At 40.8% G+C, this 144,179-nt stretch overlaps 6 protein-coding genes and 6 long non-coding RNA genes across 37 annotated transcripts in view; 6 read left to right on the forward strand and 6 right to left on the reverse strand.

The window, feature by feature from the left end:
* Positions 1-1,621, forward strand: part of Mitf (transcription factor Mitf) — a 105,344-nt gene extending 103,723 nt beyond the window's left edge. For all 17 annotated transcript variants that reach the window (XM_086985302.1, XM_086985307.1, XM_086985303.1 and 14 more), the window contains one exon: positions 205-1,621. In XM_086985302.1, coding sequence (XP_086841428.1) covers positions 205-465 — 261 coding nt within the window. In that variant the 3' untranslated portion in view covers positions 466-1,621. The remainder of the gene's footprint in view (positions 1-204) is intronic.
* Positions 1,622-22,720: 21,099 nt separating this feature from the next.
* LOC111246274 (cGMP-inhibited 3',5'-cyclic phosphodiesterase 3A-like) lies at positions 22,721-112,954 on the forward strand. Of its 4 annotated transcripts, none has more exons than XM_022795588.2 (13): positions 22,726-28,033; positions 82,210-82,482; positions 90,892-91,019; positions 91,610-91,729; positions 92,672-92,906; positions 97,741-97,987; positions 99,021-99,113; positions 102,293-102,455; positions 103,882-104,065; positions 106,204-106,365; positions 107,128-107,308; positions 109,349-109,440; positions 110,769-112,954. In XM_022795588.2, the coding sequence occupies exons 1-13, from the start codon at positions 26,909-26,911 to the stop codon at positions 110,844-110,846; spliced, it is 3,081 nt and encodes a 1,026-aa protein (XP_022651323.1). In that variant the 5' UTR covers positions 22,726-26,908; the 3' UTR covers positions 110,847-112,954. The 4 variants fall into 4 exon arrangements, with proteins under 4 accessions (XP_022651325.1, XP_022651323.1, XP_022651324.1 ...); XM_022795591.2 differs by lacking the exon at positions 22,726-28,033 and adding an exon at positions 66,738-67,402; XM_022795589.2 differs by lacking the exon at positions 99,021-99,113 and having other exon boundaries at positions 22,728-28,033.
* LOC111246277 (uncharacterized) lies at positions 29,542-33,021 on the reverse strand. Of its 3 annotated transcripts, none has more exons than XR_002671617.2 (3): positions 32,884-33,021; positions 31,065-31,219; positions 29,542-30,570 (listed from the first exon to the last, which is right to left on the reverse strand). It is a non-coding gene; the product is annotated as an uncharacterized LOC111246277 (long non-coding RNA). The 3 variants fall into 3 exon arrangements; XR_015324977.1 differs by adding an exon at positions 31,949-32,112 and having other exon boundaries at positions 29,542-31,219; positions 32,884-33,011; XR_015324976.1 differs by having other exon boundaries at positions 29,542-31,219.
* LOC147757028 (uncharacterized) lies at positions 33,540-51,066 on the forward strand. Its single transcript, XR_015324982.1, has 3 exons — positions 33,540-33,678; positions 39,479-39,755; positions 50,713-51,066. It is a non-coding gene; the product is annotated as an uncharacterized LOC147757028 (long non-coding RNA).
* LOC147757029 (uncharacterized) lies at positions 63,730-66,033 on the reverse strand. The gene is made up of 2 exons (XR_015324983.1): positions 64,332-66,033; positions 63,730-64,227 (listed from the first exon to the last, which is right to left on the reverse strand). It is a non-coding gene; the product is annotated as an uncharacterized LOC147757029 (long non-coding RNA).
* LOC111246276 (uncharacterized) lies at positions 75,984-81,686 on the reverse strand. The gene is made up of 3 exons (XR_002671616.2): positions 81,306-81,686; positions 76,959-77,089; positions 75,984-76,168 (listed from the first exon to the last, which is right to left on the reverse strand). It is a non-coding gene; the product is annotated as an uncharacterized LOC111246276 (long non-coding RNA).
* A 4,165-nt stretch (positions 112,955-117,119) lies between the features above and the next one.
* LOC147757030 (uncharacterized) lies at positions 117,120-131,459 on the forward strand. Its single transcript, XR_015324975.1, has 2 exons — positions 117,120-117,407; positions 131,161-131,459. It is a non-coding gene; the product is annotated as an uncharacterized LOC147757030 (long non-coding RNA).
* Positions 124,303-131,574, reverse strand: LOC111246798 (uncharacterized). Of its 4 annotated transcripts, XM_022796983.2 has the most exons (6): positions 131,453-131,574; positions 131,169-131,239; positions 130,301-130,370; positions 125,825-126,068; positions 125,492-125,642; positions 124,303-124,850 (listed from the first exon to the last, which is right to left on the reverse strand). In XM_022796983.2, the coding sequence occupies exons 2-6, from the start codon at positions 131,193-131,195 to the stop codon at positions 124,776-124,778; spliced, it is 567 nt and encodes a 188-aa protein (XP_022652718.1). In that variant the 5' UTR covers positions 131,196-131,239; positions 131,453-131,574; the 3' UTR covers positions 124,303-124,775. The 4 variants fall into 4 exon arrangements, with proteins under 4 accessions (XP_022652718.1, XP_022652716.1, XP_022652717.1 ...); XM_022796981.2 differs by lacking the exons at positions 130,301-130,370; positions 131,169-131,239; positions 131,453-131,574 and adding an exon at positions 127,128-128,030; XM_022796982.2 differs by lacking the exons at positions 130,301-130,370; positions 131,169-131,239; positions 131,453-131,574 and adding an exon at positions 127,359-128,016.
* Positions 131,575-133,500: 1,926 nt separating this feature from the next.
* RpL18A (ribosomal protein L18A) lies at positions 133,501-135,950 on the reverse strand. Its single transcript, XM_022796984.2, has 3 exons — positions 135,802-135,950; positions 134,713-134,892; positions 133,501-133,934 (listed from the first exon to the last, which is right to left on the reverse strand). Exons 1-3 carry the CDS (start codon positions 135,817-135,819, stop codon positions 133,599-133,601), a joined length of 534 nt encoding a protein of 177 aa, XP_022652719.1. The 5' UTR covers positions 135,820-135,950; the 3' UTR covers positions 133,501-133,598.
* A 171-nt stretch (positions 135,951-136,121) lies between these two features.
* On the forward strand, positions 136,122-139,236 carry LOC111246797 (uncharacterized). Its single transcript, XM_022796980.2, has 3 exons — positions 136,122-136,539; positions 137,018-138,294; positions 138,589-139,236. The coding sequence occupies exons 1-3, from the start codon at positions 136,256-136,258 to the stop codon at positions 138,918-138,920; spliced, it is 1,893 nt and encodes a 630-aa protein (XP_022652715.1). The 5' UTR covers positions 136,122-136,255; the 3' UTR covers positions 138,921-139,236.
* Positions 139,237-139,390: 154 nt separating this feature from the next.
* LOC147757031 (uncharacterized) overlaps positions 139,391-144,179 on the forward strand; it is an 8,848-nt gene continuing 4,059 nt past the window's right edge. Inside the window, exons 1-2 of the long non-coding RNA XR_015324973.1 lie at positions 139,391-140,257; positions 141,652-141,794. This is a non-coding gene — a long non-coding RNA (uncharacterized LOC147757031). The remainder of the gene's footprint in view (positions 140,258-141,651; positions 141,795-144,179) is intronic.
* Positions 143,397-144,179, reverse strand: part of Idh3g (Isocitrate dehydrogenase (NAD(+)) 3 non-catalytic subunit gamma) — a 4,777-nt gene continuing 3,994 nt past the window's right edge. For both annotated transcript variants that reach the window (XM_022799010.2, XM_022799009.2), the window contains one exon: positions 143,397-144,179. This exon is cut by the window's right edge and continues 426 nt beyond it. In XM_022799010.2, the coding sequence (XP_022654745.1) occupies positions 144,116-144,179 (64 nt within the window). In that variant the 3' untranslated portion in view covers positions 143,397-144,115.

Below are 144,179 nucleotides of genomic sequence, written 5' to 3' on the forward strand. Positions count from 1 at the left end.
AGCTTTCAACGGGTACACAAAACAATGAATATATATGCTCGGCTTTAAACAGAAATGTTGCGTAAAGGCTCACGATAGCTCTAATGGCCTTTCAAAAACTTTTGTCTGGACAAAATGATGGCACCGCTTCCTACTTACATAGGCCCACACAATTGAGATCTAAATGTCTACATTTTTCTTCTATGTGGTTGTTTGGCTTTCCAGCTGGCGAATAGCCGAGGCGGACCAGGGGGCACAGTCGCTACCGCAGCTTCGGATCGGTGCCCCTCCCCTACGCCATCACCGTGGACATCGGAATTCTATGTCAAACGAGAGCCTTCCCCAGGACACGAGCCAAGCAGTCCGTCATCTGGCTTGGGTAGCTCAAGTCCAGGGACGACGTGTACTTTGCTCACCGGCCCATACGAAGACATGATTGTGGCAGAAGATGGTCCCGACCCTTTGTTGTCCTCTTTAATCAACTGACGAATAAGTTATGTATAAAATGCATCTATTTAAGCATTCTATACGTTTTGCTACGGAGCTACTACTATTAGTCTTGCTCAGACCAGCACGGTCCTGCACAGCCTAGGCCAGTCTATAGTTGAAAAATGTACATAGTTGTCCAAAGGGTAGGCAGATGCGTGAATCAGCTAGTCGTCTTCATCATTTTACGAAATCGATCCAGAGCACAAATACATATCATTATACGATATAAAGATTCAGTGCACACAATATACAGAGCGGAAATGTCGCTTTCAGTGGGCTCAGAAACCCTACTGCTAAGTTTAAATATTTTGATTTATAAACATATATATACATGCATACATACATATTTACAGAAATACATAAACAGGTTATTGGTTTTTGCTATATCTACAATAGAGACTGCCTGTCATTTAGCTTGATAAACATGAAGAAGGAAGAGAAAGCGACTAAAAGAAAAGTCTGAACGAGCGAAAATCCGGTGCGATAATAACTCAGTCGTAGTATAACTCAATACGATGTTCCAGTAGTTCTTTCAGGAATCTAAAAGAAACAAAATGCTTCTGATACTGGCAATTATGTCCAATCCGGATACGATGAATAGCTAAACTTAATATTGTCTATTGAGTTTGCTGGCCTGGTAGCAAAGCTCTTTTCGATAGAAAGTGGCTTCGGCATTGACATAAAAACGGGCCTAAAGCGCGAGAAAGTATCACTCCAAAATAAAGAAAACTATATTACTTTCATTCACGTGCAAGATGACGGGTTCATCGTTACCTGTTTAGCGTCTCCTTGACGCTAATTACAGTAAATGCTTCGAGATGCCTTTTAAGGCCGTCGTTCAACCTACGGCTCGAACACACACGAATGACCGTTCATTAACTTCCATGAGTTCTCCGCCATCGAGAAATGATAACCTACCCCGATATATAGTTGGAGTACGAAATAGACGCTTTTTACCCTCGTCGCTTATCATTGCTTTCAGCCGTAACATACACATTCACACACTGTTTCAGCAGCCATTTGAGAGGTGGCCGACTTTCATTATCATCAGACATATTGCGATGAAAATACAAATTCACCTTCAACTTAATGCAGCAGCGTCAGCATTATAAAAATTTATAGTCTAAATAAATTAAGAAATTTATTATCTAAACTTTGAAGCCATTAATTGCGTACACGTAAAAACCGCTAGCTAAAAATTCATTACAAGTCTGTTGTTTTTTTTCCGATTACCTTTGCTATATTATACTTCGATTATATATATAATTGGATTGTTTCAGGTCGATTTAATTGGGGTTCCAAATCGTTTTGCTTCGTATACAATTTACTATGGTCGTGTACAAAACAACTGCTCGTCGGTTTATCTTATAGTAAGATTTGTACTAGGGTCCCTATTCTGGCAAATGTCCACCTAGCAGCAGACCTCTATTAGTGGACAAAGATCGCTTGTTGACTATGAGCTGTACAGTAGATGATTGTGATCATCTGCTACACGCAGGAAACAAGGAAAAACGGATTCATTCCACGTACTCACGTCGGTACGATCATTACTAATAGTATTACTAGTATATTTCCATTGTTATATTTAATTCATTAAGCAGATAGATACACACAGAGCTGTACCCTGCGACATAAGCATTGATGGCTGGCTGCATCTGGCTAAGAGCGCCGGTCTGACGAAAAAACGTTGTAAATCTGCACGTGCCTAAAAGCCGTCAAAAATTAAATAGCAAAAGAGAGAAAGAGGGCGTTAGGGGCTTTAAAATACGCTGGCGGTGCGCCAAAAATAAAGTGCGCCGAATACGCGCATCTAATAACAATTTCGTATAGCAGCACAAAAGCCGAGGACAATTATGATAATGATAACAATAGTTTATCTAGTTCGCTCGACGGTTCTGTAAGGCTCTAGAGCGCCGTCGGCGCGGCTCATAACAACAGCAAAGGAGAAACCAAGTTCAATTTCGTGCGTCAATGACGTTAGGTCTTTCTTGCTTCCTGGCCTACTAAAGCATATACCACCTGTTAGTACGAATACACTTGGTAATTGAGTAGGCCCTTGGGATTCTGCTTCTGGAACCATAGAGGGTGCTATAGAATATATTTTAATTTTCATACGCTCGTGGAAACTGAGTACCCGTTAATTAGGGGAGCTTTACTTTGTAGATTACAGTATACACAATTCCTCCTTCTATTTATTCTGTTTATTTAATTATAAGCACTTTGCTACTACATTCAAACGACAGAGACGGCGACAATATAACGGCGCATGCCTTCAAAATCTCGTTACTGTACTGTATTATAAAATATACATTCGAAGGAAACATCATTAAAACACAACAAGCACAGAGCTCGAGACACAAAGTATTTGATAGAAATAAACAAAATAAGGCACTGATTATTATCGACTGTCACCTTTTCGATAGAAAACTAACGCTATCGTTTAAAAGTCAAATGGCTGTTCAATAGAAATTATAATGGCCACAAAGGCGTCTCAAAGTTGTACTAAATAACAAAAGTACACTCTAACCCAATGCTGTGTATCAAACAATAAATACCCCCATCGTGAAAGGCACACGTAAATATATATATATACATACATACGAGATACCGCCCCTATCTATGCGGATAGGCACTGTTTCATCGCGAAACTATAGTTATTCAATGTAGAACATCAATGAAAGTAAAAATATAGATGTCAACTTATTGAGGCAATCTGTCCCCGAACGGGTTGAAATGAAGTAGATCTATGTTTTTCTTATGTCGAAAACGTTTTGATGAATGATGTTGCTATGACGGCAGAAAAAAGTATATGACATGAACTAAGAATACCGGCATGCGTGTCTTCTTTTTTTTTTTGTAAGCCAGTCAAAGTTCGCATGAAACATTGACGACAATTGATATACACATATGTGTCAGATAAGTCTCTGTGATTTCTTCTGTAAGTAAAACATGAATTATGCAGCCGATTGTTTTATTTTAGTTAACATTTCTCCAGGCTGATTTTTAATTAGAAGCAACTGCGCCGAGCGCCTCATGCGAGATAGTAATAAATAAAAACAGAGACGATTTCTTTCATTCATTCCTCGATTCTACCGTAAATTGAAAATAAATTATCCAACGCTCCCGGGAAGCCTTATTCTTCCATGGTAGAATCATCGAGAATGAGCTCATTGACATCAACAAAAGTTGTCAAAATCTCTCTCATGGGGCGCCTGGCGTGCTTACTTGTATCAAAAAGTCGTCGAAGAACTGAGACGTATATTCATTCAATAGCGGACAATTTTTTTGCCTTTCTGCACTCCCTGTATAGCTAAACCTGCTATTATTTGCTTAGCAATACACGCTAGTCTATAGCACATAGTATATATACACATAGTAATACATGTCACATATTAGGCAAATGGGACAGAAGCTGCGCGCGCTATTCGTACATACATTTTCATAATAATTATAAGAAGTTTGTTCCTGTTGAACTGTAATTAACGAAAGCAGCTTTAGAACATGCGGAACGAAACGGTTTTGCCACCTTGGAAAGCAATAATAATAAATTTTACTGCACAATATTTACTTGCCTGTAACGCTAGACATAGACTATACTAAGCTGCTAGATATATTAATCAGACAGATACGCCTAAATTAGCGGGCACTTTTTTTCCAGTTCAAATTAAGTGAACCTATCTACAGTAACTTGATTTTCTGCCGCTCGATCTCAGTCCATTGAATATCGATGCTTGTTAACTTATTGCTATTTGATACGGTATCGAGACTCGCAGTGTCTTAAAAGACATTTAGATATTTATATATGAAAGATATTTAGATAAAGCATAGAAGAAAGAAATATCGTGGAAATTCATTTGTGTTCGGGAAAGGCATTGCCACGTTGTCATTAGTGCCGTCTAGATTTCGAAGTAGTATTTGTACTCTTTAATAACTCCAGTTAAGAAGTTTGGCATTACTTCGAACGGCCAACTCTAGACACGAAGCGAAATATTTGAGACTTCGCCGCATATATATAACATCAACTTTTCCAGTATTCAATTTACGAGTTATTTGTCAACGGCGATCGTGAACATTGAGTCAGCTAGCAGCGCAGTGTAAATGTCGATGGGTTCTTGGATAAGAAGTAGAACAAATGTTTTTACTAGAATGGCTCACAAGTCGAACTTGTCGTGTGCGCGTGTCATCATAACCAACGGGATCGTTTTCCTCCTGTTCAATTAAGGCGCAGTAAATTCAGGCCCCGTATAGCACTACAACAAGTCGAAATTTTCTACATCGTTACTTATATACATATAAGTTAACTGTTAGTATATATCAAATGCAAATGCGTATGCTTACACGCTTCTCATCTTCTACCAACAAATGCAATCATAGATCCGTCTGATCGAATAACTTTTAAATCCCCTCACTAATACATTTGACACGGGCTATGTAGAAAGCAAAAAGTAAATGGTTTCACATTGTTCTTCTCGCATCTGGTCTAATTGAAAGCCTGTAGTTCCATGTAGAGCTATCAATATAAAATAACCATACGTACTAGAAGAGCCGTCCACTGATCGCCTTCAAATCTAAGAACTGTATAAATGCAATCGAATTCAACTACGGGAACTCCTAGTTTGGCCCAAACCTCCTCTAAACAGGCCGGAAAAAACGGCTCAGGGTCTCAGAGTGAATAACTGAAGTAACCCTGCAACTTGATCTTAAAGTTGCTCTCTTCTATGATGTAGTAGATAATCAGAGAAAAAAATATGCGATACTTGGCTGAGATTAATTATTCACGTAGGTATCCTGTTACGGAATTGTCTTGTGATTACATTCGTTCTTGCCTACTAGCACCCCCTATAAATTTCGGTTTAGGGGTACTCTCTAGCTGGCGCCATATTATGAAGAATGTCGGATGCAGATTACTACGATAAAATTTAATTAAATATCTGTCTTTATATAGTAGGTAGGCCGCCAACGCTTCGAGCACTTGAAAGGTTTCTTGTATCGTTACTAAGTCACTGCGGCATATTAATAAGGAATTTTTTTTATTACTATTTATTAACAAGCACTTGGTTTCACGATTAATTCTTGATAACGAAATCGCGAAGCAATGAGTCGGAGTGTATAGCCCTCCTCCCCGTTGACCACCTAAGGTTAGCCCAAGTGAGGCGACGGGCGCAGTAAAGCTTCGATTGCCGTTATACCTCGAGTACTAAGCCAAGAACATAATAGCAAAACTTTCTCAATCCCCCCACTCGAACACACTAACATCGTTGACAGGGAGCTACTCTTTGTCTACTGCAGTATCCGTACGGTTAATGTTTGTTCAAAGAACCGTGGCACTGTGACGATCCTTTCTCTGTCGGTAGATACCAAAAGTATGAGTCATCACTGACGTCGAAAAACCTCAAATATTCATCAACGATATATGATATAAGATTCTCTATAACATAGTCGTTTACGGCAATAGATCGTAACAAATTCCACTATGTTTAAAAGTTTGCATTTGCCCAATATCGTTATATCAATGGTACACCTGCACATATGAGGAATAATCCTGTGAGGGATCCATACAATAGCAAATTGATAAGTTATTTTTTTTTTTTTGCTGTTACTATTAGTTTACGACAATTATATATGGGTATAGAAGCGATGAAATTTGTCCTATAACTTCATCAAATATTGGCAAGATATGCCGAATTCGATAGATGATTCCAACACAAAAATGACGCTTTACTTGTGGCGCCTCTGTGCTACCCTAAGTAGGTATATTTCCACTCTCATTGTAATTAGCAGACGGTGATTGGTCAGATTATTCATGCTCGCTATTTTATAAGCTTCTTCCAGAAGAAATAACGTAATTGAATTGTTGTCTCTACAAAAAATCGTTAGGATAAAACATTTTAACAGACAAAATCTGTACATGCAGTCGTATGTTATAGGCTGCACCGAAGAGAGGAACCGTTTTACCTAGCTACTGATAGATTCAGCTGGTAAAGGAAATTCTTATATTATCTTGGGATATCAATGTTATTTCCAAGGATTGTCCAGATACAGCCGTTAACTATTCGAATAGTCACCACCTATGCCTATAGTAACTATTTTCGGTTTCCTGGTTGACGGAAAAGTGAAATAGGGACAGAATTTTCCAACGGAGTGCGCACATATATAAACCGGGTGTGGTGCCGGCATCAAAAAACTATACAGAATCTAAGGGAAAGTGTTCGAGGAATCAAAGGGACGTACGGCGTTAAAAATGAAAATCCGTGAAATTTATTTGTAAACGACTTTGACAATGACAGTCATAGAATATGTGTCGATACTGATATATATATATATACACTCTTTAACTACGGCTTAAGGTTAAATCGGGTAGTCTCTAGGCTAGATAGGGCACTTTCAATTCATATCGGCATGTTACGTACGAGTCTGCTTCGAAGTGTTTTCTCACGGTCAGTTACGCCTTACTGGGCAATGAAAATCTATACAGGACAAAACCATTTCGGATGCGCGACACTTCACAGAACACAAACACTGTGTTACTAGCCGTTACGGTGCTATACATGGCATATACGACAGGTGCATAGCGGTTTACGAGCATTTATGTTGCATAACGATGCGTATCGTAGACGCAAATAGCCATTACATAGTCTATTCAAAAATAGTCTCCGACTAATCCATAGATGTCAAAAACATGAACTGCTTTATCATGAGTAGCCCTAAAACCGGCATGACCATACACGGAGTGAACTTGATGTACCGTATACGATTAAGCCTTCTTTGCCATATCGATATACACCTAAGCCTAACTATTTCAATAGGACAAAGCGCCTATTAAATAGGGGAATTAAAAAAAGAACATTGTTCAGGAAAGTGTCGGATAGCGTGGTCTAGGCGTTCCGGACGTAAAACTCCTTGACGTGACGCTGAACCTATCAATAAAAGCAACCTGCCTGCCTTGCTAACTATACTTACTGATGGGTCGAGCAAGATGACCTAATTAACTAGCCAAAATAAGAAATTCTCTTTCAAGCAGTGCCATAATGGACTGCTCACCATCCGATCGATTGTAAATAGTAATCTGAATGGTGGAGGTTTTTTATTTTACATAGAACATGGCGTATTTTAGACATCTTTCAGGTGAAGCCTCGCTCTCGGTACCACCCCTCTTTACGCAATTCGATACAACTGGCTGTCTTTAAGAAGAGTGTTTTAGACTTTATATATATATATATATATATATATATATATATATATATATATATGTACATGATAAAAAGCGTAGCGTTTCATTCAATTTATTGTGAATATTTAGTATACTGCACATTTTCCGATACCATATCTCCGATTCATTAATTTCCTCTGACATAAACTTTGCAGGTTTGATTTTGGAGAAGTCGTCTAGGCGTGTTTTGAAACCCTTTTTAACGTCGAATGTGTGGTTATAAATTTCGTTCACCTCTGACTGGAATAGACAACAGTTCGTGGAAAGGAGGTCTGGAGAATAATATGGGTGAGAAAAAAACAATTAGGCCTTTGCCAAGCGTTTCTTAGAGGCTTTGCAATATGGCATCTGGCGCTGTCGTCGAGAAGGACCACTTTTGCTTCACCTATCAGACCTTTTTTGTTGAGAAGCCTGGCTCACTCAACGTAGCTAGGCTACCGATTAATCGTCTTGTTCTTCACAAACAGTTTCCATCGAATAAATCCCTCTAGGACACCAAATGTAAATCTTTGTTTTTTTATGGCAGAGGATACGATTTAACTATGGCTTTAAGCATATTTTCCGGATTTACCGGTTCCTCCCACTATGGTATGGCAACATGGGGCACCACTTCTCGTCATCGGAAACAGCCCTATAAAATCATATAGAAACCGGTCATGGTCGCTACAGGTGCCCGGCGATGGGCGAAGCATTGAGTATTAATAAGAAACCTTGTTACCTTGTGGTGCCTTGTCTAGTCCATGGCTCACCTTGATTTTTGATTATTGATGAAACCACATATCTTCAAAATTCCAGATAATAGTCCACTGTTCGCAGCTGATTTCTTAGGCTAACTAACCAGTTGTACGCTGTTTGCGATCCTCATCCAGCTCAGACGATCGACCGGAGTGGACGAAATACTTCAAATCTATGATTTAATCTATTAGGTTAGCGAATCCCCTTTAGAAGTCCTTTTCGTCATAGGAATCTCGTTATGCGCGCCGCAAATGTCCCCCCCGAAACGCTGTTTCGGCAGCTTTTTATCTAGGCTAACTACAAAATAGAGCAGGTGTCGAAAACGCATCTTTTATTACGTGCAATCTTTAGCCTTAGGGCCCTTGATTTCAGATAAGGTTCCGTTGACTGCGGGACGACAATTACAATAGACGTATAGAGAAGAGACAGCTCTGTCGAATGATATCTGAGACAAGAAAAAAAAAAAAGACAATATGAAATACCAGACCAACTAGCTTTTGTTCCAAATAATGCATAATTTTTTTAAGGATGTCGTATCTTTTAAGCGTCTGAAACCAATACTATAAGTAGTGGCTGAGTAGCATAACAACTTAAGTTACTTAGTAAAACGTTTCAACACATTACAGCTATGTGCCTATTAATATCGGCTCTTGAAGTTTGAACTGGTTCACTAACACCACCTTCATAAAAATGCATTTAGGACTCTTAATTTACATTTAACTTATACCGATTCGTATTTGGGCATATACAATTTGAAATGACATTTTCTTCAGGCTCGGTACGTTATCGCATGGTATTTCTATCGTCATTGCTTTTGTGCGGAGCCTTATCTGACGGCGATCGACCCTGTGTAAGGCCGGCCACGCCCACTGTTTGAGAAATATATAGGCGCTAACTTCAATAAGACGAGCAAGTAACATGTAAGTATGTAGTAGAGAAAAAATCTAGATATGCAGAATTTACAGTCCTGTAAAAGTAAAAAAGCTCAAAAAATATTCAGGCTAGTTAAAGCAAGTGCTCATCCTAGGATAATATGCTACATGAAAGTGGTGTCAAGACAGGCTCCATAAAAATATGCTCGAATAGCGTATGTCTAAAAAAATTACTGTAACATAAGTTAGAATTAACACTTTATATTGGATAATAGCAACATACGCGGAATACTACGACTAGAGTAAAATCGCGTATTAAACTTGACCCTCTTCTTACTCAATTGACTTTGCAAGACAAGCGGCTCCGATCACAGTTGAGCATATGTAGCATTTTACAATATGACAATCTAGCACCGAAAGTCCAAATACGTATTTAGAAAAGCCTACCGACGTTGGTTTAGTTGTATGTATTATACAGTGAGACGCCTTGTCTTTATTTCGAATGTTTCGAATCTGAGATCGAAAAGAATGGATGGGTGGATCTCTGACTTCGCGGAAACAAATCACGGGTTCAAGAAGCCAAAAATCCGCCAGAGTTCTATTACGAACGAATCTTCAACAGTCCTCAATGAACCGTTGTACAAACGTGTGCATGTCCCCGTGTACGTACAGGCTTCTGCCTGTATACATGCTGTGAACAAGATAGAAGTCCAAGATTTGAAAATTTGGTCTGTGGAACTGTAGAAGAACGTGAACCAACGTCAATGTATGCTACTTTCATAGAATTCGTGATCCATGTTTCAATACAATGCTATTAGCTTACGGCTTAAATACGCATTCGTTTATTTTGCCCAGTGTATACTAAAATATTACGCTGATATTTGAAATATAATTAAAATATTAACTATAAGTAGCGGACTTGGAAAATAGCCTTGAGATTTTTTTCCAGCACCTGATTTTACACCTGACAAGACAGACTATATAACATTAGAATTTAATTGTAATCACGGACTCGGACTAACGAGGCCGAATAGCTTTGTAGTACGTGCTTGAGCATGCCTGAAAAAAACTTGAAGTGCACCGAGGCAGACGCAACGACAACAACAGTTCCAGCGGAAAGAGAAGTCCTTGATACTGCAGGAAAGATAAATAGACGCACCTAGAAAGAGAGCTAGATTAGAAGAGTTAGTCAAATTTATCGTTTTTACCTACTTTTGCGACTATTCAATAGAACCATGATCACAGTTTGTCAAGGGCGACGCCGTCACTTCTACGAACCCAAACAATCTCACGCTGACATACAATTAAGATAAAAAACATGCCGTCTTTAAGCCTAATTTGCTGAAGTGAGACGAGTCAGATAGCTACTATATACTGCTTATTCTTTTTAGGTTTGCCATATTTACGTCTGAGCCACTCACATAGCTTTAACTTACCTCCGCATCCATGCTTTTTGCGTCAGTCTAAAAATTGATATTCATAAATCAAGACGACGACGTTGAAAATCAAACTTCTATTTCCGTCCCATACAAGAATATCATTTATAGTTAAAAGGAGCTTTTTTTTGGAAGAGGGTTGGAAGGGATTGTGTTCAGGTATGCATGCGTCTCGAAAGATAGTAGTTAGCATTAGCTAGAATTGACTTTGTATAGACGAGGTATGATTACAGGGTGCTGACGGTACCGCTATACGGTGCTCGTTTCATATGTCGTGCACCATTATACTGTAAGATTTTATTAATTCAAATAAACTTATCCATACATAATTTGCAAAAACAACTAGTTAAGTCTGATCATTCTTAATACAAGCAGAAAAATGCTTTTTTTTTTAGCAACAAAATTACCTATACACATATTGATTACAGCGGTTAGAAAATCTTCATAAAGTATCATCGATTTCTTAGCGTTACAAAATGGATGAATCTGGAATATATACTTCGCCTTTTTTTTAATAGGCCATCTGGATTTTGAATGAAATAACGAGGAGTGCACATTTAAGATGCGGAGATACTGTGGAACTGGATATCGAAATTATCTATCGACGTATTGGTAAAAGCTTTCATGCTAATGTCTCCATAAGCAGCTTAGCCTTTCTCAAAGATACTCTTCGAGTTAGGACTATTGGGTAGCGTTTCTTGCGGTACACCGAATCAGAGACAGCGCCAGAACGACCGGTCGGGCTATTTTTAGATACTGAGCTGGCGTTCGATCGCATGGTTAGCGACAGTTAAAGTTTGACATAGTCGCTTCTCTGATTTTTCAATAACATGGCTACCATTCGTGCGGCTATATGCAAAAGCCGTTTGGAGAAACTATTAAATAGTGTTTGTTATTAGAGAAAGTGTAGTTAGAAAATATGACAAGTTATTCGGTATAATTTTTACCTGAGGCTAACAAGATATTACATCCATGGTGTTTGGTACTCTTGGGACGCGACCAGAACTACCGTGTCTCATCGTCGATAATACGATGTATGCTCAAAAGGCTAACCATCAATTGCTACTGACTATCAGAGCTTAATTAAGGTCTTCGACGAGCCTAATCTTCCCTGTTAGAAGAAAGCGTGATTTTTTTTATGGAGAGCTCAGTTGGGTAGTTCCATAATAGTTTTGAGCATCCCTACGACATTTTGCCAGATGTAATGGTATTCTGCAGTGTAACCGTTCAGCGACCAGCATTCAACGTTCGTTGCTTAGCATTCAAAAGGTTTCGCTTGAACGAGAGCAGAACGTAGTTTCGTCCTAAATTGGAATAACAACTGCCAGTCAGCCGTCGCCTAGAATACGATAAAACCCAATATAACAGGCACACACTAGCTCTTCCTTAGGTCAGTGCTTATTTTGTTTTAGGCCTATACTTTCAAGGCGCTTTATCGCAGATGTAGCGACTTTTCTTGCAAACCCATTAAAGTACCTAATTTTTATTGAATTTTATTCATTGCGGAGCCTTGCGAGCTTTTAGATAACTACAGATTTGCTATTCGTTAGTCTTCGACTATAGAACTTTCAATAGTATCGTTCAGTTGTGGTTTAAGCAGCAATGCAGGCTTCGGGGCCGACGCAGCCAAACTCGGTCCTTTGTGGAACAATACAGTTGCGTGAGAGATTAGGCCGTTCTTTCCCGAACACTCTATGACTGTTTAGTCTATACAGCCGTGGATATTCCATAGTCGATCTTCTATTCGTCGTCTAGATTGCTTAGAGTGAATACTCGGAAATCACGAACGCCATTCGCGGTCAATATTGTGATTTCGGTTTTGTTGCAAAGTATCGCGCTCTGTTATAGCTGTGTATCATGACTTCAAAATCTTCGTCGTTCGGCAATCAGGACGGTCCAGACAAAGTAGGGGCTATCGCAGGTAATATCACCTCTATTCGCCCAATGCCGTCTTTTTCAAAGTAATTCTCTAGGCATACCACGTATTGATTCAGAGTCGCAAAATCACTAATGGCAACAAACACAGTTTCACGGAGAACAGATTTACGGTTTGGGTTCGTTGTGCACCTAGAATAGATATAAAATAAAAACGATTTTTCCGAAAGCCACTTTATGAATAAAAGCGTTCGACGAGCTTAATAAAGCCTACGTCTTTTCTAGTACAGGAAACTATAGGACGTTCTCGCATCCTCGTTCCTATCACAAGGGCACTATATTTAACCTGATCATCTGACGCAGGATTGTTTTTAAGAAGCCACCATGCTGTAACAAACGATTCTGAGAGATAAAAGCTTCATCAGCATTTGAACACTTTAATGACAAAAAATATTGCGTAGAGAATTTATTGACCGTAATAAAGACCTTAATTTTTCTTTGAATTTCTTATCGGTAGCTAAAGTCCAGTCGAGTTATTAGCCCGCCAAATAACTAATTGCTTCATAATTAAGGAAATCATGGAGCTTGAACGGGCTTTTGGCACTATTGAAAGAACGGGCTTTCTAAAGATCTAAGAATCAATGAAAAATCTAGATTGTAATTTTTGCTATTGCATTTTGTATTTTCTTATTTCTCTTTCGTTTGAAAGAAGTTCCGTGTGCTCTTTGCTCCCATTTTTTACAAACGCTTTCTTCAAACAGATGTCATACTACTCCAGAGTGCAATATTCTACCTCGCAACGAGACAGGTCCCTTGGGGGCTCGTTTCCAGCGCTCGTCGCGTTGTCAAGCTAGTATAACAGGTGTGTGATATGCAAAGTTGAGTTGGCATCATAGATTCGTTGATGGCGCTGGTAGCCAAATGTTTTATCCGTTCCGTGGTTTTCCTCGACTGTATCAGTGCGTAAGTGTTTTTGATTTTAACGTCATGTTATATCGTAAGTTTTTGCGGCAGGCCTAAGTCATTTGCGGACAAGGAAGCAGACGTGTACATGTATGGCTCGGCCGTACAGGCTGGCATTGAATAAAGCAGCCAACTATTTGATGATTTGTCTCGAATTAGTGACGATTGTGTTTGCAGCTCAAATAGCCAACCTCGTTTTCAAAGACTACCCAATTCAATATCGAATAACAAGGTTTGCGAAGCACGCACTAGAGGAAACAAGTGCTAGCATGACTATACATCCGCGTAAGTAGTGAAGTACGAGTATGGCTTTTATATACAGCCATAAGGTGTATCGAGATAGTTGAACAGAAAACTAGCTAACATAGTACTTGCCTATATACAATGAAAAAAGGAGGCCCACTTTATATATACATAAGATTCTAGTTCGACGGTAACAATGCATCGTACTGCGGAACTCGACACGATTGGCCTTTTCACTATGTTAAAACAAATAAGCTGTGTGTTACTTGATCTAAAAATTTAAACGTGATATACGATGAAGTCATTGACTTCACTGAGTCTTCTATAAACCAGCGTAACGACTCGCCTTCAAACCTGTGTTCTTGCTCAGTCGAATGGTCTTCTTATAAAAGTCAAGAAGACTATGTGTGAGGCAACAGCAGTTGCTCGTCACGGATAAGAGTGCAACGAATCGCAGGACTGAATTGCGATTAATGAAATTCCAAAAAGTTAAAGGTAAAAAAATAGTATCGATGGCCATTACTTAATAATTATCACTTTCTTAATAATGTTCGTCCTTCACACATTGGTGAAGATTGATCGTATTGGATTGGCTTTTACACGCGGCAATTCCAACTTGAAATTGGTAGATTCTTGGGTATTCGATCGCTCACCTACCTGGCGTTTCATATCTGTCATCAATAAGAAACTTTTCATTTTCAAGAAATTCTATGTTATCCTAATGATGGAATGGTTTAAAATGTGCAGATGTCACCTGGCCTATAGAGCGGACCCGAATTTAGTTTTATGAAGGACAAACATCTAGCTATGGTGCACTGTAGAGACAGCTTTATTTCTAATTATTAGTTCAGGTTAAATAAAGCAAAAATGGCATAGTTAACAAAAAAATATAGACTTTATTTTAACAGTGTTTTAATTTAAGATGGTCATCCAAGCGTCCATTACTATTAATGCACGTAATATGGAGATTAACACAGCGGCTGCTAAAATGGAAAGCTGGGGATCCTACGAGGCCCTGCTTCTTTTGACGTTATTAAAATCTGATTAAATTAACTTCTTTTTCGCTGAGTCATGGTAGCTAACTTCATATTACCTGTGTATATTTTTTTGAATACGTGAAATCGTATATTCGCTGGAGAATTAAGCTAACTAACCTGTAGGTCAAAATCATACTTTGTAAAAATCTTGACATTGCTGTATTCAGGCAGATGGGCAGTGTGAATCATGAGCGTTAATTGAAAAAGTTTGCTAGATCAAAAATCCGCGTGTCCAAGTTATAAAATAACTTCATACACCGTAAAAGCTTAGAACTATTTCCGTGCGTAACTCAATATAATACTGAACGGAGGTTCCGGTGACTTGCTGTGGAAAAGGGTTGAATTTCCTAACGGCTTTCTTTTTCCCAACCTGTACACGAATCGCTTGTCGCAAGCCAATACTTGTACGTTCGCATCCGTACATTTGGCTTCACTGTAAATCTTTTCCTGGATTTTGCAGGAAATAATAATGAAAATAGCAATAAAATGCTACCGGTTTCGTGTTCGTTGCCTTAACTATGCCTCTTTTCTTGCCCACTGGGGTTACTGTGGCAATGCAGCAGGCTGGAAGCACTTCGCTGTTACTCAATGACCTGTCATAGATCAAGCAAATGCATGATTTAAGCAAATATTAATCTCGTAATGATTCTAAAATACCGCAGAGGCACCTTAAGAAATCGTACTTATTACGTTGCCTGTCAAAAATACGTTTCAAGATAAACTGCGTACACGTAAACGTTACCGACATCTGATTGGCGCACTGCCGATGTTAATGGTTTTTACATAATATGATTACCTAACGACTCTTTTAGACGTAGATGGAGTGTCTAGTAATTTCTAAACAGAATGAGAACTCCTGACCTTTTTCCTGATGAGAAATTCTAAAGATATATTTGAGCGTTGCTATCGCTGCAAGCAACTCTCATGGGTTGATTAGTCTTCGCATCCAGTTGGTAACTTCTCAGCTATTGTTTCTATTTATAATCTTTCTTTTTCCGGCGGGTCTGCTTTTTGTGTACCCCTTTTTAAAGGTGATCTCCATGTACGTACTTGCAAAAGTATTTCGATTTGCGATATTGTCTGGTTGGAACACTTAGTCCAGTTACGAAGTAAGGTAATTTATGATATGCGACACATCTAATTAGTAGTTGCGCAATCGTTAAAGAACGTCCCCAGTTCACATGGCACAGATTTATTTGTACTATAATCGGCTTCATCATTAGCTTAGATTTCTATTGGAGGAGCGGCAGGACATGTCTGCCTGGCCTACACAGGCATCATTATAAAACACATTATAAAATATGTTTTTGCTCTTTGGATAGTTCGTCGTTCTTGTTGAAGTTTTAGGTAGCAACAGTTACTCAAATCAGAGATACGTAGATAACCACAAACGTGAATGAACAGCTATTATTTTAGCCCGCACTGCACCAGCTTGCCACATAATGGGGCTGTTTATCAAGCTTTCCAACGATCGTCAGATGTACATGTAAGCAGAGAGTATGAATCGACATCGATGGGGCATAGGATATGTCCAACTCGGATTGTGGTAGATTCTGGCATCCCCACGTACCGTCTTTAACGGACGACCTCCCCCTTCCCCTTATACTTCTTGCAACCTCGTACAAGTTCCACATATACGCTTAGTCCTATATTCTATCTTCTCGTTGCTTATTACTGTAGTTAAATACGCAGCGTGATAATTGTTAGCGTTCTTCGCAACCGCCAGATAGAGTTAGAGCAATGCAGTAGTGCTACGTGAACGACAGCCGGATAATTGGGCTCTCTGTAATGCGTTCGTCCTCTTCACTGCGGACCAAGACGTCGCTGTCACTATCCTCGAGAAGGCCACCTGACCTGGCAACGGCACCGACTTCCAACAATACGAGGACCTCCCTTGCCCTCTATGTTACCGATTCTTAGTACTAGTTTCTAGTAAGACGGGTACGTACTCGAGCGTTTGCACGGCAACAAAACTGAACCAACAAAGCTGTCAATAGTTGTAGACGCTTCTGAATAGGCACCGTTCGATGAACAAGGCAGTCTTGAATTAACAAGTGGCCTGGTCGTACAGTTGATGGGGAAAACGGGGAAGCGGGAAAAGTTCAATTAGTATTTACCAAATTGACGCGGCTGACGTAGCCATAAAAGCTGCTTATTGTTATTTGCAGACTTAGGCACTTACGTTATATGCGTCGACCCATAACAGTCCTATGGAGTGAGAAGGTTAAGTAAGGTTGAATTGTTTAGACAAGATTGATCTTCAGTGGTACTCGATACCAATTGCAGTGGTCTTATTTTGACTAACGTATGTAGGCGACCATCGTACTTTGCGACCTCTGAAGACAAAACATTACATAATCACTCATGCTATGGATAGCAGGCCCTAGATACAGTAAATCGGTATAACGTAACAATCTTCGATACAACTTGCCTGCTATTATTATATCAAACGTACATTCAGCTAGCACCTCCCAGACTATGCGGATAACATCCCTTAGGAAGGGCCTATTTCGATATACCGCATGATACCGCATGGTAATCATAAATACTATGATTATCATTCGAACTGTACATGGGTAGTTATTTTGCTATACCGTACTGACGATAAGAGCGACCTGGCTACCTAATAGCTAGTAATACAATTCGGCGCATGACTTTTGGTAAAGGTTTGGCTTTTCATCGATCAGGGATCAGTGCTTAGTTTTACTGGAATTAGTCGAAATTATAGATCTCGGCTAAGTGCCAAGCAGAGGCGGCATAAATGGTGCGACGATCGATACGCGTTCGCGCTATACGAGTGCCACTTGTCCCAACTGTGTATCATTTTTCGCGTACACTGACATGTACTAGAAGCTCCGTTCCACGAATCAGCGACAGGAGTCATGGCGGCGGAGGTTGTCGAGATGAGTGAAATCGAGACAAGAGAAATGGCATACATACTCGTCCGATTCTACACTAACCCTAGTCTCATTCAAACAGAATATTAGGGGAAGCTAGTTTCTCTCTGCTTTTAATCACAGATTGCCCATCGATGAATGGTCGGTGTCATTAGCTTGCCGTTTACGTTCGTCCCTGCGTGGACCTTTTTGTCACGGCGTCCCCAACCAAGAACGCTAGCGTAATAGCTGCGTTCTCTGAACCTTCATACTTTGTCGCTAGCGCCGTCCCTACTTGCTGTTCCTGTCATCGATACTGCTGCTGCTGCTGCTGCTGTTGGCGTATCTCGTGCGAGCCATGTGAATGTGCCGACACCATGTGTCCTTCAGCCTCTGCGATCTCAGCCCAGTAGAAAGGATAATCTTTGGTGATGGGTAAATGAATCTGCTGTCTGTCAGTTGTTCTCTACCCGGTGACCATTAGTTCAGCTGGAAGCGTGAGCGTCTATGAATGCTGGCATCAACGCACCGAGTGACACAATAAAACGACTCTACCCAACCGCGCGCTTGGTCCACGTCGGTCTTAGGTACATCTACTACATTGATACAGACAGACAAAGCTAGCTGTAAGAATACGTCTCTGTTCGACAGAAGTGACGTTAGGCTTTCAGGGATTTGGTCGATCTGCCTTCATCGTACAATTGTGGCTATACGTTGGGGCGCGTCATCGAAGTGGTCAGACCAGCAAACAAATTATTCCTCGAAAATTCCGCATCGAGGAAGATAGCAGTAGGACAAGTGTGGTCGAACAGCCTGAAGGTCCCTGTAGTGATTGCATTAACAGATTTAGCTACGTGCCATGAGCATGGATCTTGATCGTGCTACTTGTTGAATTATGCACAGTAGATGTTTGCCTGATGATGGGGTCGTACAGCTCTAGATTATTCATTTGAATATGACGCTGTGGCCTGCTTAGTTAAATTTTCATAAACCTCGCAACCTGTAGCTGACCGCGTAGTAAATAATGTATGTTCGAAACAGACAAGCTTTGTTGATACACATTTAGTGCGGTTTGGATGTCATCAAAGAGAAGAAATCGATCGGCTGTCAAGACGAATTGTAACTAGGATTTCCTTAGTACATCAATAAAGGTATCTGTCTAGCGAAATTCAAGCTAGTTATACCTTATACATGTTCGGACACTGGCCTTGTTTGAAAAACGCAATAGTTGGTTTGCCCTTATACGAAATCAAATTTGCTCTATTTGTGCTCCTATGAACAGTTTTTAGGCCCCGCCTTTTTAATAAATAGTTATAAAATCGGATCAGATTATCATATGGAGCTCATTTTTTTTTTGTAGAATGTGGTCGAAGCCTTGTTCGATATATGAGTGCGCGACAAATAAATAATTTTGATTTTTCCGGCAATGTGAGTTAAGAGTAGATGCTAAAAGATTTTACAGCCAAGGACAGATATATGTGCTCACAGAAAGAAGGACTCGGACGACTGTGGCGTGATACACACGAACTTTCTACAATTCTCGTACTCGGTTAACCGTTCCTCCGGCCAAATGAACTGAACAAGCCCAAAAGCACGTCTTTTTGGCGAGTTCTCTTGAAAGTGAAAGAAATTGCTTCGAACGAGCCTCCTATCGCTATCCTCTTAAAGTTTTTTGTTCAGCTAAGTGAAATCAGCTAGCAGTAATACGTACTGATATACCAGCATCACAACAGTTATCAATGGAAATAACTTCAGAGATTGATCAGTACCAGAATCTACCAGCTCGAGTTAACTTAACCTAAATATTCCAATCACTACCTAATAACAACCTCTCATTGTTGTTAGGACACAGTTACATATATACACTCTTTCGATTATCTGTTCGACCTATGAGATGGCCAGCCGAGCAAAATTGTTGACAATCGCTCATTTTTGAGCTGCAAACGTTTTCGTAGAAAAATTTGGAAAAAGCTTATGTTAAAGTCGTACTTCCTTAAAAATATAGACACTACGGTTACCAATCTATCTGACAAGCCTTTAGCTACACTTTGCAAAAAAAAAAACACCATCTTTAAACTATTAGGTTGCTTGTTTATCTGAGAAACGCTGACTAAAGGATCTTGAAAGAAACGGAAATGAAGTAAACCTATCGATTCAAGAATAAGTTTGAGTTAGACAGCTAGTTACGTTGGGAGAGATAAGTAATCCTGTTTCTGCTCGAGCAGTGTAGTCATAGCCTGATACCTATAATAAGTGGTAGTACCTACTTCAAGTTCGTGGTGTTTAATTTAATCATAGATCGCTTTTACTTAAGGGCTCTCCGAGTTGGCTGGCAGTCAGCCGTAATTTACGCAGAAATTATTACGTCGAGCTCACTGTACAGCACAGGAGTCCGAGAAATGAAAGTGCGAAGTAAACATAAGCATTATAAGTCGCCTCTTTTTTTGATATCTTACATAATTAATATACTAATTGATTACATTATAATAATAATAAGTTAATTAATTACCTACCAGCAGGTTCCGTACACATGAATGAAGATATTGTTGTTAAGTAAAACGCAGTGCTTGTCTGCAGGAGAATATTGAAGATCCAGTATATCAGACCTTGCTCGAAGAAGCTGCGATTAGTTATAAAAGCAGAGAGTTTGACGGCTGGAATATGTATCGTAAAGAGAGGTCGTTGCTCGAAGTTGGCTGAAAGGCTGGCCGCTACTGCAGAGGAGAAGATCAGCAAATAAACCCACTTCAAGGATACATTAAGAAAGGGTCAATATAGATTTGCATAGAATCGCTTTTGAAGACGGAGCTGTCTGTTGTAGATGTGTTTAGCTAACAAATGCAGACATTAATTAGTCTAATACAGCGGATGTCAGTGATCTGTCTCTGAAAATTTTCTGCCTCTTTTTTTGGTCGTTAGAATAAAGTACATTTCATTATAATCAAATTTCCTGCACGATGTAGAGCGGCGCACGCAAAAATCCTTTGAATCGTATAGAACAAGAACGGCCGTGTCGAACGCCTCACAACGATTACCTAGTCTAATGCGCAGTGGCGCGGTCTTCGCTGAAGTGCTTGTAGAAGACGATAGCGATTTCGACATCTTCAGTCTATACTATTGTAACAGTGGGAGATTTATTTAAGTGTGCACTAATGAGACTTATTTGTCACTTGCTAACGTCCTTTCCGAAGCAGGGCGTTGACGTACATCCGTAACTGTCCTATCTGCCTGTATTCATCAGTATTTTACCTGTTATGTCTAAGCGGTAGGGTGTATGTTATTTAACATACGTCACTCTCAAACAGAGTGCCCATTGACCCCTTGTTACATTCAAATCGGTACTAGTCGCTGAATAGCGTATGTTACAACGGCTGTATTGGCACAAACATGCATTGTACGCGCTCGTACAGCTCTCGCATACCCGTAATCGAAAGTAGCGCTGAAAAAGCGTGTTACTATTTATGAAGATGTCCATTTTTGTAAACAGGTTCCAGTAAATATGCTGCAATATGATTTGTGCATTCATCTCTTGTCTCGGATCCTTTCAATTCCTACAGCATTAGGTTACCACTTTCAACGTGATTCTTTCTGTTGGAGCAGATATTTTTTGTCGACCCGGAATGTACACGGGATACCAGGGAACTAAAAAGCCAAAGCCCTCTAATTGCTCGACATTATTTCCTACAAGAAATGGAGGTCTTTAATAAGCATGACTGACGGATAGGAAGAAACAAATAGAGTTATCGAAAACGAATTTGTTTTGTGTCACCCGAAAAGTAACTCAGTTAAAGCTTTCTCCTATGAGATAAGTCGAACATGCCTATCGGAACCTTCAAATTGAAGTCATAAAAAAGGACAATACTGATTAAGTGATTCGTTTCCATACGGTGCTCGTGTGGAAACGAATCATCGTATGGAAACTTGTGCCGCCTGAGGATAAGATAATGGAAATCATGCATAGGACCACCCCACCTGGTCGCTAGTGTACCCCCGCGTTCGTCGAAGATCGAATGGAAAACTACCACTGTAGGGTGGCACTGTTACTTTGCATGGGCACACCGCTGCCCCACGTATAACTAGAAGAGCGACAGAAAGACAATATGTAGATTTGAATGTTATGCGAACTAAATCCGATTGGCACCTTAGCTATGACCATTCGATCTAACCTGAAAATAAGGTCACTCGTGCTTAGTCACGTCTACATTAGCGGCTAAGATAAGAGTTCCTTTAACGATTACTGTGTGAAAATGCCGACAGGAGTAGGGAACTCGAGGTTGGGGACTGGGGAAGCTGCCGCTAACCTTCTATTTGGTGGACGAGCATGCAGGCTGGTGGCTTTGGTAGCGCAGTATACCGACGTATTTGACACCCGTAACTTGCCAACCCTCCGGAGGACTCATTTGCGCAACCGGATTCAGCAGAAGAAATCACTCGCAGATTGTCGCTATTCCAGCCAGCCAGCCTAACTGCGAGCTGGTGTCTGGTATTCTTGACCTAGTTCAGAGGAATAAGGAAAGTAAAACAAGACTCTCTTATCCTTTTTCCCGTTTTGAAAGTATTTTACCTTGCCTGCATTTCTAAATGCGGCTTAGCCGCTATCACGGAACGCTTATAGTGGCTAGTGGTGGCCGTTCGCTCCAGTGTGTATTTGCGTAAGATAAAAGGGTCGAAAGCGACGCTACTTCAAAGAAACATACTTAGAGAAGAGCTCTGCGGTGCCCATTTTGACCCTATCGTACAGCTCATAGCCCGACGTCACATATAACCCAACCAAATCTTTGTGTCCATAGAGAAGCAGATAACGAACCCATACGACGAGCTCAACCTGGCGGTCGGTCCGTGAGCAGCCGAGCGAACTGTAGCCTACCCCGGGTGCGTCGTGGGTGATGTGAGAGAGGGACGTTGGATCGTTCTCTCCTGTCTCTCTTACCCACCCATGGATTGGTTACCCTTCTTCTTTCTCTTGTCGGCTCCCACCACAAAAACGACACCTACGGCCTTGCGCCGTAAATACCATCACAGCAAGAAACGGCAATTAGCTGAGCCGGTGGCAGGCAGCTTTACAATAGGAAGGTATTCGTTCGCGCCCCGATTTTCGAGGCCGTTAGCCGTTAACGTGGGCTCCACTTGACATGCACTTGGTCCAGTTAAAGCCGGCCAAGTGCTCATTCGGTCAGCCCGCCTAACCAACTGGAAAATAATTACACTAGCTATAGTCCGCTAGTAAAATTATACAAACATCGATTGAACCCGTGGACGATGGTAGGCGAAGCCGACCTCCGACGGACGGTCATCACCAGCAACAACAGCTCGTTAATGTAATTGTTGCCGTAGGGCCATGCCGATAGCGAAGACCACCTGCCCACATCTGCGCTGTTTACTCCATTGCCCCTTCCCGCTAGACTTCTGTTAAGATAGCTCTTGTTTTAGAAAAAGAAGAAGAAATCGATTGTGATAACTCAATCAAGTGATGCACTTTTACGTGAGAGAAGGGTAAGGCAGGCGAAGCAGTAGGCCCCATAGGGATTCATCAGTTCCTTGTTCGTCTATTATGTTGGCCACTGTTTGTTTGATTAATCCAGAAGGCTAGTAGGACAGAAACGACTGGATAAGTTGGTAGAGTAAAATTCTTCAAATTTGTAGACAAGCATGTACATTCAAATAAGTGTTGCACTGGATGCCCCCTGGCAGTAGCTCTTAGCCTGTTATTTGCGTCAACTAGAACACGGGCATCCGCCTATTCGAGAGAGAGGCAGCGAACGCCACACCGAAGCCAATTCGGCAAATAGCACGACGGAAAATGTATGGCCAAGACACTTTTCGCCGTATAAAAAGTGGCGTTCATTGATGTTGTTTGACGGTGAAGATGCCGAGAACGATGTAGTCAACTCATAACAGGTGCGCGAAACTCAATTGTGATTTAAGCTAGACTACTCAGTGTCGTAGCTGAACGTTTACTGCATCTGCCGCAGTAGTAAAAGACGGCGACGAGACAACAATAACAACAGTTGTGAGCAGACATTGTGTGAAGTCCCGAATGCAGTAATAGAAGCGCCACTGTAACGGGAAAGCTCAAGTTGGTTAATCATTTAGCTGAAAGATGTCTACCAGTCTCGCAGTGGACCTTCGGGCGGATCTGACCTGCCGAAATCGATTCATACGAATGAAGCAACAACAGCACCACCAAAATAGAGCGAAACAAATAAACAAACAGAGGATAAAGTAGTTGCTGCCATATTTGGTCCAGCTTCGCTACATTAGCGTTACCACATGTTATAGTGTTCGCGCGTGCATGTCTTACGAGGTTGCACGTCACCCTATAGGTGAGCTCGTTAACGGCCGGGATCACTTCAACCAACTCTGACGCCTCTGGCCGAACTGAAAGAAGCATTGTTCTTGATGGACTTTCTAATTCAGCGGTTTGTTCGGAACCCGAAACAGCCAGGAGTATACGGCCCGAGGAGGGATCAAAAAATGATGCAGGATATTAAAAAAATGCTATCCTTTTACTGACTAATTTGATATATATCTAAAGTGCAATGACTGATGGTGGAAGAGACCCGTTGTGAACAGATATTGTAAAGGAGAGAGAAGCCGCAACCAGTCTGAATGGCACTTGCGACATGAAGGCCGGTTACGGCGTGACGACATCCCCCCACCCCCTTATGCAAATAGGCGCTACGCGACAGCCAAAGGCAAAGAAAGCCGGGGGTAAACAGTAACAGCAGAGACCCACGAAAGAATACATAGAGACGATGCGAGGACTAAACGATAACAGAGCAGAAAAACACCATAGCAACAGAAGGATTTGCTATGCGCGATCAGAAAGCCGCGTTTGTTGGCACTTAAGTTAAGGCGAAGCACGGTGCCAAGTGAAGCGTGCTATTATTATCGTTCCCGTTACGCTCGACATGCGCCCGTCGACGTCCAACAATGTTCGTTCGGTCTATTTAAACTATCTATCGATCGGATGACTGATACGTCGTCCGATTACCTGAATTACCGGGTGACTGACTAATCAGAAGACTAAGAGGTTCAGAGAATTCATACTGTGGCAAACAATCGGTTTTCTGTTGTAGTTAAGAGAAGTTAGTTAATAGTGACTATGCAAATCTATTGACTCGCTGTTCAGAGAGTAGTTCGTTGAATAACAATTATTTGTAAGGGAGGCTGTGAACGATGAGATCTTGATCTATGTTAGTTAAGCGTATTTACTGAAACTCGATGAAATAGACGATACGTACGATCGTCACGCCGAAGCACGATACTCAATCGTAAAAATACGCAAAGCACGTGGCCAGCAGACGCAGAAGTCTCTTTCTAGTTCTCATATGCACGTACGCATGCATGTCACTTTACGTACGTCAAGGATGAGAGAAAGTGAAGAGTAACTAAACAAGTGTTATGCAAGCGTAAGCCATCAATGCTATCGCCATAAGCAGCGCCAATAATCGCTTAGATCTCGCCATCGGTTCGTGCAGTTCGAGTAACTCACTCGCAAGTTATTGAAAGTAGTCACAGCTATCGTTATTTTCACCGCTATTACTACCTATAGCAGCAATTAGCGAAGAACAATTCGTTGTTGTTCTAGTAGCAGCAGCAGCAGCAGCGGCTGCAGTTGTCGCCATCATCGTCAGTCGCCATTGCCATTGTCTCGACATAGTGCAAGACTACCATTTGCTTGCCTGTATGACTGAGTGTATCGAGGCTATTGTAGATCTTTACGACTGTCAGCCCGCTGACGGCATGTTCGCAGTGATACGTGAGTGACAGTATCAATCACCGCTGCCCTGTTTTAGCTGTTGTCTCTCCCGTTATTGCTGCTACGTTTGCCTACGACTATATCAAGCTGCTGACTTGTAGCCCCTTACTTAGAAAAAGCTCGCAGACGGCTGACCACAGTCCACAAGCCATGAAACACAGAACCCAATCTCAGGCTATCCGCCTGCCTGAATGGCTTGGCCTGTGCTGGTGGCGCCAGCTGCTCGTCGATATCTTTCGGCCCTGGCTTAGACCATTGAGTCGAGCACTGATCGTGGCTGCCGCCAATGGTATCGCGCGCATATAATAACAAAGTCAGCAGCGGCAAAACAGTCACAGAAGGATTAGTTTCGGTGCCACATTAATCAGAGCAGCATGTGTGGTGTTACTAGCGCCTGTGTTTGGTGGCAGCTATTGTAAAAGTAATACTTTAACCCCGACGTTTAGTCGCCTGACTCGAGCCTGCTACTCTCTAACAGTTGCATCAGTAGGAGTCATCCTAATAATACCAGTAATAGTAGAAGTACGATAGGCCGTTGCCTATTTCAAGCGCCAATCATCCTGCCCAGCACCATCTAACCATTGGTTTTTGCTGCCTAGTATGCCTCGCTACCTAGAGCTGTGCTTGTAACTGCGGCGGCTATGCCCCGTGTCGCTGCCCGCCCATTGTCTACGAACACGACAGCTAACGGCTGCCAGACCGGGCCATCGAGCTTTACTTCGGCTACCAGTATCTCAGCGTTCTAGCATCTAATCTCGACAGCAGGCCGTTACGGTTACTTGCTGCGAGTGTGCTTGACTATTTACTCCGGCCGACTGCAAGTACTCTCTCCCTCTGGTTGAGCCTTCTCAGACGCCGGAGCGGGCAACCCGTATTCGCATGCCTGAAACTGTGTCTATTGGACGTCTAACCATACCGTATAGCTCTGTCCGCGTCGTTACCATTGGAACGCTATCCTATGTAAGAAGAGAAACCGTCGGATACAGCAAACGACACCTCGTGGACTTGAACCGACGGAGCGCAGCAAGGATCCCCACTCAGATTACGTTTCGCATACTACGTATCGAAAACGTACAAGTCTAATTCACTTGTAATTACTGGGTTTGCGTGGGCCAGCCAAAGTTCAATTGACTATACTACAGTTCCTGTGTGTATATGGAGGAAGTGACTACAACGCTTGATTAGACCTATCATCTATCAGTCAGAAACCGAGAGTGCTACATCCTCAGAAGAAAAGACCTGGTCCAATCGAATTGGTGGTGATAATCAGCGAGTAGAACAAAAACGTCGAGCTAATCAAAGTGAACTCTGGTGTATTACTGTTCCTAGTGAATTGTTTCGTGCAGTAGGAAGACGTGCGAAGGACACGCGCAAGTATATTGGGTCGTAAACAGCAGCGAAGGTTCAGACTGGAATATTGCGTTACAGGATATGCAAACGAGAGCTAGCACGGTCGAAAGATCAGAAATAAATGGTAAACAGAAACGTATATCGTCAGTGAATTCTACGACGGCGACGGCGACGACGACGACGACGACGACGACGACAATAGCTTCTCGAAGCGAAGATGCCCAACTGCATTCATTGTTTAGCGACGGCAGCAGCAGCAGGAGCAGCAATAATACGAACAGTAAATCAACGTCACATACATCTAAAAGCGTCAGTGGCCAGCTTCAACATCTTGCGTTCGATAGCTGTCTTCGGCATAAATCGTCATCGATGTCCGAGACTATGTTTGAATCGTTTCGCCGCTCGATAGAGACCAGCGAAACGAACGACACACTCTATACGCACTACGGTGAAGGGTACAAGGATTTCCGTGAGCTAGTTGACGAACAGGATTTTCGTGAGTCAAGCGTTTCATCTGAAAGTAGCACTGTCAGTGATTCCCGCACCGTTCGAATAGTTCGCAATAAATCGGACGGTCCTCTGATTCGAACGAAGGTCGTGATCGGCGAAAGCGGAGAACAGATTGATGTGGCAGAACGGCCACGAATCCGTGTAGGATCGGCAGCTATACAAAAAGCCACCGAATCCTGCCCAAATTCGCCACTAAATCGCAAAATTAAGCAGAGCTATTTCAGTGAGTCGATCGCGGAATCCGGGGAGTCAGTGGTTGTCAGCTCGGCTCAGTCGTCACTGAACTCAACAATGGAGGAGCAGGAAAAACAGTTTTACTATGAATTATCCGATCGCGAATGCGAGGCAACAACAGTCAACGTTTCGATTGGTGAGCAAATCAACATCAAAGAGGTGGTACAACGCCGTCAGGAGACAGCTAAGGGTGGCCAAACAAGCACCACCACCACAACAGCTAGCGCTCAGAACGTTATGGCTGAACGTCGGCAACGCGTCACTTCGACGGAGAGCTTCGCGTCGAGCCGTGAAGGCACGCCGACGCGGGTGCCATTCGAGCGTTCCGTTAGTGCAGTGGCCACCGTCAAACGAACGGATTCGGGCCGCAGCAGCTCAGGGCTCAATATCAGCCAGAGGGATATACTCGTCAATCGTTCCAGATCATGGAACGCGATTGAGGCCAATCTATTCACCTCGTCGGTGAGTCACCTCAGCATTTAGGTCGACTTGAACAATAGAACGATCAATCGCAATAGAAACAAGAGGAAGATTAGCGTTATGGTTATTGTTCTTATTTACTCCTTTTGCAGTTTTCCTCCACCAGGTCACTTTTAAAAATATTACTGCCCTTTGCTTTTTGCCTGCCACTTGGTATACAGTCGCCTAAGTGCTGGTAGTAGGCTACAAACTCGACAGAACTGGAAAAACTTCCTGATAGGATTAACTGATAGGCAAAACTTCCTATTAGATTCCTGATAGGTTGATCCTTGTAAACCTGTAGCCAGGTGCGAGGAATGTAGTGTGCCTTAACGGCTGTCGAGCTTTGGGTCGTTGGTACATAAACCGGCTCTCGGTGCCTTCTCGCCATGTTGAATAATGCTGTTGCTGTGTTGGCCCGTTATCTTCATAATGCTATAAACGTTGAAGTGCTATCCTACGAATTGATAAAAGAAGCGGGTACAGACGATACTCGAGCTGTATGCTTCTGGGCAAAGCGAAACGCCGTCTGGGTCTCCGTCGTCAATCGATCGATGGATCGTCCGATCGGCGAATTCTTTCCGTTAAATAATCTCGTTCACTCGCTGGCATTGATAGGGTTTTGATAAATGCTGTTGAATCTTCGTGGACGCTAAACTAGGCAGAGCGCAAGGATAGATCGCTGCCACGTCATAATGAATTTTCTTACTCTGAGAGACGAGATTAGCACATGATAGTCATGCACAAAAAAGGAGGTGAGATCGATCAATGCGGCCAATTTTTTTGGTAAGGATTAGTGTAAAGAAATCAGTGACAAAAAAAAAGTGATGCATTAGAACCCTACCTTCTATGAACGGCTACTTCATATGTAAACGTGTCCCACACTCGTCATCGCTATAGTGACTTTTCATGTGGGTGACACGAAAATTATCCCAGTAGCATCAAGTCATGTTAGCAAAATCTACCTATACTTCTACTCTTCCTCCAGTACTATCTCGTGCCTTTAAGAAAAAGCACCGTTTCATAAAGATACCTTTTCACCTCATAAACAATAATTTGAGTAAAGTTGTTATTAATGTTTTGTAGTTCTCCTATTATCAATAGTAACAACGCGTGTTCGTGTTCCTGCATAACTGATCATAGATTAACACCGGTGCGCCCGGAGATACGAAACACGTTAAGAAATGATAAAAGGAGCGTGCTACGGGACATGCAATTCCGTGCTAGTTAGAGTTCGCTCTTTGAATCTGTTCGGGTCATTTTAATATCAGGATCACGTTATCGTTTTAAACAGCCGATAAGAGACACTCTCTAAGATTATTACCTCGAGTAAAACTAATATTCATAAAAATCATAACTTAAAAACCCCACGCACTCAATCTAATCAGCGTGTGTAGCGACTGTGAATAATGAAAAAAAGTTATGATGAACTTGCGCTCGGAATGGCAATCAAGGATCAAGCGATTCTCCCACAGAATATCACTGATGTAGGGAAAAAATATACAGAACCCTCGATTGAACTGCAATTTTAATCAAATTTACCTTGAACCGATGGCTACGCCTACTCAGTTTCGAACACAGAGCAGCAGGAACGAAAGAACAAATATATTATATCTGATGCATGCACAGACAGTACCAAGTATTCCAGATAGTTGGGTTTATGTAAAATGAAATGTCCTGTTTCTTTCGGCCTAGCTATACGTAGCTAGGACCCTGCGTTATTTGCACAGTGTGCATCTATGACGCACACTCATGTGCCACTTCGACGAACGTTGATTTCTTCATTTCATTCGCTATGTCACTAACCGACAACGTCATCTCACTGCATTTCGTTGAAAGCAGGATACCGGGGAAATAATCGTCATTGCATATCTAGGCAGGATACCGGGGAAATAATCGTCATTGCATATCTAGGCAGGATACCGGGGAAATAATCGTCATTGCATATCTAGGCAGGATACCGGGGAAATAATCGTCATTGCATATCTAGGCAGGATACCTGGGAAATAGTCGTCATTGCATATCTAGGCAGGATACCGGGGAAATAATCGTCATTGCATATCTAGGCTCTATCACACTGTGTCAAAAATTATTTAAACGTCGCTTCAAAATCTAGCGAAGTTTTTTCAGTATGGTATATCGGTATCGAGAAGCAACTCGAGTTTGCAGATTTTCCATCGTACATTCACTACTGTGGCCTAACTTTATTATTGCCCCTTTTCAAGAAGCGGGAGACGGGCAACTCGTTACATCCCCCAGTGTACAGCGGCGAAGGTCACTTACTATATTGTAACACAACATAAGCCGTTATCAATTACATATTCACGCGGCTGAGGTAAAAGTTTTATTCGATCATGTCTTTCTCCTTTTTTTCTTGTTCTGGACGAAAAAAATGCTAACTATGCTCTATCGCTTCTGAATGAAGGACTACATTCAGCCCGGAACACTGCGGGACTTCGTAGTGGAAACATTGTCTCGCCGTTCACACCAATCCTAAAACCTCGCTTGTATAAGCTTCGTTCTTCGGCAGTTCTGATTTTCTGTAATAGGACCAGAAATATCCGATTACGCCTATGCATGCCGAAGTGGATTACAGCCCGTCTGAGCATTTTTTGACTTTGCACTACATAAATGAATGCATCTCCGAGTCGATGTCCGACGGTTAGATGAGAACTTTTGTAAGCGCCTAAAAGAGGCTGGCGGGGGTGATAGGCCGTGCTTTGTTAAGTGTTCCAATCGCTAAACAATGAAAACATGCAGCGAATACACATGGCTGGAAGAACTTTGCCCATAGACCTACTTGTTGTCGGGACTTTAGAGAAAACAGGGATTTCGTTAGCCGATTATTATTCGACTATGATAAAATTTTTGCGATACTGCGAATGTTGTTTATATCTAGCTCCGTTGGAGATAATGAGACGCGCCGCAACAGAGGCTGGGCTTAAGGCCGTTCAACTAAAAACTGACACATGCAGAGTACCGTTCTGCATTGCTACTATCACTGCTCTCATGCCATATCGCTAACCGAACGTACATTGTCACGGATCGCAGACTCTGCCACTACAAACGCCGACCGTTGCGGCTGCTTCTACTGCAGCGGTAGCAGTAGCCGCTGTGGCTCCTAATCCCACCGTCCATAGCTGAAAATTGCAATCAATGCACCCTTTGAAGCCCTTTCGAACGTCAAAACTGCAAACAAAACAATATGTCTATATAATAGAATTGAATAAATCCACACTAACAGATCTCTATCTCTACCGCACTAAGAATTTGAGCATATACATTCAATTGTCTTTTGAAAGCGATACCCAATGATTTTTTACAAGATATACGTATAACTGTATAGTGAAGACATGATTTATAGAAGAAGATGTAAGTAATGAGATCGACAGTCGCACTATCTATATATATATATATATATATATATGGAGCTGCTTTTTGTATGTATATGCGACCGGTAGACTATATTCGCAATGACGATCCGTCAAGCAGAGCGTTCAGCGCAAGCTGATATTATTATCGCTTCTACAAATATATACGACGCAGTTCAACGATAGGTCGCTTGAGGTGTGCTAAGGTAGCGATAGGATCGAAGTCAAAAAAATAAAAACTAATTATTGCGCTAGGGTTGATTACTTCGTGTGACTGTAATGATGCACAGCTTGGCGCTGCGAAGGTATAGACGGCCATTTTGGCCAGACGATTATAAACACACTGTTTTTTCCTCGCTACAGGAAGTCTATTTTAGACATCGGCGCAGTAATTATTTTATATTCAATTCCAATAATGTTTGATTAACAAAATGCGAATATCGTACGAATCTCTGTGGAAAGCGTAAGAAAAAGGGAAACAAAATTAAGAGCCTTGTATCTATGTATTTGTAAAAGTCATAACGTAACTGTAAAATGAGATGCTTACGTAAACATTTAATTCACATCTATTTACGCGCAAAATCTGGAGAGGGGGGTGCAGACGATTTATCTTCGTTTGTGTACTTTCGAGCCTTTACGAAATACGCGTTGTAACAAATCCTCTCTTCTGTTTCTATATACATTATTACGTCCATCGACGCTACGATAGAACTGCAATCAGATAGAAGAAGTCTGAAGTTCGCACTCTGGGACGATCCTGAGATCTTTACTAAGCAAAACTTTGTTTAGTTGCATTGTTTTCGTTGATTGAAGCTTAGCCTTAATAGTATTTCAGTGTGGTTTTGCAGCTGTCGATGATTCCGCCACGGTAACTGTAGGTGGGGGTCTAGCTTGCTCGAAAGAAGAACAAAGTGGAAGAGCTTATTGCCATTTGTTAAAGCATACGAACGAGCAAGAAGTTATGAATATTGGAACTTTTAAAGAAAGTCAACTGAATGCAAAAGGTCTTGGAGCTAGAATGAATCACGCATTATCGTTAACGCATATTAACACTATGGTCGATATAATCACTAGGGTCTATTCTTATCAAGTAACTGTGACGGTATTTAACAACCGTTAGCACAGCAACCTGTGATTTGAAAGCGTAAGCATAACACATGCTATATAATTGAGACGTTTCAAAAGTGTTAAAACCTTCATTTGTTTTTGGCTGGCATTTAGGGTCAACGTTGCCTACACCTACGTACGTTTCTTATGCCAACAGGATACAAAGTAGCCTAAAATTACTAGCGAAAAGCTGTCGTGACGCTCACTTATCGATAGTCTTTGAAATAAAGACAACAAGCCCTGTTTAGCAGCATAAATATCAAGTGACGACAGAAGAGTGGTCCCTTCGTCGATTCTAAGGTCAGTCCGCTATAGCTGAAACAATATAGTTTATTATGGACGCCATCTTTGATGTGCGCTCAAGGTGGGGCATACCTGGGAAACGAAAATTGTCGGACGATGTCATAGGCAAAGTGTCCGTAACAAGCCATTCAGTTCTACTTTCACATACGGCTGCCGTATGGCAGCACTGAAGGTTGCTTCCGCTGGTAGATACCAACGAGTATCTCCCGCGTTCGAGTTAACGGACCCGATTAACCGATTCATCTTTGCAGTAATAGACGTTAGCCTCAATAGCTAAAAGGTGCTTGCCAGTATTGAGGAATAATGCATCTGACATTTAGTTTACCCCGCAGAGTCAGGCCGCGCTGTGCATAATGCTTCACCAGTATCCGCTGTTGGAGTTGGCGCCCCAGCAGTCGCGCCCACTAATGTATTACTATAGTAGGTAACGGTAGGCATAGTTCTTGAGCGGAGACCTGACAAGTGGGCACTGAGCCTTGAGCAACATCGACAGACTTCCGTCGGCCGCGCGGCAAGAAGTGCCGTGGAAGAATTCATGGCGGCAAAAGGAGACAGAAGCAGGCCACTGCTGCCGCCGCCGCCACCGCCACTGCCTCTGTTGCCTATGCTTGGCCGCTCGGTCCTTTGGGTCTACCGCAAAACCGCCCCTATCATACTGCTTCCATGCTATGACGTAACCCGCCTGCTGCCTTTCGCCCACGACAGCGTCAGCGGTGGCATCGAGGACGGTGATGTCAGGAACAAATCAAAGATCTTGGACGCGAGCCAGAACATGGACGAAATGGCGATGAAAGTCGGTCTGCACGGGGCTTCTCCATCAGTGCAATGATCTGCAGCGGATTAGGCCATGCCTTAGACCAGCGCTTGGTAAGTCTGCTTGTGCAGACGCTTTATTCAATAAAGCGTAAGCTTGGTCGATAATTTCGACTTCGGCTTGGCACTACCATTAATCGTAGTCGTAGTGATCTATATACACTTAGTACAGTGATTTAGCTACCAGTCTAGCGTCTTTGTGTCCATCGTACTTTCGAAAAGTAGCCTAGCGTTGGTCATGGTACTGAGCAGTCGATCACATAACGTTCGTGATCGCGCAAGCGATGCAAGTTGTACGATTAAATCCTTTCCATTGCAAGGCCAATATCTTTGAGCGTATATTGCGCTGATTAGGCACTGATGATGGCTAAGACAATATTGCCTCAACGGCGGCTGGTCCTTACGGCATACCCTACGCCCACTCCTTAGGACCACTAGCACGTCGACCCTGCGAGCAACGTACATACAAGCACATTGTACCTTACTGTTGTAGCATTAAACGGGCGATTCATTGCGTGACTCTTCGTTGCACTGGCCTAACACTGCCGCACTGCGGTACACACATTCTGGCATTAGCAATGGTAATAATGGTTAGTGTAGTGGAGATGCAAGTCGATTGGTTGGTCGCGGACTTGGCTTATCATGTGTGACTTGAGTCAGAGCGCCTTCGCCATTTAGGACAACTGTCGGAGGTCAGGATAGAGTATACCGACGTGCTTATTCGTTCCCCCATCCGTCCGTTGGACATCACTCGCAGCTCACTCCTATTGTACCTCTTAGGAAATGTAGGCTGGACGCAGCGGCCTAGATTAAAATATTTGGTTAGTAGGCAAAGTCGTCGCCAGGTGCGGCGGCAGCGCCTCCGCGGTGTAAGCAAGATATACAACCAACGGCAACACTATGCTACTGGCCTGTAAATATTGTCTGCCTCAGCTACTACAGCAGCGGCGGCCGCATCAAGGGCCTTCTTATCAACTAGATCATCTTTACGAAACAAATCGCTGTGAATAACGCTGACAGCAAGAGCAGCAATGTCAGAAACGAATAGTGCTAATAGAACAGTTCTCGCACCTATTGTCCTCTACGTACGTAGATGAGTAGGTGACTAGTTGCCTGTACAGGTTCGCCCCTACCTACCTACCTACCTACCTGGCTGGCTATCTGCTTGCTAGCGAGCTCAACAAAGCTTACGGGGCCGTTGTTGCTACTACTGCCGCCGCTGCTGTTAGAAAATGTCACTGCATTACTGATAGAAAGAGCAGCGAAACAAAGCGCTTCCTTTTACCTAGCGTGCGAGAATACGACCGAGACAGTCATCATTGGTATTGTCTGTCTCTGCCATACGATTACAATGAAAGCAGCGACGACACAAGGAGCTTACTTAGATCGATCCATACTGGCAACGGTTCCATTATGTGATTGCTTATTTATGGTTGTTATCGAGCAGAATAATGTACGACGAACTCACAAAGAAGCGCGATTGGTGCGCTTTTGTTTCTTTTTTTTGTGATGTACGACACAGTTTTCCGACGACATTAGCTCTTAGAGATCATCAACCGTTTATTTAACTTCACTTAAAAAATCTCCTTATATATAATAACTGTGGCCATGTATTTCACAAATCCACCAATAATAACAGTCAAAATGGTACCGTACACCGGTCCAAACGGTCAAGGCTTTTAATGAACGCCTTAAATGCCAGCCTTATAACAAATGGGACCATCGTGCTATACAATTTTCGCTCACATTTTTATACGAAATCACCTTAAGCGAGATTATAGAGAGTAGTTTATAGTCACTCCACAAGTTTAGTTCCGATAACTTGATTTGAAGTTGATTATATTGACTAGGGGATTGCAGAATGCTTGAAAGGAAGCAACTGCAAGCCCATAAATATTCTAAGTATACTTCGCATATTATATTTCATATATTTTACATGCCTATATGAGAACTTAATTGGATTTATAATATCCACAACCTAATCAAGTCTTCTTCTTACGCTCTGTCCTTAATACTGCATCTAAACATTTCAGTGAATGTTTCTTATATGTACTTTCAGTTCCATTTCAATAAATCATGATCCGCCACCATTACAGCTCCAATTCAAGACCTAAACCATCCTTTAGTCGTTGGCAAAGTATTTGCTATTAACCTACATGTAACCTTTCAATCGTGATTTGCATCAAGTTATATTGGTAGATCTAAACTTAGTGTCGTTAAAATGTCGCTCAAATACTCTACATACAAAACGAATCGACGGAATCATACACTATACTGGCTGGCGACAGGCAAAAGTCCCAAAAATACTAGAACTCAAAATCACCAAAAAGTGCCGAAAGTCCTAGAAATACTAACTACTGAAGCTGATCTGGACGACCCAATCGATATTGGTTATTATCCTTCTTCAAAACGGCTGTTATTTAAATTATCAAACATTTAGGCATATTAAAGATGACTTTTACAGGTTAGTTCGATCATTTTGAGACCCTCAAATTTGAAACATATTAGGACCTTCCAATGTACCTTACGCCTGTTTCAGTTCTTTCAAAAGCCGCATAAACACTGACATTAATGTAGACTGTCAGTGCCACTCTAAGAAAGAACTTTACAACCTTTCTCGAATTTAGCGTGAAGAAACTGGATAACGGCTCATTTTCATTTGGTTCGTAAAAACGATCCATTGTTTTCTACCATGATGAGTTTGTTGTTTACAGAGAACAGGTCTTCTTCTTCTTCTTCTTAAAGTACTAGACTTAACGGATGAACGCATGCGCATTACGACATTTAGCCCGCCAATATTCGTTCTAATTTAAATCCATTTGGCTTCTTGAGGATACAATTTTAAGACTAAAATTATTTCTATTGAATGGACCACTTTTCTGCCGACTCGTTCAGTGTCCTACTGCCTTTAGTTGCTAGCTTTCATTATGTTACATATTAAAAGCAGCTTTTAGCGAAAATAGATATTTCACTTGTCTTTAACATTGCCACCTATCTGCGCGCCATTATGTCACTACGCTGCTTCCGTTTCGGAGCGCCACCGGACGTGATAGTTGAGCAAGTCAATCGAAGTGAATGTCTATTGGATATAACTTATCGGGCCCCTTTAACCTCCGGTGGCTCCAGCATAACTGGGGTGACTAAACGTTTTTTTCAGACAGATTCGTGACCCGTTATTTTCTCCGTAACACTGTAGCATAGTAGTTGGTAGTGCTTTGCCAAAATACCAGTACTGATTTTACATCGAGAAGCGATTTCTCTCTGTGCTGCTAGATTGTTATCACGGAAACGAGTGATGGGCCCCTTATCGTTTAAACGTGCTTATTGAAGTTGTGTCTACCTCACGCACGTGGATCCCTACCCGCTGACGTAGAGCTTAAACAGCACTGGAAGGCTAGTAAAAACGGCCTTAAAAAAATATACTTGCTACTATAGTACAGAATAGCTCTTTCGTACAGTGACCAATTCGGTCGACAATTTCCACCCTATTTTTTCTACCGAGAATCTGCAGGAGGAAAACTAGAAATAGACGGCGGTTCCTGCTAGTAAAGCCTAACTTATTATTTTTAGATGTTCTAAAAGCGTGCGGTATTTATTGCGGTGGCAGTAGTTCAGCGAGCCTGTTGCTTGATGGACCTACATGGTCGACTGAGAACTATTACTGAACCACGAGTGAATTCTTAATACGGACTAATTTTTAGCATTATTGTGTAATTTAAGCATGTCCAAGGTGCTGGTTCTAAGCTTTGGGTATTTTGTGAAGACTGTCTTTTTCTTACAGCTCCTTTTTGCCCTGTTACAAAAGCTGCAGATTTTGAATTTGCTAAAACCTAATTGCGAAGTTACGTAGCTAGCTATTAGATCTACTGAAAACCCAACAACGAAATACGCATACCACATACTGTGAATTAGAAGCAATTGTATTGTATAGTTGGCTTCCGTCATTGCATTGCATCCTATCGACGCTCACGTCGAACATAACAGTTTCAGGACACTAATCGTGTCCTAAAGATATATTAGGACAATAGGCGTCACAGGGAGAAAGAAAACAGTACACATGCCTTTCCTCATAAAAAGTCGCGATTGCAAGTGCAGGTTAGCATTACAAGAATCGCTCTGATCCTTAGTGATGAATGCCTTTCTAGATACAACGCAGTACTACGCTAGAAATATCCTTGCAATGTACAGAATGATTAGAAATTAAATGATGGTAAAAATTGTTTCACTGTTTTTTTTACGAGCGTACACAGAAGAAGTTCACCTTCGGAGTGATCATTCAAAGGACGCTTTGCAACCGTATTATACGATACATGTTCAAGGAGCATAGAAGCATGACTTTGTCACAACTACAGAAAGTTCGATGATTGCAGGACATGACTGAATGGGTGTTAAAGTAGCGATGTAAAATGTTAGTTAAATTACTGAGGAGTGTGGTTGGATTTGTCAGCGCCATGTCGGTAATATATGTGTTGACCGCACATTTTTGTCCAGGAGGCTCTGGAGAAGGTTACAGGAGCACACAGAAGAACATTGCGCACTTTTTATTTATTGATCCATCTTCTTCCAATTTCTGAAGCTGTCGGCAAGAACATTCTATGTGTGCCAACTTTTCTTTTTCTTATTAGGACGGTTAGCCAACGCGCTTTCTCAGAAGCTTCTTAACAATCCGTAATCTCCGCTGAGCGATCTATGTTTGTGAAGTGATTGTATTGCACGCACTCCGATCCAGCTGCTTTATTTTTTTAAGAAAGACTCTCCATCCTTTAAAAGAATTGTTTTAATTTAAGTTGTGAATTTAATTTAACTGTGACTAAAAATTTTTCCAAATTGTAAAACCTCTCATTCTTCTCAGGAACTCCGTTTCCACGACAATAATCGGACTTTTTTTTTGCCACGCAACCTAAATGAATATGCAATTACTACATTCGTATATTGCAGCTAAGCATCTGGCAAGCTATGTTACCAGAGCGAATTTACATCCTAGGTGTTGCTACGTCATGAAGGATGCTACCTACCTATAAATTAGCTTCAGCGACCATCTTCGGATTTTCCCATAGAAGTCACCTCAGCTAGGCAAACCTCTTTTAAAATAGCAGTTAGAAATCTGGATAACAACACGATGACACTTGACATCACTAAATTGAATAGGCACGACCTCGTCGTTCTCTGGCATTACCAAGTTATCAGCGGCGCCAGATATGCCAGATAGAAAACCTTGAAATATTTATTAGACTGAATCAGTATTTGCGACACCGTGGTTATTGAGCACTTAACATAAAAAAAAAACGGCAAGAACTAACTCACCGTAACAATGTTATATGCAATGAAGACGATCTATTGGAAGAGACGCAAAATGCACCTTAAATTAAAAATGGCGTACGCGGCAGAAAATTTTAGCGTGTTTAGTAGCTGATTTTCAAAAAAAAACACCAAGGAATGATAGGAAAAGATTCTCGATGTATGTCCAAGAAAACAGCCATTGAAAAGAAAAACAAATACGAAACTAAAGGCCATTCATTCAGGCATGTTTCTTTCTGCGGCGTTACTGCGGTGTTGTCCATGAAAAAAAAGGCCGCTTGCCAACCGACACGTTGGCATTGTCAACTCTGATCAGCGAGCCCTGGCAGGTTTTTTGGCCAAAAGAACATATTTGGGTAGCACAAGCAAGGGGAGAACAACGGGGGCTTAAGAAATCAAGAAGAGTTTTTTTGGGAACATCTGTTGTACCGTCGATGAAACGGCAGTTGTACCGCTTCCAAAATAAACAGATAAATGCTCAGAGAGTCTTTCTTGAAGGCGTTCTTGAAAGTTGTCACACAGTACGGCAATAAGCAATAACATCGTTTTTTTCCAGTCCTGTGCTCAAATTCAACGGGAGCAGCAGCGCCAACAACAATATAGACAAACAAATACAGCAAACATATTGTGAGAAGCGATCAGCTGGAGCGGTTCTGCGGCATAAGGCACGTCTATTGACTACGACAAGACCTGGGGATGCTCGAGCAGACTAAGGTTTAGCCTTGCATGAAGGCGGGACGTATGCGAGCGCGATCTCGGTTTTATTCTCGTTTCTGCTATCAGAAGTTTGTGTAGAAAAATGGCATGACCAGTTCAACGTGCATTTGAACGAGGTAATATACGGTTTGTATACAGCTGATGCTAGCTGGGGTCCGCCCTCTTCCCTACTGAACGGCAGTAATGATATTTAGGGCGTATAATTTTTGGACGGAACTCTCCGACAATTTTTATAGTAACATATTAGCTTTACCTAACTAGTCTTGCGGGCTAGTGGATATTTGCCTTCCTTTTGCCGGTATACCCAGGATGCAGAAGAGCTCGGGGACGAGCGCAGGCCGTAGATTTGGGGTAGCCTAGCTTGTAGTAAAGGGGTTGTGTAGAAGCGTCATAATTCAAAAAGGAAGTACTATTGCCTGATACGGATTGAACCGACGTAGTTCATGTGGCAAGAATTGTTAGGAAAAGCAGACTTGCACGTTTTTTGGAAGTTGAAATAACTATGTATACCCAAAGACACAGTGACATGTATACAGATCGAACAGCGTGGCGTCTGAGCCAACCCGCAACGTGAGCCATTTGACATGTTAGAAGGTAGATCGTTGCTATTTAGTATGTACCTTTTACTGATGTACAAATTAGCTAGAGAAAAAAAACACGTGCATTTATATTAGTTAACATATGCCCATGGAGTGTTTCTAAAGCAGTATATCTGTGAGTAGGGCAATATATAATCGCTATAACGTTAGCAGGTGGGGACGAAAGGTCATTTATCGATCACTACTATTCATTAGCATTGATTTGCCTCTGGTAACTGTGCACCTATTGTTCTGGGTGGAACACTTGAGTTTCCATCGAAAACTTTAAATGTATTGGTATAAATACGCGCTTGAAAGCTTCATTTAGCGCTCGCATTAACTGTATCGAAGTACACGCAGTAGAGCTATTGTATAATATCTTCTGAGAAGCTTCCTTTCGATTACGACGACCACGCCCTACTAGTATAGGAAATGTATACGCCGTATCAATTTTTAAGCCGTCTGTGGTTCCATAGCGTAGCAGGTTCCTTGGAAACTATGGAGACTATCTTAACAACGGTTAGTCTCCGCAGTCAGGATCAACAGTATTGCTTTTCCATACCCTCAATACACTTAGGCGATGTTTCACGCCCATTAGCAAATATCCGCCATTTCTTACAAGTAATATTGTCTCAGCCTTCATAAAGGTCGTTTGCGGATTCATATGGATATTGAAGCCGATAATCATGCTTTCGTGATAGAAGTCACGCCCCGCTATAAATTGTAAGTGTAAAGGGTCGAGTGCGCTTGCATTGAATCAAGCTCGTGTACGAAAGATAGACTTATCGTGCATACAAGTGAAGTTCGTACAAATTTAATTCATTTGGGTGGCTGACGTTGGGAATGCTTTCGTTGGTTATAGAAAGCTACGTTATATGATTGAACTTTTTTTTATCTCCCATATTTATACAAAAACAGCAAACGCAGTCTGACCGTTGTCGTCATTAATTAGGGACTACGAGGCTGAAATTAAATACGACCACCTGCGAAAACCAGAATCACTCGAACCATCATAAGTTTGTATGGCTATATATTATGTATATAAAAACTGTAAGATTTATAAGATTATTATGTTCTTTGGTGTAAAGTTGCATAGATGCGAAGGTAGCCCTGCAATTATTAACTTCAATGGGTTGATAATTAATAAGTTGGCCTCAAAAAGATTCGAGCGTTTCAAACGAAAAAAGAACAGTATATTTTTCTTGGCAAGACATGCAGAGCATGTCACAGTAAATTTGTGTAGTAAAACTGTATATGAGCAATAATTGCTCGGCTATGTTTGTGTGCAGCAGCGTTCCGCAGCCTGTGAAATAAGCAAAAAATCCATGATGAAAATTCGAGCTCGTGTACACCCCTTACATATGCTCCTACGGTACGTTCGCGTCATTTATGTAATGGGAATCCTACACGGACGGGCTTCCCGTTGCTTTTTATGGATCACTTAAGACGTCACTGCCATATTTATAAAGGCTATCTACTGATAGTAATTGGATTGCGTCATCCCTATTAGTAATATACGAGAAGGTAGACAAAATACATTTGCTAGAGTAGAGACGAAACAGTGTGAAAAAACGACTTCATGATCCTCGATGGCTTGAGAAACGGAGGTTGACTTAAGGCTTTAGCCAAATCATGAGTCAACGCCAGACATCCTAATAGTAATTCAGTGAATATGGCCGATCATTAAGGAACTCCTGTAGCCAAAATGTCAGCATGATGCTGGGCCGCTCCAGACTAAACCCAAGTCTTCAGAACGGAAACTACTGTCAGGCCATGTTTGTTGCACATGCGGTCGAAGCTCTTGTTCTGCTACGGGATTGAATCAATAAGGATGGCATAAGCCCAGAACTCTGGTAGGATTTACCAAGCGATCACATTCACAGTCATGAGACAGACATAATAGAAAAGCTAAACGCTGGATTGCCATTATGGATGGATACGTAGCGCGCCGACCAGCTGCTTGTGATTCAGCAAACATCGACCATAGTGTAATACGTGATACCTTGGAATATACACGGTAGCTCATGATTGGACATTGGAGGAAGTGATGCACGTTTCAGCATTGTCTGTCTTGGTGGCTTTGTGCAGGACGTCTCAAAGTTCGAAGCCAGTCCTTCTGATGGAGTAATAGAGCTGACAGTATGATGAAGTACTTCTGCCAAGCGACCGTAGAATGTTGATACCTATTTCATTATGAAATGTTGAAATGCATGGCATCAAATTTTGGCAAATGTCAACTCAGGAAATCTCGTAACTATGGCACGTGCGTATACAGAAAGGTCTTCTTTTTTTCCATACCCATTTGCAAGTAGTGGATTAATTATACGTGCTAGCAATAAGCGAATTAACGAAAAATTATCCACGCCCAAATGTTCAGCCTTCAGACTTTATAAACATTATAGACAGAGGTCCAGGAATATTTGGCGTAAGCTAAGACTTTGATTTACCTCTAAACGTTTACGAAGCTATCGTCAAAGCCTCAATCGTAAATGTTGATAATAGCAGAAGTTTTCGACAAAAAAAAAACAATATTATGCCAGAATTCGAGGACCCGTCTGTTTTCAAGCTAAAATGTTTACTGACATCAAAACAACTGAGCGAAATAGCAACCGTTGACCGCAATGCACCCTCTATATCGACGCGAAAAAATTGCTACACGTTTTCTAGCATCTTGAACAGCTCAGATACACGCAGTATGAAACTCTACTACGGAAATAGCCGAAAAGGGTCAAAGCGATCGTAGACTGATTTAAGATTTCGAACGAAAACGACAAAAAACACATCCGCATTTATACGCGTACGAACAACAAAGTTCAAACTTTAACATTGAGTAGAAAACCATTTGTGTCGAGTGTGCCCCTCCTATGAAAACAGTATGAAAGTCAAACTTCCACATAGTAAGTAGGGGCACACATATAATGATAACAGTCCAGCTATTTGAGACTTTAATTTTTATCAGTCGGTATCTGTGCGTTGTGTGTGTCCGGATCGCTGTCACTAAACGTTAGCTTTATTCTCGATGTGCTATTTACATTAAATAGACTACTTTGAATCGAGTTGTTCAGGGAACAAGCAATTTCTTCCAGTCGCAACGCTTGAGACGCGGTTGAAATGCGTTGGCAGCTGGAACGGTTGTCAACGGTGTGAGTGGGAAGACAGAAGAGCGTTATCCAGATAGCGTTCGTGGCTGACGTAAGTCTTTCTTGTGGCCACTCTGGACGCCAGCATAACAGAAGCAAGCAGACGGCTAGGCCAGTCTTGAAGTTCGAACTTTATTTCATAAGCTGTATATAACGTAAATTGTCGAATAGTAAAAGGACAACTATACAGCTTAGGCCACCTAAATTGAGCGAATGTTCACAATTGAGTTACCGCCACAAAATGAAGCACCTAAAGCATTAGGTTTTTTCTAGCTCTGTCAAAAAAAGCAACTTCTCAAGGCCAAGTCGGGCGAAACGTGTCCATCATAATGCCCTCCACATTATGGCTATATTAAGTCGACAGCACTGTACTGAAGACAGTAAAAAATTTAAAATTGCCGATATACGATATAGTCCTACAGTGCATATTATCTAAATGTTCAATAACTAATTCCGATGAACAAGGCAAAATATCTCTAAACGTTATTAAAGCGATTTATATGATTATACATACAGAGTTGTCTAAAGCTCTCAATTATGCTTCAACGACCTGTCTCATATTGAATTTTACTTTGTTTGGCGCCTCTGGACAAACTGCGCCACCTTGCGGCCGTTATTAGAGGGTGTCCACATTTTAAATAGGCCATTGTCTCTTTTAAACAAATATTGGTAATGTGCTTTAAACATTAGAACCTTTTATCTAGAGCTAGCTTAACTACAAATCACTCCGCTCACATTAGCAACAATAAACTAGAACTATTGTAACAATACAATAGCGTATAATTGAGGGTATTTACGCATGTGCTGTTTAGGTGTACGTTGTGTGCGCCTTTACACGTACGTAGAGCACGAATCATTACGGCATTAATGAAGTGCGCTATCTTCCTCGTTTAGCGGAAATACTACGCTGATCATCATGCCAGATGAGATGATACGTCTTGTTAATTATTCGGTAAATGGCCATTCCATTAGCGAAATAGCCTATGACAGTAATGCATAATGGAAACGAATTCAGTGCTGACGTCCATTTTAACGGGCCGGAGGTTTCCCATCCTGGACCTGGCAATCGTCTGAGTGCCATGACCTGCATCAGCCAGATGCTAAATGGTCACTAACCAGCGGACCTAAACAGCCGTGGGATAGGTCTCAACGAACGAGACTAGAATTTCGAGCAGGTTTGAGATGGCCTGACGGTCGTTCAGTCGACATGCAAATAGGTGTAATAGCTCTGCTTGCTTTATTTAAAGCTATGAAACGTGATTGTCGACATTATTCAATGGATGGCAGAATTCATTTTCACGAGATCGGTGTGCTGTTCTATAATATGAGTCATAATGTACAGTGCGGTGTGAGCCGATACACTGCACGTAGGGAATGATGTGGTGTAAAGTTTGGGCGGTACCGGTTATCAAGCCATTTTAACATATACGTCAGTTAGATAAGCCCACTGCGATCGAAAGCCTCGTATCCAAGAAAATTTCATAAAAGTCACTTGAGGCGACAATTTTTGCCAGCGATAGGTACAATGTGGCAAAATTCAATCTAGTGACTACCTGGTAAAACGGTTATTATTGATTTGACGCGGTAACTGGTCCTGGCCTGGATGTAATTCGTCAATTTCTCGTATGCAATGGACTACATATTTGTACTAACGGGCTATGTATTTGTAGTGTTCCATCTCTAAAGAGATTGAAAAGCGGGCTAATATCTATATATAGCGAGCGAGCGGCGAGGCATTATGTCGCTCCCTCTTTTTATGTCTATATTTGGATTTATGGCAAGTATTGACATGTTACGGCACGATCAGTTTCCACTTTTTCTCATCACCAGAGCTATTTCATTGCCCTATGATTAATTTAACCAAAGAGCTTTTTACCCGTCGACTAAACCGCTAAAGGGTGATACGCGGTCGCAAGGCTTCAACCTGCCCAGTTTTAATCGCAACTTCATTAGGATAACAACCTCTACCTACCAGCTTATCGCTACCACCGCTACTATTTCTGAAGTGGTCGAATCACAATTCAAGGCGCGAACCATTTACCATTGTCAGCGTCCAGTATTTTAGGTGAAACGTGTGTAAGTGTTTCGTGGCGAGAAATGATTATCAGTCTAATAAGAAGCAAAAGGGGAGAGCACAGATCTGTGAGCAGAGGTGGGGCGAAGAATAAACATTTCTTCCTACAGTGCTATCGTCTGGCAGTACAACTAACGTTACGTTGCTATGCGCTTAGAAGATCAGGGGAAGGGTAGAAGGCGTGACACTTTACGGTAAAAAAAACATAGATGGCTGGCTGTCTGATTGGATAACCTGATCAAATCTCTAGGGAATTCACTTTCTCCCTAAGGATTTGCCTCTCCTTTTATCTGAGTTGTTGTGAAACAAGTCAATAGTAGAGATGAACTGCGCCCATATTACTATTATTATTATTATTATTCTTCAGCGCTCATACTCGTGTCCACATTACCATTTACTCAGACACAGACACATTCTATGGGACTCGCTAACGTCGTGCATATGAACCTATATAGCAAAGGCTTATGGGGCTGACATCATCATACCTAGCCGTACTCATTATTTGTTTTCTCTTCGGCAAATTACTTATATATATATATGTGATTTAACAATAACTGTGTTCATAATGGCGCTATAGCTATACGATGTCAGAAACAACCGCAAATATATATTTTTTTTTCAAAGAAGAATGGGAAAACATCGCGCTGTGTACTAAAACACAATCGCGCTCATGAATAGCAAAGGTGTTAGCGTTCTTCTAAAGGGAAAAAATTTCTTATACCTGATTGATACAGACAGCAGGGAATAGTTTTAGCGAAAACGCCTCTTTTTTGGCGGTCGTCTTAAATAACCGAACCCGTATAGCTATCTATATATAAATACAGATCACTATGAGATGCAGACGTTCATTTTGCGTCCAAGTTCATAATTGCATATAATAATAGTAATGCTTCAGTATCAGCTTTTAGGGACAAAAAAAAAACTACGTTTAAAATTGTGGTAATTTTTTTAACGTTGACAGACGCTCAGTCTTCTTATTATATATGTAACCACAATTTTCATATGGTAAGGTTACTGGTAGTTTTAGTAAAGCCAGTGCAGGATCATTCGGAGTTCTGAAACCCCTTGCCTTTTTTAAAGTTTATTTTTTGTTTTTTTTTTTAGTACTCGAAGACCGCTTTATGAGGAAATTTTACCGAAAATCATTGCATCTAAAAAAACCTATTTATTCTGAGTTAACGTTCTAACGCATTACACTTCGCCTTGACCCTAGTTTTTTTTCATCTGTGTTGTACCGTTTAGCCAACACTGTTATTCTTTTCCCTTATTGCTCTTCCCTTAATACTGCAGTTAATATCTGAGCGCATATTAAATCTTGGGTGAAGCCAAGTTCCCGCCGTAGATGTCTGCGGTTCTCGTTAAATCCTGGGCCACATGAAAGTATGCGGAGTCCTGTCTACCTTTCCTATATCGCAGCTTGCTTAAGTGAGAGATACGTTTTTGCCAATTCAATAGCGGTACTCCTTGGATGTCCCGTAAGCATTTGGATTAATGGGTACGTCAGGGCATGTATCCGTATCCGTATTATTCCTTCAAATCAGGATTAAGGATTTAGTTCAGAAACCAGGTTCTTCTGGCTGGATCGAACTTCACCGTTGCAACCATTTTTTTTACCGCTATTTCGTGGATGGTTTTTCTTGCCGTGATCGGATTCGCTTGTCTTTCGGAGAATTCAACAACTTTGGGATTCCGCACGATTTGCCACGCTAGAACCTGGGCAGAAACCGTGGCTATGGTGTGGTTTTGTTTGGAGATGCTGATTAAACGTTGCGTTTTGTCCAGACATTTATGCGCTCATAGGTTTTGTTCTTCGATAGTTGCCTTGTCAGATCCTGAAAGCATCTTATACCGTCTGAGGCTACTTCTCTGCTTTGTGGGAGCAGGCGTTAAAGATCTGTCGCTTGTTGGGTGGCTTACTCTGCTGGGTAATGGATGTATGACGTACCAGTTAGGTCCCGGTCGAAAAAACCTCCAGTGATTTGACCTGTTTGGATAGCCGTTCATTTCGTTGTGTAATCCTGGCCGACGCTTTCGTCCATTTAGCATTACTGCTTCTTTGTTCTCGACGCTAGGGTGAGTCGTCGGACCCCTAGCTGAGCCGAGATATCTGCGAGGGCTACATCCGCCATTCGCTCCAGATACTAGAAGTATCGAATGTTTAGAACCAGCGTAATATTGTCTGCATACGTTATTAAGTGCGTGCCCAAGAGGTGAGGTCTACCTAGTTGTAAGTAATATTCTGCGGGCTGGCCTGTATCCTGTAGGAAATCATCCGTCTCTCACCTAAGAATTAATGTATCGTCTTCCGTATATGGTGAGATATCGAATGACTTTTAGGCATCATTTCTCTCGTTCCAAGTCACTGAGTTGAAGGCATTTTTACGTCCAGGGAGGATTATAAAGCAGTGTGTTATCATTGCCCACAGGGCTTTTTCGATCTCCAGTACCTGCTTGACAGCAGCGTACGTGCAGTGACCTGTCCTGAATCTGCAAGTGCGTTCCTGCCGTCCACCTTCCTAACTAGGCTGCAGTTGATTATAGGCTTTACACTCTTCGACAACACGGTAGCATACTCATATTATTTTCCCAGCTTCGACATAATTGCAAGGCGCGCAACTTTCCTGCTGAAGCATATCTGTTACCATCCGCTGAAAGATTTCTTTCATCTTTGATCTGGTGGTCTGGATGAACATTATCTCCATAGGAACTGCGTCGGGCTTTCGGGCACTACTTTTGAAACAATGCTTTTCACCTCATGAATGATTATTAGGAAGAAATTGAGACTCGCGTCAGCAGAAAAGGCAAATAGGCGAGGCGCAGATCTGTCGGGAAATAACGCGGTTATAACTCTATGCACTTCTTCAGGGGGAAGAAGCGGAGGGGTATGCTATAATTTACCTGGTATGCTCTTGTAGCCCTTTTCCTATGGGTAAGACTCCACTTCTTCGCAAAGCTATTTCCACTGATCCGTTTGCCCTTGTAGATCTATTCCCGAAGTTTTCGGCGCGCCTTTTTGCATTCATACCACAGGGAAGACGAGTCTGGCAAATGCTGGGATTTGAACTGTGTACACGTTCTTTGGCAATAATTCCAGTCGTTTTGGGCCCGTCCTACGCGGTCCTTTCACCAGTACCGTAGAAATATGTAAGCGAGTTTAGCGAGTGTCGGATCCTTTATCTAACATTTTTAAAACTGTTATATCTAATACCTGCAAGATCCACCCATTAAATTTACGCTTAAGTCTACCGTAGTCCGTGCCTCTGACCAATCTGGGCATGTTTTCAGCGGCTATGAACGGGATTGAGCGTAAGATGCATGTAACGTAGAAGTGGTCAGAGAGTGTTTCTGCGTCGTTTTTTCTTGTACAGTCTACGATTCTCGGGAGGAAGAATATATGCCGAAAGACGGATCCAAAGTAGATCTCTGTAAGCTGCGTCTCAACGTCGGGTCGGGGATACTTATTAGGTATAAATCGAGTCGTGCCACCCATTTGACCAGCATTTCACCGTTATTTTCTTCTTAGAGCCCCCCGTAGCGTCTTATGAACATTAAAACTTTTTCCAACAACTACGATGACCACTGCTAGGTTTCGATGGGTGAACTTTGTCTAAAAAGTTTCCGTATCTCTGGCGGAGTTCGGGAAGATTTAAATGAAATAAACGACTACGTCTTCCATTTCGATGAAGATAAACTGATTTCCCTACCCCACACTTGCAATGTAAATCGTTGGGTGCACGTTGTATATAAAAAAACGTTTTAAGCAAGTAGCAAGCAGAAAGGTTATTCATTCGGTAACCAGATCGTAGGCGAGCGGGAAGCGGTTGAAATTTATTTGGAAAATTCTAGTGTCTATGTTTGTAGTATGCTTCCTGCCTTGGAGTCACGAAAGATGCGACTATGGCAGATGGGACATTGACACGTAGCAGAATGCGGGCTTCTAGCGTTTCTTGCTTGGGTGACCGTTTTCCGAAGCACAGCAGTTTTTCAGGGCAAAATGTACAACTCCAGCGGGTCGGATTCTCGAACTGAGGTAGTACATATATTGTAGGACTGAAACCGGTTCGTCCATTCTGCACAGGGTCAATCCTATGTTGATGCAAATTTTCTGATTGAACTATTGGGCTTTTTGATTGGTAGCTTGATGATGCAAGATAACCTCCGGCGCGTGTTTACTTGCGTTTTGACAGCGGTCGCCGTGCTGCCATAAGACAATGCGCTGAATATGTTGGACTGACTCATGGTAGCATCCATGTTGCTGACGATGACGGTCCTAGATAGTCGCCCGACCTGTTTACTGTGACACCTGCTGCAACCGATGCAGATGCTGTCGACGTGGTATCCGTCACCAAGATCTCAATTTGTTGATCCTTTCAAACATCCGTTGGACTAGTTGCTGATGGATCTACGTTTTCTTGGAGCTTGCGGACTATGTTAGATCATGATTGCTGCACTGGTCTCCTTGCGCCTGGGGTATTTCGCTATAGGGACCCGATAACAAAGATACACGTTGCTCACTAGGCGAATGGTTGTCACAGTCAGCAGAATTTAGATGTGTACGATCTTAAAGTACGCGAACCTCCGAAAACATCGTTCTAATCGAAACAAGCTACTTTGTGAGTGACCACAGACAATGCACCGCAAAGATGGAGCTCGCAAAAATATTTCAGATCTTAAATATACCGTTCTGTATTGAGTAACTACACTATGACGAGGTATTAGCACAATTACACCTGCTTTGAATTTTACACCTATAGTACGCAAACAATTTAGTCTGCTATCCTGGATGGTAATATTGTCTCCTGTTTCGACAGCGTTGAAGATTCTCTATAAAAGTGTGATTTATTTTAAACGTATATGCCATTGCGAAATATAGCGGCTTCGGCTTAAACGATAAACCGAAATTCTACTACCCGGCGCGTGACACGAAAATGCAACAACATTGATAAGGAACCCACAAACATTTCTCCTATATCAGTATTACATGACAACGCGGATACATAAATCTATGACCGTGTATTAGGATCAATCAAGTCGTCAACCATTTAAGTCGGCGTGAAAGAATCTGCGCAACAGGCTGACTACAAGAAAAAAAGTGAAATAGCTAAAAAAAATAGCAAAAAATGCCCATCAGAAAGATATACCGAGCACTAACATAACGAATTTTAATATATTTATTATATACGTCATTAGGTATTTAATCTATAGTCTAATAGGTATATAATATATAACAAATTGTCTTCTTTTTAATGGAATGAAGACTAACACGACTTCACAATTTCAGAAAAGTAGCCAGTCTCTTAACAGAATGAGCACTGTGCCTCCTGCGATCGTGTGCAGTAGATTATTAAAAGGGGATGAACCGAAACCACTGGCGGGCGAAGGCATATTCCTGCCGCCAATAACTGGAATCCAAGAAAAATCTAAAACTTCTTTTCCAAATTGTCGATTCCTTCTTCTTAAGTTCATCGTGATCTCGGCTTAACTCTGTAGTTCAAAGGGCTCATTCTCTGTGTAAGTGAAGACACGTCAATTATCATACTTTTCCTAGACTCATATATAAGAGGAAGTTGCGTTCTTTTTTGAAAGCTGTAATAAAAAAAAATCGGTACCGCAAACGGAATACCTTCCACAAAAACCGACAAATAATGCTACGTTATCACACTTTATTTAGTCAAAGAATCTACTTAATCCAGTTCTTTTCTCTGACGATTCCTGTATGGGCAGAAAAACAGCTGCAATTAGATCTCAATTTTGTATTGAAAATACTAGTCTCTATTAGTTAATATTTCTAGTTGGTTGGGTCATTTTGGGAGCTTTGAGGAAAAACATCACCGCACAGTTTTTTAAAACCTAAAAATGAATGGTTAACTCCACTGTATTTTATCCTGCAGTTTTTTTAAGAAGCAAAGCCTTTTTATTGACGATGTGAATTTTTATGTGATATGAATGGTTAAAAACTTAAAAGCCGATCCATGAAATCCTACCGATTACGCACTATTAACGGAAAGTTACCGGAATGGACTGCTATAGCTGAAAATAAAATCCCACGTTACCTGTATAGCGTAATAACTTATATACAGCTGCATGCACGTTGCATGATCGATAGCGATGCACGCTATCGACAATACGCAGTATACTGGCCCCTGCTTGTTGTAATTGTGAACACATTTATTTAGAAACATGTAGAAATATAAAGATACAAATAGGATCATATCTAATACATTTAACAGTTCTAGTGATTAGGACAGGGGGGATATTTCAGTTCCAGTGGGTTGCAGCAGTTGATCATTGTGCGCCTGATGTTTAAGCGCTCTTGGCAAAGGGGCAACTCTACCCCGCTTCGGATATACTTAGCTATCCTCTAGTACGCAAAGGGCGAGCTATCTCAATCATTCTAGTGCGATTCGGGGAAAAATATATTCTATTTTTAAAATGGCCTACCTCTACAAGAGAGCTATCATGGACAACCTGTCGTGTAACACCTGCCGCGTTAATGACTGACCTTGAGCGCTTTGAGCAGTAAGCCACTTCCGTAGATATTATAGAAAAGAAAATATGACGGCACACGAGACCATTACGCTTTTCGTAGCGACCGACCTTTGTTACATGAACGTATTCGTACAAGACATTAGGAGTACTCGTGAAAAATCAATAAAATAAAAACGACTAGTAACTTGAACGTTATTTGGACAGAACTACGCTGACAAAAATTTATGCAAAGAACTGTATTTGACACGTATTATATGTTATGTAGTTTAATATTGATATTGAAAACGATATCAGATTTTTCCAAATTTTCCGATGGAACAACTGCGACGCCTGACACTATGCTACTATTGTGTTACCTAAGAATGTTCGGATCTGCTATAGAAACAACGTAATACGTTTATGTAATTAAGTTATCAAACATACATATATTCTACGTAACAGTAATAGTCTACTATCTAATAGTATAAAGATTTGGCACTCTCGTTCGTCGTCTAGACAAAGCAGCTGTTTGCTGAAGGTGAAGCTGGCACAAGACGCGTTGCGGTTCAGGAAAGCCGTACGGCTGTATGGCAATGGCAATTTTCACACGATTACCGGTATAGACTTCAGCTTTATCTCTCTTTTTAAACAGGCCATTTGTTGTTACCCGTGCATCTTCGGCGTGCAAGCCGATGAGTACCGTGATGCCAGTCATTTTTTTGCGTTTTAAGGCTGATATTCGATTGCATTTTCTTTGGTGCGTATCGGCATTGTGCGCAGACTAGTATCTGTTGCTGGTAGCAACGCATCCTTACGGTAGATGCCATACCAGATCACTTAAGTTCTGCATCGCATAAGAATCCCATCAAAATTAATCGCCAATTACAACCACCTATCTACATAACAGCCTTCTACATACGTGTGTAGGTTCTCTGTTTCTACACGCGAGGAGCGAAAAATCTCTGGCATTCATTTGAAAAAACGATACGAAACTTTACATCATTGTTCACTCATTAATAGTTCTTACGGTACGTGCGCAACTTAGTTACGCTTAGACGTCCAATTGAATATACCGAAAATACTCAGAAGAAGCTATGACATTTATTACTGATTATACTGGGTCCTTATGAATCGACGCATCCTTTTAGGACACCGAATCGTGAATAACGTCCATTGGTAGTTGTGCGCGAAGGCGGCATGGAACGTAGATCATCAGTGTAAAAATAAGCAGCTGCAGATACCGTCCCATTGATAATACAGAGGTAGCGTGTTTTTACAGATATCAAAGATGTGATCTACGTACTCATTTAAAACGCTTCCTTCGCAAGGGTCAAATCATCGTTTATTAGTTATCCCACTGAGACGACCGTAATGATAAGGGCCTTGGTGATGACGTAGATGAAGTAAAAGTCTTTGTCATAGTAAAGAATTCGTTTAAGCGACGGCTCGTTCAGGCTTACTATCTTGCTATAGCAAGCATATATTGTCAGATATAGACGCGGACAAGCAGACTCACAGACAAACCAATCATCTGACCGACATTTCGAGCTACAGGCTTGAAATGTAAAGTATCAGATAAATCATTAATTTCATATCATATTGTAGTACCTATTACTTACCGGCTGTCTGCCTAAATGGAACATTCAAAGGGCTTTTGCCCTCCATTTAGATACTCATGATGGTGCCGCTACATTAGCGGTAGCGTATAAGCAAGGGAAAAACTCGAAAAAAAAAAGCTCAAACGAAGAAGAGTACATTTTAATTCAATATATAAATAGCTTAGCAGCGTATTATTCTATTTGTATGTGCCTGTAATGCATTTATATTGTAGAGAAATTCACACTGTGCGCTTTCACTAATTAATGTTGCCGCCGTTATTTTGTTCGCTGGTTATAGAACCGGTCGGTACAGGCTCGTTGTTACGCTCAGCTGAGAACGCACGAAGACTGAAGGCTGTTGCTTCTGGTAGGAAGACGGACAATGGCACGATTGCCAAGCTAGCGTCCTCACGTCATCAACTACCAGCCCTCCCTTGGGTCGTTTTTCAGGCCAAACTTAGGCCACACTCTTCCGAATGACAATCGACTAGCGACAGGCTAACAGAGTTGTAACTCGTAACCTGTTGTAGGCACTAGTTGCGTTATATTCTCTGTACAAAAGCTACAATACAATCGTCATACATTCTCAAGCCGAATCATAAAAGCTTCGGGCATACACATACACTGTTCGCAATAAGCCTATTCCTCGTGTCCCATTGCAGAGATGGACAACAATGCCTACACTCTGGTATAATAGGTCACCCCTATTCATTCCACTAGAAACTATGCTATTCTATGTTGACTGGACCGAAACTGCGCCGATAGCATATGCGCAGGCTAAGGCGGTTCCGGAAAAAAGGACCAAGCTTCAAGAATCAATCTAATTCAATCAATAATAATCAAACTCTGATATAGTAACGAGGTTGACTGTTTTCCTCAGCATGTGCTCGCAATAATGCACTCGATACACATGTGCATTGTCATCGCTAACTGATTGGTTCGCGGGTACGCTGTCGATAACCTAATAGGCCTATCCTGTTTATAAACGACCACAAACGACCTGGCATTGTGGGTGTCATCCCATGCTGTGTACCACTGCAGCATCCACAGAAATACGTCTGTGAACTCGATATCAAAACGTCACCCATAAACCTTCGTCGACGTGCTCGCATCACAACAGCCACACTATCGCGTTACGAAATTACCAATCCGAGGCATTTTCTTAGAAACATACTTCCAAGTGACATTTATAGCGGTAGTACATAATCATAAACTTATGGCTAACACAGTACTTTTTAATATGATTGATCATCTCGTGGTACGATATTGAGTCGGAGCGCAAAAGCTTGCTTACTAATCGTATAAGATCCTCAATATAATAGGCTGAAAAGCATTTTAGTATTGCTTTTAATTTCATATTAGTCATTTAACAAATAATACAAAGGTCAAATTCGTTCATATAGAACGAACTTGTCACCATATAGGTGACAAGTATAAGGACTCAGCTGATCATCGGTCGATGCAACCTGACATAATTCATTACCATATATCGAACGTATTTTAACATTGGACGATCGACGATTACCAAAGCTCGAAGCCGTACGTGGACGTCTTAGGGATTGTACGATGTCAAAGGTAAGTAGGATGATAATGACTAGCTAAAGGCAACGGTATGATGGGCAGTACATACGAAGCAATAAAAAAAAAAAGCTTCTCGGGGCCAATCATTTCATAGGACCTCTTATCACGAAATGTCAGCATCACTTGGATACACCGAGCGTATCTGTGAGGCATCAGCAAAACTGAATTATTCAGGTAGTCACAGTGACAAAGAACAGTAATTTACCATAGTTGCCAGGTGTTTGAAGGTGGTACGAATCCGAGATCAGGTTTGCTTGACAGAGTTCCTTGAAGCTTTCGCCATGTGCTCATAATTATTATTATTATAGAGATACATGTCACATAGCAGTATGACACAGTGGTGAAAATAAGAAAATTTTTAGAAGATTTACGCTATATTTAACTGTTGCCAGTAACAATACGTACAAACAAAACAAGCTCAAGTACTCCTCTGCTATACTTAAAGAAAGCGAGAACTCCGCTCCGAACTGGTTGTGTGTATGGCCATACAGACTGTTCTTAGCATATCATCAAGTCACCAAGATTACGCCAGTGCCTGCTTTCCGTCCGCCATCCGTTCATATGTGGAAAACTTTTGACCACTCAACGATGTCCCTCCTTCCTGCATCGGATGTCTGATTCTGGAGTTTATTCTAAATTTCACGCCACTTCTGTCACTCGTTATTAACAAGCTTGATATACATTATATATATACATATATATATGTATATAGAGGATGAAACACCGAAATCTCAGGGTTTTCCTATAAAGCGTCTGTGAGGCTATATTTAAACATAAATAGATATTTTAATTTTTCTTAACAAGTGCATGTTTTGAAGTTGTTACTATTGACGGTTATATTTATTGCATATAATTGATAAGGTTCATCTTTGGGCCGATGGAAGGTCAAACGTTTCAGAAATGCAACAATTTCAAACCGCGAATAACCAGACAAAATGTTTAGGGCGCAAAAAGTTTCAGGTTAGTTATTCGAGCCTATCTGGACAACCTAATAGGCAAAAGGCCGTTAATTTCCATACAAAAGATCCAGGTGTATTAAAAGTGTACTTTTTCAATTTTTAAGTAATTTTCATAACGTTTTGGAACCCTTTGGAAAATCTTTGGAGACGCTCAGACCCCTCAGAGAATCTTCCGAAATCGCATAGAAACCGACAATAACGTAAAGCGTCGATTCCAAGGAACAAAGGGAGTTTGTAATTTCAGTCGGTGGATGTTCATCTCGCATGAACATACCGAATAATCGCTAATTTCTGCTCAAATTCTGGAAACGATGCATTGTTTGGCACCATGATGAGTTTGCTTTTTTTTTTTTATTCTAGATCCTTTTTTATTCTGCCCTGCTTTTTTTTCGTAGCAAGATTATTGAACGGGACTCTCATCTCATTGTCTCTACACACCGACTTCCCCGATGGCAATTGTTTCCCCACGGTTGTATCTCTTAGGCACTGCGTCTGGACCATCCAAAAGTCACAGACTGATCACAATCTATTATATCATCATTGTGAGAACTGTTGTTTATGTTTCTTCTGTAGGTGTTTTCTACCGTTGTTATATTGCTGACCACGGTACCCGCCAACTCGAGGGCTTCCGTCCTCAGCTTCCGACGAGTAAAATTCAAATTGTTCTTCATCGAACGTTTAAGCCGAATAACGGCACGACACACTATGTACATTCAAAACAGTTTGAATGATCTAACAACGGCCAAATAAATGTGTTTGCTGTACGTAAGTGTCTGCCGGTATTGCTGGCCATTGCTCTCCTGAGTAAATGTTGAAAAATAGCAGTATTCGACAATGATATCTGTGCAAGCCCTGTTCCAGGCGTTGGGCCTAGTCAACCGTCGTAGTCGGAGAATGGGTGCCTAAATGATCTCGCGTGTTTGATACAATGCTTTCCGACTGGTGACCTCTCTGGCGGCTGTGCGTCGTCTCCACTATTCTCCAAGGGCCCTCCCTGACGCCCTTAACTGGTAAAATATTGACGGCCCGGATCTGGCGATTCCATAGGATTTATGAGCATTTGTTCCCTATACGGAGCACATCTGGTATTTCTTATTGGTATATAGATTACTTGCCTCGACACTAGTTCATGACGAACAAGCTGCTCTTCCGTTCATTTGCGCCAGCACCGGTGATTACGTGGATCACCAGGGCTACCGGCGCTAATGCTAAGTCCGAGGGATTGCCTGCTGCGGTAATCCTGCACCTACCCAGCCCGCCTTTGGAGGCGATCTATCGGTAACTTTTGTACTCTCGCCCTTGAGCTCGGACAGTTGGCTGGCTCTCAGGCCTCATAGCCGTTTCATAAACTGAGTCAGGCACGTCACTCTCAGCGTTTTGTGAAGGACTACGTTGTTGGTTGGGGACTGGCTAGGAGGCTATATCTTTCAACTACGTCCAAACTACCAGCTGTTTAACAGACAGTAACATATATATATATATGTATACATATAGTTTTGAAATTGTACTTAGATACATTTGGGCGTAAATGCGAGTAATGAAGCTGTTCAGTATTGCGTAAAATATTTCGAAGACGAAGACTGCTAGGGTTTGGAATAACTCTGAAATTTGAAGGAAATGCTACAGAATATAGAAAATAATCCTGGTCTTTGACTACCTTTTTGAGAGTTAGTAGAACAAGGTAGAGCGGGCCGTTACGGGTATGAGTTCGGTAGCTTGCAACTTTTTTTAGGACTACGTGGTTTTTGAAAAATGTCGTTGGTTCTTCACAGCTTTCGAATAACTTCGAGTACTAGTCATATCTTTTTCGCTTCCGTTTTTAGAGGTGTTGCGGAAACTTCAAGGTATGCTTAAATCACATTGTAACTTGGACCTTTGTATTGCACATGGGTCCGGCGTTATCTAAGGGCCGCTTTTTCGTACCTCTTCACCTTCGCCTGTGCTATCAAGACTGCAAGATTGTTAGGCATTAAAGCTTACGTTCTTCAATCCAATTTCTGGACTCAACCCCTATACCGATACCCATCCGATATAGGACATAGTTGTCTTTCTGTTATGTTTATTTCTTTTATGATCACAGCATGTGTGTTTGTTTACCAATGGTAATTGTATTTCTATAATTCCTTTTTAGTATAATTAGTCTATCTGACAGTATCCGCTGTCATTGTCATTTTCCTACGAACTTCACACACGTATGTTCGTGTGTGGAACTGCACAGATGTCCAAGTTAAGTTTCATGTAACTTTTTGTTGCTGTGTCTGTAGTTGTTGTTGTTGACTCAGTTAGATTAAATAAACCATCCATATAGTCATTGCTGTCACAGCAGCCGCCTCTATTGACCATCTTCCTTTTGTTTTCCCATACGCTGGCAGGCTTTTTATTTCTTATATTCTTGAAATTCATTAATTGTTTTATCGTACACATTGAACGTGACGCAGATGTATTTATTATAAAAAACAAAACAACATAGAAGTCAAAGGGAACATGCACGATTTAAATGAAGAAGGGAGACCTACGTTCGCGCGTTACCTGATTATGCAAGTTAATGTTAGTTCCGAGCATTTATTTGTTCCACATTGGTACAACACCGTTCAACTTCGAAATCAATTATAACTTATTTGCTGAGATAACTTTGGCGGACTTCACTCGCTACTGGATCCTGTAAGTTGTGTATTATAGATGTCCTTGTTTCCAAGTAGCAAAATGGCAAATCATTTTGTTATTGTCTGGCAGTGACTGTTCGTTTATAGTGCGTCTGAATATGTGTCCATTCGCGTATATTTTTCTTGGACATTTTTATGTGCACCTGTTACGGCCCATGGCCGATTATGAACGAGTGTTCGGTGTTCTCTATACCGTCAGTTCAGTCAACCTACTATTATGCACCATATATATCCTGCTTGACATCCCTGCTTTTGCTCTGTTTTCCTGTTTGATCTCTAAGTGGCTGTCTAATCATGTGGCGACCTGGTGTGCGTATAAGTTCTTTTGTTCTGAACTTCTTTTAATAAGTTGATCCAGCATACAAAGGAGAATATATCGATCAATCGAATTCTGCCTATAAGTTCTGATAGCAAACAATAAGCTTGTTTGGCCAATAGCTCGAAAAGAATGTGTAACATTTACATGAGCAATCAGGACGTAGGAAGACATTTAAAAATTTTCCACCACTAACAAGGTGTTTGACTGCGTAGGCCAAATGTCGTCAGGAAATTCGTCAGAAAATTCGAGAGGCTAGAGAAGCCTTTTTACCTCCGTTTCAAACTACTGCTAGAGTTGTTTAGGACGACCATTCTCCACAGCGAGCAATAATTCTAGAACCATATTTATTCCAAATGTTATTATTTCTATAGAGCGTTTTTTCCCTGTCGCTGATATTTATCCAACATCGAAATAAACGCAAGTAATGGCCGTTTAGCGGTCAAGTGGAAATACACTGCGTTCCATTAACGCCTTGTTATTAGCACATTTCTTACCTTTTGATGAGGTTATTGTACTTCAAGACGGCTCGACTTTGGTATAACGCCACGAAGTCTACCCATTGCGCAACAGCCGAGGCTCAAATGGAACTGCAATAGACTTTCGGGAAAATATTCGAGAAGCTTCTACAATTAATATGAGTGCAAATTTGTCCCGAAATCAATGCTCGTTGCTATGCATTTAGTAGTTGCTAGGTGCTTGTTGTCCATGTGGTAGCGCAGTGGATAATGTATGTGCCTACTAATCAAATTATAGTCTGGGTTTGAACCCGGGCTTAGAGAGACATCATTCTGTGGTAAACGCCAGCTATGTAACGGATTGCCTAACGGAGATAACGGGCGTAAAACCAAAGCATAGATGTGCTTATCATCTATCTCGAAGCGCGACCTCAGCCGCATTCAGACTTAATAATTTCCTCTATGCAAACTAGAAAATCAATGCTTTCTTGTCTGTAATAGATATTGAAGCCCTTCCAGCGAAGTCTTCATTAGGTAGAAAATGACGATTCGTTTATTGACTAGCGTCCAGATTAATTTTTTTGGATACACAAATAGCGTGATTTTTTGTAGTTTGGTCGATTGAACTTTACCACATTACGAATATAGCTAGATCAATGTGACACATGTGATCTAAACGTGACGATATTATAATATAGTTTACTAGGTTTAACAGGTTATTTATTATCGAGGGAAGCTCCCGAAGATATCATCAGCCTATCTGACAGCTCATCTTCTTCAGCTTTACTATAGCCTACACGCCAGGATAGCCAGTGCAGCAGGGAAGCCGTTATTATAAGCTGGTTAATATCTAGTGCTAAATAGCGCCCTTATATTGTATAACAGTGGTGTCTATTTGTACGTAAATTGTAGCCCACTTAAGCCCTATTTAAAAAATATACTGTCTACTTCAATATAAGCAGCTGTAAATGCTTGCATATTAGAAAAGTAGCGGAAGATTTTCAAGAGAGACTATTAGATCATAGTTGGGGAAGACTGTGACAAATTAACGAATCGTCCTTAACGAGCGATTGTGCTATTTTAACGAGCGTGCTGATGTATAAATTGAACAAAACATAACCTGATTCACGCTAATCTTATCGTGATCTAGTCGTCAGCTTGCAGCCCCTTTGCATTATCAGCAAGCGAGTATACTGAATATTGTAAAACGATACAGAAAATCAATACGGAAATGTAAGCACAACAGTAACGAGAGAAAAAGAAATAATCATCTAAATGTAGCATCAATAAAATGTTGAGTCTGTCTTTTTTGTCGAAAATCGTATCAGCCCCTCTCGCCCCAACGCCCCTCGGTCGCGGGATATTTAAGTCAACTCCCAAATAGAAAAGTGAGTAGAGAGCATGAGAAAATACGTCATATCTATACATTTGAAGCCAGTCGCACGCCGCATCGATAAGAACAAGCACACAAAACTCAGTGTCGATTTTCGCACACGGCTGACGGATGAAAAATTTTCAAAAACAAAAACAATCAGATCATTTCGATCGAGGCTGCTAATAGATCGAAGCACCGTTAAGGAATATTATTCTGAGAAATAAAGTGACGTCAATCCGGCTGTTCCGTGCTGAATAGTCATATCGAAAGAACCATATCTGCTTATCATTCTGTCACCGATAGATATGGAGAAAGGACTGGAGCTACCTAAGAGTGTCTGGACGCAGTCGTACTAAATATTACATCAATGTGTTCCAATGGTCGCCTTTTGAGATCCGTTCGTATCACATCGTCCGCTTATCTAGCCTTCTATCTTATTTATAAACTTATCTAACATATGCTTGTTTACTAGCATAGCTAAGACAATGTGCTATTTCAGTACCATTTAATGAGACAAAGTAAAAATTTATTTGTATTTGGGGATATGAAAGGGCACCTATTCTTTAAGCGGCCCGGAGGCACTGCTAGCTTTTCTACCTGCTGTCACAGGCCTGTATGTACGGGCGGGCATCTTTCAAAAAAGGCCTAGCTAGCAGCCAGTTACGGCTCTAACATAGTACGAATTACATGGATCAAACGAAAGGATCATGGCTGTGACCCAACCGGCAATCTGTCGCCATTCAAATAATGAATCAATATAAATGTCAAAAGCTGCATTCATATAACAACCATAGGCTGCAATCGCCAATATGGTTCGCCGGAAAAGGAACAGAATAGAAAAGGTTTTTTTTTTTTATTTTACCAATTCATGAATTTCTTGTTCATCAACAATTTTCGGCTCAAATCCCATTTGTATTACTGACAAAAATTCGTTCAACGTGACAACCATTTTGGTGCATTCGGCAAAGTTACGATAAGTACGCGTACATGCTAAATGTTTGTAAGAGTGGGGCAACGTATTATTGATCGTAGCTACAACGCCTTGCTCTCTAATATACCATAGAAATCGATTGGAACGTTCCCGAATTGATCAATCAATGAAGCGGACTCAGCTACTATGATACTAGGACCTGAGTAGTTCTATCCGGCCCAGTTACATCCTGGGTTCTTTTCTCAACCACTAGCGGTAAATTTGACAGGTTTCCAATTTTAGAAATCCACACATACAAGCATTTTCACGTCGTCATCAAAACGGAAATCTAGGTTTAATTATAGAAACGGTAATTTATTTTTAAGGATCGGTCATCATCGATTAGGTTAGGTGTAGAGAAGCTGTCAATCTAATTTTGGTTAATTAATTACAACTTTCTGATAAATTTATTTAAAATTGCAAAGGCTCTATAGCTTCCTCAGTGGTAAACAGTATAATTTATAAATAATATTAGAGCGAAATAAATCATTGTTTAGTCCGAAGTGTGCAAGAGCATGCAGCGCTCCCGATGAAATTAACATATTATACTCGAACAACGGTACGTACACGAACCACACGTTCGTTCCCTGAATCTCTATCTTTACTGCTGTCGTTCTCTATCTAAAGTTAAACAAGGAAAGAGGAAAGTTCCGAACTAGGAACAAGCACTATACGATGACGTTGCGTGACAGCGTTGCTGTCCTCGATGCCGTCGTGATTTATTCTTTCATCGCAAAGACAACGCTATATGCCGTTTGTCAAGCCTCCTGCTCCTATGACTGTATAAACTATCAAAAGTGAACAGCCGGTTTTTGCGCAGCGATCAATCTAACATTGTATGGGTAGAAAGTGATACATGAAAAAATAGAACGCGTAACTGTCTAACTTTTCTCTGTTAGAATAACGATTTGACGGGGATGTTAGTTTGTTGTAACTTGTATTTAGAGATAAGATTTTCACTTCGAATTGAAAAACACTATACAATTATACACACTAAGTGAGGTGACTGAACGTACATGCAATGCACCATACATTAATAAACATAGTACACAACAACCAAGAATAGCCCAAACGAACTTAACCTGCATATACGTCTCTATCATGACAGTCAAGATTCTACGAACCACTTCTTACACTATACATTAGAAATAACATACAAACAATAGTTTTATCAGAGAGTCATGAAAGTCAGCCATATCTCGCAACGCTAAGGTCTACATAGCAAATCTGTCGTCAAAACTACAATCTGTATAGGTGTGCATAAGTATATATCTATGTACAATTAGACATCTTGTACCATCTTGAGGCACGAGGCAGAAAGATGCATCCAATCTCGTTTCAGGGTCAGCGTACCCATGCCTCTGGAAACTGTTCTTGCCACCAAATAAACCACGTGAAGGTAAATACCGTACACAGTAATTGCAAGGTCTATCGTATGCTTCCTTTGTTTTCTTTGCTTTCCGCTAAGCTGCAATTGTTTATGCACACTCGAACGGGTTACGTGTAACGAATGGGGCAAGACATTGTGAAACCTAGGTAAAGTAAAACGACTCTAACCATTGCGATACATGACCTTCGGCAAGCTTTTTTTCCGTGAAAGATTTTGGATCGCTTTTTTAGATATGTCCAAGTAAACAGCCAAAAAGTAGATCGGCGTCACGGATATATTGGGCTGTCAACGCAGACATTCATAGATATTGTTACACACAGGACGAAATTTACATATACACATTCATAACTTTAAATTTAGTAGAAGACGAGATGCCAGGCAATAACTCCATTTAAGTCCACACCGCACACGAATCCTTTGTGCCTCTCCATATTGATACGTCAATAGCTTCACGTCTAGGGATACGGAGAAAGCAAACGCGGAACGTGTTGTAGACGGCAAATAAAAAATGTACGCAAAATATTTAATAACGTTATCATTTATTTAAATTACATGTTCGAAAACGTGTTGCGCTACTGGCGCACCCCGTAGCTTTTCGACTGGCGACTAGACGGGGAAGACAACCGCTTAGCGTACAATTGTCAGAGCGGTCAGGAGAGGGAGGGGGGTACTGTCTTAGGCGCGCTTTGCTCAAACGGATTTTCCCGCTGGTAAACTCGTAGGAGGGACAGTGTAATTATTAATTAATTAAAATTAAACAAATTTCTGCGTGAAAACTATCAGAAGCAATGACTTGAACGAAAATATCGTAAACGAGCGTTTATCTAGCGTTACCATTATAAAAGGTGATATAAAAATGCAAGGCGGACATTTACATTTCCCTGTTAAAGTGCACATTTTTAAGAAGGACCGAACGTGAAGTCGCTCGCTATCCATATCGAAGACGTCTGTGAGAGGAGAACAGGGCGAAAAGAGCGTTGCTTTCTTCTTTGTTACCGTCGCTGACGCCGTTGGTAACCTAAAGTCATACAAATATATATATATACAGTTGTATACTAGATGTATCCTATGTGGCTCGAATAGGTGTGTACGTATAAGTTTACAATAAATGGATAGGCTAACCCAAAATGGGCAGGACGACGACGGGACTTGAGGCAGATTGGCAGCGACGACAGCAGGGGCCGCAGTGCTGTAACTCAAACAACGGCCATCGTCGTTATTGTGGTGATGCGGGCAGCGACGTGGAGAGCTTGCGCGTGTCTACGTGAACGTCTGTTACCGTTACGGGTGAACGAGTCGTGATGTCGAAAACACCAGCAAGCGCCTAATGGAGACTTGAACAACGGCACATCATTGCCAGCCATTGTAGGCTTTCTTTTCCTACAACGCTGCCTAGACCCTTACGCTGTTATTGCTATGGTTGAGTGTCCAGCAACAGTAGCAGCTAAGCACAAGCAGCGTTGACACAGAACTGCTAACGACTGACCTGCCACAGAGCTACTAGCATATACTAATTGTTGATGCAGACGTGCACAACAGTCGCAACAACAGACGGCATCATGAACACAGATAGACCATAGGCGTCTACGCGGCATCGGTCACACGGGTATCGGGCAAAGTAATATTCATTCAACAGAACAGACGAGTAGGATGAAGTCAAGAGTATCGCAACAGACCAGCGGCGACGTCTGGTCTGTCTTATCGATAAAGGTATGGGCAGACAGGCACGCGTTCAAAAACACAACGTCAGCACGAAGGTTTCGGGCTTACGATGCGGCTTGCGCTAGGGAAAAGGGACGCCAAGCGCGATTGCCTCCACTGGCGCCAGCAATGGCAAGTGATGCTGAAATTATGGCGGCGACAAGTACAGCAGCCGGCCATCTTAACGATTAATGTAGAAACGTACGGAGCAGCAGGAGTATCGGTTGCCAGAGCAAGTGAACTTCGTGTAGCTCGTGCTAAAAAAACGCGACCGATACGACCTGCTTCGATACAAAAGTACAGCTGGTGTTTTCCATTGCGGGAGCCAACGTGACTAACTTATCGACGTACCACAAATTAGCGGCCGTGTAGAGACACCCTCGATGAAAAAGTGTTCGGGCGGTCGGGACGGTCAAACGGTACAAGCGGTCACATGCCCGTATCTCGTCAAAATCGCCAGCCATACTATGTACACACAAACGCGAATCGACCCCAACGGCCGATAACATTAAGTAATAAGGTGTCACAGGTATGAAGTCGGCTCGCGCACAATCCAGAGATGATTGCGGAAAGTCGGCGGCCGAAAAACTCTCTCGTACGAAATTAGTTTCGGTAGTAGCAATTGTGAGCGCGATTCAGTTCACCACGCGAGTCCGCTAGACATCAGCGAGCTACTCAGGAAGCCAAAGATGCATAATTTCATAGTAAAAATTGCAGAAGTATAGTAGACAGACACAGAGAATTCGTACTGGGACGGGCAACAGAAGGCACCTGAGGCTAGAAGGATGGAAGCAGTCACGCTAGAAAGGCTGCTATCGATCAAGAGAAAGATTACGGTAGCATCACCACTAGCACAAACCATACTTGCTGCTATCGAAGAGTTCCCGTTGTACCAATAGGCCTTTGCGTGCAAGCAACGAGCACTCCGTTATTATGGGAGATGGGGGAGAACAACGGCCATAACACTACTAATAGTCATAATGGTCTGAGCAGTCGCAGAAGCTTCGGCGACGGCTACGACTCTCCGACGAAATCTGGCAGTAGTGGCGCCGGCGGTGAACGGCTAAACGAAGGCAAACGCGACGTTGGCCGCAAATGACGGCAGCCTCTTAAAATGCTACTGCTATCGCTATGCTAGTTATACAGTAGCTTTATTTAGCTGTAGTGCTCGTGGGTGGCTGGCTGGCCTCATTATCTGTTAACGCTCTCGCGGCGTGTCAACCAGTCGCGCATCATAGACGACAGTAGTGAGCGCAGCTAGCCGCTCTGTGTCACTTAGAATCGTGCGCAGGGCACAGCAGAAGCAGTTGCGAATGGCCTGCTGCTGCGTAAGCATGATTCGTGCCTCTAGGTCGGTATCGCTTACTTACTAATCGTCTCGGATACGTCGCACGCGTACGCTAGCGATTGGCGTATACCGGCATCCTAGAAAATCGGACCAGCTTTTGCCAGCTAGCCATATTTGTATTTACGTTGATGATTAGCGCAAAAGATCGAACACGTTGCCAGGCTGCGAACTGACGTTCAGTGATGGACAGCAAATGCCCCGCGCGGCCGCACGCAAGAAACGACGGTGGCAACAATTTCCGCATCATCAGCAGGCGGCACAGATGCTACTATTGGACCAGTAGGCCGGTCATACGGTACTGAACGCGTTCGCGCGCCTGCCCATACGCCGAGTCAGATACTGATACATGCCTGGCGATCATAAGAGAGGGCGGTGATGTTTGATGGCTGGTGACGCCGGTGGAGATAGTGGCAGTTCGCCACCAACGCCGTCTTCAGTGATCATCGGTACATTGGATGGTATCATTCTAGCGGGTGTCGTCATTTGTGATGCAAACGAGTCAATCAGCGATTCGTTCAGTCACTATACCTCGAGTCACTTCGTGATGGTGTGTCGTTCATGTTCTAACAATAACGCCAACACCAACAACAACAACGTTACTGACGTTATCGATATTTGTTTGTTAAGGTGAGGGAACGCTGACAGCAATAGGCAGGACCTATAAAGCTGGCTGTCTCTCTGGGACAGATAAAGTGAGACAGGCGAGTGAGGTCATCGGGTTTCCAGGCTGGATTCGCAACGCTACTGCATCCCTATGGTTCACACACTAAATGTCGTGTTTCATATGACTAGACAATCGATAAAACTATGCAAACTACTAGGCCTTCCTCTTCTTGATTGACGTACATATCGTAGGAGATTACATCGACGCGGTGATGACAAAGTATACATGTAGACGGTAAACTACAGTGAGTGTGACGTGTGTGTATGTCTGTCTGTGTCTATCCTCGTACCACGTAAATCGTTGTCGATTTAGCTGATTTAGAGTGCGTGAATCACGCAGCGCGTGTATGCCATTTGCAAGATCCGACTGAATTTTGTCGTCGTCTGCAGCTGCGTCGGAAACGCCGGAACAACAAAAACGACCGAAAGTATACGTTAACCACTAAAGGTAGCAGAAATGTTAGCCACATGTGCTCTAAAGGTAAATATACGCAACAAATCCAAAGACGGAATTCTAACCGCTAACATACCATGTAACAATAGAGACGATAAAAACAATTACAAGTTTACATAATAGGACCTCTGGTGCCTGAACATAATGGCTCATGTGCGAGCGAGCGAACGCAGCGTCATCCTCTGTTGTGAAGCCAACCTAAATTATTTGTCCACTGAACTTTCGCACATCTGTCTTCGTTCGTTTTCCCGCTAACTTCAGAAGAGCCTACATTTGTTTGTTCGTGTGCATTTTAATAAACAACAAAACGAACGGCGACAACAGCAGGTGCTACACAACGCGTTGTTTGTAGAACGGACATTAGAATTGTGAGCGCTATTAGTTCTGCCGTTGCCGACTGTCGTCTCTGCACACCTACCCCAGTGATGGTATCGACCCATCATGTGGTCATTTGGCATCGCTGACGTGAACCCTTGGCGGTCCGCTGTCGCTTCATGATCGTGAAATGCCTATCCGAACGACCGAAAAGGAACAGAAAACGAGTGGAAGACGAAAAAGAGGACTCGGTGCTAATTTATCCATTGCATTGAGGTTTGTTCTGTCTCCCCTGTGTCGATAACTAGTCAATGAATCTCTACGCTCTGTATATTTGGGTGGCTATAAACAGCTATTCACTTGCACCGGTGTGGAGAGTGGCGTTTTTTGGCGGGCAGTTCGGCAGAACAAGAAGTTGACGGCCGCTTCTGACTGCTGGTGCTTTTCCAACTGCGGCAGGGAGAACAGCAACAAATGCTACTGTTAGTATTATAGTCTGCTACTGACTAGTAGTCTCAGATAGTTTTCTGTGGTGCTAATTAGATACAGGGAGTGCAACACAGAAATTGATTACTGCCCCTGCTTCCTCTGCTGCAATCTGACCATTGCCGCATGCTCATATCATCCTATAATCGTCCCGAAAATGTCTTTCTGTGGTGGATGGTATTTTCCCGCCCTGGCCCCGCGCGTTGAAAGGCCCTGTGAGTTGATCCCCTGAGTACAGCATGTCCACTACGAGATTAGTATCAAGAATAGATGTATGCGCCATACGCAGAGCGGCGCTCCGCCTGTTGTGGTGGAGTGTAGATACATTTGTCAACAGTAGCTCGCGTCAAACGGACGGTTATCCGTCGGTACATCCGTCTGCTCGCGCCTATGATTGATCATTGCGGCAGCAGCGATGTCGGCCGAGCTCAGAAACGATGCAGATCGTTAACTGGTCAAATAGTGCATCGCCGAAGAGTGGAGCGGGCTGTAATGGTGACAAAACGCTTATTGGAGTAGCGATGTTTGCCCTCGAGTTAGATAGAAAGCGACTATTACAATCGCACCTGCAGCTTTGGCTGCTCTATTAGATGGGTTTAGACAGGCCGATACGCAGCTTTGCAAATCCGATTGGCGTCGCTTTTATCGCTAAGAAGCGGGGGTACCAAAATGGCAGGCGGACTAGTTCGTTGCCACTGAAGGACATGTACCATACAGCACACAGAGTGAAAGCCTGGAACGCTTTCGATACACAGCGCACTAACACAAACAGCCGTCATTCTCATATGCAGACAAATTGCCGAGCAATTCGTGGCCAACGAAGGTGCTACGACAGGCTTTAGCCGGTAGCAACCCGTCGAAAACGGCTACCATAGAGGAAGAGCATGACGCGCGAGATCGAAACGGAGCAAGGGAAGAGTGACAGTAATGCTATGACAGCGCAAAAAGAGTCACTAAAATAGACAGGTTACTTCTATTCGAGCAAAGGAGTATGATGTCAGTAAAAGCGAGTTTTATTTGATAGGAAACTTACAATGAAGGGACTTAAGGGGCATGTTTATAATGGACGGTTGTCAATTGTGCCTACTTCGGCTCCATAGATTGGAACAGGCATACGCATAATAACACTTACATAGGTGAGTAGGCCGTGGTCGGCGGGCTAGACGGTGCCCTCGACACGCTGGTCGATAAACAAGTCATGACCATTTCCTCGTTATACATATCATGCAAAGGCGCACACATATGTATCTATGCACGGTATATGTACTATTACGTAAGCAAGCTTTCTTGTCCAGCTCGTCCATACATTTAAAAAAGGGCTTCTTTACCATGTAAACTTTATTTATGGATAATACCAGTACAAAATTAAAATTAAGTCAAGTGTGCGCCGGCAAAGCTTTTGGCTTCGTAGACATTCTGAAAATTGAAAAGCAAAAAACAAAAGATGAAACCTATTTGTAAATTATTAGCATGCATATATATATACGACGTGTAAGTCGCAAGATAAGACTCGAATTATAATTGGGTCTTATATTTAAGGTACGCTTCATGGAACCACCATGCGTTTCTGGCTCGTCAAGTGGCGACCACACTTATTTAAAAAGCAAACAGTTCGTAGCATCATATTCAAAGTGACGTTATATTATGGTGATTCTGAAAAACAACGAGGTATGCCTGGCCAACCGGGCCCGTACCGTATTTCGAATCTGCTTCATGCTATCTGTTATAGGCTCGTTCACATGCGGTGTCTTTATGTGGCCTAAAAGGCATACATAGTTTATTCATTTTGCTGCCAAAACCACACAGCTGCACCGAGGACGCCGGGTCAGAACCCGCTGAGAGAAATCGAAGGGACGAACTTGGGCACCACAATCATGAGCGCCACTACCAACGTTGGCATCCAAAGCGGCGCGGCACCAAGATACGACAGATCGGGCGCACACCGTCCCAAGTCAACAAATGAAAAATAGAAAGAGAATGATTTGCGGTATGTTCCCGAGCTTTTAGCGTATGCGATGAGAGGCGTATAGGTTCGCCTTGGTGCAGTAACGTTTCTTAGCCTGTTCTTGTCCTTTAACCTACACTTGAGTCCCCTGGCTTACTTGGCCTAAGGATAAACTCAGTCTACCATATCGTCGATGCTCTACATTCTGGTGGTTTTTTTTTTGAGAATGTGCTATTCAGCTGTTCACTGATTGTAGAACTGCAGCGGTAGAAAGCTCAGCCTATGTCGAGCATTGCGTGCTTTTGAAGTCCTTCTCGTGTTGCTTGCACGACGCATCGGGACCACCAGGGGTGATGGCTAATCGCTCGCTCACTCGCTTAATGGCGACGGCCCCCCCCTCCCCCCCCCCCAAGTATCGACTGCGGCAGATTTCCGAGCAGTTTAAAGCTTTCCGACGGCTAGCTGAGAGGGTGGGAACCGCGCTTCACTTTACCGTTGCCGCAACGATTTTTCGTTGACTACTTTTCGCCCGCATGGCTGGTAGAGGCACAACGAAGTTTTCGAAAACACTAGTTACAGCTTTACAGATATATCTAGCTTGAATTTACCGAGTATCTTTTAACGGAAGATTATTTCGAAGAAAAGAGCTGTCAAGTCGTCAAATCGTTTGACCTTCATCTGCAGCCGCAAATACGTCTAGGTCAACGAACAGAACAATTCGTTGCACGTATAAGCAGCTGAAATGCGATTTCTAAAGGAGAAAGTTTGCCTTGCCAAATACGGCTGGAGCCATATCCGTCATCCACTGGAGCAACTAAGAGTGATTACTAATAACTGCAGAGACGGAAAAACATTTTGTGAATGTCATCCATTCTTCTCACGTACTGAGAAAAAACAGAGGAGCATGGCAATGACAAGCAAGCAGAAGCTGAAAACCGATTCTTTACTAAAGGGGCTGATGGTCCAGCCATGTCGGTAGGTATATATAGTTGTAGAGTTATTTCCTGCAGCCTGGACAATAGATTTTGTGAACAGAGTATACTAGCTATTATTATAAAGTGTACAGAACTGGCCCCAATCATTATGAGGTGAAATGTTTTTCTATGACAAGTTTGAATCGAGAGCTGCGCCTATGAACCCTACAATTCATAAATGGCAGCAGATGCCTGAACACGATGATTGGGTACAAGCACGTCCCATAGCTCGATGTTTGTACCACACGTTGAGCACCGGACAGTGTCGCTGGGGCTATACAGAAGTACTTTGCTAGGTCCTATTAAATGCATTTTTATTACGTTAAATTCTTAGCCCCCAGACGTGGAAACGGCAGCGTTCCCTTTAGTGGCGCCTCCTCGACGTCCCAACCTATCTGCAGTTTGCCCCAGCCGACGGCCCTTTTTCGCCCGCGTCGATTCTGAAAGCTTTACAAATCCACCATTCAAAATTGTCGAGATGGGCGCGTGTGTGTGTTTATGTGAAAAGGGCCTCAGTCCATCATTGACGCTGAGAGCTGCTGCTGCTGCTGCAGCAGCAGCAGCAGCCTTCAGAAACCCTCTCATTCGTTCGTATATCGTCCCTCAAGCTTCTTTCTCGATTCCCTTCTTCCTGGCAGTGGCCTAAAATACGATGGAAACCCGTCATTTGTGAGTGCCTACGAAATGCATGTCTGTACGACATACAGCAGTACATAAGGTTGTTTGTCGTGTCGCGAATAAGCGCACACAGAAACGTACGGCGACGATACGCTCAGTCTTTTTAGAAGGCGAGCAATATGTGCTTGCTTGGCAATACGACACTCGGCGTTTTATAGGACCCTAAATCTATGCTCCAATGATCTGATGACCTTAGCGCCATCTTTTATTCCTCTATTTTTGCCACCCTCAACATTCGGTGTATTTCATGCAAAATATTTTAGGTACCTATGTCGTTAGGTCTTTAGGCGTCGTTCAGGCATTTTGACAATACGAACGGGTTAAAAATAGGTTTCGTCTCGTGCTACGATGCGGGGAGCACCTATCCGATATCCTTCACAAATAACATAACCTAACTTGAAATTCATTTCAGAACAAATTAAACGACAATTTATCTTTAGTTTGATTCGTTTCGGTCAACAAAAATGGTAAATAGAGCAAAAACAAGGTGTACTGAAACCGCCTATCTGAAATGACAGTATAGTGATAATTTATATATTTTTCGATATGTATATACAACGTAGTTGCAGTTGTTAGCTGGATCTTGCAGTTAGCTGGATCTAAAATAATTTCAATTACGCTATACGGCGGCCATGTTAACTGGAAACGATACCGTGTGCTGTTTTAGTTCCGAAACGCCTTCCACTATAGTAGAAATTGTAGTTCTTCTGAGCTGCGGGACGTGTGCTTCTGTACATCTCTACAGTATCTATTCAGTGTAATAGTTCGTACGGGCAGTCTGGTGCCACATGGAGCACTGCACTTACTGGTAAGTGCAGTTTACTGGTAAACTTGACCGTCCGCTATTCAAGCGACATTGAGGAACTGGTAACTTTGGTCGGGGATGATTGAAGTAGATATAGGTGATTGCTCCAGTTCACTTATGGAAATAAGGACATTCCCGAATCTCACCGCTGTCACGTTTCAAAATATAGCTTAATCGACGACGTGCGTACACGCACCGTCAGTGGAATTTTCCTTTTTTTCGCCTTAAACGATTTTCAAATTACGTTATCATAGTAATGACGATTTCCACAACGATGTTTTGTCCCTCACAAATAGGAAACGAAGCGTTTTACAGGTACAAAATAAAACACTCTACATTAGGTTTCTCTGAATAGACACTTTATATTTGAGACGAAGCTTTTATGTGGCACCTATGGTGGTGGTAAAAAGACGCATATTATTGGCTAGTCACTCACGACTAGAACCGGTACTCGAAGGCGTAATTAATCAACTACAAAGATACACTAAGGGGGCGTCGAAGTCAGCGTAATCTGCGCTACGGGAACGTAGAGTGAATTTTACATATAATGATGGATGGGCGGCTTTGAGTCTGGCTTTTATTGATTTTTCTAATATTGCCCTTAGCGATACGTTTTGATGCGAGAAAACAAAGATGTCAATCATCGGCGATCATTCTGAACGGGGTGGCCTTTTAGCGTTGTTAGGAGAAACGTTCGACATTGGCTTAAATAGAATGATCAAGTAAGAAACTTAATTATGATCGAACAAGACATTGCAGTTTTTTCTAACGTCTGCCTAGATGGCAGTGTGACAATGTACGGATCATTGAATGGCCTTTTGACAAAGCTTGCATCGACCTGTTTATTTAACTACTACCTAAATACATAAACAAAAACACGTACACGGATCAAAATACAGATCTGCCTTTATACAGCCGAATAATATAGTCTATATATTAGACAATAGCAATTGTTTATTTGCGCAGTGCCTATGCGTTCGTTCGCTTACGTGTTCAAGGCATTAACCCAAACGAATACAAAACATGTTATTTTATTAAAGTATATTTACTCGATGAATCGGAGAAACGTTGCCGCGGCAGTAAAAGTAGCAGCAGCGGCGGTGGAAGTTAAGCCTATAAAGGTTAGATAACCAGTTCCTTCACTGTTACTTATCCTTCACCTGCGTTGTAACTTTTAGTTGTCGATGCCAAGTAAGTTTCCGACTTCTGAAGGCTACACCACTAGTCGAACATTAGCGCCATCACCGGAAAACAAAGGCTTTAGCAGCATTCGTACGCTTCTCGTTTCGTTCTCAAGGCAAACCTTCCAGGCAAGACGTCTCTTTCTAGAAGCGTCGGCGTACCACTTGTTTGTGTTCCTGCTTGTTACCGAACCAATACACGGGCGAACTTTCAGTCAGTCACTGCTATCGGCCGAGTTGAATTCTGCGTTCTTGCACTACTCTTATATCGATTGTTCGATGCGCCTAATACCGTCTCTCGTAGTGCTGCCCTGTCTCACACCCTGTACATACATTAACAACATGTTCTTAGTCTTCCTTTTGTTCAGCTGTTATTTACATATATTATATGGAACGAACCTAGCCTATACAGGCACATTTGCGCGCCTGAATTGGCTTGTCCTGCAGGTAGTTGAACCAACTAGCGATAGATTGAGTTACTGATTTTGAGATCCGTTGTAGACTAGTTAAGCACCACTAGGTCTGACAGTCGGTCGTACGTAGAACCTGATGTCCTAGATCACAGGGCCACAATTGCATTCTCATCATCGTAAGTAATTAATTCAGTGCTAACATAATTTATTATGCATATGAGTAGCACGAAGACGATTCGCAAATCAATATATTTCGCCAGAAACACGTTCTTCAAAACATTTCGTACGCCCGGATATAATAGAATTTTCATACAATTGTCAGTTATGGGGATTCTCTTTAGGTGCACTTTAAGGAACAGAGGACTAGTAAATAACAATGAAAACGCAAACGTTGCTTTTCAATGCGAGGCTCGACAATTCTATCCTTATCTGGGTATCTTGAAGAGTAACGGAAGTGGCCAGCACTTGTTTGGTGGAAGACACCATGGACTAGTGCAGCAGTAAACTCGCATTAACTTTACATTGGACAAACTGTCAATGAAAGGTGGGAGTCTCTTTTTCATCAAAAGACCTTTTACAATGTCGATGTATTTTTAGAATTTTCAACGTAACATGGAATTATGTGCAACGTCGAATATAACTTAGGGCACTGGACGGATCGCGCTCGAAACTTTTCTTTGTACCTACTCGCAAAAAGCCATAATAGGTTACGACGCATCGATTAAGTGGCTGATTAGAGAGCCATACGATAACTAGCCTAGGTCAAAAATAAGTTAAAACACGGAAAATTTCTGTTAACTCCTCATTGCTTTACCTCTAAGTTTCACGCTCTCATTGCTAATAAGTTAAAGTACAATCAGTATCATGTTAGAGTAACCATAATAGGGAGTTAGCAAATATAATAAACATGTTATAATATGTCTAGTGACTGTCAAATCTAAAGGTATTGTGAAAGGTTTATATGCGTGAAACTGAACGAACGTTCCCATCTCTTTTTTTTTTTTTTTTTTTCGCGGCTCAACTCGAGCCCGCTTTGGGGCTGGTCAAACAGACTGCTAAACACTACTGTTGTAATGCATGAAAATTTACTGCTGGAAGCAACATTCTAGCAATAAATCTTTGTACTGGGTACTACGAGCTCTGAAGGCACTCGTCGTATACGGGCGGCCATTGTCTTTTAACGCCTGGTAAGCCGTAGGAAGTGAACGCGCTTTGTACGTTGTTATTGACGCCGGCATTAGATGTTACCGATTCGGATCTGTCCATTCGCGTCAAGGTTTCTCGGAGGGTAGTTCTAATAATTGGGTTACAATGGGAATAACGAAGCTGGTACCAACAACGCCGGAGGAACACGTACTAACGGTATGGCAAACAGGCCAAGTGCACGCACTTCCGTGCTACTCCCTCGTGTTCAAAGGTAAACAGAGCCGAAACGTAATTTTACCTTCAGTTGGGGTGCTGCGGGCGTTTAACGTTGCAAGATTATCGCTAGATTCGTGTGGTTCTGTTGCTGCGTGTTATCCTGCATACTAAGAAAAGAAGCTAAGTAATAATTATCATTATTATCTACAGTTGTAGTAGAACGATTTCGAGCGATTTGGGATTACTTAAAACACATCCTATCAATATGCGATTTGATCGTCAGTCAGCTTCAAGACGAAACCATCTAAAGAACTGAGAATAATTTCCCTGAACTCAAGTGAAGCTTAGCATGAATGCAAGTTTTTGAAGATATACTAGAATCTTCATATGTGCGCATTCAGTATTAACACCGCAAGCATTAAAAATTTGAAACAAAAATAGAAGCTCGTACTACACCGGTTGTTTTATTCTACGTGTACAAGGCTCTCTGGCTTCTCGTGTTATAAGAACGGGCGTGGGTATCTAACATTCGCGAGGTCTCTTGGCAGTGAATCAAATCTTCTAGTCAGCTCTTGACAGCAGGATTTTCCATCGGTGAAATACAAAGCTTACCGTCTGGTAAGTGTAACGCACCCTATAGATAAACAGAATTAAGTTTTCGAATGAGGAAACTTGTAACTTCATCTCATTTAGCGCGTAATAAAGCTTTGATCTCTGACGTACTCCTAATTAGGGGTGAGATTGTACTTCTTTCTTTGTTTTAATTCAATGAAAGCTGATTGGGTAAACATTTGAAGATAAGACGAACACCCTTTGCCAAATGATTTTGTATTTTCGAAGTTAACTTTGCTCAAAGTGCTATTGTAATGGTCGTACGTTTTAAATCTACTGTAGCCTATTTGATCACATAGGGTAATTGCATCTATTCGAAATATTGGAAAATGCAAACGCTAGAAAAAAAGAGTATAAATAATAAAAGTTTATCGCGTGTTTTCACGAAAACGATACCCCTTTAAAATCGAGCCTGCCATCCTGTGAGTAAATTACGTTGTCACACTTTTTCCCACTGATCGCCAGTTCCTTTTCTATTGAAACGCTTTTATCTCTATCTGAAATGCTTTTCTTCAGTACCCCATCAATTACAGTTCGTATCTGGAGCAAATCGTTGACTGAGTCAATCATTTCGAACCGATCATACGGCCATTTTTAAATAGCATTCCTTATCGGATTTATTATTAGTTTATTTCACACGGGGCACATTTACAATATTATCAATTAACAACATTTGAATACAATAGGATATCTTATATATCGCTCTAACGTTATACGTTACCCAAGTTCGTATTGAATATTAGTGGCAACTGCAGAGCAGGACACAAACATTGAATTTATAGAAAAACCTCAGAGATAAGTGGATGCATTACCTCATCTCGATCTAGCTCATCTTGACCTCACGGAAAACCGCTGTTTTCTGTAACATAGCTGCATGGCAATTTTCTCATTTTTCCGCAGCTCGATGTCGTCGTTGCAAGATGGGTGACGAACCAAACCCTGGCTAAAATAGTTACGCATAGAGTGTCGATTTAAGTTTATAGTAAGCATTAAGACGAACTGGAAAAAATAGCTTTCGACAAAGGTTCGGCTGTGGCTTGGTACGGTCGCTATAGCGACCATGAACAAATTGGCAGCAACTGGGGGGTCATACGGTATCGCTTCGATCGATGAGGTAAAGTTCGATTTTATCGCAATAGATATGATTGTCTAGTCGCTTACGTGAGCTATAAGTCGGAACTATAAGTCTACGACAAAACCCTAGGCTTTCCGCAGCTATACACATGTGCCTATAATTTACGGAAAAATGCGACCGACATCAAATTATAGGGAATTAAAAGTGCTTGTTGTAAGGCTCCCGCAAGAGGGGCAAATGGGTTGCCGAGGGATTTACTTAGCGGGAATAGTTTTTCAGAAGTTCGATCGATTAAATATATTCATAATATTATTTAGCGTACACTAAAACAATTTTTATTTCAACAATATAAATATACGATTTATCAACAGACCATTTCACCCATTAAATCGTTTGTCGAAGTTTTTCCGACTGAGTGAGTTAGATTAGGGCTTCACAGCAGATTCATTACGCCAGAATAGTGCATCTTGATTGTAATTTGATGTATATAAAACGACCCCCCTGTCATACCGTAAAATCGCTTGATAAATACCGTAATCAAATTAGAGGAAGGACTAGAGAAAAAAAAAACAGACCAGATTGCTTGTGTTCATTAAGTACGATGTAAGTGCCTAGAGAAGCATCTTAGTTAGGCGCTGAGATAGCCATGTTACTGAGAGTTTCTAGGGGCAGAAAAGAGGGGCAGATCGGCTACTATGAGTTTTAAGCCGTATCGTGCAAAATTATTGTTGCGTCTCTGAGCTTTTTGGCACTAACTACATCGGGAACCGACTACGGCTGATGTCCAAAAAAAGACCTTATGCTGTTTATAGAAAAACACAACGCGGAGAAGAAAATTATAGCGACAGCCTTCCCACTACGTGCGGAGCCGAAACACTTTCATATTACGATAACAGCTAGCGCCTATATCGAAATAAAATCTTTTTTTTTTTTAGTTGTTTGCACAATGTCTTGATTTAAGCGCCACTATGTGATTTTTTACGACTAATTATTAACTAATATCTAGCTATCGAACAGGATCGTCACTTGAGCAATGCCCTCTCTTATGGACTCCTCCACTCATCGACAGCTCTACAATCGTTATGAGCGAAATCATCTGTTCTCGACAATAATCTGAACGGAAGAGGTCAACGGTGCATGTTGGGTCTAATCTAATGATCTGAAGGTTTAGGACTGCACCCTTAGACCGAGAGAAACGCAGATGTGGCCTAATCCAGCGATTATTCGAAAGAGCATAAAAGACAGCAGGACTTAAATCATGCGAACCATGGTGACGTTATACAGTACGTCTACTCGTTGATTCAATGCAGATTTATCCTTTCAGTCCATTCCTAATATAACATGCATAGCTGTTTTGTGATTCTCCAAGCAGGGAACTTTCAATGCCGATCGTTGCCCGTTAAGATAGAAATAAATATATAACTCTACATAGTTCTCTGTTGCATTCGTTTCGCCCGCGTTTGGGTTCGATTGCAATACGGCCTGCGTCGACGCTCCGAGCATATTCGTGCCATGGGACCCAAATAATCGCTTGCTGGTGCTAACGTAGTGCTTTTTGCATGCGTTGTCGCCGATATAGAAAATGCTAAGAAGGTGGTAATCCTTCTGTACTGTAGTCTCCGTTTTGACCGTTCAGGAAAGGAAAGAGCCCGTTCTGTAGTAACGCGGCACAGTGGCGACTGCTGTAGGCCTCCAAATTTGTTCGTATCTTGCCAATAGGTACATTTCGCAGCTGCGGTTTGTCGAAGGTGAGAACGGCTCTGTGGCAGAGTTTACCGAGGTTTTTTATACAGTTCATTTCGGAGAATAGGCGTAACGTCTACTTTTTTTTTTTTTGGCTATACCGATAATTTGTACCGCCAGCCGTCAGTTGACTTTCAATTCAACAACCCCTTTGTAGCGTCCGCGTTCGTTTTGCTATATAAGTAATGTATATATGTATGGGACTTTAGAGCTGTTATAACACAGTATGCTATTCATGTGCTCCATCAGTAAAAAGAAATAGCTCGAGAAGGCTAGGCAGTAGCCCTCGCTATGTAAAGAGTATATCCGTTTCCGCTTTTAGTTTACCGTTCGAATCGTGTAAATATATATACAAACAGGTGAATAGGCGCAGAGCACATAGATTTACCATGTCTTCCTTATAACAATTTTGCAATTCTGTTCCCTTACAATACCTATGTATGTTTAGTCCTTAAAGGGGTCAATTTCACTAGTGCCCATTATCTTGATAGAGATAAACCTTTTTACTGACTAGAAACCCCTGACCAATTAGAAACCCTGGCGATCGAAGTGTTCGTGTACGTACGACATTGCACTATTAGCGTCTACTAGAATCTCATAGAATACAAAATATCTATCAACTCTGTAACAAGCATGGATCATGGTTAGTAATTATGATGCGGTGGTAATGCCCTTGGTATGTATTCGCGCCCCCCACTAAGGGACGAAGCTACGCGGTACGTCCACCGGCTATCGTCGGTCCAATGAAAACTGTTTCCGATACTTCATTATAACTAATCGTGACTCAGCCTAAACCAGCGATTATGGCGTTCAACCGCATCGTTGGCTAACAAAGCTATCTATCTGCCCCCAGCAACACTGGACGACTGAAATAAGGGTAGAATTATGATAATTCTCAAAAATAAATTTATCTTCTTTAATATACAGGATTGTATCGAAGTGTTGTACGACAAAATTCGAGCGTTATTCACTCACGTCTATCACTGAACCTATATATATATATATATATATGCATAATATATAACCTATATGTATGATATGGCTCGAGAAATAGTGAAGTCTACAGCAATCGAGGTCTATTTGAAGCTCATATATAAAGATCGAAACCGTTATTAGACAGTAAGAGATTCAGTATAATCACATCTCCAACTAAAGTAAACTAAGCCTGTCTTCTAATGCTTTATAACCCAAAGGTCCATTAGGGACAAATAACTCCGGTTGTCAAAGACAACCTGAATTACGTCATCGCTTTAAGAACCTAGCCTCGTGCCAGCTAATGATATTCTTGTGAGAGGTGTAAACAAGGCTTTATCCTATAGCAGTAATGGAAGAAGCCAGAAAGATGAACGAAGTAAGCAAGCATTGATTAGATAGATAGAAGTTGAGCACTATATAGCATCAACGAGGAACATTAAAGTCAGATAAAAAGTCTGGTGAAGCAACTTTATCAGGGTGCGGTCTATTTTCTTCTATATTTTCACCGCTAGAGAAAGCATACCTTAATATTCTATTTTTTTCTTTCGACCAGCTGATAGGCTAAGAAACACAGTAGTTCCAACGCTGCAAGCCGTTAAAGATGCTCAGCATTGTAAAGCGATACTGAAGAATCTACAGGCGCCGACTGTGCAATCAGCTATTTTTCTACATTATTACACAATTGTGTGTGACTTTGGGATTTAAAACATCTTTCTTTTGTATCGCTTACTTGTAAAAATAAGCAATCGGTACTATGGCAACGCTCGTTTTCTCACGATTGGGCCAAGAAACTCCTGATTATTAGTCAGCAAATTGAGATGAATCAACTAACTAACCGATGATCGATCAACAGTGCCGCCTCTTGCTGCTCCTGTTATTATGTAGGTACAGATGGAACCGTTATACGAGTCAATAGCGAACAGCGTATCACTCGTGTGAACATTGTCTCAAAGCCTAAACAAAAACAGATGCACCGGAAGGACAATCTATTTGGAAATGTGTAAACTGAACACCTCGCCGGCACTTTTAAAACCTGCCAGATCAATTGGTGGTGCACTACCGCTTAACCCCGCTTGAATACGACGCCCTTGAAAGCTTGCCCGGGATCACCTAGCGCGCACGTTCTAAACTACGCCTTCAATGCGACGATTAGACCGTCTTGAGGTTGCGTCTCAACGGTGTACCCTTGACAAAGGTACAATTTCCGAGATTTACCTCCTAGTTAGAACGATTGAGAAAAAAAAGTCTCGACTCTATTAAGTCAACGCATAATTTATCCAACGAAGTTTTGAAAAACGTATCTATTAACTTGCAAATTTGCAGCTGCAAGTGGGTAGATAAACTTACAGACAATGGTAATTAATACCTGAACGTTCAAAACCTGAGTTACTCTGCTTTCACTTATGCTCGTTGTTGTTCCCGCTCAGATCACTTGAAGTTTGCCTCTGTCAGTAGTGGTCCGACTTCGTTAACCTGCTGATACACGGTAATCACAGAGAAGCCTTTAAATGACACAGCACAATAATTTTGGTTTTTGTACCCCCATCCATCGTGGTTAGGCGGTATATATTGATTTCCACATTTCTCATCTATTGATTTTTAAAGTCACCTTAACCAACAAAGGATTGTGCAGAGAAGTAGGACGTCCTAGGACGAAGGTTTTAACAGTCCCGCGATTTTCCAGAACATTCTTGACTGGGACGCAGTTTTGCAATTGCGTGTGGACGGGCTGTCCTACTACGTAAGTATATTATGTATAGGGGATCGGGTTGCGCGCACGGCAGTCGGGCAGGCGGTGCCCAATGAACGCATCAAACTATTGCTACAACTGAAGCATGAGATCTTCTGTTCGAACGAAAAAGGGTGATGATATTGACTATGAAGAACATTCGAAACTTTAATTATCATGCCTAAACCAACTGTATCCTAAACAGACAAATTATCTGGGAGGCTAGGACAGGGGAATTGCCAACGCGGCAGATGTTGCTGTCAATATCATAGGAACAGCAACATAAGTTGCACAGGCAAACTTTAATTATTTTAGGCCCAAGGTTAGCACTATCTAAGCCCTGTGACTAAATTGTTCGTTTTAGTAGATAGGTTTACCTGTCATAGATTGCTTGTTTTTTGTTTACCTATACATCAAAAACGTGTAGTTTCTCTTTGTTTTTTCATGATTTGCGTGTTACTAATATAGAACGATCGATTTTGCCTTTCTTCTTTATCTATTTTATTTTTGTCTTGCTTTTTCTGTTTGATCCACTTTGCAGGGCGGGGGAGTTGGGTCTTTAGACCACACGATCCTCGCAGAGGCTAACGGTCTTATCGCCGATATGTTGATGGATCACGGCCTTCCTCCAAATATAGCGTCAGGTCTAAAGGCGCTTCAAATCTTACTCTGCCCCTCGCAACAAAACAAGCCCTTAGGTGTCAAGGCCGTCGTCGGTCAAAAGGTTGAACTGGCGCCGCTCAGCGAACCCGGTGACATCGATGACTGCGGAGAAATACCATTCACCGGAGAAAAACCTTCAGACATGTCCAAGGTATGTAGTAGGCAATTTGGCTATTTATACACATTTACTTTTTGCTCAGAAGTATTCGTGCTTGCTGTACGTATTGCATATCGGCGGTAGGTCGTGAGACGTGAGCCTCTTCTAGTAATGTCACAGAAAAAAAAAACACATTTGTTGAAAACCATAAGAAGGTTTAGACATATCGTGGTTCTACAAAGCTGGTATCGGTAAAACCTGTTGTCGGATGCCTAGCGACTTATTGTCATAGCACAATCGTATGATATCGAGGTAGGCGATTTTCGTTGTCTTCTAGCCGCTTTAATTTTACTGTAACTTTGAAACGAGTGAACACTCGGCCAAGCTTTCCACGTTTGCCTACCTCTCTGACAGTTGATGTATCCAACAAGGTAAAAAGGATGCTCTTAGAAACGATCTATTCGTCTTCCTTTATCAATTGTGTTTGCTTTTTTTGGCTATGCTGCATTAACTAAAGAAAAGGTGATAATTTAATAGAGCCATGACTGGGATGTGCGCCGGGTGCAACAGGATTTTTCGTTGGGGATCCGTTAGGGTTCGCCGGGTTATCAAAGGAATATGCGATATAGCGTTCCCATGCAGCACTTTCGCTCTGCGTCAGTCTTTGCCAGTTTAAGACCCTTCTCGTTCCACTTCATGGTTACGACAGATTCGACCTTTTGTGTAACCTATCTCCTGTATCTCTTTCTTGAGATTTGAATAGTATATTCTCTCTTCGTTGTCATCTTATCATATACAAAAGCGCAGTTTTTAATCATGAATATTTCTTTGCGGTGTCGAATTGGAAAGGTCTAGCCATTCTAGTTAATGTTTTATCGTCGGTAATGATCTCGTATAGAAATGGCATTCTTTTCTGTTCTGCAAGCGACCAAATACGTGTGGTTAAGCGTTTTTTTTTTTTGTCATTTTGACTGCGTTCATGTGCCTCACTTACTTACCTCCTTTCCTAGTACATACAAACGACTGACAATGGCTGTCAAAAAAGCGATCGGTTGCACGACGCTGTACCGTGCTTAACGAGTGCTTGCAATTTGTCGTTGCTCGCTTCTTGGCGCCGTTTGGTCAGGTTGAAATTTCTGCTTCTGAGACAAAATTGCAACGAGGTATCCTTTACGGCACATCCATTTCCAACTCTGTAAACAGTTCCTGTCTCGGCAACACTTTTTGAACATAATGTGGAGTATGCATCTTTTCGAGTTCCGTCACTAAAGCCACCGACTAACGAACAGCTCAATAAAGACAGGAAGACAGACGCCTAACGGTAAAAACAATCGTTAACTAGGTACGATCAGCTGATCCATTGCCAACGCTACCTGTCAGTTCGACCGGGAACATTTTATTCACATTAATAGTATAAACCGCTGAGTAGGGTTCTGCAAAAATCCGATAATCAGCTCTACTTTTCTGTTTAATGCGTATCCAACCATAATTGTATACGTCGAATTAATCTTACCCCCCCCCCCAAAAAAAAAAAAAAAAAAAAAAATACTATTAAATTGTAAAAAAATCTAGTATTAAATTGTTTTTTCGGAATACTTTTACAATTTGTCCATCATTTAATAGGTGCCATTGGTTTCGAAAAGAATATGAACCAATCAATCAGTACTAACTAACGAAAGTTTCGAAGACGCCAAACTACTGCAAAAAAAAAAACAGTAGTTTGGCGTACTTAATCTCACCTCTGAGGTAGCGTATGCTCATTGAATAAACGTATTTTCAACGAAATTGAAGTACTGAAGAATTCTCATTAAAGATATACTTATTTAATGAGATCTATTTTACGATAAAGAGGACAAGAGTGCGTAGTGCTATGTCAGTTGAGTTGACCGCTACACTAGCCAGTTACCGGGTTGTCATTCATTGCCCTTTATCGGCTAACCATGTGCGCCAAAATTTCACAAAAGAGTCGTTTTGCTATAGTCAGTAGGCAGATACATCTAATCACAATATGTAAAGGAACTTTTTTTTTCTACAGAACACATTATTCAATTAAATATAGGCAGCTATGTCGCCAAACAGGGATCGAGTTCACGGAACGGTCGTGAATGAGAAAAGCGGTTAGGAAAAATAGTTCATAAAAAGCCCCGGGTGGCACCTTTTGCGCCTAGTATATCACTCCTCAGAATTCAATGGGAAATCTCTTTTCAATATGGGTCATCACAGGGCTTTGCCCAATGCAGCTTTCTCCAAGATACTCAGGGCCATCGTGACGGGTGAAAAATGACGACGATTTGATACCTGAATGATAGCCCAAGAAAAAAACGGGTGTTCTCTCTGTTGCTCGTATTGGCCTTCCAGATCAGATCTCATTCCGCTTTTCCGAAAGTTGGGCCCAGCTGATGGCATTAGTATGATACATGACTAGCATTTCCTTATTACAAATGCTCCTGCTACAGCAGTCCTGCCCGATTCGGGTCGAGTTTTCAACCTACCCCGGGTAGGTCACTTTTGGTCGTTGTTGCGGCAATATGAGTATTGCACTCGACGTGAGAAACACGTAAGATTGAATGTATTATTTCGTATCACAGATCTTTCGTTTTATGGCAAACAAATCCGTACTAGCGATGAATGCTTCTAGGTACCGTTTATAAATTCTCATAGCTTGGCTATGAGTATTGAATAGATATGAAAGACCCAAATTTTCGTGTAACTTAGCTTGAATTTTATAGAACAGCGACTCAGTAAATATAAACCGGCACTAATATAGCATTCTAATTGAACTCAGCTATGATTGGATGATTAACCTCTTCCTACACCGTTGGAAATACGTTTGTTGTTCAGTAAAGTTATCGGCAATAGATGCTCGAAACGTGCTCTAGCAACTATGCGTCAGCGACGTTACCTATCCAGAATGTACAGGATACGATGTGTCTCAATAGATACATAGAGACCAAAGTATCATCTAACACCTATGAAAGCCTAGAGCAGTGAAAGCGAACCACTGTATTCTTCTTGCTTATAGCATGCGGACTAGTCCGGGCAATGCTGTTTACGTTGCTGGTGGGCTTTGTGTCTTAGGTACGACGTAGTCAGTTGGGCCGGAATGTGTTAAGGTTATTATTTCCGTCTGTATGCTTCTAGGTAAACTTAGATTATGCCTAAGGGCGGTTGACAACACGTTTCAGGCATTACAAATTACTATTATTTGTTTCACGCGTGAGGCATAACTGACAAGAAGTTGATGACGACGGTATTTGCAAATATACCCCCAATATTCTATATGTATATAAATTCTTACTCTAGACGTAAGGTAATCGCCATCTGTGCATACGCCTCTTCCATCCATATTTTTGACGTTTCCCCGCTTGCCGCTAGCCAAGGGTGTGAAAATGAAGCAAAAAGACAGTACACCTCGTTTATATTTAGTACAGCTGTAAACCCCAAAAGGAACCATTCTCCGTCTACCATGTTCCTAGGAATGTTTTCCTTTTTCAAACCTGGGCAAGCCACGGGAGTGTCATGATGTCCCGACACGGTTCTCCTAAATTTCTCGCTTTTTGTTTGAATTATCTGCTCGACGGGACAGCAGAAAACGGATGATAGAAGCAGGGAATCAGTCAGCCTCAGATGGAGGACATTCTACGAATGAGAGAAACACACACACATACGCAGAGAGAGAGCAACGGAGACACTGAAGGTGGGCTACTAGCCACACCGTGGTTTTCACTTGCTTAACAGACACAAATCAAAAGCTAGAATGACCTCTTCAGTTGACGGACCGACACCTAAGCTCGGTTTGTTTGCCTCTCAAGGTGTTACTACTGCTGTTACGAGCGGCTACTCTAATCCGTAATGAGAAGCCAACTGAACAAAATCAAGACAAAAGCAAACAGCGGAAATAGAATCACCTGGATGAATTTTCAATCTCTTGTTCCGTTCTGCTTACTATAGGACTACTTGAACGCCGACGAAGGACAGGAAGTTCCAATTCCAACAACTCAGTCCCCCCCCCCCCCCGCTGTCTTCTGCCTCGGGCACCAACATTATACAATATGGCCTTCAAGCACCGATTATCAAGATAAAAGTGCAAAGAGGATCATAAGCAGCTCATCCACTGCCCGCTACGCTGGCCTTCACAACAAAGTACGCTTAGTATTAACAAGAATCGAAAAATGGTGACTTCGTTTTTTATTTTCATTAGCATTTTGTGAGCGCGGATGTTCGTGTGACTGTGACTGCGTCCTTGCGTCTATGTGATTTTTTTTTCGTAAATTAGCTAGATAAAATCTGATAAGATTAAACAATATAAACTAACAGAGTTAACGATGTAATAAGCGTGATGCTGGCTATTCAGGAAGCGCGCCTCGATCGAAACTGTACTTTATTCTATTCGTTGGTATAATAGGCTATTGAAATGATCACATTTTTGTGTTGTTACAGGGCAGGTTACGCTCATAGGACGACGTTGATATCTCTGATTTTAGTTAAATGAACGAAAGGTTTAGGTGGATTTTTATGCGGAAATACTTGCATTTACTCTGAGGAAAGTTGAGAACGAGTCAGCGTGCGCCAAGGTAATTTTTCACTCCAACCTCTTTTACTTTTTCAAGCCAACCTGTCAGATACTGCGCCATACATATTTAACAGCTTCTGTAGTATTTCTAGCCTTTTTTCTCTCGACGCATCAGAGTCTTCTGGCTAGCACGTTTACATTCGAGAGATCTGTCAATGTAATAGCAACACTCAAAACAAACTAGTTAATGACGAATTCTCAATTCATTGAGATTTGTGAGTGAGATCTCGCAACGACTTCCCTTGCTTTGTTATCGGGCCATAGGCGCGGACTGAGCCGTCCAACTTACTATATTTTAGCTTTTGTAAAGGAACTGGAGTGCGCAATAGAGATGTAATCGCTCGCTTATTTCATTTAGAATCATTTCTTCCTCTGCCTGCCCTTTTCCCTGTTACCTTTGCCTAGTTCGTCTACTCTTCCTTTGTTAGTGTAGTCCATGGTACTATTCTTTGGCCTATTCTGCACCTTCAACTGAAGCATAGAAAAGACGATAAGAAAATAGCTTCCGGTGGCCGTGAACCACGAGGCGACGAAACATCAAAAAGCAGAGGGAAAAATGCGTGTTGTTTCTGTAACGAGCGGCGGTTGCCGTCGGTGGCAGGGACTGCTTCTGGCGATGTCTGCAATAGTAACCAGCCGTAGGCGTGATTCTGATGACGAGGGTTTTGCACCCGAATCATGAATTGTTTTGCAAGATAGTCGTATGAGTGTGAAGGTACAGGGAGAAAGGAAAAAATGGAGGGGACAAAAACGTCAGTAGGGGGCTTCCCTCTGGTGGCGCTCGTAGTAAACACAGGGCGTTGGAACGGCGAGGCTAATATTAGTCGAAGCGTGGACTGGTTAAAAAATAGCATAGGGCCCAATACAGACAAGCAACGGCTGATGACTACTGGCAATCGATACGCACACCACTTGCCTACGGTAGAAATCTCGCAACCAGCTTTCATCGTTGTTATGCTCGTCAAGGTAAAATTTACATACGAAGAGGTAAACCTCCGTTTTCATCGAAATTCTGCGGGATTGTCATAGCCTGGTAATGCTGCAAGCTACTTTTTTGAGCAACGAGATCGTCGCCGGCATTGCTGTCGTGATGATCATCCGTCGTCAGAAAGTCATCTAGAAGACTGGCGATATGTATCTTCAACGTGCAATTATCTTCGCATAAACATGCACGTACAGAGTATTCCTCGCCAATTCTTATGCTCGTATACATAGCTCCCTTGAGAAAGAACAAAAGGAAGCTGGCCTACGTTCTCTTCTCATAGAATGCGGCTTCTATCGTTATTAAGGTTCCGAAGCCTACATTCGAGGATGCATTAACGGTGGCCTTATCATTTGAGTCCTAGAGGTGCCGGAGGGGCTTTTGTGGCAACAACACCGCATTAACATGATTAGCTTGACGTTTATTATCCCAGCAACACTTCAGGTCAAACAGCAAGCACATAGTGCTTATAGATCACGTTCTCGGCTAATCCAAAAGGACACAATTTATAGTAGGTGCATACAACGGTTCGTTACAGACGTAAAAAAGGGAAGCTTCGGCCGCGCTGCTAATTCCTCATTAGTCGAATAGAAACAACAATTTTAAATACATAAATATATTGTTTCCACGTTGATTTTCACTAGTCAAACTGTCACATCCAAGAGTTATCTTTGGATTATCTTTTACACGGTGCTTTTTTGCTTACAGTCAATGAGTAGCAATCGGTCGCGTTCCACAATTTCGACGCTAAGAGAAACAGGGGGACAGAGCGGTGGGTAAAGCCTATAGTCATTGACATTTCTTGGCTTGTCAAGTCGTCACAAGTATCTCGTCATCGTATAGCGTAACCTATTGTAGGCTACAAACAGATGGCTGACAGATGTGCGGACGACTGATGATTGATTTGCAAAATTGAACTGCACCTAAAATCATATGTGAGTCAAACTAGTGGTTTCTCGCATAGGGTTTTGCTAACGCTTTGGATGACTAAAGCCATAATAACTATTACGGTTCCTGCATACTAATATCATCACAACAGAAGAAACATAAAGCTTGACAACATTTAGCTACGTCTTTGTGTTGGTCTTGCGTTGCTATAGCGTTTTTGGTGACTTTAGTTTTGTAAAGCAAGTACGATGAAGGGCGCGATCTGCGGAGCGAGAGCCGACCAAAAAGGGTAGAGTCTAAATTTAGCTTATTTTGCTTTTCCAGTCCTATTTTGTTATAAAGATACGTATCGAACGGTCGAATCTTCTTCATTTACTGCATCAAGATCAATGATAATATAAAGAGTACGTAAAATAAATACCGCTGAAATGATGCCGCCCGGCGAAATCGTGACGACGCATACCGCACTTTGTGAAGAACACCAATTAACTTCGCGCGTTCAACCCGCGGTGGGTTTTCATTTTACTCTATAGTTGGGCATAGTGTTGACACGGATCTACTTCGATGTCATGTAGATCACAGTTTAGCGCATCGGGGATACGGTGACATGGAAATCGCATCCGCTCGTCGACTGGGACCGTGTCCGGAGCTTTTCTTCATCGACTAACGATCGATCCGTACCTCCATTACGTTACTCTTTAGTCACGTAGTAAGCTATTATGCATATGCATTGGCGTTCTGTGGTATAACCAGCAATCGAATAACGTTCCTTCGTATATAGAGTACATTAATGGGAAAAGGAACGTCGAAATGACAGCAGGAAGGAAGTTTCAGCACGATAAATGCACGTTTCGCCAATGGGCTATGTACTCAAGCTTTGGATGTCTATTATTTTTCATAGCCTCTTGTGGAGCAAGGTTCTCCTCATAATTAGGAATATATTTGACTATGGCACCGATTGCCCCGGTAAATGCATTTCATCCCTATGCTATAACAGGATTCAATCAGAACAGCTTTACTATGTAAAAGGGTCAAGTAGCAATGGTGGGGTTGCAGTTAACACAACAGTACCAGCCCGCTATACGCGAAGTGCTATGAGTACACATTTTTGTCCCTGTTTCGTGCAATGGTCTATAGCTTCAGTTCGAGCTATCGCCTTGGCCTTTTTTTGGCAAATAATTTGATCCAATGTCAAATCACTGAGAATTGCTCTTCAGACTAGATTTAAGTGCACGAACGTTTTACTGCTCTTAGATATCCACATCCCCTGACATGGATCGGTATTTATACGATACAAATATGGCATACGAAAAAACGTAGTTTTTTTTTCTCCTAAAAAACGTCAGACGTCGTTGTCGACTCACGAAACGAGAACGATATCACCTAAGCGTCACCTCGCAAGTTTGTAGGTACGTTGTCTTTTCTAGCAATCAACGATGGTCTATTCTACAAAAAGTGCATTTCTGAGCGAATTCTCAATCCCGATATATCTCTAAGGATTGTATACAAATGTAACAATGCAATGTTACAAAACAGCGTTGGGCTAGAACAAGTAAAGTAGATCATTATTCTTTAGAAATATAAAGTGTGAGCAATTTTCTTTTGAAACATGATGCAAGCCATAGAACAAAATAACCGATACAGCCCTATAATTTTCAGCGTTGGTCTTCACTGTTGTCATAGACATCATGGGACGCAACATAAAATAATGCCAAAAAGAATCACGTACAACACCATCAGCATGAGATCTTCATTTTAAGGGACTCAGCTAGAAAAAAAAAAAGCTGAGATTTACGCCAAAGAAGCAGTAGGTTAAGCAGAAAGATTTCGCCTGATGCTACTACTCCATGGGTGGAAAAATTGATTCTAATAAGTGTTACTCTATGTATCATATACTAAAAGTCAATAGCAACTTGATCAATATTAATGATCTAAGGACGCCTGTTTTTCTATTCATTACGGTACCAATCAATACGGTGTCAATTAATATAATGGCGCTATTGTTATACGTCTTCTCCAGACACGACGTCAGCTTCCGCGGTCACTCTTGCGACGAATGTCGACGTCGACCTGGTCGACGACGACTTCGGCTACCGGGATGCCGACTCTCGAGCCCGAGCCCTCCAGAAAACGTTCGACAGGCACACGGTAAATCCCTGATGAAGTTGATTTTGCATATGAGAACTATCGATAAGTTATTGCGGACTCATTTGAAATGTACGTATGGCTAGTAGTTTCTTTTAATGAACGCAAGTAGTACGCCAGAGGGAAATCTAACCATGATAAGACAATCAAGAGTCAAAATATTGCTTTAAGAAGCAAACTGATATAAAGCTTTATTTAGCTTCGATCGTTCAAGCTCTTCCACTCAATAAAGATGCCGTTGAAACAGTGGTAATCCTCCTGGTAATTCCTGCTCACTCTTAGGATGTCTAAGTTCTTAGATGGAACCGAATCAGCAAATTACGGATGTACCTCGAATGCAGGTTGCAATATAGCGCCAAGGGTGCGCTCTTTCTATGACCATTATTAACATTTAGCCCATAAATAATAAATCACTAGCTTGATAAACGACCAGTTCGAAAATCTGTAAGCTGACATTATGTCCCTGCTTGAAGACCTTATGTCACTCGCTGGCTTCGTTGCCGTCCGCACAATCGATATCCGTGCTGTTATTCCCCTGTTGGCGTTCTTCCCATTGGCATTTTATTTTATTTTTTCATCTGTTTTCGTTTCAGACGTGGCGAAGAATCCCTTTCGGCGATGTCTTTACCCGATGATGTGCTTCATGCAAATGAGCGGCTGATGTCGGAGAGTTCGGATGCCACTCAACCCGTACATATGGATTTTATCTGCAAGTAAGCAAGCAACAGGCAAGGTTGCGGAAGAAGGCGTTTGATTTGGGAGATAAGTGGGATGACCTATTCACCTACTGCCCATGCGACAATGTCCTTGCTTTTTCCTTTTACGATAGCTGAACGAACTAATTATCATCATAAGGCACTTACAGACACACGTACACAGGCTGTAACGCACGATTCGTCAGTGGTACACACGATATAGAGATTTGGATTGGTATTAAGTACGGAAAGAAGCTGATTCTGGCACAATGCGAGTGACAATTATACAGCAGGATTAGTCTCCCGCCAACACCACTCGCCGCTGCTTAAACAGCGGGGGCTAGCAAGGCAAAGACGAGGATAGCAGAGCACATCAGTGCCGAGGGCCTCTCTGTCTATCCTGCGTGGCCTGCCTTGTGCTGGGCTAGCAGTAGTGGTGCTTGGTAATACGTGGAATCTTCTCTCGTCTCTAATTCAAACGAACCTAGTTGTTTCCCGCCGCATACCTGGTCTTTCCGGGGGGCTTCTACCCTCTCCTTCTCCTGTTCGTCTCGTTTAAGCTGCTTGCTCTAAGAGCACGTCATAAAGGTCTGGTTTAATCCGCATTTCATTCATTATATCCACTGATTTTGCCCTTGGCTACTAGTACTACCGCAGCAGCAGCAGTAGTAGTAGTAGTAGTAGCAGCACGGAGGCGGTGCTAGCAAGCTCTAAACGAAGACGGCGCGCTCGTTTTGTTAACTGCCTCATTAAGACGCTATATGTTTGCTATTCTATAATGTTATTGTAAATGCATGCTTTTAGCAGGTTCTGCGCTAGTACATTACTTTTATATGGGCTTAAGTAGTTCAAAAATAAAGTATGCTCATTGTTAGTTTGAGATGGAATACTTAGTGCAGGTTAGACTATAATACAGCTCTTCATATGTATATTTAATACGGCTTATCTCCTCACTGACAGATATTGTGGTCGGCGGAACAGCAACACGCGAAAAACGAGCGACCCCGTGGTATCAGAGGAAAAGGATACACGTTCGTTTGACGCAAAAGTTCTTTCACCAGGCATTTATGAAGTGAACGGAATCCAGTTTGACACATTAGAGATAGTTAAGGATGCTCATTTAGGAACACTCTGCGACTGGGACTTCAATATATTTCAGCTTACCGACCGCTCACCTCAAACACTTCTAAGTACCGTAAGTACCGCTAGAATGGTTTCTGTCACCAAGCTGTAATGTTTTTCTAGGGGCGTCAGATGTTTCCGATGAGCTGCAAGCTCAAAGCAATATAGTTGGTCAATTTCGCACAAAGTCAGGGCTTGCGTCAGGCAAAGGTCAAAGCACATGTACATATCGTCAAAGTTCAAATAGAGCAACAGTGTTTGTCATATCGCTAACTGTGCTAAACGGAAACCTTGAACTTTCAGCGTTGTCTCACACAAAATGATACAGTCATCCATTTTCTTCTTTATTAAAACATAATAGATGGTAGGGACGAAGATCGTAGGCGTACCGTAGGTCGACAATTATCTCAGCGAATATTTCTACTGAAGCCGGCGCTTTGAAAATAGGCAAACACCGCAAAAATACCTCGGTCAGCAACTGGAATCAATCTTCGAAATGAAATTCCTGCATGTGCACAACTCTCGTTTAGTCAGCTAGTTCTCTGGGTGGCGCTCGCTGGATCATAGCATAGTAACAGCTCGAATGGCTTCTCAAGCGGCCATCTTCGGATAGTCTGCTGGTTACTACCAATCATAGCCCGTAACGATCTCTGGCCAGTCTCGAGCGTTTGTTATCACCGCGAGTAGATGTCTCTAGTTTGGCAAGCTTAGCGCTGCCACCTCGACCATTGTCTTCGCTGCTGTCACCCGCGTCATCAGAACGGCACCGCGTAAACATTCAACCGATCGTCGTTATATAGCGAACAATATCTCGTTCTTTTCAGCTCACGATGGCCTGCCACACCGTTATGTCGTGTGCATGCATACCCCCCTCTAGCCAACTAGACGAGCCTCGATTTGCACATGACCCTGTGCCAGAGTCACATTATGTGATGAAGATCCTTCTAATTGCACGAATATCTGCATATAAATACAACATCTTCATACAAAAAGGCAATTTTCATAGAAGAAAGCATGTGATCAGTGATAATGTTCTTTGCATTGTTTTGAGTACTCGTGCGTGATATGGAAGATGTAATCATTTGTTCATCTAAGAGTAGTATATCTACTAGGTTACGCTCAACGAAATTGGAGCTCGAATACGATGGTTGATTGAATCGGCATGAGTCTTTTCAGTAAACGTCCAATATTAAAGCTAAGGTTAAAAAAAAAAGTATTTCCTGACCCGCATTTCCTCCTTACTTAGATAAAACTAATTGCGTCCATTTAAGTGATTGAGTAAAACGTGCATTGGAAATTAACTAAATAAAATATAACCTGATGTCTCTAGCGAGGCCTGGCACCTTTCAGACCTCTAAAACCCTACCTGCAATGATTATTTTTAAGTTTTTTCTTCTAGACTTCAAGTCAGCCGGTTAATCTATATATCTTTGCACTCGCCGAACATTATCGTAAGATAACAGATACTTCCGGTGAAAACAATTAAATCTGCGTGGCATTGAAACACCTCAAATAGTCAATGTAACATTGTCAAGCAAATAATTTCGTGGAGATCTGCACCACCGTAGCTCAACTATGATCGATGTCATAGAAATTTTCGTACATTTTCAGGATGTAGCGTGTTTTCACTGGAAACTAACTTTAAATGAGTGCCGTGATCAATCACTGAAATTGCATTTAAACAATTCGTCGATCATAAACATCGCTTTTAGCAGAATATTCTGTGCTCTGCATCGATTAGTCTAAGCTTGCTCGCAAAATAGAGTATCCACCAAACGCAGCATAACTCTGCCGTTGCACATACGAACTTTCTTCCTTCCTTCCTTCCTTCCTTCCTTCTACTTTGTAAAAACTTTTCGAAGCTGAAAACAAATTCTATTTATAAAATTACGAATAATGCTTGTGCGGATTTCGCCTGCGACTTCCTGGCATGGCACTCCTTCACGAATGGAGCCACGTGTTTTGCGAAACAAAGTTCCTGTCAGTTACCGGCCTTCGCTGAACGCATGATATAAAAGCATCCCTAGCTTTTTATGCGCTATATTTGGTGGCCGAAAAGTGTATTCCAACTGCAATAATAATCAAATGTACTTGAGAAGTTCGCCAGGGCGCTCACAGAATGCATATTTCAAAGAAAAGTCAACCTCGTTCTAAGGGGATAAAAAATAATCTCCTTGGATTCTCGTAGAGGTCCATCCGCTGTGGATGTGTCTCTACATATTGTCTAGGATAGATTACCTGAGCAGCGGTGCCGTGATGAGATCATGATGTTGTTACCTGGTAAATGTACCATAATTTAAGGTGATTGATACAAGGCCTCACCTGAAAAGAACAGATGGAATCATGGACTTAGATAAAGTACGATAAAAATTCTTACAGAGACTCACACATGTGATGCAGCTTGAATTGTTGCACTTGCACGATGTGATGGCACCCCTGCGCTGTACCCCATATCGGCGATGGCACGATTTTCAACATGTCCATCAAAATCGAAAGAAAATAAGTGACAACATATTGTAAGCGATCTTCTATCGTCCTGCAATTGTAGCTCGTTATGACAGCCTATGTTTTACAGATATTTATGCCCGCAAACCGGATTAAATTTTCATATACATTCAGCTTCGTCGGTGAGTTTAATCTAAATCGTATAACACGTTTCGTTCCACTGGACGTAATCTTACCCTAAAATTCGTCTACTGCCAATATGCGCGGCGTTATCTATCTATAAACAAAATATCCTGAAGAGGGACGGAATTGACCGCGGAATACTGACTGATAAAAGGATAATTTAACCATTCCTAAGGTCTGCATCGTTGATATCGCAACTCAATAAACCTATGGGACATGCAGGCATAAATCGAACCTAAGTAGTACCTAGTAGAGAAAATAATATTCTTGGTACATATAAATATATATCACAACTTGCGGCCGTTTTAAGGCCGCAGTAAGTCATCACTCTAGTACATAAATGTTACTCGCAATGCGCTAGGGACAGCAGGTTTACTATTCGACGGCAAGCTACTATTAAAATTATGCAATAGTTACGACGATAATGATCAGGGGAACAATAATAAACATTTGGATAGGGCAAACATTTCGAGGAAGTTTCGCAGTGTTCCGAAGCACGCTTATGTTGACAATTTTGTAAAAGTAGGATTCGATCGCGACCCTTGTTTGTTAGGCTTGTCAACAGCTCGACCGACAGGACTCAGTTACCTGTGCAAGAAATCTTTTGAATGTAATAGGTACTTCACTAAGCAACAAATAGGGCCTATTCACCGCAACTCAACTCCGCTGCCTTGACTTCCAAGCCGTCGTGAAGTGTAAACACTATTTAGTATTATTGGCTGGTTAGAATATTACTAACTCAAATACTCTCGGGTGCTAGTAGCACTGTTAAATCAACAACCATGTATTTCTAGGGCAAGCATAGAGTCTCTTAGTCGGTCTGAAGGACCAAATGAGAGTACAAAACCATTAGTGAACGTAGACTGGTGCTGACAGACACTTACACGTGCCTTCAAGCACGTATGTGGTCATAACCGCATGCAATGAGATATACAACAGGACGATCAAGCACATCTACATAACACCTTCATGTAGGTACTTTCGGTTTTTACCTTTGCACGGCTTCTTTACTTTTATATACCTCTCAAGAACGTTCTTGTTCTGCAAATCCGTTTTACGTTTATTATGCAGTAAACGAAATTTTAGGTCCAGTCGAGGTCCCAAAAATAGCCTCCAGGCGAAAAAATACATATTTGATACCTTCTACCAAAGTTAAACGGCTATCAGAGCAGCACGGGGTACATATGCCGTGTACATCAAGGACTCTATGACTATTAAGAGGATCGCCCAAAATTAGTTTGTAAAATTCGAATGAGATTGTAGAACTGGAGAATCCGCGCCATCCCGGTCAGCCGTCTCAAGTCGACGAGCTAATTCAAATGCACCTTTAAAGGAAGTCAACCGGCAGACAACTAAAAATAATAATAATAATAATAATGAACTGCAGTCATATAATTATTGACAGACATGTGAAAATCACAAAAAAACATCTCGCTGGAAGTAGCTCATCACCTCCCAGTATTTCGTCCGATATCAAACCACATTCAGCCGCGATGCCAGGTTCCTGCATAGATTTATCACTGTTTCACTGCGGCAACGCCCAAGCCGCACATAGCAAATATGATTGTGATTTTGCTGTGAGCACTTTGCTACAGTTTGAGCGGGGGGGTCCTTTTGCACCCCCATATTCTCCGGACCCTGCCCCGACAGATTATTACTATTATTTCAGATCATGAGAGAATAAAATTAGTAACTGTACACTCGGCAGTAAAGAGGGTCTCAAAAACTGATTCGAGAAATTTTGCAAGACCAGGGCTAAAAAATTCTGACGAGATGAATAAATTGGTTAACAGAAGTGAGAATGTCAAAGAGTGATGTTGAATTTATAAAAAAATTAACTTATTACTAGAATTCTAATGAAACACCTTGTTTTTCGTTTGCTGAAAAACTTTAAATTACCTATGTTTAAACCATATATATATATATATATATATATATATATATATGTATGCATTATTAAGCGCAGCTAACGTGGCTCTGTGTGGACCGCCTGCTTTGCCTTTATTAATTAATTACAAATCTGGTTTCTCTTTTTCTGATTGGTTAGTGATCCCAGTGAAACTAAAGGCAGTAACTTCAGAAGAAGTTAGTACTGACGCATCCCCAAAAGCTTGTCATTTATGTTATGTTCTTGGTCTTTGAAGCTTTACAAATGCCTTTTAATAGAGAATTTCTTATATTGACAAAAAAAAAAGAAACCAGTAAAGAGAACGCCATACACAATACGTATGAAATTATCAGACGTCCTAACTAACTGGATTGTTGGTCTGATATTACAGATGTGCTATAGAATCTTGTTCGGTACGGGTCTAGTGGAAGCGTTCCACATTCCAGAGAAAGAACTTCTTTGCTACCTACATGCGCTAGAATGTGGCTACCGTGAGGTTCCGTATCATAATAAGATGCACGCTGCCGATGTTCTACATGCTGTGTTTTATTTGACGACACAGCCTGTCGCTGGGCTTGAACAGACGCTCATTTCGGATCTGTGCATCGCTCAGGAATACCAGCGGACGCAACCCGATGGTAAGCGAAGGGCGAAATTACTATACGTGGCGTGTTTTTAAAAGGAAGTAATTTTTTAGTTTCAACAATTTATGATATTACTTCACTTTCAGTTTTCTATAAAACAAGGTTATCGAGATTTTGCAGAATTCTTTTCTAACTAAAGGGTAAGCTAAGAGATCATTAAGTGTTTTGATAACAAATTCAAACTCAGTCGTTCCGACCTCTAACTAATCTTAGTGAGATAATTCCTTTCACCCATTTAGCTCTACCTATCTGATGTCACCTAATAGACATTAATTGATCTGTAATTCATCTGAAACTATCAGCAATCCCAGTTATGTAACACCAAAAGCATAAACAAATACCATAACAGCAAAGATTTGATCTCAGATCCGCGAACGCATAACGCTATGACAAAATTATCAACTATGTCAAGCTACGCTGCTACACGGATCTTTTTATAGCCGAGCAGCAATAAAGTAAGCCTTTGAAGATTATATAAATGGGCAAACATAAATGAAGAACTTTCATATCATTGACACATAGTAAAGACATCATCTCTGCCACTATATGTCTAGTCCTGTAGCTAATGCAGCATACGTTGACGTCCTAAAGCGAAAGCTTTTTTAGCTGGATACCACCTATCAGTTACAATGAAGATGCTTGGTTTGACCTGTACAATTCAAATGTAATTTGTTTCTACTCCGCCAACGGAAAACAGCCAGTGAACCCACACAGAGACGCATTTGTTCCTATCGTACATTTCATTTATGGTATTTTCTGTAACTACGGCTAAAACTCGCAATTTAGTTAGGTAGTAGACCGTTTTTTGTTACAAGATGTATGAATGTAACATACGAAGAGGCTTTCAGAACCCCATTACATCCCAAGAAAAACATTATCCTAGTATGAAGGCATTGTCTCTAGTCAGGCTAATAAAAAACTAAAACAACATGTTTCGATTCGGTCAGCCCGCAAGCTTTTACCAAATAATGATGAATTAATCATCAGCGGAAGGCCGTAGTCGACAAAATAGGGTCTCTACTTGCAGGAAGTCTTCATACGTGCTTCTACATTGACTCCAGGACCATGTTCACTTGCTACGATAAAAATTCGGGCCTGGGCAGTTCCCGCAACAGAATCGGTAAAATTTAAATATGCTATTTGAACGACCCGGCGTTAACGGCGATTGTCGTACTGTGACAGTTCAATAGATTTTTATTCAAACTCTATTGATACTCGTGTTGGAAAGTCGATGACGTTGTTTTGACTTTGTTACCGCTATTTTATTGAGAATTAACACAGATTTCGTTAACGACGGAGGAAGACTGTAATCTTTTCGACTACCAGGGACCGGCAAGAACATAGCGCTTGCTCCCGCAGTAGGTCCGTGCAGTTGAAGATGTTCGCTATTCGAAAGCCTATTCGTTCGTTACGTGCACAGTATTGTCTAGACGCTTAGCTTCTTAAACAATACAAGACTCGCTTTCTGGGTACAATTACCGCCTCAGAGTACCCAATAAATCGTATGACGATGGATTCTATACGGTTATCGCCTGCAGCGTATAATCTGTCACGTAATGAAAGAGTAAGTCGTATATCATTTTTGTTAACTGTGTCACAGTTGAGTGAATTAATTATTCACTAGAATCATTCTGTAAAAATGGGCTCATCATTCTAACGTTCAATACCTAGCAGATTTCTCATTGTGACGATGATTCAATTAGTTTTCGCAATTGAGAAGGTGACCACCTGTGGCGAGCTGAGTACTTAGCGCTTTGACCGAGCGTGCTATGTATATACAATATTCTTAAGAAACTTGAGGTTGCTACTCTATTCAGTTGGTCGTGGGTTGTGGGGTCTGTTTTTTTCGAACCTGTTACAGCCTTCGAATTCACTCGATAGTAATTAAATATTGAAAAAAATTTCAATATACGAGAATAAATTGAATTAAGGCATGGCGCTTACCGATGTCAATACTCAAGTCAGATTACGTTTTTGCTAAATACGTACTTATTGTATCTATTGCATAAATTTGCTTGAACTACCGTTCGCGGCTTATACTAAGCGATGTGGCGTCTTGATATGCAGCATAAATCAACTCGGTAATTTGTTAAACCCTATAATTCAATCGGATCGATCAGGCAAAATTAAGTTTAACATTTCCCTGGCTGGCAATGTCAACCCTCGTGCTAATCAGGAAAAAACTGGCTTGAGCAGGACATACCAACTATCATACTCATTTGAAATATATTGAGGAGGTCCTTCTTGCTTCTTTTCTTTACATCTTCTTATGTGTAACACTAACGATCCTTGTAGTTCTTGGAAAAAAATTATATACTCATGTTTCTGCTGAAGAATACTCATTGTAGCTTTTTTAGGGCAGCCCGAGGCCATCGGCGTGTTTTTTCTGCTACTGCAGTGTCAGGTACAAGTCAACTTTACGTACGCAAGTTCCCGTTGTATTTTGCGGGAGTCCACGAATGGAGCGATTAATGATGCCCCAGTCGGCTCAAGGTCCAATGTATTTTCTACAAGTAGTTTGTAGGGCACGTTGCAGGTGCAGGCAGGATCATTAGCGTCCGAGCGTTGCTTGGAGCTTAGTTGAACCAGTTGAATTTTCCGCAAGCAGGTGCCATAATGTTCGGGACAGTCTCGTTTCTTTTCAATAGCAGATCTTTCATATCTTGTCAAAGGGAAGCAATGAGAAACTTGGAAAACTGAAAGTAGGGCTTTAAGGTCGAATGTGCTGGTGACCGTACACGCGCTTTCCCAGTGAGTGACACCAAACAGTATTGTCCACCGACATTGCCCATTTAAGTTCGAGTTTACTCGAATTTCTGATATAATGAAGATACCTCAGCGTTGGAAAACTTTCCGTCACGCGCTAGAGAAGCTGATATTATACGCCCAATTGAGGTGCGAAAATAACTAATCGAATTTACGTCACTGTGCATTTGGCGTCCGTTTAGGTGTCGACAGTACGTGATCATAAAAGAAAACACGATGAAAAATCCGTTTTTAGCGATTTACGGCATTTAGATTGTCTAGAAGGGAAATGTGTTAAGTGAGTGTATACGATATAGAAAATATAAGACGAGCTGAAGTGGCTTGATGGTAATACGCCGGGCTTTCGTTCTGTCTTTGCTTTGTTTTATGGGTGTTGTACTGGTCAAAACAATGAAAGTATATATATACTTCATCACGCCTCCAGCGAGATTTGGTAATATGGTGAGGATGGGTAAAACACTCACTGATACCTAGTTTAGATATGCAGCTAGACAAAAGACTGGATTGAAAAATATCCACAGGTGCGGATAAAAAGGTGACTTTTCAATTAAGCGCGTTGATATCTTTTCAGCGACCTTTACGAAATCGTTCATCTGTTGGATTATACATCTCCTACGTCATTGTGTAATCAGACTATATCTTTGAATAGACCGCACCTATTCCATTTGTTCTAAATTGTAAATGTTTCTCCCGTTCTCCTATTTTATAATGGTATTCCCTGGGGGCCACTAGAGACGTGCATGGGTTTATTTTGCAAGCAACGATACTGTGCCTTCTTGGAGCAATGATTGGTCATTGCGATCACAGCTGTTGAGACGCGTTTAGCTAGTTCAGCATGATCAACAAATTGATCTAAATATATTAGTCAGTGATAGTTAAACAATACATTAGTGTTTACTCCTATCGACACGAAGGGATGAAGGTTATTCAACATCATCTCGAAAGCTCTATAGACGTCGTGCTTTCCTGCGAACATCAAGCAAGATTTACCTAACGAGCGGTCAAAAGGCAGACTCGTAGAAAGGTATACATCGGTATGTATGGGCAGAGTACGTTTTCACAACAAAAAATTTACTGCCTCCCAAACCGAGATAATTTACTGGCCATCGTATATAACTATAATAATATAGAATAATAATATAGAATAAATATTTCCATGTCAGAAATTACGGTCTATTTACTAAAATCGCCAATAAATTGCGGCCATGTGACTTCCTGTAATGAAACAAAGCGAAACCTTAATTCAAAGCATGGCTTGTTTCATTGGAAAATTACTTCCGACTCGCTCTACGAAAGCGCCAAGAAACACAAACGCAAAAAAAAAATGCAATCAATCTGTAATATATTTATTACCTACAAATCCAATAAGAAGGGCACACAGTGAATTACATCATGAAAATTTCATTAGTAAACAAAAACAACAATTACAAGCTCACATTAATTGCTAGACGGCAAACATGTATCTGTAAAATAACACTATGTAACATAACTATACATATATGCACGCTATGCTTACATTGGGTTTGTATTTAGACGAAAACGCATTGACGTACGGCATCATCGCTTCGAATCTACCACCGCTCGAGCTATTGGCTTTATACATAGCGGCCGCAATGCACGATTTCGAACATCCTGGACGAACCAATGCCTTTATTGTTGCGACCCACGCACCTTTGGCAATTCTCTATAATGACAGGTAAGTGAAGTATTCTGTGTATCTTCAGTATTTTCAAATAGTATATCTCGATAGCTAAATTTGCTATTTCATACTTGATGCTTAGTACTTATAGTTGCACGTAATCTCTATGAAGCTTATAAATGAGCCCAATTTTTAGCACAGTATATGACCCTTGCATAACTGGCGCAAATATCTGGGTAAAATAAAAGCTAACTGGTGATCGTATCTTTTGATATCTCGTTTGTACCTGGTACGTTCCTGCTGAACGAGACAGGGATTTTTGAATGGGCGTGCAAGAGGTATTGTGAATTTAATAAGTAGCCCGTATACACAAAATATTGTACCTATGCTGTTCAATTAACAATAAAGTGTATGAAAATTTAATACAGACTAGATGTATGTGCAGGTGGTGCTAGATGTCTAATAAATGGGGCTAAACATTCAACATCTATTAGGTGTAAGCGATCCTTGTTCCGCAAAATGGTTGATCTACATATCCGACTAGATGGTAAGCGAATCCTTCGCGGACAAGTGCTATTGCCTTTTGATTACCTGCATCTTTTTGAAGACGGACTCAGAATACTTTTCGTGTTCCAAGTAGGACAATAGGTTTATATATCTAGGCCAAAATGCACTGTGGGCTTCAGCCTTAAACGACATCATTAGGTATAATAATAGTCCAGGCACACGATTCTCCTATTGAACGCAGAATATTGTTAATATTGCATCGTTTAGCTCTATCCCCTCTAGTAATGCTCGAAAAAGTTCTGTCAATAACTAACGCTGAAGGCGCGCAAGAGTAAATGACAACTATTTTCGGAAGTTGTCCTTCTGTATCTATCTCTCCTATAGTTTGATTTTGGGGGAATCTTTGGTCAGAGCTTTGGTCTATTCTGGGGATTTAATTTCAGTGTTATTAGACATTGGGAAAATGAACACTTTGTTCTATTTGTACAGTAATGTTTTGATCTGAGAGCGCTGTAATAGCCAACCACAAGTTCTCTGTTTCAAGTAGATAAAGCAGTTCCTAAGTAACACACCCACATGTTATTCGTTTATGAGCATTCGCCTAATGATAGTTTCGTTATGTTAAAGTTGAAAGGGTTTACATACCGTTCACGCTTTAGATTACAATTTCTGAAGAAAAAGAAACTAAGAAAGACTCTATAATATTGTTGTAAGTACAGTGGCTGATACGGTGTTTTTTTCGTCTCATTTGAGTAACTTTTGTACGTTTTAAATAAGTTATGAATATATAAAATTAGCCGGGTCAAAAATGCTTTTTTATCCATGCACCTTTTTTTTTTTTTATTGAAGGCATTTGAATAATACGTACGCGCCATATGCGTACGTATTAGCATCAGTACACGTGATGAAAGCGCAATAATATCGGTAAACAATGAATGTTTTCCTGCTTCATCCTCGTCTTGGACTTATCTATTAGGTCTGTGCTGGAGAATCATCATGCTGCCGCCGCATGGAACCTGCTGCTTTCGAAGGCAGACTTCAATTTCCTGAAGAACCTTGAAACGGCAGAATTTAAAAAGCTTCGTTATGTGGTCATTGAATGTATCCTAGCCACCGACCTCAAAAGGCACTTCGAAGTTCTGGCCGAATTCACGGCTAAGGTAATAAAGAGTGCTAGCTTATAGATGTTTCTTTTATATATATATATATGTATATAGTCTCTATTAACCTAGGTATGCTCTATTTAAAACAGTTATTATTATTATCATTAGATCACTGTGGTAATTTTGTAGTTAGTGTTTGTCATTAGTGTAACTGGCTTTGTATTGAAATTATGTTTATCTACGATGCTTGTTTAAGAAAAGCGGCTGTAATTCAGAGAGTCGATGGCAATGAGGTACTATATGAGGCCAAACTTGATACAACAGACGTAGGCTTTTGCCGGTTTGATAACAACGAGTAATTATTTACAGGCCAAATGAATTCGTTTCTCTGAAAAATTCCGGAGAATGAAGGCAGCAATAGATAATACCTCGTGTGGATTCCAGCGATTATTTCAGAGCCAAATACGCGTCCCTTGAACCTTACAAGTTACTCTAAGCGCATGTGCTACGTTGCCATTTCAGCAAAGACAAATACAGTTTTGTCAGGGGATAACTTACATTATTATATCGACCAATAAGCTCACTAATTATAACTTCATTTGTAAAAATAAAGCCAATCAGTTGTTTAATTGAGTCACGCTTCTTCCTCTATAATAAGCAATAGTGAAAATATATTTCTCATGAAAGACTCAGGAGCACCTGCGAAGTACTCGATTAGGCCTAGTTTACCCTATTGAGACACCTAAAGATATCTAAAGATGCAAAAGCAGCCGATTTTCCAAGAAGAATTGTGGAGTACAACGGGAAGCTCACTGCACAAAGTTGACAGATTCATTTAGCAGCTTCGCGGCTCCATCGCCGATCACAAATAGCGAAGCATCTAAGAGTCGCCTCCTGAAGCCCTTATTGTAGCCAAAACAACTTCAAATTTGTCTCAAATAAACCTTGCGGAACGCAGGGACGGACCAAAGATGGGGACAAATACAGCTCGATTTTATTTGTTACAGGTCCGAAACTCATTTTTCTTCGGTGTTGCCACGTTGAAGTATGGCTGCTAGCGGTTCATCTGTTGGGAATATTGCATGTGTAGTGCATAACTGAAGGTAGAACAACGAATGGATCCGAAATACTCAGCCATAATTGCTCATTCTGCCGACGTAGTACGCTAACAGGATGTGTGACCCCTTTGACCGTCCTGGTGCGAATGTAACTAAAAGCTCGTCAGACAACCATAGAACAAAAACTTTTTTTTTTTTTTTATGTTTGACTCTACTTTGGAAAGCTAGGTTATATTTCGGACGGTGTTTATGCTCATATAAAGGCCCAGACTAGAAAAGTCAAAGAAGACACAGTACGTGTGTGTCAAGGAAGATAGTTCAGGCACCGCCGTCATGAATAAAAAGGCTAAGATTTGTGCTTTATAAATAAAATAATAGCGCGATTTCTTCCGCCATGTGCAGAACTATATAGAAATGCCATTTCTCAGATAATCTCTGAGTGTACATAATCGTCAATTATACAGCTTAAAAACTAAAAAAGAAAACAGCTATTCGTCTCATTCTTTTCTACATCGTGTCTACCTTCCGACTCTCGAAGACTGTTGTATTACTTACTAAATTCTACTAAAACTATTGAGACACCTATCTGCCTTTTGATGAAGCGCAAGCATGAACGCAGAGATGTCTGTTAATGAGGATAATTAATAATAATATATCATATTATATTAAGAAAAATCGAATCCCATGTGTAATTTATGTTTACAATAGATCATTAAGAGTCTGAACTAACGTTGATTGTTATCAAGCCGACATCCAATAGGTCAGTACTTTCCTTAGGGAATTTGCTACAAATTCCTGCAGATAACTAATTTAAAACGTTTGCTTAATAACATCCTGTTTTTTTTATGAACAGCTTTGCAGAGTTAGCAGTAATTACATGAGTCACTTAGAATGTTTTGATACAATGGAAAGTTCAGCTGCAAAATCGATAATGAATGATATTTTCGTACAAATCACGATTAAGAACGTAATTAAAATATATTAAATAAAAACACATATTTTATTGACCTCAGGTGAATACACGAATTGAAATCGATCATTGATTTTGAATTAAGCTAGTCTTATTTATATATAAGGAAGCTAAATCAGTTCATAGCAAAAATTCTACCAGCGCCATTTTTTACTTTGCGTTTTTAGACAAATCTTGAGGAGAGCGCCGGCATCAACTGGAATGATGAAGCAGATCGATTACTCGTTTTGGAAATGGCTATCAAGCTTTCGGATATCAATGGACCTTGCAAAAAAAGAGATCTCTACATGCGGTGGATGGAGCGCATCTGCGAAGAGTTCTATGAACAGGTACAGAATAGGACTTATTTAAGTAGATCCTTATCACGACGTTGAATTTACTTAGACGGTGACTACAACAATGGTACAGAGACTTCACTTGTACAGAAACAAGCTATTGTTAATATGGTCAACTATGTTTTAATCCTTCAAGTGGCTTTTTAAATCTCCCATATAGCTCTCAGGCTTTTTGTTATTCCTTCCTTATTATTATAGCCTATGAATTATCATGGTTCACACACGTGGTGCATATAACCTCCGGCCATTCGGCCTCTATCTCGATGACCTAAAATGGCCTAGAAAAATAGCATTAGAGATAATCAAGACAAGAACATAAATATGTGTTTAAGACATAATAATAAAAATAATTAGGGTAGACATGAACTTGTGTTAAGTTAAATGCGCTTCCAAATTTAAACAGCGACGTTTAAGCCGGTTAGTATCTTTGATCTAAGGTATAGAACTTAAAAAAGATTTGCGAGGCCTTCGAAAGTTTGCTGCAGACTTTTATTTACTCAGGTACCTGGATGTAAACGTAGAAATTAGCCAGGCGTAGTTCTACTACGATGCCAATGGTGCATAACGAAACCGCTAACTGAGAAAACCAGGGGTCGTTGGTTGAATAACATAGTACACGGCAGGCATGGTCGAATTGAGAGACAAACGTAAACACGTTTTTCTCTCTAGAATTGGCTAACGTTTTCTAGATGCCATCTACGCGCTGCTAACTATCGAACCTGCAATACTGTATTATACCTCATGTGTTTTCGTTAGGGTGATGAAGAAGCAAGTCTAGGTCTGCCGATCTCACCGTTCATGGACCGTGCTAAACCTCAAATGCCAAAACTGCAAGAGTCTTTCATCAATCACCTAGTGGCTCCACTATGTAATGCGTACGCTGTCGCCGGCCTCTTGCCGGGAAAATGGGTTGTCTCCGCTCAAGAAGCAACTAACGGTAATTATAACTGTATCAGCACTAAACTTCTAACAGCTGGCACTTGTGGATGGCATAAATACTAATCAGTCAGAATCTGTTGTTTTTAGTAATTAGCATAATAAAAGTATAGTAAGAGAAATTTTGTCAAATGAATAGAGTATGCCCCTTGTAGCCCACCTAATTGAAAAGGTTGAACATGGGCCGAGGTAACTGCCAAAAGAAAATCCCTCTTCTGCGTAGCTACGATACAATAAATGAAGGATTAAAGTATACCAATCAGTTTAGTAGAGTTCAACCCAGCTCAGTTCAGCTTCACGTTTATTTACCGTTCAAATTACACGCATTGTAGCATTGCAAGGTATTACTTGTACTAGGTAGGTAGTATTGTTTACGGATAGTTCTTGACACCTTACCGTGCTGGACATACAACTTGAAACCTATTAGAGAATCTTTATTCTGATGGACGTCAAAGTACGTATGTTTATATTATACAGTTATGGACCAATCACATAGCGAGCTTTCAAATACTGCCTCCCTCTACTCGAGAAGACTATGTTTCTGGCAAGCCTGCGTTTGTAAGCAGCAAAAGAAACCTGTAGACGTAGCTTGCTTCTTCTGATATTATTCTAAATTTTTATAGCCTCAACAAACTGTACCACTCGTAGTACCAGCTGCCTAATGTATTTGCTGGTTTGCTATGAGGATCGCGGCAGCGGAGGCAGACGACGATTTTACGACGAGTTGTCGCGAATGCGATGACTGTTGACGTTGTCGCTGTTATTCGTTTTGCCCTCATTTTTCACGAAATCTACATCAATGCGCTGACCGTTATACAATTATATGTAATTCTCCGTTCATCCCGAAGAAATGCGATACCACTCGCTTTCGTGTTATCGTCATCGCTCATCCTGGTAGCGTCGTCGTTGTTCCTGACAATGGCAAAGGAGCATAGGGAAAAACCAAGATCGATCTACAGTAAAAGCAGTTAAAAAAGTTACGCAAAGAGAAAAGGTCACGTAAAGAGCAATGGTTGTCAAATACGTCCGCTCATATTTTAAGCAGCGTCGTCAAGTAAGATCCAAATCGAGGTATGAATCAGCTTTCTTCTCCTCAACGGACGCGCAAGCATGTGCTTGACAAAACTGCAAGCATGCCGTAAGGCAAGTTGGGGGCGCTTTCGTCGGAAGTTCGTGGCATCGTTCATGAAAACAAAAAAAAAGAGGAGTCTGTGAGAGGAAGAGAGAGATAAAAATATTCAGTGCCACAGAGTAGATGGTATAATACGGCTTATGTATATATGTTCATATGATATGGGTGAGGGGGCAATGAGCATGGACGCATTTGACATAGAAGGAAGGTTCTAACTGTTTGACAAGGGTCCACTAGACAGCGGAATGTAAACAGATTATAATCGCACTCGTGTAAATAACAGTAGGCGTAGGCTAAACGGATGATATCGGAGGAAAGTGCATTGACGAGTATATGACCGCTTTATCACCATTGCCATTAATTATTATGACAATAGAGCAACAGTTAACAGCAAAGAACTCGGACAATTTAACTTGGGGGCGTATTGATAGATTATACTACCACAATTTCAAAAACATTATATCTATCTATAGGTAGCGAACAAGGAGTTACCATTAGGAAGAGAAAACATTGTTTGCTTTGATTAACAAATATGCTATTAAGCAACTATGTTACGTTTTTAAAAATTCAGTGCGGCTTCTTCCTACATTTAACTATGGCAGGATACATAGTCGACCAACAAACAATGCTTGATAAAAACTCCTGCGAGCATACATCATATGGCTCTGAATAACTGAAAACTGGTCGAAAATTGAACTTAGGCAAAATAATTTCCTTTAGACAATTGCATTGCTGCACAGTGACGGCTCTTATCCGTGAAAAAAGTAAGGAAATCTTCGAAAAATAGGAAAAGCCTGCCAAGGCCATGATCTTATCAGAATCAATAATCTAGGTTTGATAATACAAGAACCAGAAAACTCAAGCTAAATTTAGTTTTTCACTGGTCTTTTCTCGCAATTCCTTTTGCAGGAAATCATCCAAACGCATCGATGGACCTCAAAGACGGTGTGAAAGCTAGTGCTAACAATCGCGTAGAATGTATACAGATCAAGCATTTACAGGTTCGTTTATGTCTTAAATAGGCAGGTATTTGAATCATTCATATATCCTCAGGGGTATTATCGATTAGTTTTAGTTTATTGAGACAAAATTTATTATGCCTTGGTATGCGCTACGTAGAGCATGGGCTGTTCCTGTTGCCCTTTCCATAGATATCTGCTGTGCGCTTAAATGCCAACCAAGCTGCATCTCATCAAGTTTGCACGTAGGTCTCCCAGGCAATGTGCGCGAAGAAGGGCGCTGGGGACATAGGAGGCCCTGGTCATTTCGTGTATAAGAAATATACAAGCTATTTTTAATACTGACGGCCGCCTTTTACTGTTCGCATATACTGGCTATTCTGTCCGACACTGCCTGTATGTTTCTCTTCCTTACTCCTGAGTCCTGCCCAGTCCAGTTTAACTCCAACGACTTGACCCGACTTTTGCCCCTCCTGATAACGGAAATAGCCAGTACGCGTTGCTCTCCAGTTACAGAGTAACAAGGTGATCAGGCAAAGCAAAATCATCTATCATTGCCAGTAATGATCCACAGTTAGTCACTGTTTTGGTATAACGTATAGACGTTTCGACAGTAAATATAAAGCTTTTACGTATTAGGCCTCCAATCTTAACTTTTTCGCTCTTCTTTATTGCATCATTGCTTTTTTTTACCTTTAAACATTGCTCTCCATTTGCTACATACATAGATAGCCCGTCAAAAAACGTCTCCTGCGGTCAAAATCGAGAAACAAGTTCTTTGTCATTGCGATCGCTAGTTGACAAACCTTTGCCGGTGAGAGCCCTTGTCATTCTCGATGCCCTGCGCAGTGTCCAGGTCTATTCTTCTTATATTGTTGTTTAGAATGTAACGTCTTAGAAGGACTCGGAGCGATAGGTTCGAAAAGTGGAAAAATACGGACAGGCTGCAGCGGTGACAAAAAAAGTTCGCTTACCTCCTAGCTTTCGTGCTGCCTTTAATGCCGCCGTTGCTTGTCCTACAGCTCTTCCTCAATGTTTCAAAAAGTAGCACTAACCTATTAAAGAGCTTAAAAGAAAATACATTTGACTCATCAATGACTGTTATTACATAGATTTGATCAAACCAACCATTCCGTTCCGTTTTTCCACTGACGATGTAACCGAAAAGGCTACGCAATGAAGAGGACCAGGTGAAATGTTCAAATCCGCTTGGCATCACATATTTAACAAATCAAGTATCCTTCTCATTGTCTTCTCGTTGTTCATTACAGACGTTAATTTTTATGGCATTATACGCGTACCGCCATGCCCTTTTTATAATCCCATCTCTGTCATTTCATTGTCTTCCATTGCGGCTGGTGTCATTGCAGGACAACTACGCGTACTGGATCAAGGTAATCCAGGAAGAAAAGACCAAAGAAACCAAAGAGGCAATAGAAACCTCGTGAATCTAGTGATGGTTTGATACCTCACCCAATCAACTGGCCGTCAAACGGTGACGGTTACAACGACGTCATGTGAACTATTGTGGATATCAACTGGTGCCGAAAAAAATGGAGACGACGCTACTGATAGCGTCGGCAGGCCAGCGTAAGACGGAGAATATTTGGCCACCGTCATGCTGGCGGCGTGCATGCGTCGCTCGAAACAACGGACTTCTCATCAAAGTCCTCCAACTATCACTTCGTTTAGAGGGATAAAGAGAACCGCATAGGCCAAAGTGAGCTCCTTATTGCGGACTTCTGGAGCTGTACAAAAAGAAAAGAACAAGTTATCTCATTAGCTGTTAACTCAGGGGATGTGAAAAGGTGATTGATGAAAAGTATTGAATATGCTCTATGTTGGAAGGCTCTTTCCCGCCTGTTTCCTTCACCAAAATTAACGAAGGTCTAAACACGATTTCGGCGTCACGCGTCATTCTACGACGTCCCGGAACTGAAAATTCTGTAGGACCCAACCTAGAAACAACAGAAATAAATACAATGAAGCGCGAAGCGGCGCTTCTATATAAGCAACAAAGACAACACGTGTGATCGTACATAACATTGAAATCAGCAGCGTATGTGATTGATATAATAAAAGACGGAAAATAGTAGGGTGAAATTACCAAGTAAACGCACATTCACCATTTACAGGATAAACGGATGATGAACTGACAATGCACCATCACTATTGTCCGTATGCATGCGAGACTATACGAACACATATAAATATTTAAGTATCCACAAACTAATACTCCTTGGCACCACGAAGAGAAATACGTGAGGCGCGAAAGCGCCAAAAAGAACATTCAGGAAACGAAAAGCAGCAGCACAATGATATAAACAAACGACTAAAATACTGCAAAACAAACAACAGATCAATGTACTGCAACAAGTACATTATAAAATTATAGCGGTACGTATGATACGGCAACATCGAACGGAGTGCGGTCTTCATACGTTAAACGCGTTGCCGTCAACCCGCAAATAAAGACGAAAAACTTACCATGTGCTTTGGAAAAGACATCTCCTAATCGAGTTCGTAAATCAGTTGAGTAAATTAGTAATGTGTATACTGCGAGTGACGCTCTTCGCAAGGAGCTGGCAGTCGGTGATGGAGAATCATTTCGCCCCCTAGTAATATATCAGTGTTTGACGGAAAACTTTGATAATTTATTTCGCCCCTTTTCCATTTATATACCTAATATAATTCCTGTTCTTCGCTGATGTTCTGTTTGGCCTTTGTGTCTACCTGCGCCGTTAAGCGTCAATCCACAATCCATGCTGCTTCGCAGCATCTACTTGTAGGTTCGTGTATAGAGCTAATAATGATATTCATGATTATTGTTTATTTTATCATGCCACTAACTACAGGTAACGGCTGTAGTATATATATATATATAATTTATAGATAGATATTGTACACGCTAAAGTAGGCTAGATCTAACCTAACATATAAAAATGTCTAGTGTCCTTTTTTTGTGAGTAGGATGTAGGGACCGGCGAGTCTGTGTGTTTTCTTTCTCTCTCTATCTTCATATATATAGCTAAACGTTCTAACCGTTTCAAATCGTTTGTCTTCTTCCCACTGTTACTATTTCTGATCGGTACGCGATTTATTGTTATCGTTAAATGCAACGGGGAAACGATATCAACAACAACAACAACAACAACAACAACAAGCTCAATTGAAAACCTCTCAAAGCATAATACTAACCTAAATAGAGTCGACGTTACTATTGATGATAACACAAAACCTAGGCGACACATGAGTAGTATATATATATATATAACGTTCATGTAGATGGTAGCAAGAACAGGCTGTCTAGCTAACGAAATTTATAGAAGTTGTGAAACATTTGTGGCCCAAATGCATTATTACAGTATAATAATACAAAGTCAAGGCTAATATTAACCGGTAGATCGCTGTTTTCGTGTCAAATTTTCAACTTAAGATTACTTGGGCGTTGATTAAACATCGAGAAAAATTACGATATGGAAGATACGACAGACCATTACCAGAACTTTTATATGCATGGAGTTATACGAAGCGTCAATAAACTTGATTACTAAAATGTTTTGTCATTCTTACTATAAAATGTGTCATCGCTCCCCGTTGCGTTGTCTATTGAGGTTCCATATTAAACTGTATCACACAAACATGCAAAAAAGCAAAAAAATCTAACAGATACGGGCCAAATGATCTTGCGACCGGTTTAATTCATTGTTATCAGCAAAAATATAGACATCAACGTGCATAAATCAGTGAAAGATGAACGCGTTCGTTGGTACTCACGACCGTAGGATTTATATTTGTATGAAACAATAGAACAAAATATAAGTAACATATGCTGCAGAAAGGCGTAGTAGGTGACATGATTAGCCAAGCTGATAGGGATCTTCGAAATTTAACTTATCAACATTGTTAGGTCGGTAGGTTATATGGGATCGTGGATATTGTATCTATCGTTGCAGCCTGTCATGACTTCATTGATATACCTATGCTAGTTTCTTCGAAAATGTGGTGTTTTTAAGCTAATACATAGTTCGTCATTATGAATCGACGTTGCTTCAGTGTCGTCTATTACGCCCATGACAGCCTCAATCTAATTTTCATTTTTCAGTCTCCTATCTACTTTAGTGCTGCAACCTTCGCAGAAATCCTCAATCAAAGGCAAAGTTCAATCAAAAATGCTCTGGTCTGCCAATTTCAGTTTTACTCTTTCAAAAAACATCATATTCTGATTATCCATATATTTGTCTCTTAAATATAATCATCTTTTTGGATGGTAACATCTGTGTAAGAATTGTAAAAATTCTCTCTCTTATTTTAGTTAACATTTTCAGATTAACAGATTGCAATTAAATTTGACTCTTCGTTTCTTGTTTCGATTTTGTGAATAAAGTAATTGTGATACGTGTGTTTTTGTTTGTCACAGAGAAGAGTCCCGCTCTAACTTCAAGGAAGCGTAGAGGAGACTCAGTAGACACTCCATCTCGAAAGATGATGTCACAATTCGCTCTTCAACTATAGAATTTGTGTGGGTCCACAATATAAAATACAGCTCCAATACAATGAAATGCAACAAATAAGATCCACCGGACTACTTGCGTGTTGCCGTTCATGTCCGTATGCCCAATGCCACTGACCTATCAGCTATCAGAGTCTGCTAATACCTAGCTGCGTATCCTCGTCCAAGATACGCCAACTGAGACGTAACAACAACTGGTCAAAAAATATTTGTTACCAAGTGTATTTTTTATTGAAAACGGCGGCAGGATCTCTGTCGTGCAGTTTCTAAGTACAGAAATAGAACGAGCCTAGTCCTGCACCCTCGGTTATCCGATGCCCACGTGATAACAAAATGAACGTTCTATTTCAAGTTTAGGTTATTTTCTATCAATGAAGTTGAGTTCCTTTGTATCGATAAAAATTATTTATGCTATAGGTTCTTCGCGCATTCCTCGGATTGGTTTTAGGAGTGCTTGTCGGAAAGTTACTAACTACAAGAAAAGAGTAATGGTTGGCAAAAAAGCATGAGATCCTATGATTGCCAAGATGGTTTCTGCTACCAACGCACCAGAAGCAAAAATATGTAACGCCTCACACTCTTTTTTCGTTTTAGATCAATCAGAGGTAGTAGACCTTCGGAGAAGACATATGATAAGTAGTCTGAAGATTTTTAAATCTCTTTTTCTTCGTGGACATTGTTGCTACTACTTTTACTATCTGCGGCCAGTAAAATTTGATAGTGGTACAAAAGGCAATCGTCGTTACGTCATAAAGTCATTAAGCGTATTATATTGTCAAGATCCCGACGGTTAAATAACGGCGCTAGCGGTTATTAGAGTAAATTACACTCAGTGAATCGTAGCCCTAAGGAGTATCTGCACACACTAAGCAGGCGACGAAAGCATACTCAACTGATAGAACTTCGAAAAATTCGAGCATACATAAGGATATAACATCGCCCGTAGAGCAAAGTGTTGTAAGTTTTTCATCACTATAGAGATGGCAATATTGGAATTCCATTGAAGAGCCTCCGCAATGTGCGCAACATCAGCCTACTCAGTAATTATGCTAGTTGTTCAGACTTGCTCTTTGCTATTAATATGAGCTATCGTAATGGGTGCAAGCAAATCTAACCAGTTGTCTAAGTAACACGTCACTTTAGTCGCCCTGCATATAAAGCACATACCCACGAAGGGCTTGAGCTAACTGCATACATATTAAAAGCAGATAACTGTATTTCCTTTTAGGGACTGCTGTTTTCGGAGCCTGCCTGTTTGTTTGTAGGTCTAGTTTGATGAGCTGATCAAGCGCGCGAATTTCAAGTGCACTCACATGTAACAGTAGCGATTTGCTACTTAATAAAGATAGATTTTCGATTGCGGGCGAAGGGCAACTGAACCTAGGAAAATGTCCAGTGTTGCTAATAATACCAATAAATACTCTCATCATTGGCTCTTTTTAGCATATGAATGATTCTCTGGGGTACCTTTTATTATTGGCTCCGTCCATGGTCTGTTTACACCTTCATCGCTGCTATTTTTTTGCGAGTCACCGCTTTCTCGCGCTCCCTTGCATCATCGGCATTGCCGTTACTGGTCTTAACAGCCCCATTATCTTTTTGTATTTGTTTTGAGACGCCTGTATTCGCCCCATCCGCCCCCTGTCATGTTGTCCTTACTCCGCTCAACGTCCTAGGTTCAAATATGCCTTTCAGATGTTTTTCGACGGATGTTTCGATCAGCCAAACATTATGCTCAGACTCTTGTCTTTAGAGCTGTGTGGGAGCTCGGTGGTGTCGTTGTGTTTGCAAGAGCATAGCTGCGGATATTAAAACTTTCAATGATAATCAGCTTTCTTCGGCAGGACCAGAAGCCATATACATCAGTAGCGAAATGATACGGTGCAGCCTGTTTTAGTGTGACCAGGCTGAAGAGAACGCTCTCGTTATATTAGTACTCACTTGCATGTGACAGGCACTACATGGCGTAAACCCATATCTGTCTGCGCTTCGTGTTACCGTCTTAAAGACAATCCGTTTATTCTGGCATATTTCTCCGGTAATGTTAATAATACGACGAACAGCCTTGATAACTTGGAACAACTATTGGTAGGTAAGTTTCCCTGAACCTCTTAAATTCGGCTCCGAGCCACTTGCATGGTGTATCAGGGCCTAATTTCCGTATGGTGGTCGCAGGAACCTATCAGTAGTAGAAACAGTCTTGAAACTAATAACATACTATTTAATGCTAATTTGTTGATTCGATTCGGGTTGCTAAGGCTAACAACGTAAGCTAGCGCAAAGCTCAAACTGCATACAGCGACTCATTGTCTGACGCCGTAAGAGGTTTGACGTTCTTTTTTCGTACCACTGAGTACTTGATTCTTTTTTCGACCGCCAAGATCAGCGGATGAAAGCATGCTTGTTACAACAAATAGGCCGTTAAAGCTTGAGCCAATTTAGATGCCTTGCCCTGCTCTAAATATTTTAATTTTTTCTAAAGCATTTAACACACTGCTTTAAATTTCTAATGAGCTCTAGTTATACAGAACCTGTTATAGGATAAGTTGTGTTGATAACTGATTATTTAAGCAAGTGTTCTTTTAACAACGTAAGCGGGCGGCAAATTTAGGCATCGCGAGCTCCATTTGTTCGAAAAACGCGACTTTTTTAAGGATATCTGAGACGTTAAGGAAACGTATAGTTATTTATGCGCAATGTTATACTTTAATTAGACGACCTTACGCTCAATTATAATGATGCCAACAGCACATTAAATTATAATGAAGTCTATATTGAAGAAGTATAAAATTTTCGGATGTTACTAATTTCTTGACCTTGGATTGATAACTTGGACCGTAAGACGTATGGAGTATATAAATGCATCCTAATCGGGGGTTTTCAAAAAAGCGACACGTACTCCGGAAACACTTTTCGCCTGTAGGCGAACGCTATAGCTAGAAACAAAGGTTAGACGTCCCAACGGTGTATGTAATATATGTTTAAAAATGAGCTTAAGATGTGGATATCTTAGTTTTTAGGGATACTATTCATATTGGCAGTGCCAAATGCATACGGAGACACTTACTCATTTTACCACATACGCTATAGGTGACTCCTTGTAGCTTACGGGAGCATATCATTTGCCTCTTCCTGCATTATGAATCGGTAGCAGTCGTTCAGTAATCCAAATAGCACATACAACTAAATAGGCGTTCTTGAATGGCGGCGTGTACACGGAAAGCCGGTTCTGCTAAATGGTGCGCGTAAAAATGGCGTCTTGCGTCTCCTTTCGAACATGCGTGTTACAAGGTGTCTTGTTTAAGGCACTGCTAAGACGATGAATTTTCAGTGATAACAATCGTCGCTCATAACAAGGGTATCAAGATAGTGGCGCACGCACGCAACGCAAAATTTCATCTTAGATCACAGCGTTGTTTGAGCATGTCTTTGCAGCTCCTTCTGCAGGTCTCAGGCGATTTTTCGGAGGAAATCATTTCACGAAGACTTTGTACGAGTAAGTAGTGCTTTAGATAAGATATACGCTGTACTGTATGTAGAAAGTTTCGTTTAAACCATGCTCTAGCACGCTTGCTTATTTACTGGTAACATTATCGTTAAGAGCTATTACTGACTGGTAGATATCTCCAGCTGAATGAAGGCTACCTGTTTGACGATCCTAACTGTAATGGCTAAAAAACCTAATGTTTTTTTAGTTTGATGTCCGGTCTACCTAGTGAATATAACATTTACGGTACAGACGTTGCAGTGTTCAAGAGCAACTACAATGAATAAGAAAAGAGTGAAGTGTGACGACATAGAATATACACTGCTATGATCTGCATTACGCGCTTAACGAGTAGTAGGATCAGTTTGTTGGTGTAATACATGCTGCGCGTGAAGTAACACGTGTTCTACCTGAAGTTCTGAGTAAAGAGGAAAACACCTGTGATAAAAATGTGGTGTTAGGTATAGTCCGATATCGACATACACACAATGTAGAGTCGAGGCCAACGACTGGGAAGTAAGTTCACCCTTAACAAATGAGACAGCTTCTGTATGTCATTAATCACTGACCGCTGTTAGATCGTAATTTTGAACAAACAATCGACGTACCCACATTAAACTCAATTAAGAAGTTAACTAAACTTAGGGTCACCCACGAGGATCACAAATTATACCTTTTCCAATTATCTCTTGCTGTACATATTATTGCCAGACGAACAAACAATATAGGCGGTAAGATCCTCAGAGACGAAGAAATCAACTCTGCTATGAATATTCCCATCCTATTTGCAGGATCGATTAGCTCTCTTGAACGGGTGAGCGCTGCGAATGTACTTGAGATGAATCAGTAAAAACAACACATTCATAAACGTACTTGGACAAACAAAATTCTTCTTTCAATTTTCATCTCATTGCCGGATTATACCGATCAAAAAAGGGCTAAATATCACTTTTCACATGTTACATTTAGCTTTCCCTGACAAAAGCACCAGAAAAACAAATGGTTGCATATTGAATCATTATCGTATACGCTAAACTTAATTAGTAGAAGTAGTAATCAATAGTAACATAGAACAAAAATCTCCTACTTTTATCAGCTTCATTTATTGATAAGATATAACAATTGATATACGTATAGTAGGCAACTGAGAAAGTAAGTTAAAGCCAAGCTTTTCCTTTTTCACAGCATTGTTTACAAACATCATTTAAGATAGATATATTTAGCACTTCGATAGCGTCAATATACTTATGACTAAAGAGCACTATGATATTAATGACAAATGTCGATCGTACGTGCCTGTAAATTTTTAAGTTGTGATATTTCTTAATCTATTGGGTGTGTGTGTGTGTGTGATAGCATTTGTACAATCAGCTGGACGCTCCCAGTCACCACTCAACAAGGTGGACGCCTATTTTGACATTTTGCCAACGACGGTATCGCTAAAAGTGCCCACGAATTAGAGAGCAACAGCCATTAATGAACTGTCCACTCGTAAAAATGAAAATAAGCAGGTTTACTCGTGACTAAAAAAAATAAGTCATTGAAATTAACTTTCACAAAGGTTGATCTCGACAGGTGGGCTACCACACGCATTTATTAGTAAATAAAGCCGTTCTCAATTGTGCTTTGCGAAGTGAGGATTCTCATTTAATTTCATTCATCACATCATTTCTAGCTTATCAAAGACACGACTTGTATGGTCAAACTACTGGCTGGTTGTCTCGCGCCATTTTATATACATATCTATAATATAACGAATTACTATCAATGCCATTATGTGAACAGCATAGCCTAGCGATCCTCAAAAGTAGTTTAAATTGGCCGCTAGCGATTGTAGCTATGGCAGATGATTAAGATGACAGCTTATTAGTTAAGTTTAGCCATTTCCATGGAAGCAATTAACTCCCGCTTTTTTCTAACAACACCAAGTTTGTTATTTAGCCTGTTATCGTAAACTGACGTATTGAAACTTTCCAAACGTCTGACTTGATCTGATATTTCATGCTTTTGTGCGTCGGATAACCACCCTCGCGCTGAAATAACTGGTTTAAGCTCAGTACGGACCGACACGATCTCCACTAAGTGAGAAAAAGACTCAACATAGAACCTTAGCGCACTAAACTTTAAATTTATTCAGTGGTCGAAGGTAATACATGACGTTTTCATCGCGATATGTGTCGTTTCGAAAACTCAAGGTCCTATTATCTTGCCGTTCCTTAGTCGGGTCTCAACGCTCAGATAAAGATAGCTTGAAATCATAATTGTCTTAACCTTAGTTTAAGTTAGAAACCTATGTGATGTACGTTAACTATGCGAAGCTTTTCGTGACTTGCTTTATTGATTACTATCGCTGCGTAGGTCAGCCTAACAGAAGAACTATCGTAGAATTTTGTTTTCGTTTTAGTTTTGTGACACTGCAACGCTTGTTAAGAATTTTGACGAAGCATGTAATACAAAGTAATCGAAGTATCTCTATTATGCATACACTAAATACAATAGTATTAACGATTAAATAAGCGATGATACCGCTTTAAATTGTCATAATAGGCTAAATTCTCTCACTTAGCGCTGGCATATGGATCTCGATGGGTTACTGCATGGAATTGAAAATGACAATGTGTGTGAAAAAAAAAAATTTAATTTGCATTAGTTTACTTGCGGCCATCGTAACTATATTCAGCAGTATTACTAGAATATGCTTGTTCACGGAATAAGATTGTTATAGCGTTCCCCTCTGTTGCACAAACCATAGCGATGTTCAGAAGTCCGTCTATTATCAAAGAATGAAATAATGAAAGAAGATCTTATTTTTCGCATTGGATGGTCTGTGCAAGCGATTAGAGGTTCAAAAAAATTGCACAAACGCCTTTTTTGTGATATTTTATTTTGACGTAAAGTAAAAAAAGGCTAGACTTCTCGAATAAGACTTCTTTCTATTCAAGCTAGCAAATTCGTTGAATGTTTATCATTTCATATTCACATCTCAGAAGCACGTGCCGTTATCTCTGAAGTTTGTCCTCCCAAAAAGGTTAGCGGCGATAGTGTCGCTTGTGGGCTCCGTTTTCTTTTGTCTAAAGCACTTTGTGCAATAATCGTGTATGTGGTTGCAATCTGTCTTGAAGCACGAGCACATATGAAGCTATATGTATATGTATATGATGGTTTCAGTTAAGTGCAACTTAAAGAAGTCTAAAATGATTCATATATAAATTTCTACATGTTTTGACAGTTTCTTTTATAATTGATTATTTCACAAGTGAAAAATACTTTTATTTATTTGATTTCCCTTATTTATTGTTAAGTGTTTAAAACTTATGCAGAAATTTCGAGTAAATGACGAACACCGCATCTGGGAGCATTTCAAGATGACTGGGTGGAATTTAAACAAACTGGAGGACATTATCAGAACACAAATGGAAGAACTTCTCGAACAGCAAACCGAGCATGCTGGCAGAGGAGTTGAACCTTATACTGGCAGTAACATATTCGATCAGCTTGCATATCTTAGAAATTTAATATAAATATATGATACTTAATACAGAATGTTTCTCTTCTCCCGCGACCTGACTTACTACAGTTGTATCTAGTTCAGTATCAGGTTCATTCGTGGTACCTTGATTTAATTATGGTACAGGTCACTGATGAAGGCCAGTACTGAGATTCTTCATGTTAATGCCGAATTTGTGCCTTGCGAAATTTCGTGTTGAAATTAATGTATTGAGGAAAATTCTGGATAAACTGCGCTTATATGGTTATTACGTCAACCGATAAAATCTAGAGGGACGCCACTCAAGATCAATTGTAAAGGGAAGCAAACCTGGTACACAAAAAGTGCTACATATATATATATATGAAGCATGTCAGTTCGGAAAACGCATATTCGCGTATTAGCAAAAGTTAGATAGCTTTTTTAATGTCCACTATTACTGTTCCAAATGAGTTCGACAAATGACAAGGAACAATTTTATGACAATGAAGAGCTTATTACTTTTGCAGCACACCGTATCGAATGGTGCTAGATCATTAACGCATTGAAATGACACACTAGATTTACTTCGTACACGCTAGATTTACATCTAGTGTGTACGAAGACTCATTTTACCTGCGAGCCAGGTTTTTTTTTACAACTCATTTTACCAAGTTTTACCTACAAGCCTTTTTGCCCTTAGTATTCTGTTGATCACTTCACCTCCATAACTGAAAGTTTGCTTAAGGTTGCATTACATGAAAATGTACGTATTTAAGTATTAACTTGATTAGATTCATAAACAAATATTAGTTATAGTAAGCTATACATCTGTACTCCCTACGTAAATGAGCAATTTGAGGAAATAAGGTGTCTTTGCCATACACGAACATGTGCATAATGATACTCTATACCGGTACAAGTAAACATGGATCAAATAGATAAGAAAGAAAGAAATCGAAGGTATCATGGCCTCAATGATATGCGTACACGAAGAACTATGTGCTTTCCAAGCATACGCCGAATAACGCAAGAACCGTATGAAAAGCGGGTGCGTACTTGTACGGAAAATTGCGTTTTCCAGACAGCGAAATAATTAGGTAAGTCGATTGTCAGCATTTGCTGAAGTCTTTTTTGTTAGCGTAAAAGACAAACAATTAAACAATACCACAGGGAAGCCTCATCTATATTTTGATTTCGCTGAGCAACTGGCTCGTCTCATGTCCCTTTTCATTATCTACGCCCTGATTAGTACGTTAGGGCAACGTAGCACTCGTTATTTTTTAAAGAACGTTACATGAAGGATTATCAAATTCTGATGTAATTCGTGTCGTAGGCAGCTAGCCGCAAAAATTTTCAAATTTCTTTATATAGCGAAAGCCAATATCGGTAAAATATTGCAAAGAATGAAGAGCAGGATCAGTTTAAAATTATGGCTATTACAAGTAGAGCTTCACTAATAGTAAGATAATGTTAAATTAGCATATAAAGGCACAATATGCTAGAGGCAGCGTTGTCATGCAGCCCTAAGGATACGCATAAAGAAGCTCTTCGGAAATCAGATTTGTTGCAGTCCGCCCAGTGTGTGCTATTTTAGCAAGTAGCCGGCAAGCAGAGAAAGTCACCGGTAGAAATCATTCTGTTTAAGGTGAAAAGTTGTCCCACATTTCAAGCCTTCCACATAATAACGTACATGAGGAAATAAAATGTCTGCTGTCTTGTTTGCAAGATGGTTCAACGAAATCAGGTTACTACTGATAAATAACGCCTAATACCAAAAGCTAAACGTCTCACCCGCCGCATGATGTTCCTATTAACTTACTTAACCTAGACCACTACAGAGACTCAGTTTGTCTCAAAATTCGATTCTTTCAAGAAAGACGAAAGTGCAGTCTATTTTATCAGTATTTTTACATGTACGCCTCTTCCTTTTATATCTGGGCCAAATCGTCTCCAGAACGACTCCGTCGAAAGAAGCACTGTCTGAGAAAATAGAAGGGATTTGGTCAGTCGAATCGGGTAAACGAAGTCTATTCATGATTCCATATAACACAGACAACTCGAACCCTCCCTCGACAACTAAAAATCGCTGATTGCGAAAGTGACATGGGCGGCTTTTCGGACGAACACAGGAGAATGCGAAAGAATAATACAAGAAACGTTCGGCTGGCAAAGATAATTGAGAACGAGACCACTTTGATATCCCTATGCAGAGTATACTAAGGGAAGCAGCAGTCAAATTATGGAGTCAATGTGCCACAACGAGATAAACAAATCCATTAAAAGATTCGCAAAACTAATCATCACTTCATCGTGAGACGCATCACGGCATCTAGAAAACACAAAACTGACACGGTTGACTACTTCGTTTAAACCACCTTGTCCTTTCTGAACTGCTGGTTAACCGCTTCTGTCTCTTTTCGATGTTTCCTTGAAAATTCTCATATTGCCACATATACAGAAAATTTTCTATAGAACTTGAGAAGTAGTTTTATTGCGTCAGTCTGATGGGGAAAACCAAAAAATTCAAATCGGGCTTCTCACACGCGGCCTTTGGTGAACTTAGACGTGAGTATTGGGTAAGCCGCGACCGAATAGCACTACCAAGAAGTTGATAGAGAAAAAAGGCTTCGGCTAACTCTAATAAAAACAGAAGAGAGCACCTTTGTATTAAAGCTCTCGATAGAGCAGAGCAGAGCAGATGAATACAAGGAAAATGTTTAGCAAAATATCCATCTAATTAACTGTAAATAACTTCGCTTAGCGCAGTAATCATCTTCCTTAAAACACCTTATTTTGGTTGCCTTTAAAATAACATCAATCTAAAAGTAAATGATCCTGTTAAAAAAAATAGCAGGACAGTGCAGTACGAACACGTGATTGACCAGTGTAATGATCAAAATCAGATTTTCTGAAACAGAGAGAGTTTATTAGTGCTTTCCTCTGTTCATCGCGTGTGCAGCTCAGTAAGTTACTTGGCTTACTTTACTAGGTCTTTCGTATTTTTTCGGTGAAATAGAACAGGTAGTCACAAGGTGAAACTTCCCGTAAATTAGAACGCGTCCCTTTGTATAACTAAGGCCTAAACATTTGCCGAAGGCAATTAGTGTGAACAAGTGCAAGGTAGTTATGACAGTGCTTATACCCGTAAATTGGGTTTTTAGGCACTATGAAAACGCGGAAAAAGAACATGCTCTTCAATTAATTAATTCAACTATTAAGTTGAACTACCAGTTAACAACTAACTATTAAGTTAAAATTTTAAGCACTACTACTCCACGGTAGTTGGTTATACTTACAAAAGAGCCTGCTCCAACTTTTTTCTAAAGAGGCGCTAGAGTCCTGCAACATAGCGGTCTTACAAAATGTCAAGCTTGACTAGTCTGCGAGGCTCGGTGTAATATACCATACAACGTTAGAATAAAAACTTCAAAAACCTTCTCGATATGTTGGAGTAGACATAACCTTTATTTAGGCAGACTACATGTTTCTGCGAGATCTAAATCTTACCGTAGCTAAATCTGATTCTAGCAAGCATATCGTAACTAAAACATATGTACTCGACTAAATATAGCAAATGCGATGTACAGTATTTTTGTATGCAAGTTCAAACGACTGACTGCTAACGATGAAGATTGGTGACTCAACAATATGATTAGACTCAGCTTTTTTTCGTGCATGGTACTGATTTGAGTAGGATTTTGTACCTTGTTACCAACCCATATTTCTGATACTTTGATTCTATGTTTACATGATCCAATGGCATTATGCATGGCAATATCCATGATTCATAGGCGAAAACGCCAGACGTACATACTTTGAAATGAAGAAAAGCTCCGAGCTTAATAAATGCAATTCTAGGCTTCTCAAGGCAAACAAATAACCCATAGTGAGAAAAGCCATTTATTCCGTCAGAGGATCAGTCGCGAGATATCAAGGGACGTGAAACACCGCAGCCAAGCATATAGTGCTTCGAACGAGAAGTCCTGCGCAGAGAAGCATATTACATACCAAAAGAAAATTTAAAAAATTAGATTAGATAACCAGAAAATAGGTCTTTAAATTTTATTCTTACTTTATGCGGGCGGAAGCTGTTTGGTAAGTATACGACGAAATGAAAGTTGGATAATATTTACTTCTCAATATTGTAATAACTGTACCTAGCTAGAACACATAATATTCCATTTACTATTACATTTACCGTCCATTTTGACCGGCAGTGGATCACATTGGCAAAGGTCGGACATATTTTGCCACCCATTCGCTTTTACGGTACTCACAATATTTGATGTATGTGAAGGTTTAAACACAACACGAGTAAAAACTTAGATATTCTTGCCAATAAAATAGAAACATAGCCTTCACCTAGCACTATGAAGTACCTATAATAGAAGGCTAAACCTGGACTAGAAGAACGTAAGAACAATACTAGAGAGAGCATTGTTTTTTTTTTATTTTCAATTTCCTTTTTTATACGTGTATAGACTCTTAAGGGCGAGCAAGTTTCATAGGCACTGTTCTAAGTAGTGAAAACAGGAGAACACAAACCTAGTTTACTAATATTCTGTCAACGAAATCTGTATTTAGCTGCAACAAGAGGTGAATTGACCTTTTAAAGATAGCGCACCTGTGTACAGTTTTTGATGGGTCGTCCAACTTTCGAGTAATAAGCTCCTGTAAGTTCCACGGGGAACAAAATTCCCATTGGATGGTCTGCCAAAATCTCCTCAATTTCTCTCCGAAACTGTATCATTTCCATCCCAAGCGAAGTGTTGAACCTAATAGCATATGCACGCGAATCAGAATATTTTATGAAAAATTAATACCAGTGCACAACAATATAGTTATTTCTACCGTATATAAATAAGTTGCCCGAACTTGACAGACTCTATAAGCCAATTAAAAGTTTGAGTATACGTATAAATTTACCAGTTAGAAAAAGGTAGAAGTGAATACACACTCTTCAGCAAGTTTCCAATCACGCTCAGCATCCGAGCATGTTGAACTGAATGAAAGTTCCTCATCATAATGCTGACCGATGCCGGCAAACAAATCCTTCATCGAACCATCACCGCTCCCAAGAGAATGCTGTGTAACTTTGTCTATGCCCGTTAAATTTGGAAGCCCTTGTCCTTTGGGGCGGGGCTTTACACCAAACTGCTGCTGGGTCACAGTAACCTTAGCGTCAGGATTTGAAGTAGATTCTGAGGGAAGTAGAAGCAGAAACAGTAGCATTACGTTTCATATAGACCGATAAATGTGAGTCACTTTTCATACCCGATGCCAGCTAAGAAATGAAAACCGTTTAGCTTTGAAAGCTTGTTTCATGTCAAACTCGTAACTCTTGTTACATATTCGAATTCCCCCAAAACCCTATCGATAAGCCAAAACTAGCTTAGAAACTAGAACAAAAAATTAGCTTTGAAGTGCGATTGAAAGGATCTGTTATCTACTTTGCTGAATCTATGGAATCAAACAAAGTCAAGATTACCTTAAAATGTACATACCGTTTATTGATTATATTACAAATTAACAGGTAAATTCGAACAACAACGAACATTTCGCCTGATTCAAATGTGTGTGCGTTTAGTTTTAAAGATGTATTGTTGTTTTTGGCAGGCAGGTCATGTGGATCCTCGGCTTTCAAACGAACGCAGGTGTCTATTTTGCCTGAGTCGGCAGCAGCAATGACTTTGTAGCATAATAGTGATCTAATAGAAAATACTATTAATATTAAAATGTGTTGTTTTCTTCTGTTTCGTCTGGAAGTTACTTCTCAGTATAACATAGTATGTGTACAATGTATATAATACACTAGTCTAACGACACTGTGTGGATGAGAACATTTGGCGATGGCGGAACAAACAAAAATCAGAGGGTAATTATGAAGTCATAGTTCTTCTTGGACTAGCTTGTAATTTGTTGATGAAATAGTCAACTTGTCTACCTAAAGAAAAACTCGCGGTATATATTTGGTGCCAAGAATAGGTGTAGGAAGATATTGGTATCATAGAGCACCAAGGAACTCTCTTCATTTCGATAAACTACGTAGGAAAAAACTAGATTAATACTGTATCCTATGTAGTTTAATCTGAGTCAAGTACAAACTCATGTAAATGATTCCAGGCACCCCAATATAATGGCATTACACGAAATCAGGATATTTGTTAATGTATTGGAACATAAAAAAAAAACGTTACACAAGTGAGCATTCCAATACTGTTTCTGGATAAGCGGGAGCGTATTTTTCCCTCACGACGTACCAAATCCAAATTCCAATATGCTTGCAGTGCTGTTTGTGACGAGGTCATGTAAGGATTCATTTGCATCGTTGGCAAGATTTTGAGAAATATTTTTAGTTAGGTTAGAGTCTTTTGATATAAAGTTAAGCACGTGAGTCGAGAGCTTTGATAATTCTCTGTCATCGATAGCAGTTTTACATGAATGTGCACTTTGTCCGGTTTCTACACACAGAAGTTCTCCTTTCAATTTACCATGCAACAGGCTACGACGAGTCATCAACACCTTTTGGAGTCGATCGTAAAACTCTATTCGCTGGTTAATCCCCTCCAGGCGAAGACGGTCCACGCAGCGGGAACGCTTAGATCGCCATCGGTTACCATCACTATACCGTCTGGAGGGATCAATGTACGGCAGTAGGAAGTCGGCTCCATTAGCCGGACCGCCGATGCCGTCGGTAACATCATTCGATTCTTGTCGATTACCGCCTAGAGGTTTCTTAGCATCGTTTGTAGACATAGTTTCAAGCGATACTGCTTTAGACCAGGAATTTTAGCACAATCAGTGTCGTATACTAAAAGAGATCCACCACTTGTTCGAGAACTGAATGCGCAAAAAGACTATTTCGAGTTAGGTGATTTCCACTGCATTACTTTAAGAACATTCAGCACATATTCCTCAAACAAATTGCTAAAGTTTCAGATATGTAATTGCACAACTAAATTATTTCATAGGCCTTTTACGGAATTGTACGGCAGCAAATCTATACATTTCGAAAAAAGAGCTTGGTCAGTCGCACATAGAGCAATCCTACGTTGTGGCAGACATTACTCGTAGCGTCAATAGACAGACGACGGAAGTGGTTTTAACTGAGCCGAGGGTACTTTGAGAAGTTTTCTATTCTAAACGGGAAAACTTTGTACAGGTACATACTAGGCTCCTTAAATTGTGGATATGCCGGATAAAATAAGCTACAAAACGTTTGATAAGTGGTGTTCACAGCTACTAATGCGGCTGTAAATGAAAAGCAACTACCGAAATCGATAAAATAAGGGAACTGAAAACATATGGCGCAGCAAATCAAGGATTAAATGGTGGTCAAGCCATAACAAACTATGAAAATTGGCTGAAGGAATTACTTTTAAGAAGGCGAACGACAAGCTTCTTCTACACCTATTATTAGGCTTTCTAATTTAAGAGACATAGAGAACTGAGAAAAAACCTTGTAGAAAGACCCGATATAGAGGAGAATAATCAAAAGTCTTATACGTGATAAGATATTCATTGTGCACAAAGAGCAAAAAAGTTTGACTTTAAAGAAAAAAATAAATAAACAGTCAGACGATTTGATTGAGAGGGGTTGCGTGTATAATAGGAACTCTGTTAAACGGAAATCTGTTAGTGAAGCTTTTGTGGTTCGAGTGTCATCACTTATACCCTAAATTGGTTGATCTTTTCCATTCGAAACGACCGTTTTTCTAAACAATTGTTTGTTGTTTGTATGTGTTCGTCAGACATTTCAAAAAACTCCTTGTTCAGCGACAAGAGGAAACAAGCAATTCGTATAGTATTTAAAGTCATAATACCATAAGTGGTGACAAGTTTTTGAAGCATTCGATAAATCTATATAAAAACTACACATAACAAATATAATACGATTTGCAAATAGTATATAACCAAATGTAGTTATAAAGAATTCTGAAGAACTCCTTGTTGGCATGTTCAGCTCTTAATAATCCGATGCCGAATGTCCCAAAAATACAAGGGCTCAAAACGCTCAAATTGTTCAAAAGGTGTATGTAGTATTGTAGTTTAAATTGCACGTCGGCCCTTTCACCACACTGTATTAAGGATTCCTTGTAATATTTGTCCGGGGCGAGCAAACGTTGTGTGAAAGTCAAAAGAAGCAGAAAGCGTAAAGCGGCGCGCAATAAAGTTGTACAAGAAAAGGCACCAAATAAATATATAGTGCCAATGATCCTTATAGTGCTGTGTCTCCTACCGTAGGATAGGTGACACAAATTCGTCACAGCCACCAGAAGTTTAACTGTATCGATGGTCGACGGATACAACTTGTCATATTGATTACTAATAAAGTAATTGCTTGAGGACGCTCACATGACAGATAGCGGGTAAATAATATCAGCGTTTTTTCAAAAATGCGGTGCAGAATTCTCCTATGTATTGTTGATGTCCTAAAAGAGCCCAAACAAATTTGTGTTTATGTATACCTGAGGATAATGGCGATAAAGGCAGCCCAGCTTGAGAGGTATCCACTGCCAAAGACGAATGACCTATTTGCCGGGATTAACAACTTTGTTTACCAAAATAGACCGAAATGATGCGTCCAGAATTCAAAAAGAACAACAACTGTAACGCACAATGGTCTATTCCAGTAAAATAAGGTATCAAATGGTCTTAATTCACCACCAGCTTACTTCCAGTGCACCCTAGAGATGGTACTAACCGGCTTGTATAGACTGGTATACCAACTGGGTCACATATTAATAGTGAACTCAAACGGTCCCCAAGATCACTTTAATTAAGAGGTTATATTCTGAATGCTCTATATAACTTGAGATTGAAGCTTAAGTAAGATAGCCGAATCGCAGCTTCTGGATAATGTATTGGGCCGAGAAAAATCAAAACCAATAATTGATAAAGTTGAAGCAATTGAAGATGCGCCAAGCCCGTTAAAGAGATATTAGGTAAAATCGGCGTTAGGCCTGATCAGCTGTTATTCCTGTTTCATTCCTGACCGGATTACGAGATTATCGTCTCTGTACAATTTAACAAAAGAAAGCGTAACGCTCTAACGGAATCTAGATTAAGAATAGCCATTAAAACATGCAAAAATTCGACTTCTTAACCTATAAGAATCGATCGTGTACTGTCCGAATCATATTGTGAACCTGACGTGCGATCCAATATTTTATTACGTCATTGGCAGTGGTAGACATCTTATTGAACGTAATTACCGATAGGTTGAAAGAGAAAGAGTCGCTAGCGGTTTGGTGGGAGGCAACCGTTAAGTTCCGCAATTATCTTGAAGGGAGGCACCTCATAGTGCAAACAGACCGTCGTCCGTTATCATCTTTGTTTGGTCGAAAAAAAAAAACCATACACATATAGCGAATCGAATTCAGAAAATAGGCACTGGATTTGGGTACTTACAGTTTCGAAATTATGTTTTTACCTGGAGAAACAAGAAGCTTGCGGACGCACTCGGCCACTGAACAGAGAAGACGGTAAAGGCGCGACAAAACCTGTAAAGTACGCGTGCATTCTTTATATTCTAGACGACCTGCTGCTTAACCATTCCAGGTTAAACGGAGCCACGGATGCGGATTTAATGTTTAAAATAAAAGAAAAACTGCGAAACGTTGATAGTTGAAAAGAAGTATACTGTTCTCCATAGTTGTGAAGCAAGCGTCACGGGTCATCGAGAACGTCATTATTTGGAGTGAAAAGTTCATAAGTTCAAAATGTATAAAGGAGGCAGCGGTACGAATACCTCACAAAGGGTATGATAACATTACGGGTATAAAAAAATGAAACAGCTAGGAAAGCAGTATGGTTTCCTGGTGTTGATCAGCAGCTCGAATCCACAAGAGCTCCGTGGCCAATTTGTCAAGAAATCTACCTAGTAAACAACCGAAGCGATCCTAGACAATAACCACACACAGCCACTCCACTCAGCCATGTTCTTTTAGAATTTATGGAGCCGGCGGTAAAAAGCTAGCATTAGCGACCATCGATCACAAACTTTTGGGTATTATAAACGCCCATTCACGGAGGTTATTTGAATTCTAAGAAAATTTTCCACTTTTTTTTTATATTCCTCGTCATATGATGGCCGACGGTGCCACTTGTTTTTCGAGGACAGAATTTCTTGAATTAAACAATTCAGGAAGAAAACCAGCGCACATAGCTTCGTACAGTCTGAGCTCGGATAAATGAAGCGAAGCGTAGTGTACATAAAATAAAAGCATTACTTTATAAGAATCAAAGGGAATAATTACTAGACAGACTAACAGAATTCTTATTGCGTTAAAGGTCCTTACCGAATGGGGACGATGGTCACTAATCATCGGAACGAATGCTCGGGTGACGATTGAGAGTATACTAAAACAAACTGAAACAGTCAAAGGTGGATCGCTACGTAAGTGTCAACAAGTGTCAGCGCTGGTCGTACCTTATGCTAAGTTTTCAGCAACCATCGTAGGGGAAGAAGAGCATAACATCGCCAAAGTGAGGATGGCGTCGTGCAAGATACGAATCGCTCACAAAGACCGCATAAGGCAGAAGAGTTTGCAAAGCGAATAAAAAAAAAACCTTTGAAACGTACACAGAAATTTTTGTCGTGATAGTGTTCACCAGGTCGGACAGTTCCTATTGATCCAATTGGTGTCCAGAAAGCAAAAGAAAATCAAATTTATCAAAAGAAAACCATCGCCCAGTCCAGCAGAACCGGGCTTAAATACTTCACAAAAAACACCGCCTGCTAGCTCTATACCGTAACTTTTTTAGAGCAGGATCATGGTCAGTCGCAAAGACTATCAATTCATCTAAGCTATATTGGAATAATGATTAATGATAGAGTATAAACAGTACAAAGTAGAACTCCATTATCTTGCAAAAATATAATAATATTGCCATGATCATTCAAATTGTCCTCTACAATTCGAGAATTATACAATGCTAAATGGTACAAAAAAGTTGCTCAAATCTGGGAGTTCTGCTAGATTGTAGGGAGGATTTGCAGTACTGGGGCTCAAACTGCCTGCAGGCCTTTTGACCACACGGTGCTGAACGTTTCTCTTAAAATTAATTATAAAAAAACAGACGCTATGTGGCATCTCGAAATAAGAAGGGAGCGGGAAACGGTGTCCATCCCACAGTAAGCCGTCTAAGTAATAGCAGCAAATATATAATTAGCCAATAGTCCAGAATATGTGATAAAACTACAATAGTGCAAGATCTCAAAAGGTCTAATAGTTGGAGCCTATCTGGAAGATGTTATTAGCAAATGATATTCTTCGCTCAAATTGATGGCCCTTTTAGGCTGTCAGTTTGTTCAGCCAAAACTTGTATCGAAAATTCTCTTCTCGAAATCGGAAATGAATTCTTGGTTAATTTTTATATATTTTCAAGCCCTTGAAACTGCATTGAGTATTTTGAGGACCAGATAACCTCATGGAAGTCTTTCTCGAGGATTTTAGCACCTACATGAAAATTGGATATTGCGTAGAACATCCAAGGGCGTAAAAGAAGTTTTTAACATTAGCGGGGTTCCTCCAGCGTGAAAAGATTGGATGAAGGCTGATATTTATTCAAATTCCGCAAACGACGTCCTCTTGTTCACCATGACCACTTTGTCATTTTATATTAGAATAAACCAGCTCTGATCTGGTACTAATAGTAACAGAACCCAGTTCGACAAAGTTTATCTCAATTTGGACGCTATGCCTTTATATATATAGAAGCTTTGGTTTTGAAGCTTCCTTTTTTTATTACTTTAGCTCCAATGCATACCTTTATACGTTTAGCGATGATAGTTTTACTTTACTTGGCTATTCTCTATGAGTCCACTAGACATAACGTTTTAGACGAACGTGCTGGGTTAACAATTACACTAGAAGTTCCAACTAATGAGATCGATTCTTATCTACACATTTCTGCTAAGAAACCTTCGACAAATGTCAACGTATGATGTAAATTGTTGCAACAACTTAGCAGTCAGCTTATTCCGCGAAAATTTGGGAGTCTCAGTCAGCTCTTAATACGTTCTGTAATCAAAAACTAGCATACATCTTTATCTCAAAAATACATTAAGCTCATAAATAAACACTGTTCTATTTAAATTTAAGCTTAAAGGTGCGGCCAGTAAACTGTCAGCATCAATAACTATTATCTACTCTATTGTTTTTTTATCCGCACATTTCGACCTAGCAAGCACTAAGTACCGCAATATACAGCATCAAAAGCCATCATAATACCGGACCTCATCTTTCAGACCAAGCTAAAATCAACGAAATAGAAATAGATTTTATTTAAGTACCTATTTAAATGTCTGTTGTCTTCAACGAGTAAAAGCTTTGCAACATATCACTTACATTAAATTACAGATGAAAAAATAATGTGCTTTTTAATACAGCATATATCAGTATACAACAATAATACATTACTATTTCTAGGATAATTCTACACGAGAACACTGAATAAGTCCATCGGTGGCTAGCTTGTTGACAAAATCTGCTGGTTTCCTTCATTAGTACTAAACAATCAGAATTCTAACTTGATCTGTATGAACAGTCCACAGCAAGCCATCGGCGCGATATCTGCATTTATGTAATATTGTTGTCTAGCTATTGTTACGAAGAGGAAGAAACTCAATTTTTCCTTCCGAACCCTTTTTATTGATACCACATTTTGCGCGACACACGAGGTCCAGCTTTCGACCAGTAAAGATCGTTAGATTCCGGACACGCTGTTCACTGGAACCGAACAATAGGCCTGTTAGCAGCAAAGCGCTGTGCGTGGAAGTTCCTTTTGATCGGGAACGGATGGGGAAACTTGATCTTCTGGTCATGGAACTGCTTAATGTGGGCACGCCTAGTCTTTGCGGCCGGAACCGATTCAACACGGATAATTTGAATCGACGATGCCTGGGCGCGATGGCGAGCACCCATATCCCTGTAACACTGCGTTACAGCGCCCTCGGTTGTAACATCACGGTATTCGCGGTACATATTATGGATTCCCGACCGTGAGTTGTATCGCAGCCAGATACCGTAGTTTTTAACCTTTCCTGGGTTCTTTTCAGGGATCTACAATAGCAAGAGGCATTTAGTCGATTAAAACGATAAAAAAGGTTACCACAAGTATCTGGTACAATAATATGTACCAAACTTGTACTCATTTGCGAAGAATTTTCTTTTTATTACAAAAGATTGATTTTAAAAAAGTATATATATTGTTAAGTATTTAAAGATTGTACGGCACTCCTTATCTTTAGTAGATAGAAGAAGCGATATTAATAGACCCGAAACCCGAATCGTTGTCTCCCATAAAATAACATCTGAATGCTACTAGAAAGCGTTTTAACATAAAAACGAGCTCACAGCTAAAAATGAAGCTTCAAAGGTTACACCCACTTTTTTCGCAAAAACATTCGAGTCGTTATTACCGGAACATAAAAATTCTTACAAATGATAACTACTCATTGTTAAGTCTGTAAGCCTAAACTAAAATTCACTTCACAGCTTCGAAGTGACACAGATGTTCAAGCTCACGTTTATATCGCGCCTAAACCTTCCGGTTTGCAAATACAAGCTTTGCAAAAACGGAAATCGAAGAGCGCTGTGTATACTAGATGAATTATGCCGAATTGTTTTGGTTCTATTGAAACAGTTGTATCAACGGACACTGATTAATGTGTTGCAACTGTTTTACTATCACCATAATTCATTATAGGTCTCGTTTTATGTCATAGGATGCCGCAGAATACTACTGGAATTTTGCTTTAAGATGCATTGTTGAGATAATATTGAAACCAATGACCATATCAACCATGCAAGTTGTCGCTTGCACAATCGCAGTACTTACTCTTTTAATGGAAATGACCTCACCAGTGGTTTTCTTCACCTTCTTGAGCTTTTTGATAAAGTACCAAAAACGGGACTTTGCCGTAACGAAGTCCGGAGCGAATATGTACATCTTGTACAGCTTCGGGTGAGGGTCCCGCTCCGTAGGGTGGGCACGACCCACCAGTTCATAGTGACGAAGCTGTTGGGTTTTCCAAACGGTTAGTAACACGCAAAGAAAACAACATACAGGTTACAATCATCGTTTGGTTAACGGTTGGACGACCTAACTGTTGAAAAAGGTTCTGCAATAACTAATTATTTATAAACACTTCAGAATCGGCAATCATCTTGTGGGTGAGTGTTGATCCGTTGCTCTTCGGGCCACCGAAAACCGGACGGCCACGCGTCACAAACGGTCTATCTCATCCCTTCAGTTGACGCGCATGGATTTCATCATAATACTAAAATTTCACTTAGTGAAAAAGAAGAGGAAGCGTCTTGCATTATGATATATTGTATTCTAGGGAAGTAATGATGACGGTCGCATTTCAGTGACAGTAATAATATAAACTGCTCTGACGGAACCAATGTTTTGGATACCGGTAGCATGATGGTGCATCTAAGTTGGTATTAAAATTAGGATGAACGGTACATGTAAAGCACATGTTCTTGCTGTAACCTGGAAACTTAGTTTTTCAATACTGCCGCAGCTAAAACGGTCAGTTCTTCCAACGGTTACCTTACTGGTTACTATAATATAAACCGGAGTCCGGCAGGCACTGGAGATATGTTAGTAACGAAGGTTTTTATTATAACACTTGGCAACTGCAAGGCTGCTAAAAAAAACAATGCCACATTTGATATGACTTTCTTTCGCGTATAAAATGGATCCTGCATCCCACTGAGTTTTATATCGCACGGATCATAATCGCACAACGGAACACGTGTAATCACGCATTGCACACTTTTCACATAGATTTAATGGCGACTTTCTGTTGCATGTAGAATGTTGCATTCAACAATCTTAATACAGGTCAAGAAACGAGTCATATGCTTTTTCAAGCAAACCTTTTACTGTTGTTTGGGTAAAATTTTACAAATTTCTTACCAGGCCGCTGGCCTTCATGGTGAACGCGACCAAGAAAAGGAAGCTGCTACCACTGTTTAATCCGAAACTACTGCCAGCTCTAATGTGGAAGCGCGCGCTCTTTCAAAAAATTATAACAGTCAACATCTACTCAACACTTTATACTTAGACTGGTTCCCAAAATCTACACAATTTTATCGGGGTAGCCATCTCGGTTCAGCACTTTCTGTTGATTTCATAAAATGCAGTGATAGAAGGTAGATTAGAATAATTTTCGATTAATATATATGCGCAAGGAGCGATAGTCTACAGCTGCCTTCTCAAACCTCGTGGATTTATTTACGTTCGGCTTGTTTGAGGTCCGGCAATACCACCGCTGCTTGCTAGCGGTTCCAGACGTGCATGTTAAAGCAGAAAAGACACGATCTCAATAATTCTTTTGTGGATTTCACTATATGATCGTAGATTAATTAGCATGAGTTCGCAGCAGCGCTTAGTAAAAACGGATCAAATTTTGGAAGCTGTAAGGGCTTTCAGGAAAGTCCGTGATCATGAAATAGCACAGAAAGAGAAAAAATCTATTATAGACGAAGATGACCGCCAGGAACGGTTTGTGAATTTGCAGCTGACAGTGAAAAAGATGTCGGCATGCCAAAAAATTCTCATGATTCCGTTCACGTTCCCTCACTGCTTACTCACCGAGGAAGATGAAATTTGTTTTATTGTGGGGTGCAAAGACTCTGAAAAAGGAAACAAAAGGTTAGCAAAAAGAACTAAACGTACTTCATATGAATACTGTTCTGCCTGTGCCGGAAATTGTTCATACGTCATTGAAAGATATCTATGTTTTGTTAGTGTGTACGTATGTTAGCAAGATTCTACTTAACTGGCATTACCGTATGCTTCAGTTTCGCGATTGCCTTCATATCTGTCTATATATATATATATATATATATATATATATATATATATATATATATATATATATAATATGAATTTAAATGAGATTAGCAAAGTATATTTTGAGATACACGGGATTATGTATATTATTTAATCAGACTTGAACATAGGCCAAAAATCACACTAACATTCTAATGCCTTCTACATAGGAGAAAAACAAACTTAATCTACAATAAGACCAATGATTGCGAAATCTATACCTCAGCTGTAATTGCAACCTTTTTTTTTCTAGATTAGCAAATGTATTTGCTATGTTTATCTTACCTCGGTATTTCAGGGCTGATCATGAGCGATATGCAAATGAATGGAAACACAAGCTGCGCACGATGGGAATCGACCGAGAAATTCACGTAATGCCCGTAATGCAACTTGAGACAGAGTTCAAGTCATATGAGGCTAAACGCAAGCTATGTAAGGCTTTCGATCATTTTCTCTGTGACCATCGTATCATGTTCAAGATGCCCAAACTTCTGGGTACTCTTTTTTTCCGTCGCCGTAAAATGCCTATTCGTGTATATATAAAGGATGAAGATAAGCTTAAACAAGCTCTCGAGGAGGCTATAACACGGACGTTAATCCACATCACACCCGAAGGACCTAATGTATCGATGAAGGTAGGAAACCTAACGGACCATAGTGATCAAGAAATAACTGACAATATCCGCGCTATTCTCGATAGCTTTATACCGGAGCATCTTCCCGGTGGAGAAGCCAACGTAAACTCGATCCATTTAGCCTCATTCGTCGGTAAATCAGTGCCGATGTACGTTTCGTTTGTATCAGCCAATAGCGTGGACATGTCCGAGATCGATAAAGTGTTTATTGATAGGCAGACACCAAAGGAGTTTGAAGACACAATTGATACAATGCCCGGCGTTCGCGTCAAAATTCGAACAGACGGAAAGGTGATCGCCATCAAAGACGAGGAACAGAAGTTGGATAGCGATGATCTGTTGGACGAAGATTATCTCGAAGTGTTCCGAAACCAAGAGTTTGAAGAACGCGATGAAGCGAAAAAACGCTATATAAAACATCTAGCTCGTAAAGCTGCGCTTCGTAAAGTTGGCAAAAGATTCGGTTCCAACATGCTTAAGCTACCAAGTCATGTACCGGTTCCTAAGCCTAAAGCCTTGCCCAAACAGGTCAAGATGCCTAAGCAAAGCAAGCCTCCTGCAGTACCTGCCTTTGACACACTGCAAGGCTACGATGATGCTGAGTATAATGATAATAACGATGACAAAGGTGATGTTGAGGAGTGCCCTCAACTCGTTCCCATCGAAAAGAAGTCCGAGAAAATCGAAAGGAAGTTCGATCAGATGGCAGCCATTAAGGACAAGGTGGCGAAGTCCGAAAAGCACCAAGGATTTAAAGTAAGCAAACAGTCAGCTGCGACGACTCTTCGAATTAAACTAGGAAGGGCTGCTACCAGTGAATTTACTCTTACGGGTACGCCAAGGAAAAGTGTCAAGAAAGTAAAGCGCAACAGCAACTTTCTTATTGAGCCACGAACAGCCAAGCAAAAAACATTGAAGGGTCGAGAGACACAATCAGTAGGTAGGTAGCATTATTACTGCAAATCTTACGGTATCAAATTTATGTAAAAAATTCAGGCGGCATTAATATGCCTTAGCATAAGCCTAAATCCCTACTAACAGATTCAGCTTATAAATTCATATGACTTAAAGTTATTTTCAGTAAGAGATTATGGCATACATCGATTTTAGTTGTTGTCAAAATACATCGTGACTGAACATACAGGTCTTGTATCCGAGAGTTTATTGATTTTGAAAGACTGTGTCTAGTCGTTGTCATGTCACTAACTCTCTACTGTTTATGCGTATTTTACAGCAAAATCTATCGCCTCGACACCGAATAATAACAAACAATCTGATGAAGCTAACACACCGCGGCCAATTTTGAAATCGCCTCGTGAGTCTCTGGGTAAAGAAAAACGAAAGAGCGTCACGTTCGATTTTACTCCCGCCGGAAAGCTTGCATCTATGAAAACTCCAAAAGATGGCGACCCTACGCCGGTGTATTTTGAGACCCCATCAACCGATAACGGGAAGGCTTCTAGTAGAAAACGGAAGTCGGTTGCGGGCGGTTTCGAATTGACGCCAATGCATGGCGCCAATAAGCTCAACAGTGCGAAAAAAGCTAAAAGAATGTCAATGAAATAGGAATAGATATATGACTGGTGTGCTTAGGATTTACTTTATGAACGTATCCAACATTTATTATGCTACAGCGTAACCTTTCATGATGTTTAGTATTTGGTTTTGTTGTTTCGAGCCTCAGAAATGTATCTTCAAACCATTTTTTGCATTTGGATCACACTAGACACAGACCTGTCGTTATCAAGTATCGAGTAAAGGGACCTGTTAAAAGGATCAGAAATGCTTTGGAACGTCCTTTGTCTGCGAAATATGCTAGCAGGTTCACAAGGGAGATCTGTATATATAAATAAAAACATTTAAAAGATCGACAATCACAGGATCAACTGTTCTTCTCTATGCGTTTCTTCTATCAAATTATGTAGCTACCTAGCTCTTCCTCTAATGGGATTTCTCGTAGATCCTGTTCCTGCGCTTTTTGCAATGAATGGATCAAGAAGTTGGTTGAACTGATAATAAATTATCATTGCGATTTATTTCGGCTTTGTCGCACAGATGCGAGCCCTTAACCTGGTAAGCATATCGTAATTTGCTAACTTAATAGAATTATTTCTTTAGTAAATAGCAGGTAACTATTAAATAAAATGGATGACAGGCAGCTCGTCTAATGAAAAATAAATAATGCTCCGGAAATTGTGTATCTAGCATTCAATTGAAGGCTTTCTATAAAGCGAAAACTTCTACAAAAGTACCATATGTGTGACAGCGGCACTAATGGCTATGGCAATTAAAATAACCCCGCTAGTGCGATAAGATAGACACAACTGGGCAGTATTCGGCGGCGACGGCCTCCTAACTGTTAGTGATATGGAATTGTTGGAGTTGGAATGGTAGTAACCCGGAGCGTGGTAGACGATATAGCAAGACTCATAAACTGTTCGTCGACTCGCTGTTTTACCGTCTTTTTGAGCGAAACCGATTATAGTCCTGATTTTCAAGGAAGCTAACTTTCCGTTGTTTAACCGCAGTTGGTATTCGCGAATAAGCGCTCCAAAATTCTCTATTTTTTTTTTCCAATTCGAAGCACTTCCTACCGGTATAGTAAGGCTTTAGAAGGCAAGTAAACAATCAGTTCCTAGCAGAGACGTGAAGGCTCTGGACGAGCTTGGGATAAGGCTTACTACTATCGCGTTGGTGTCGTTACTTATCGGGAGATATGCCCAAATCGTGGGCAGAGCGTATGACGCATAAGCTACAACTTTCGAATAACAAATAGCCAACGTAGTTTTTGATTGGATCTCACGAAGATATTCTATCGTTGCAACAGCAAGTAGTGCCTTGCGCAACCTTCGAGACCTGTGCTCCTTAAATAACCGTTTACTTGGTGTTAATGTTATCCCCAGGTGAGTTTCAATTCCATTATTTCACTTTTTTGTGCGTTTACCTTTTTTTTGAAGGTCACTAGTATTAGCTGACGATTGTGCCCACATGAATAAGATGAAACCATTGGCAAATAAAGGAAACGTTATTGTACAAATTACATAATTTGAATTTGTACATAAGACCTTTAACGGAAAACCGTTCATGATGATACATTGTTTACCTGTCACGTCAAGCCAGTTTTAACGTCGTCTCTACTATAAAACCTACTTTCTTTAATATCAATGCATAATTTAATATGTTACGGAATTGAATTAGCCTATGGAAGATGTTGCGGTCTGCTTTAGACCACATTCCAACTATAGACTAAGATGATAGACTAGCTCTATCTAATAGCGGTCATCAAAAGTAACATCTAAACCAACCAATCACCATCTTGACGCTCCGTCATATTCACACCGAACCACATATTCAGCAATAACGAATGAAAAAGTGAATAAGACATTAGATATTGGTAATTAAAAATGGTACTGACAATAAGTGATCTAGTTACTTGGTTTATATGGAAATCAAGCCCGATTATATTCAACTCTTTTATAGAGTTATAAACAGGCTCTAAATGATGTTCACATCATTTATCTGTTTGTTAGTGCATACCGCATGAACACAGTATACATTGCTTTCCGGGGTGACAAGTAATCGCCATAATTGCTACAGGGGCAGGACAATATTCTTGAAATACACCCAAAAGGTATGCTTTTAAAGGGGGGTATTGTTAATTATGGCAAATACTACTAATTAAGTTGTCCACATGCCATCTGAATGTTGTCAGTAATTGTTAAAAGTGGGATCAACTTTTACTGAAAAATACGAGATCGTCGGTGTAACGGTCCTTCTTTTCGTGGGGCAGATCACGGACGTTAACTGAAAAAAAAAGAAAAGCTGTAACTGTTGCCCCGAGCTATTCCGGATCAAATGGGTCCAATCCAGCAACTCCCGTCATCCACAATGAGTCCCGGTAAATTTCTCGGTATTCAAGCTAAGGCAAATCTGAACAACAGAGCTAATGGACAAGCGATGTCAAATGTTGAAGGAAAATTCACGAAGACGACGTAAAAGTATTGTCTTGCAAAACCAAAAAAGATATCTGTTTTCGCGACCCGTGCTGCTCAGGTATAACGCTAATTTTCTCTAAATATTGAGAAAGACGTTCAATTGGAAACAGGAACTTTTTTGTGTTTTCACGCAAACTTGATTGAGATTCTCATAATTCATAGTAAGAACTAACAATGAGCCTTCCTACGATGCACTTGGGACTCATTTTTTTCGAAAGTAGTTGTCAAAAGCCGTCCAACGTAGCATGGAGATTAAGTGTCCTTTTCGTACTCAGTTTGACCAAGTTGCTTTGTTTTGACAGACTTCCATAATGCCTGGTCACATCTCACTGCCTCGCTCCAGGACTTGGTAAAAATCGTTAAGCCTTTGCAGTACAGGCTCAGATCACGTCAGAGCATTTCAAGTACCGTAGCCTTTATTCATTTAGGATACCTCTTCCTCTCTGTACGTAAGATTGACGAAGTACGCACTTAAGGATTGTTTTAGATCAATGGAAGGCCGAATATAAAGTACTTTGTTCCTTGGCAGCTAAATAGCTTTTTCTGTACAACTTCACGACTGTTGTTAAATGAACTATGAAAAAACCCACCCGTTCTAATTATTATTGTACAATGTTGTCTTAGATCTACTTAACAATGATGGCAACAAAAACGGTAATGTTGCAGATAATTTCACTGAACTTTGCAAAATATTTTGAATAAGAGGATCTTATTAAGAAAATCGCTTGAAATGTTATCCGTTCCGGTTATGCAGATCACAGCTTTATGTAACCCTTATGTATTTTCACTAACCGAAGTAAATTTGAATTATTGCATATTGATTCATGTGAATATGTAAGAACGAATGAGTAATTTATGAGGTTCGTCAGCTCTAAATGTCAGCCATTATACAATAAGTAAGTCAACGCAACCCTTTAATATAAAATGCTGGCACTCAAAAGTGTGTGTAATGAAGTTTATTTAGAACATAAACTTATTTAAAGGAAAAGCAACTGAACCGTTATTTGTCAACTAATGACGCCTTCACGGAAGCCACTTAGGCCGAGAACTTATGAGGTACTCTAATATCACGACTGTTCGTTTTTTGACATTTCATATTTCTTATTTACCTCAGAATAGTCTACAAATCAATCTGTACCTTAGTCATTGTTTACAGCTGCTAACCTTTACTAATTTCTCTAGAGTACTGCCAGTAACCGACGTAACATTTAAGTTCGCGCATGGTTTGAGATACCAACGTTACAGAAGGGACATTTTCATGTCACAGTTATTTGTATCTAGCATGTCTCTTTTTAATCGAAGTGATCTTGGAAATAAGCGCCCTGCCACTGGTCTTATGATACATCGAAGAAAACTACCCTTGGCTGAATGAATGCCTTTGTGCTAAAGCTATCAGTGTTACTGAGTATATTAAGCAGAGATAAGTGGTTCCTATAAGTAATTCGTAACTTGCAAAGAAGAAAGCAATCATTAATCCCGTACCCATGCAAAATAGAATCCGACACTCGCTAACTTAATGTTCATACGCATGATTACAACGAATTGATTAAAATCGATTATGTCAATCCAAAAATCACATCACATTCCTATCCAATGTAAAAGAGGCCCAGCTTCATAGTATTGTTTCATCGAAGCCCACGATCAACTTAAGCTACATATCAGCATATAGTCACCAAGGGAAGTATACTATTGTCCTTCTCAGAAGTCTACAGTTTTAGCTACACGCCTCTAGGATAGTGTATTAAATTAGCAAACTATTCGTAATCAGCGGTTATAGGAGGAATTTCTTCGCCCTATATATGTATGTATATTGGAGAAGTGATTACGTCATACGAACACCTAAATACCTATACCTATAAATAAGGGATTATATGACCTAAACAATTTTCAAATCGCCGTACATTAAAAGGAACACTGTCGTGTGTCTTTGCTTGATTATCTCTATCAGTTATTCAGTCTATTTTCCAAGACTGAATAACTGATAATATGCATAATACGCAGAGTTCTAAGATTACATTTCCGACACAGAAAATGATGACGCACATGGGAAAGTCCATCAATTTACATCACTTTTATTGTGGGCATGCTCTTTCATTAAAATAAATATCATCATTAAAGAACCACTACTACTTCTGGTATTCGAATTGTCATAGATCTCACACCAAATAGAGTGCACACGTTAAAAGGATCAAATGAGGTCACCGTTCAACAAAATTTGCCATTTCAAATGAATACGCTTCATGATGTTGAATAGGACGCCCCGAGCTTTCAGAACCCTAACTGCCTTTTCGTGATTTCATTTCCTTATACACTTCGTCCAGCATTTTTTCTTTCGATTATTGTTGATTCTTATGATCTCAACACTAAGCATCAACTAAGAGCAAGTAGTGGACTAGACGAGCCCTTCTTCAGCTCGTGTATCTACACATATAGTTCATACTTCTATCACGCTTGTTGCACCTGTATGACACATTCTCAACCCTTATATTCGTGCATTTACAATGGTCTGTCTATTGATTAAATCCACTCAGGTGGTTACTTTAAACCTTTTGTTGACCTGGTAGATTCGTCATTTCTTTATTACAATCTCAGTTTAACACTGGCAAGGTCCTCCACGTTCAAATGATGTCGATTCTACTACAGGTGTATAATCAAATATTACAATCGTCACGTAGCTCACATAGTTTTGGCTGTACTTAGTCGCAGAAGATTGAAGTACGATATGGACAGTTTTGCTGCAAATTTTTATTATCGTTGTCTGGTTTTCTAAGCGTGCTTCTGTACTTCCTTGATGATGTTCTGCACGACATCTGTAGTGGTCGCTTGACCG

Source organism: Varroa destructor, unplaced genomic scaffold (genome assembly GCF_002443255.2).
Source record: "Varroa destructor unplaced genomic scaffold, Vdes_3.0 BEIS01000003.1, whole genome shotgun sequence".
NCBI classification, from domain to species: domain Eukaryota; kingdom Metazoa; phylum Arthropoda; class Arachnida; order Mesostigmata; family Varroidae; genus Varroa; species Varroa destructor.

Bases quoted from the DNA above. Each gene is read 5' to 3' on its own strand.
- LOC111246274 (XM_022795588.2), top strand. From the start codon at position 26,909: ATGCAAACGAGAGCTAGCACGGTCGAAAGATCAGAAATAAATGGTAAA. The intron at 82,483-90,891 runs GTATGTAGTAGG...CGTCTTCTCCAG, and splicing joins AACCTTCAGACATGTCCAAG to ACACGACGTCAGCTTCCGCG. The intron at 91,020-91,609 runs GTAAATCCCTGA...TTTTCGTTTCAG, and splicing joins AAACGTTCGACAGGCACACG to ACGTGGCGAAGAATCCCTTT.
- LOC111246798 (XM_022796981.2), bottom strand. From the start codon at position 127,623: ATGTCTACAAACGATGCTAAGAAACCTCTAGGCGGTAATCGACAAGAA. The intron at 126,069-127,127 runs GTACGTCGTGAG...TACTTCCCTCAG, and splicing joins CATATTGGAATTTGGATTTG to AATCTACTTCAAATCCTGAC. The intron at 125,643-125,824 runs GTGTGTATTCAC...ATATGCTATTAG, and splicing joins GATTGGAAACTTGCTGAAGA to GTTCAACACTTCGCTTGGGA.
- RpL18A (XM_022796984.2), bottom strand. The intron at 133,935-134,712 runs GTAAGTACTGCG...TTGCTATTGTAG, and splicing joins AGGTCATTTCCATTAAAAGA to ATCCCTGAAAAGAACCCAGG.
- LOC111246797 (XM_022796980.2), top strand. From the start codon at position 136,256: ATGAGTTCGCAGCAGCGCTTAGTAAAAACGGATCAAATTTTGGAAGCT. The intron at 136,540-137,017 runs GTTAGCAAAAAG...TCGGTATTTCAG, and splicing joins TCTGAAAAAGGAAACAAAAG to GGCTGATCATGAGCGATATG. The intron at 138,295-138,588 runs GTAGGTAGCATT...CGTATTTTACAG, and splicing joins TCGAGAGACACAATCAGTAG to CAAAATCTATCGCCTCGACA.